The sequence below is a fragment of the Eurosta solidaginis genome, chromosome 5 (genome assembly GCF_040869045.1).
Source record: "Eurosta solidaginis isolate ZX-2024a chromosome 5, ASM4086904v1, whole genome shotgun sequence".
Lineage (NCBI taxonomy): Eukaryota > Metazoa > Arthropoda > Insecta > Diptera > Tephritidae > Eurosta > Eurosta solidaginis.
The window spans coordinates 227,324,369-227,446,264 of NC_090323.1; the positions used below are offsets into that span (position 1 = coordinate 227,324,369).

At 38.9% G+C, this 121,896-nt stretch overlaps 3 protein-coding genes across 6 annotated transcripts in view; all 3 read left to right on the top strand.

The window, feature by feature from the left end:
* The window catches only part of sls (sallimus), a 223,826-nt gene extending 177,324 nt beyond the window's left edge, over positions 1-46,502 (top strand). For 3 of the 4 annotated variants that reach the window (XM_067788667.1, XM_067788666.1, XM_067788669.1), the window contains 13 exons: positions 4,611-11,174; positions 11,503-11,544; positions 12,136-12,387; positions 14,569-15,540; positions 15,634-17,301; positions 20,236-20,377; positions 20,443-21,461; positions 26,170-26,475; positions 28,854-28,874; positions 31,599-31,703; positions 36,413-36,607; positions 36,883-37,185; positions 45,542-46,502. In XM_067788667.1, coding sequence (XP_067644768.1) covers positions 4,611-11,174; positions 11,503-11,544; positions 12,136-12,387; positions 14,569-15,540; positions 15,634-17,301; positions 20,236-20,377; positions 20,443-21,461; positions 26,170-26,475; positions 28,854-28,874; positions 31,599-31,703; positions 36,413-36,607; positions 36,883-37,185; positions 45,542-45,732 — 11,780 coding nt within the window. In that variant the 3' untranslated portion in view covers positions 45,733-46,502. The remainder of the gene's footprint in view (positions 1-4,610; positions 11,175-11,502; positions 11,545-12,135; positions 12,388-14,568; positions 15,541-15,633; positions 17,302-20,235; positions 20,378-20,442; positions 21,462-26,169; positions 26,476-28,853; positions 28,875-31,598; positions 31,704-36,412; positions 36,608-36,882; positions 37,186-45,541) is intronic. The other variant, XM_067788668.1, reaches the window with a different exon arrangement.
* A 25,670-nt stretch (positions 46,503-72,172) lies between these two features.
* BtbVII (BTB-protein-VII) lies at positions 72,173-99,889 on the top strand. Its single transcript, XM_067788681.1, has 7 exons — positions 72,173-72,281; positions 73,508-73,926; positions 82,298-82,645; positions 84,119-84,302; positions 86,082-86,326; positions 86,391-86,499; positions 96,616-99,889. Exons 2-7 carry the CDS (start codon positions 73,756-73,758, stop codon positions 97,821-97,823), a joined length of 2,265 nt encoding a protein of 754 aa, XP_067644782.1. The 5' UTR covers positions 72,173-72,281; positions 73,508-73,755; the 3' UTR covers positions 97,824-99,889.
* Positions 99,890-104,412: 4,523 nt separating this feature from the next.
* LOC137252651 (uncharacterized) lies at positions 104,413-121,645 on the top strand. Its single transcript, XM_067788685.1, has 3 exons — positions 104,413-106,360; positions 110,107-111,311; positions 117,715-121,645. Exons 1-3 carry the CDS (start codon positions 106,291-106,293, stop codon positions 118,075-118,077), a joined length of 1,638 nt encoding a protein of 545 aa, XP_067644786.1. The 5' UTR covers positions 104,413-106,290; the 3' UTR covers positions 118,078-121,645.
* The last annotated feature ends 251 nt before the right edge of the window (positions 121,646-121,896 follow it).

The window sequence follows — 121,896 nt, forward strand, 5'->3', positions numbered from 1 at the left end:
TTGATCTCAAAACACCAAATTTCCAAATCCTTATCTAAATACTTCCACCCGTGCGCCATCTAACGGATTTTTTTATCTTTTTGTTATATTTTCTCGGCGTATTATCCCATCTGTGAAGTTTTACAGTTGTAGCTCAATGAGAACTTACATAAAAATCAATCCCAAAATTCCCTCCGTTTCCCGTTTCGTATAATTTTACTAAATATCTCATCACGTGCGCCCCCTAGCGAATCTTTTTGTATAGTGTCATCGACCTCTGAATTAAGCTTGAAATTTCAAGTCTCTAGCTCATCGAGAAGTTACTTAAAAGCTGGTTTGAAACTTTTCAAATTCTTATCTAATTATTTCGATCCGTGCGCCACCTAACGGATTTGTTTTTTTGCATTGTCACGGTGTTTTAACCCTATGTGTAAGGTTTTTGTAGCTCAATGAGAAGTTACTTAAAAATCGATTGCAAGATTTGTATGAAAAGCGGATAAACATTCACCGACATAATATAAAGGAAGTAAAATGACTCGCCGTGCCGCCTTGCATTATACATAATTTACCCCTTAATATAAAAAACATATTCCAATTTATTTTCCTACTTATATAAATATGTATGTGTATAAATAATATTTTTTTGTACAGTTTTATTTTATTACCTGTTAGCTCTCCTTTATCGAATTGCGTTATTTACAAAATTATGTATAACCTTTGCATTCCAAGTTAACGTCCCGCTTTATTTTCGTTACCATCTGTTGGAACAAAATTACGCAAGCTTTTTTAAAATAAACAAAAAAAAATATGTAAGCATTTTGATTATTAAGTTTTACTACTAGGGGAGCTCAGGATTTTGTGCAAATAGTCTGGCATCATTGAATTTGCAAACTGATGTAGTACATTTACACAGTACACTAACAAAACATACGGCTATGCATATTAGGGTGGGTCGTTTTATTAACCGATATCGCGACATCGATTTTTCGATAGGATTTGGGCTCAGGAAAAAAAAGTTTCACTACGTATACCCAAAAAAATAATTTTCGAAATTTCGTTTTTTTGGCTTTTTTCGACTTTGATTTTTTAGGTTTTTTTCACGACCTATTAAAAAATTTTATCTGATTGTAAAATTTTCATGTATACCCTGTCCGACCCAAAAATGTCCGCTAAAAACGTTGTCCATAACAGTTTTTTGAAAAAAAAAAAATATTTTTCATTTCATTACATTTTTGGGTCGGACTTTTTTAGTAGCTCATGAAAAAACCTTAAAAAGCAAAGTCGAAAAAGTCAAAAAAATTAAATTTCGCAGGCTTTTTGGGTATGCATAGTGGATTTTTCGGTAGGATTTGGGCTCAGGAAAAAAAGTTCCACTACGCATACCCAAAAAAATAATTTTCGAGCCTGCGAAATTTCATTTTTTTGACTTTTTTCGACTTTGATTTTTAAAGTTTTTTTCACGACATCCCAAAAAAATTTGATTTGATTGTTAAATTTTCATGTGTACCCTGTCCGACCCAAAAATGTTCGATAAAAACGTTATCGATAACAGTTTTTTGAAAAAAAAAAATATTTTTCATTTCATTCAATTTTTGGGTCGGACAGGATATACATATGAAAATTTTTTAGTAGCTCATGAAAAAAACCTTAAAAATCAAAGTCGAAAAAAGTCAAAAAAATTAAATTTCGCAGGCTCGAAAATTATTTTTTTAGTATGAGTGGAACTTTTTTTTCCTGAGCCCAAATCCTATCGAAAAATCGATGGCGCGATATCGTTTAACTTTCGTCCATACATATTGACCCACCCTAATGCATATACTAAGTCATTGCAACTATGCAACATCAAAAACTGTTGTATATTAGGAACAAAGAAAACATTTTAAAATGAAAAAAGTAGTTCACGATCCGTAGCTTATATTTGCTACGTTTCCAATATCAAATGCACAAAACTCTGAACTGCCTTATTGTGTATGATAATATTCTTTTTTGAAAATATTCTGCACTAGGATATCCGCTATTACCTAAATTAGCTTTTCCTTGGCTGCTGCACTTAAAACTTAATTTTCTCTCGAAAGAAAGTATCCAATCAAAAAAAATTCAAATACTCCAACTTGGAAAACTTTGCCTCGAGTTAATTTTTTTTCTACAGCTACTCTCTTTTTTCTTGAAAATCTTTTTATATAACTGGTATATTGCAAACATATCTGACGGAGTAATTTTTCTGTAACTATTGCGATTGAAAAAAGTTGGTCAGTTTCGAAATTCTGGGTTCAGAGAAACCACCGCGCTACATAAAATAGCGCGAATAGTGGAGAGCTTTCGTGGAGGAAGGCGCGGTCAATCGCATTAAAATTAAAGCGATTGAATTCGTTCTTCGATATCAGCTGGCTTATGGAGAGCGAGTGATATGTAGAGAAATACCGCAAGGTAGGGAGGGTACTTTTTGGTGTTGAGAAAACGGTGATTTTTTAATGGCTCTGATATGTGCTACTGTGATTTGAATCACTGTTTTAGAATGTAGCCACGCAGCAAGTATATGGGGATAAGAATGGATTTCAGCTTAAATTGAAGAGTGAGTTTGTACGGAAATACTGAATTTCTTGATGCGCATGTAATTCGATATTTGATAATGAATGTGCAGGGCATTTCTGGCTGATACCGTTTTAAGTCCTTCGTAAGACGATTTGAAAGACTATTGAAAGGCTTTGGCTTTTCTGGCCTGACTTTCAACATGATTAATAACTGCTATGCATATTGCTCATTTGCCTCCCGCTCATAGCTCATGGAAGTTTACTTGAGTCCAGGCTTTAATAGCCGTGAAGAAAGCAGCGGAAATTCTGGAGGAAGCATGCTTAAGGTGCAGTCGCGTCAATATATGTTGATATTCAAGCGGCGGCCAAGGCAATACTCTCAAACAGTACTCCCTCAGTAGGTATCCTGGAATGCAAAAAAGCATTGGAGAGACTTCGATCAGGTCATACCATACATGTGTATGTATATACTATTCTCCCGATCAAAAAGGCAAAGAAGGTAACAAAAAGGCCAATGAGTTGGCAAATATGGGTGCAATACTCGATTAATCCACGGTAGGCGTCGCAATTCGTTTGAATGAAAACAAAAGTAGACAGGAGTTGCACACGATCTATCAAGCAGGAAAGATGTAGACAGAAGCGGGGCTACAAAGATCTTCAGGCAGCAATATAGCTAGGTTATATAAAATTGCTAGTATTTGCCAAGAGCACTGTGGTATTCTATAACATAAGTCCTGGCACCCGATTGGTTGCAAATGAATTCTGGTAATACTATAGACATATTCAATTTTCTCGGACAGCCAAGCTGCCATAATATCCCTGCAATGCAGTAACACCTCGTTACTTGTGGCGTTGATGTGCAGAGAAGCCCTCAACAAACTAGCTGATAATTGGAACATGAGAATAATATGGGTTCCTGGCCACTGTGACATCTCAGTAAACTGCGCTGCGGATGAGCTAGCTAGGGAAGGCACCAACCTGCAAACAATAACATCCGCTGGTTGGGCCAGCCCTCCCCCAAACACCTGCAAACACTGCCTACTATCCCTATTCACGGATCAAGTAAACGCCAGATGGGCCATGGAACCTACATGTAGAATATCCAAGCAAATCTGGTCTTAGCTTGATAAAAGAGAACGCAATCGGTGATACTGTCAAACCGTATCTCTATAAGCCCACTAGTGGGCCTTCTTACAGGTCACTGTCTCATGGGCACTCATGGTGCTTATATGGGGCTACAGGCAAACGACTTCTGCCGCAGATGTAGGGACGAGGAGGAGATAGAAAGCGTAGAGCACTATCTGTGACACTGTCCCGCACTGTCAAAAACCAGGTACCGATGCCTCCACAGACACTCCTTTTGGTGCCTTGTGGAGCTTGAATCTGCAAACACAAACGACACCTTGCGTTTCATCAGGCAAACGCGCTGGTTTAGTCTCGCTGGAGTCTAAACATTCTTCGGAAGTAGGGAAATAGGAAATAGGGGCCCCGCGTGGTAGCAAAACGGCCTGCGTGAATCTCCGCTTGGACAGCGGCGGCAGCCACTTCAACCTAACCTAACCTAACTAAAATTATCGTTATAGAACTGAAGAACGGCGAAGGTATCAAGCAAATTTCAAATAATGCTCCTAAGAATATCGGATTTTTTAAGAGTGATCGGTACTTTTGAAAGAAAATCTTAAGGGTAAAGAGTTTGCAGCAAAAACAAATGCAATTTGGAAAATAACGGCCAAGCTATTATATATGTATATATATGTATTACATAAAAAAATTACGTTGCTATAATAATTTCACTCTAATATTTTCCCCCTTTTTTGCATATTTTCCCCTCTTGACCATGCAGCTTCGTTTTTCCCGTTAACCATTTTTGACAAATGGAATAATAATAATAATGGTATCTAATAATAATATTATTATTAATAAATATTTCAATTAGTAATATGATGCTGTATATATATGAAAGCCTATTTTATCCATACAAGGATCCACATTTCTTTTTGTTTTTTTCATTTCTTTCCTTCTAAAACCGTTTTGATGTTTCTCTATATGTTTTATACTTTTCTTTTGCTTATTTGATTGAATTGTATGTATGTACATTAGGCAAAGAAGTAATTGTGCATAAGGATTATGAGATCAGCGTCGTGGAAGAGCAACCAGCAGAGGAAGAAGAGGAAACTGAAGAACGTCCATTAGAAGTGAAAATCATTGAGGAGATACCTGAAATCAGAGATTCACATCCGATTGAAGAGGTGGAAGAGGAGCAACCAGATGAGGAGGAAGTTGAAGTGCCGAAGGTCGGCGTAGAGGAGAAGCCCAAAAAGAAGAAGAAGCCAATAAAGAAGAAAGTGGATGAGCATGATGTTATTATCCAAAAGTTGCTTGCACAAGAAATTGAAAAAACTGAACTTGAAAAATATGAAAAGTTCGAATTCGAGAAACCACAAAAGGTTAAGCCCGAATTTATCAATGTTGAACCTCAAAGAATTGTCCGCAAAGAACAAAAGCCGACGAAATTGGTTATTGTGGATGCAGCGCAAGTGCCGCAGTCCATCAAATTGAAGCCAATCAAGCGTAAACCCAAGCCAGTCGAAGATCAAACGGTACAGCTACCCAAGTTCAAGCTAAAGAGCCGCATCGAAACGATCGCTTATCCGCCAGAGCTGCTGATACCAAAAGTAACTGAAATTGGCACAGTACGGGAGACAGGCGAACTGTCGCGTAACATTGAAGAAGCCGAAGAACAGCTGAAATTCAAACCACACAAAGTGAAGAAATTTAAAAAGATCAAGGACGATTTGGAACGGCCACAATTGGAAAAATACGAAAAATATGTCAGCAGTGAGGAGGAGGCAGAAGAAGTCAAGCCATATCAGAAACCTGAAAAGGTACAAAAAACCGAGGAAAAAGCAGAGGAAGTGAAACTCAAAATTGGAAAAGGTAAGAAGAAACCCATTGTTGAGGATCAGCCCGAGAGTGTTACTTTGAAGAAGACGCCAATTAAGCCAAAAGAAGCTGAAGTGGTTGAAGAAACCGTACCCAAAAAGAAAAAACCGGTGGAGGTTAAAGTGACTGAAGTAACTGCAGAGCAGCCCACATATAAGTTACAGCCATTTCAGGCCACCGATTTCGAACAACCCGCATACGAAAAAGAGGAATTGGAGCCGTTAGAAATGCCTGAAGAACCTAAAAAGGAAAAGAAGGAACCTAAACAAAAATACAAGCCCAAACCGAAACCAAAGCCGGAGCTAGAAGTGAATGTAGTCCAAATAACACCTGGGGTACCCAAAGAGGAAGAGGTGCTGCCAGAAGCGGAATTCAAATTCCGTATACCAGAAAGCGAAGCACCGGAAGAAGTAAAAGAAGAGGTTAAATTGAAGCCAATCAAAAAACGCAAAGATACGCCGGCACCAAAAGAAGAAGTGCAAATAGTACCACAAGAGGAAGAAACTGCAGAGGTTCCAGTGATCGAAACAGAAACACCAACTGAAAAGAAGAAAAAACCAAAAGCAAAGAAACCACAAGAAAAGGTAGTGGAAGCAGTAGAAGAGAAACCTGAACAACAATTTGAGGTTGCTTTGAGCGAAGAGCAGCCAAGTGCGCCCGAGCAACCTGCAGCAGATAAACCTGTAGAAGAGGTTAAAATGAAAAAGAAGAAACCAAAAGAGGCGCCAATGGCTGAAGTGAAAGTGGTCGAAATAACACCCGAAGAGGAAATAATAGAAGAAACACCAGTTGAGTATCAAATTACTACCACTGTCACTGAGCCTGAAGAAGTACCAGAAGAGCACAAAGTAGTTGTTGTTGATTACGATCAAAAAGAGGTGACTGTCGAGCAGGTTATTGAAGAGCGAGTGGTAACGCGCAAAAAGAAACCCAAACCACAAAAACCAGAAGAATATGAATTTACTGTTGCGGAGCCTATCGAAGCGGAGGTACCAACTAAAGTGTTGGAAGAAGAAATACCAACAGAACAAGAAGAGCCTGCGGAGATTGTGCCTGAAGAAGTGATAGTAGAAGTGAAAGAAACGGAAGTGGTACCAGAACAACCAAGCGGTAAAGTTATCACGAAAAAGAAGAAGCCAACCAAAAAGCTAGTGGAAGAAGTTGAAGTTGAAGATGTGCCGGTTGAAGAGGAAGTCAAAGAGGAAGTCCCCGAACAAGAAGTAGTCGAAGAAATTGTTACTGAAGAGGTTATCAAAAAGAAGAAACCCAAGAGCTATAAATTTAAATTAACAGAAACGGAGGCTGAAGTTATACCCGAAGAGCTTGAAGAGATTACAGTGGAACCGGTGCAACCAAAGGAACCAGTAATAGAGGAAGTTATTCCTGACTTTCCGACATATACAATTACCACACAAGATACTGAAGCTGAAGTTGCGGTACCTGTAGAAGAAATCAAGGAAGTTCAGGTCAAAGAGAAAAAACCCAAGAAAGCTAAAGTTGCAGAGGTACCCAAAGAATATGAGGTAGGAGTTTTGGAAGAAGTAGTACCGCAGGTTGTTGAAGAAGATCAGCAGCCTGAGGATGCTATTTTCTCGATCAAAAAGAAACCAAAGAAGGAGACACCTGAAGAATTTGAAGCGCTCGCAGAGTTAACTGAACCCAAACCCGTAGAGGAAGCCGAAGTAGAGGTGGAGATCAAGAAAAAGCCTAAGAAACCAAAAGTGAAAGAAGAAGCAGCTGCTGTGTTGGAGGTTAAGATTGTTGAAGAAATTCCAAAGGAGATTGGTGTGGAACAAGTACAAGAAGATGTGGTAGTTACTACAACAGAAGCGCCTACTATTGAAGAATCTCCTGACGAGTACACATTTGGAGTTATTGAATCACCAGTCGAAAAAGAAGAAGACATACCTGAAGCCGAGTTTACAGTTAAAGAAGTTGAAATTGTCGAAAAACCAATTCAGCAACCCGAAGCCGAGTTTACTATTAAAGAAGGTAAACCTGCAGAGGAGGTTATTGACGAAGCGAAGATCAAAATTAAGAAGACCAAAAAGAAGGCAAGTGAAACGCAGGCAGTTGAAATGAAGGTAAAAGTTACGGAGGAACTTCCTGTGCAAGCCCCAGAAGTGGTGGAAGAAATACAGGAAGCTGTTACCCTTCCAGAGAAGGTTATACCCGAACAGAAATACAAGGAGTATGTAATCGAAGTTAGAGAATCCAAAGCAGAAAGAGCGTTAGAATTGCCTATCGAAGAGACTGAAGTACCTAAAGAAGGTGAAGAAGTACCCGCAGAAGCACCTCAGCACGAAGTTAAGGTTACAGCCACAATTCCAAAGGAAGAAATTATTGAAGAAGTATCTGTGGTTAAGAAGAGAGTAAAGAAACCAAAGGAAGCAAAAGAAGAACAAAAGGTGCATATCGTTGAAGAAACTCCAAAGATTGAAGAAGAGACTCCGCAACCCGTTGTTTTAGAGACTCCCCATGAGATAGTGGAAGAATTCAAGGAAAAGCCGAAAGAATATGAGATTGAAATAAAGGAATCCAAGGATGAAGTTCCACAAGAAGAAGTGGTTGAAGAGCAAGTAACTGTACCAAAGAAGAAGAAACCCGCACCACAGGTAACAGAAGAACCAGAAGCGGAAGTAAAACTGACAACAACAAAACCTGTTGAAGAAGTACAAGAAGAAGTGAAAATTAAGAAGAAGCCCAAAAAGAAACCTGAAGAAAGTGAAGCCGCAGCTGAGCTTAAGGTTACCGTTACCGAAGAAGTTCCAGTTGTACAGGAAACAGAAGAAGTAGTGGAGTTATTAGAGGAAGCAAAACCAGTGATTGGAAAAGTTGAAGAGGAAAAACCGCAAGAATACGAGTTCAAGGTTAGAGAAAGTGAAGCTGAAAAGCCGAAAGAGGAAATTGTACCTGAAGAAGAGGTTGTTCTACCAAAGAAGAAGAAACCCGCACCACAGGTAACAGAAGAACCAGAAGCGGAAGTAAAACTGACAACAACAAAATCTGTTGAAGAAGTGCAAGAAGAAGTCAAAATTAAGAAGAAGCCCAAAAAGAAACCTGCAGAAAGTGAAGCCGCAGCCGAGGTTAAGGTTACCGTTACCGAAGAAGTTCCAGTTGTACAGGAAATAGAAGAAGTAGGGGAGTCAGTAGAGGAAGTAAAACCAGTTATTGGAAAAGTTGAAGAGGAAAAACCGCAAGAATACGAGTTCAAGGTTAGAGAAAGTGAAGCTGAAAAGCCCAAAGAGGAAATTGTACTTGAAGAAGAGGTTGTTCTACCAAAGAAGAAACCCGCACCACAGGTAACAGAAGAACCAGAAGCGGAAGTAAAACTGACAACAACAAAAACTGTTGAAGAAGTGCAAGAAGAAGTCAAAATTAAGAAGAAGCTCAAAAAGAAACCTGCAGAAAGTGAAGCCGCAGCTGAGCGTAAGGTTACCGTTACCGAAGAAGTTCCAGTTGCACAGGAAACAGAAGAAGTAGTGGAGTCAGTAGAGGAAGTAAAACCAGTTATTGGAAAAGTTGAAGAGGAAAAACCGCAAGAATACGAGTTCAAGGTTAGAGAAAGTGAAGCTGAAAAGCCCAAAGAGGAAATTGTACCTGAAGAAGAGGTTGTTCTACCAAAGAAAAAGAAACCTGTGCCTGAAGTAACTGAAGAGCCAGTGGCTGAATTCAAATTGACAACAACGGAACCCGTCCAAGAAGTCGACGAAGAAGTTAAAATCAAGAAGAAGCCGATGAAAAAGCCGGTAGAAGATGTTGCGGCAGCAGAACTAAAGGTTACTATTATTGAAGAAATTCCAGTTGAAAGCGAAATTATCGAAGAAGTAGTTAAAGAGGAAGAAGAAATAAAACCTACACCCGAAGTAATACAAGAATTAAAAGCGAAGGATTATGAAATCACGATCAGTGAAAGCGAAAAACCGAAAGAAGAAATTGTAGAAGAAGAGGTCAAGCTGCCAGCAAAGAAAAAGCCAGTTCCTCAAGTAACGGAAGAGCCAGAAGAAGAAGTTAAGTTGAAGCCACATAAACCAACCGAAGAGGTCAAGGAAGAAATTAAAATAAAAAAGAAACCGAAAAAGGAACCTAAGGTTGACGAGGCAGTAGCCGAGCTTAAGATAACTGTGGTAGAAGAAATGCCAGTTGCTCCTGAAGTTGTTGAAGAAATTGAGGAAATAGAAGAAGTACAGGAAGTTCAGCAAAAGGCTAAGGAAAAAGTCAAAGCAAAAGAATATGAATTCAAAGTAACTGAAAGTGTAGCTGAAAAGCAAATAGAAGAAATGGTTGAAGAAGTGCCGCAAGAACAAGTCACACTTCCGAAGAAAAAGAAGCCAACACCACAAGTTACGGAGGAGCCGGAAGCAGAGTTTAAAATGACAACGAAAAAGCCAACTGAAGAAGTACAGGAAGAAATCAAAATTAAGAAGAAAACCAAAAAGGAGCGTAAACCTGAGGAAGCTGCTGCAGAGGTCACGGTACAAGTAGAAGAAGAAGTAGCTCCCGAACCAGTAGTTGAAGAAGTTGAAGAAATCGAAGAATTATTTGTACCCAAAAAGCCAAAGGAAATTGAAGAGGTTGAGGAGGCAGAAGTAAAACTTAAAAAGCCTTCACCCAAAGAGGCCCCAGCAGATGTTGAAGTTGACGTTGTGCTCAAACCGAAAAAGCCTAAGCAAGTTGAAACAGAAGATTTCACAATCGACGTCAAGCTGCCCAAACAAAAAGAAATCACACAAGAAACTGCAGATGAAACTGTTGCGCTCAAGAAGAAAAAGAAGCCCAAACCAGTTGTCGAAGAAGCGGCCGATGAACTAAAGCTAATACAGGAAGTGGTGGAAGAGCGACCAATTGAAATTGTGGAAGAAGAAATCGTGGACGAAGCTATTGTTATGCGTAAAAAACCGAAAAAACCATTCAAACCTAGCGTAGAAGAACATGAGGAAGAAGAATTCAGTTTATCTATTAAAAAACCTAAACAAATTGTTGAAGGTGTAAGCGAAGATGCAACAGTCTTGAAAAAGCGACCATCCAGACCAACGGTTTATGATGAGGCAGATGCTGAGCTTTCAATAAAACGTGAAGAATCATACGAAGAAGGCGAAGACGTTGAAGAATACATTGTTGAGCAAGGACCAAAACCAAGGAAATTACAAATTACAGATGAGAAAGATCAAGAGTACACAGTTAAGAAATTGAAACGTCGTAAGAAGGGTGTTGAAATACCTGAATACTCTGAAATTGAAAATGTAACATTCCGTCCGAAAATTACAAAAACAAAAGAAGATATCGATCAAGAGTTCAATATTTCATTAGATCAATATGCTGAAGAGGAAATTTCAATGTCTAGCAAAGTTAAACTGAAGAAACCAATTAGTAAAACGTATTCTGAAGCGGCTGATGAGGCTAAAATTAAGATATACGAAGATTACGATGATGATGAGGGACCAGTCATTGAAGAGATACGTGATGTTAGTAGCGTTGAAGATACAATGTACGATGTGGAGGAGCCAGATGAATATCAAGTTGAAGAACTGCCATTAGATGATTTTGAGTTCACGATAAAACCTAAAGAGGCGCCAAAACCACGCTACTCCATACAAAACGAAGAAGAAGAACAACAATTCTTGATTGGTTTACGTAGACCAAAAAGTGATTCGGTAACGTACGATGAAGACTCATTCACATTCAAGAAGAAGAAGAAGGTGGTGCAGATGTTCAATGAAGGTCAGTTTGATTTCATAATAACTTCATATATTAGGGATGCATAGACTTAAATTCAATCTCAAACACATTAATTGCTTTGCTATACCAGAATTTTATATTATGTAATATAGCACAAAAAAATAAAAAATTATTTTAAATTAGCGGATATACATATATGATAACAGCGTAACGTAAAGGCGAGAGGTAACTGCTTTCATGCATAATTTCATGTTTTCCCATTCATCAATGTACACTCATCAAAATGTTTTGTCATCTAACATACACTTGTTATAACTTTAGATTTCCTATTTTTTCATATATTTGTTTTTTTTTTTTTTCATAACAACAGAGGGCGCTTCTTTGAATATAACACGTGAAATGCATATTGAGGGTAAGTTTGCTCATGGGGCACTTTCAGCGAACACAACTGTTGATGAAAATGGATGTTCAAGATGGCTACTTTTTCGCGTTTATAGGATGTTCAGTATGGCGGCGCATACAGCCCGCTATCTTCAGCGGACGATAGAAAGAAATGCAGAATGAGACGACGATAGTTACTTTAAAAATCACGTTATCGGTTATATTTATAATGTTGATGTCTATGGCGAAGATATCACAATTGTCTTATCCACGATGTTTGGAACTTTAGGTCAACATTTACTCAACGTGTTTATTCGGCTATCTTACAGTTCTTTGATATTTAAAATAAAATACAAATTTCCTCTTAAAAATTAAATACAATTTCCTCTTAAAATTTAAATACAATTTTCCTCTTAATATTATAGTGAATTATGAAAAATATTTTAAAAAGTACTTTTCTTTAGAATTTAAGGTGTATTATTTTATTTGGCAGTTGGCTCAACTCGCCGTTCATAGACAAAATTTTCTATCACTCAACTGACGGAAGTTGTGTTCGCTGAAAGCGCCCATTATATAAAATATCTTTTACCTTTATCACATCATAAACGGTTTTTGTTTTTAGAATCTGATGATGAGAATGTTATGTATTCCATTTGTAATTATGTTGCCGATAATGATGAGGCCATTAATTTGGTTGAAGGCGAAAAGGTTTACGTCATTGGTCGACACAGCTCTGAATGGTGGTATATTAAGAAGAACGTAACCGAAGAAGAAGGTTGGGTACCGGCGCAATATCTTATGGAACCAGTTGAATACAGCTTTTATGTGCAGAAGAAATTAAACGAGAGAATTGACAAACTTCCTGTATTTGAACGTAAGTTTTTTTAACGTTAAATTTTTGTCTAAAAGTTTTCGGAAAGCGAAACGTTTTATGTAACATCTTACGAGCGCCTATTTATATATATCTCACGGTGAACCATGTAAAAATTAAAAATATTCAAATATTTTCTTCTTCCTTTTCTTAATGGACGCATGACACATGCACGAGTTTTAACATTCTTTCGATATTATTGAATATTCTATAGCTTTCCTCATTTCAAATATATATATACGAGCCGTACCCGTGCGCATATTTCGCAACCAATCTAAAAGTCTCTTATCAAATATCAACGAAAATCAGTTGTTCTATCAATCAATTAAAACTTGCAGCTTGCGCTGGCATCTGGCGTATGAGAGCAACTGCCGGTAATGCAGTACAAATGTTCACAATAATGCCATAGCACAAATAGATTTCTTTGTGTGCTCACAATGGTTTATTTTTAACAAATTATTTTAATAAAATATAGCTAAACAAAAGCACTATGACCAAAATTGCCCAAAGCTCGCTAATAGCCCGAAGCTCCATCTTTACAACCAAAACTTTATTTATAGATTTGGATTCCACATAAGATATATATTTTACCTAGCGTACCCAACAGGCTTTGTCCTGCCCGAAAACTGATTTTCATACATTCAAAAAGTAATCATCGCATCCCCTCTTCCCTCTCAGTACCATTCTCTACTTCTTTACCCGATATTTTTTCCCAGTCTTCTTCTTCTCCTATTTCATTTATCTCCCTCCCACTCTAACTCTCACTCCAACTCTAACCCCCACTTCCACTCTAACTCCCTCCCCACTACCACTCCTGCTCTCACTCCCACTCCTAATCCAACTCCAGCTCGTACTCTAGCTCTAACTCTCACTTTGACCCCCACTACCACTGCACTCCAACTCATATATGGAATCTATAGTAATTAAGAGTATTAATAATTGCGAAAATAAAACGAATTAAAATTTTTCATAACAAGTGGTATGGAACCGCCTTTCTTCAAAAACTTTGTTTCTAAACCATGTTTAAACCAGAACAACAGTCGCAAAAAAATATTGTTGAAATAGGTGAAGCCGTTTTGAATTTAGCGAAACTAAAGCACAGTAATTTATTTATATATATGTACTAGCAGACCCGCCGAAGTAGTTCTGCCCTAACTTAAGTCTATTTGCATAACTTTTAAGAAATTGCTACCTCTTATTCTCCCTCCCCTCCCTCACCATCTTTTCCATCTCTTCTTAACTCTCTCGCTACCTCTCCTCCCTCCCCCGCTCCATCTATCCCTATCTCAACATCTTCGTCTAACTCTATCTCGTTCTCAGTCTCTTTTTCCCTTCCTCGTTTTTTTTTTCCCTCCATTTTTTTTTTATTCTTCCCATTCCTTATTCCCAGTCCAAATTGAAACTAAAAATCACTTTCTTAAATCCCACTTGAAAAAGGGCCGTGATAATGGATCTTATTTAGATCATTTATATCGTCGTCAAGTATTTTTAATTCTAAGAAAACAGTTATTTTTAAAAAACTCACCGAAGTTTTTGGGAATGTTACCGACGAGGGCGGTCCTTTGCCGAATAGGAATACGCTCCGCCTCCATCACCTTATGATGCTAACCCTTTTATACTTCGAAAGTTTCTCTGAGTTCACAGTCCTACCTTGTGCGAGGAAAACAGGAGAATATTAGCGAGAAAAGAGAGACGTCATATCCACTGAGAAAATGGTTATAGTTAAAAAATGTAGTATATTTCTTACACTCCTTTGCGGATATGATAGCGAGTTCATTCTATGCTGCTCAAAACTGCATGATACTTCTCCAAATCAATGGTGATATGCTGGTCTTTTACTCCGAGTACTACATTTGTAGAACATATCCGAGATTTTTTTTAAATTTTCATACATATATAAAGAGTTGCCAAGCTTAGAGAACATACGTTAAGAGAATCCGCAAGGCATTGCATTCAAATCATGCCAGGTTCACAATATAAATAAACGCTCTCGTAAGGAAAGGCGTAATGAATATTACCAAATATGTAGTTCTTGTCAACTGTTACCAACCCCAATAACAGTCCAACGTTTTCCTAATACAGATATTTAGGAATAAACCACATGTTTCCTCAAAACTCTCTGTATAACTCATTGTGTTCTGTTCTGTTTTCTTGTTTCATTTGTAACACATCAAATGTCTGAAGGTCCCGGTCCCGAAGAGAAACCAATAGCTCCACGCTTCATTGAAAAACTGAAACCAATACAAACGCCAGATGGTTACACTGTACAATTTGAATGCAAAGTTGAGGGCACTCCACGCCCACAAATTGCTTGGTTCCGTGAGACAGCTATCATAAAGCCTTCACAAGATTTCCAAATGTACTATGATGAAGATAATGTAGCGACGCTTATTATACGTGAAGTATTCCCAGAGGATGCTGGTAAATTTACTTGTGTCGCTAAAAATGCTGCTGGCTTCACTTCATCCACAACGGAATTAATCGTTGAGACACCACTATCCGATCACGGTTCCGATGCAACAGCTTTATCGCGCAAGAGTTTGTCACGTGAATCCTCACTGGCAGACATTCTCGAGGGTATACCACCAACATTTTCACGCAAACCTAAAGCACAATATGTGGACGAAGATACAAATGTAATATTGGAATGTCGTTTGGTTGGTGTACCAGAGCCCGATATTGTTTGGACTTTTGAAGGAAAAGAAATCGATATTAAAGAAACGAAAAATATACGTATTGTTACGGAATCTGATATGCATATGTACTGTAGTGTTGTACATATAACCAAGGTGAAGAAATCGCAAGAGGGTACCTACGAAGTAATTGCCACGAATCGGGAAGGCGAGTCACGTTTACCGATTATGTTGAAGGTACGCACGGATGACAAGGAGGCACCACAGATACTGGAACCATTACGTAATACCGTTGTTCGTGAAGGTGAGAGTGTGGTATTAAGCACACAAATAGTTGGTAATCCACGACCGAAAGTGACGTGGTACAAGGATGGCAAACCGATTACAAAGAATACTAAGTCAGACAAGGATACACACACTTTAACATTGATCTCACCAGAGATACCTGAGAGTGGAAAATATACAGTGAAAGCAGAGAATCCATTGGGAAGCGTGGAGACGACAGCTAATTTAACAGTTGAAGGTAGCGCCAAAATTTTTCATTGTTTATTGTTATATGTAAAATTTGTATTTAACATTTCTGTTGTTAATAAATTAAATCCTCTTTTTTGAACAGAGCCACCGAGCGGTAATGCAGAACCACCGCTGTTCGTCGAGCGTTTCGAAGAGCAATCTGTGCCGCAAAAGGGCACGATACATTTACCTGCCAAAGTTACTGGTAATCCTGTGCCCGAGGTACAATGGCTATTCAACAACAATCCACTCTATCCCTCCGAACGTGTACAACAAGTCTACGATGGCGAAAATATTGAACTTATCATTAAAAATGCCAATCCCGATGTGGATTCCGGTGATTATAAATGCATCGCCAGTAATCCGTTTGGCAAAACATCACATGGTGCACGTGTCATTGTCGAGGTGGATGAAGTTACATTTACGAAGAAACTTAAGAAAACGATAACTATCGAAGAAATACAATCACTTACACTGGAGTGTGAAACATCACATGTTGTTACGACAAAATGGTTCTTCAACGGCAAAGAACTCAGCGGTATGGACCATCGCGTAGTAGTCGAAGATGGCAAGACACATAAACTTGTTATACGTAATACCACTTTACGTGATAGTGGCACTTATGTCTGTAAAGTTAAGAATAAAGAGACTGATTCCACAGTGGAAGTTTTGCCACGTAAACCTGAATTTATTAAGATATTAGAAGATGTTGAGGTAACCGAAAAGGAAACCGCCATATTAGATGTTGAAGTCTCAACAGATACAGCTGAAGTGGTTTGGCATAAGGATGGCGAAAAGATTACCGTCGAGCAAAAGAATGTCGAATTTGTTAGTGAGAGTAAAGTGCGTAAGCTCATCATACGTAAGACTACCATACACGATGAAGGTGCATATATGTGTAAGTTGGAAGAGCAGGAATGCACTTGTGAGCTAACGGTAATTGAATTGCCACCAGAAATTGTTAAGCCATTAGATAATGTCACTGTGACGAAAGGTGAAAATGCTGTATTCGAAATTGAATTGAGCAAGGGTGATGCATTAGTTAAATGGTTCAAGAATGGTAAAGAGCTTACACTTAATGAGCATGTTCAACTCACAATTGATGGTAAAAAGCAAACACTTAAAATTATTGATGCACAACCATCAGATATTGCCGAGTATTCAATACAAGTTGGTCCACAAACATCTAAAGCGCAATTGACCGTTGAAGAACCCTTAGTTAACTTTGTGATACCTCTACCTGACGTAACCATAGCTACAAAGGGTACAGATGCTGAATTTACTATTAATTTATCACAACCTGACGTCGAAGTAACATGGTATAAGAAGGCGAAACCTATTAAACCAAACAAAAAGCATGAAGTATTTGTCGAAGGTACTGTTAGGCGTTTGATTATACACGATACCGATGATGAGGATACTGGTGATATTAGCTGTACGGCAGCTAATGCAACGACGACAAGTAAATTGTGTGTTGAAGAAATTAAGTCATTACCAATGATCATTGGCGATAAGGAGCAAACGATTAAGGTGAAAGAAAATGAGGACGTCACTATGACAGTGAGGTTCACGGGTACACCTAAACCAGAAGCCGAATGGAGTACAACAAAGAAAGTTATTGTTAAGAATAAGCATTTTTTACCCACATTAGATGAACAATCGGCATCGCTTACCATTAAGAAGGTGGTGGACGATGATGAAGGTTTATACACAGTAAGACTGAGGAATCCAGTTGGAGAAGTAGATGCTACACTTAACTTGATAATAATGAGTAAGTATTAAGTAAACTGAAATACCTGCAAAGGGGGTTGAAACTAAGAAAAAACAATTTTGCAAAAGCTCATTTCTAAATGTGTCATGTTGCTTTAGCGAGGCAAAATCCCATTACAGTAATGCTAATTTCGGCGACTGTGTCTGTTCATATACAAAATAAAGTAACAAAAGAGCGCCTTGGCAGGTTAGGTTGAACTGGTCGGTCAATGAATGCATCACATATACTGAATGTGTCAATAATGTTACCAGAATTAGTTTTACAACCACACGGAAAACCCCCAATTAGGCACCAGCTCCGTTTTGTTGTCAAATACTATAAGTTTTGTAGGACCTAGCTTAAAATCGAGATCTAGCAACCCTGTCGCTCCTATTAGCTGTTCAACAGTTTCTTCCTGCAGCGCGCACTTCCTACATCTGCTGTTACTGACGAGGCCTAACTTATAAGCATACGACTGATAAGCAGTTTCCAGTTAGTAGGATTTGCACAGCCAATCTTAAGTAGGATTTGATTAAGTCATTTAAGCATTTTTCAGCTTCACGCTTCTGTCCACGCCTTTCCTGCTTGTTAGATCAAATGCAACTCCTCTCTCTCTTTGATTTCACCCAAACAGATTGAGACCGGGAACCCAATATAGATGTATAGGTTCGGCCCGAGCGAAATCTCTCCAATGCTTCTTTGCATCCCAAGATACTTCTTGATAAATTACTGTTTGAGGTAATTTCCTTGATCGCCGCCTCACTATCAATATATATATTACGCGATTGCAGCCTAAGGACTTCTGCGGCTTTCAACTCAGCCACAATTTCCGCCTTAAAAGTACTGCAATGATATGAAAGTCTGTAGGATCTACTTAATTCTGGATCGATGCAGCAAACATCAGACCCGAACCCTTTCGTTAATTTGGAACCATCTCTATACACGTATATAGTAGGTTCTGTCATTTAAATACCCTTGCGCCAACCCTCCGGCTCAATTGTGGTCACCAGACCTCTTTCGAAGCTCAAGCGCGGGAACATGTAGTCCGGTCGATCAATACTTTATGGCGCTATAATGCATCAGGGAGCTGATTGTTGGTAGATATCTGCCGCTTATGATGGCTGAAACATCATCGGCATACGCCGTGCGTTTGACTGGTCCTCTTTCGTGATCACTCTGCAGCTTAATATGGAGCCGCTCCAATTTGTTAAGGTCGGATGTACTTCAATCGAATTGAGATTGTTGATGATTGCTCGTTTGAAGACAGTTTTGAAAGTCCCGGCATTGCCCAAAAGACACCTAAATCAAATTACGGGTATTCCAGCGCTTGCTCTATATTCGTGATCACCCTACTTATGCCATTTAGTATCAACTGACACGCCTGTGTTGTAAGCACGCGGTGCTGAAGAGAATAATTCTTCATTCATATATGTTAATAAATATATATATCTATTATTCAGTCTAGGGTTTTGAGCAGAACAGATGTTAATCTAATAGGCATGTAGTTTTCCGGGTGCAAATGACTGGTTGTTCCTGCATTCGGTATGACGACTATTCGAACCGTTCTTTAAGTTTGCAAGACGTGGTTCAGTTTCATCCAATACACAAAGTTTTTTCCAAGCAGTCCTTTAATGGTTCCACCAATCATATCTACAAACAATGTATACCACCGATTAGGGTCTCTGCAAAAAAGCTTTCAGGTATCGTTCCAAGCAGTTCTTTAATGGTTCCACCAATCATATCTACAAACAATGTGGACCACCGATTCGGGTCTCTGCAAAAAAGCTTTCAGGTATCGTTTAAGCTTGTTCCATCTCCAACTCAACAACAATAATACTATTATTCCAAGAGGAATTAGAAGCCGGCTTGCATTACGACATATTTACAAATTTATAGCACCGGCTGCAAGTGCAGCAGCTGGTGCTTTCTCGTATTCTCAACAGATTACGTTTCCCACGGCAGCCGGTTCTATGTAACGGAGCGGGTCGAAATTTTTTCCGATCAAGGGCTGCCATTTCGGTGTAATTATTTTTAATTTATTGCGCTTTCCCACAAATTGCAATCCTCAGCGTATATCCTTACAGCGGGACTGCCTCATACCTCCTGGCTCCTGGGCCTACCCCAAAAAAATGGTTTCGCTCTGTGCGCCGGTCATGTCAGTGTGTAACGTGCATCGCACGCTGTGTTCTGAGCTACATCCCAGCATACGTTGACCCAGGAACTTCTTTTGTGCCACCCTGCTGTTCCCCCCTCAGGGCGTCCCGTAATTTGTGTCTCCGGCTCACACGGCATCTCCAATCCATCACTACAGTCTCCATAACATGGACCGAAGCAATGCCGAGCGTCAGCCCCTGTCCTTCCCAGTTTCAAAACTATCAACAGTCATGTGGGTGGCAAGAAGCAATTGCATCAACATTTACTTTGTTTAAAGCAAAGACTTTATATTATCCACATCAAAGATTCTGGGTTCAAGCCTCGGAAAATCAACATCGAAAATGTAGAGAAAAAGTTTTTTCAATTAGAAAAAAAAATGTCTAAGCTGGCTGGGTCGCCTCCCGGCAGTGATTTGGTAAACTCTCCGAGTGAATTTCTACCATGAAAAGCTTCTCAGTGAAAATTCATCTGCCTTGCAAATGCTGTTCGGAGTAGGTCCCGTCCCGCCGATTTGTAGGAAAATTTAAAAGGAGCACGACGTAAATCGGAAGATAAGCTTGGTCTAATATCTCTTCGGAGGTTATAGCGCCTTATATTTATTTATAAATTTTTTTGTTTATATTATCCTCGTACACTGCCAAAAATGGCTGATTTTTTTCTCAAGAGCAAACGAATGTACTTCAAGTGTTTGTCAAACCGATCTAGCCTTTGCCTGGACTTTTTAACACAGTCCCGGCTACTCTCTTCCCTTTTAGCCAAACATTTTTTCTATTTGCGCTCAATATTTTAAAATTTTTAAAGGAAAACCAAAGGCACCTGGTGCACCGGAGCCATTAGAAGTCACGCATGATTCAATCACACTGTTCTGGAAAGCTCCTGAAAATGATGGCCAATGTGAAATAACTGAATATATTCTGGAATATCATGATGTGAAGGAAGAGAGGTAAGAAAATTTTAATATGTCATATAAAAATATACTATACCGATAAAATTACACTATTCCCACAGATGGATCGAGATACGTAAAATCAAAGACACAACGTATACGATTAGCAAACTGAAAATCGAAACAGAATATGTGTTCCGTGCTGTAGCTATAAATGATGTGGGTCCATCACCACCTTCGCCACTTTCACCACCCATACGACTGGTTTCCGAAATAAAGAAGGAAAAACCAACAGTACAAGAACCACTCCAGGACATCGTGACCGAATTGAATAAAGAAATCACTTTGTCTTGTGTCTTCGGCGGTATACCTGAACCGAAGGTGACATGGAAGAAAAATGGAAAGGTAATCACATCAAAGACTACACGATATGAAAATCGTGTATCCAAATATACTATTGAGAAGACAACAATTGAGACTGAAGCGACGTATACTTGCTTAGCTGAAAATGAAATGGGTAGCATAGAGACCTCATGTAGAGTTACACTGCAAGAAAAGCCAACAATTGAGATTGATGAGAAGTATCTTGCACAAAAATTACGTGCAGGCAAAACTTTGAACATTCCGGCCACAGTTCGTGGTTATCCGCAACCGAACGTTACATGGTATAAGGAGACCACAGAACAGACATCCCGAACGGAACGTGTTATAATCGAAACAACAGAAACCACATCAACATACTCATTGGAGAACGTGATACGTACAGATTCTGGACTTTACAAAATTACGGCAACAAATAGTTCGGGCGCAACAACAACTGAATGTACAATACAAGTTGTTGATAAGCCAGGAAGACCGCGATCATTGGAGGTTAAGGAAATGAAGAAAGATGCAATCACACTGGAGTGGACGCCACCAATCGATGATGGCGGTTTAGAATTGAATAAATATATATTAGAAAAGTGTGATCTGCAAAATAGTCTATGGATGAAAGTGGCTGATTTGGAAAAAGACATTTATTCATTTTCTGTGCAAAAACTTGCAATGAATGCTCAATATATGTTCAGAATAGTGGCTGCTAATCCTGTTGGTGTGTCCGATCCAGTCGAGAGTGAACCTGTGACGATTACAAGGAAATTCGGTGAGCGTATTATGCAAAATTCTGTCTAGTTTTTTTTTTTTAGGAGCAACAATAATTCTGGTTATAGAACAAACGGTGTTGTTACTAAATTTAAGGACCTGTGACAATTATAACGTCTTTTACTGGCTCAAGTTCGATTCTGGGTTATTTATATGTGGGTATGTCTAGACTTTTGTGTTTGAGGCTCAATAATGCCAGGACGGCCATACGGGTTGGAATTCAATATGACGCAACGATGGCCAATAGTCCTGAAGAATCTACTTACCAAATGGTTTTGATGAAGAGAGGTCCAGTCCCTTGTAATAGTTACGTTTTCATGTTTTATTGTTATTACTCTAAGAATATTGACCTTGACCAATGATATTTGTTAAATCAAGATCTTAAGGACAATAAAACTCTCTATGACTAATGTCAATGTTAATTGGTAAATGAGGCAATTAGATTAAGATCTAACACTTTTGGAAAAGTGATCAGTGCTATGTACCCTTTCTCCCAGAAACGTTTTATAAAACGTTATTTTCGCAATTATTTGAGAGATCGGAACTATAACGAGAATATTTTGGGACCATGTGTGGATCGTTTCGGAACTATCTTTGAATAATGTGCGGATTTTTGCGTTATCATATAACGACTGTACAGCGGATTGGTCAGGATTGTTTTAAGAGTCATTCAATAAAATTGTATATTTTATGTTCTTCATGCTGACGAAGCCGCTGGTGAAAGATAGTTCAAAACAGTACTAAGGAGATGTCAGCGAAAGGCAGGTATGTGGAGTAAGGGTACCAAGCTCACTTGGTATCGTACTTTCGTATCATTGTATGAGAGATTCCACAGACTGCTGATAGAAAAATAGAGTCGACAACCCAGGACTTGAGTTCTACAAGAACCCAAAAACATGCTTAAGAGGGTAGAAATTTGTTTCGAATTTACTTGAAACCCGGTTTGAATGTAAATCACTTCGAAAGAGTCGATAGTAGACCAAATGCAATAGAGATTCAGTTAGAGAAGATTCAATTCCACTCAATTTAATTGTAAGGAAAGGTTTTCTGACAAAATTTCCAAAACTACTCTTAATCATTGTCATCATTAATTGGGGCTTAAACTCATGACGGTTTTGACTGTCATGTAGCATAATACGTCAGCTATACCTTTAGAAAAGAAAGGAGGCGCTTATCACAATGGCCAAGGGCCCCAAACTTCGTCAGCTGTCCAATCTACGAATAAGAATAATTTCTTTGTCAGATTGTTTTTAGCACAGGGACAAAAGGTCAAACATAGATCTTCTCTAGAATATGGCGCATAGTGAATAGTTGATGCATGCTTTTTATACTCAGTTGAGCAGAGCTCACAGAGTATATTAAGTTTGATTGGATAACGGTTGGTTGTACAGGTATAAAGGAATCGAGATAGATATAGACTTCCATATATCAAAATCATCAGGATCAAAAAAAAATTGATTGAGCCATGTCCGTCCGTCCGTTAACACGATAACTCGAGTAAATTTTGTGGTATCTTGATGAAATTTGGTATGTAGGTTCCTGAGGACTCATCTCAGATCGCTATTTAAAATGAACGATATCGGACTATAACCACGCCCACTTTTTCGATATCGAAAATTTCGGAAAACCGAAATAGTGCGATAATTCATTACCAAAGACAGTAATTAGTAAAATTTTGGACAACGGGCGTGGCACCGCCCACTTTTAAAAGAAGGTAATTTAAAAGCTTTGCAAGCTGTAATTTGGCAGTCGTTGAAGATATCATGATGAAATTTGGCAGGAACGTTACTCCTATTACTATATGTATATATAAAAATTAACAAAATCGGAGATGGTTCACGCCCACTTTTAAAAAAAAATTTTTTCTAAAGTAAAATTTTAACAAAAAATTTAATATCTTTACAGTATATAAGTAAATTATGTCAACATTCAACTCCAGTAATGATATGATGCAACAAAATACGAAAATAAAATAAAATTTCAAAATGGGCGTGTCTCCGCCCTTTTTCATTTAATTTGTCTAGGATACTTTTAATGCCATAAGTCGAACAAAAATTTACCAATCCTTTTGAAATTTGGTACGGGCATAGATTTTATAACGTTAACTGTTTTCTGTGAAAATGGGCGAAATCGGTTGAAGCCACGCCCAGTTTTTATACACAGTCGTCCGTCTGTCCTTCCGCATGACCCTTAACACGATAACTTGAGCAAAAATTGACATATCTTTACTGAACTTAGTTCACGTACTTATCTGAACTCACTTTATCTTGGTATCAAAAATGAACGAAATCCGACTATGACCACGCCCACTTTTTCGATATCGAAAATTACGAAAAATTAAAAAAATGCCATAATTCTATACCAAATACGAAAAAAGGGATGAAACATGGTAATTGGATTGGTTTATTGACGCGAAATATAACTTTAGAAAAAACTTTGTAAAATGGTTGTGACACCTACCATATTAAGTAGAAGAAAATGAAAAAGTTCTGCAGTGCGAAATAAAAAACCCTTGAAATCTTGGCAGGAATACTGTTCGTGGTATTATATATATAAATAAATTAGCGGTATCCAACAGATGATGTTCTGGGTCACCCTGGTCCACATTTTGGTCGATATCTGGAAAACGCCTTCACATATACAACTACCACCACTCCCTTTTAAAACTCTCATTAACACCTTTCATTTGATACCCATATCGTACAAACACATTCTAGAATCACCCCTAGTCCACCTATAGAACTAAGGCCCACTCCCTTTTAAAATACTCATTAACACCTTTCATTTGATACCCATATCGTACAAACAAAGTCTAAGTTGCGATACCTCGAAAAGGCGCCCACCTATAGAACTTAGGCCCACCCCCTTTTAAAATACTCATTAACACCTTTCTTTTGATACCCATATTGTACAAACGCATTCTAGAGTCACCCCTGGTCCACCTTTATGGCGATATCTCGAAAAGGCGACCACCTATACAACTACCACCACTCCCTTTTAAAACCCTCATTAATACCTTTAATTTTATACCCATATCGTACAAACACATTCTAGAGTCACCCCTGGTCCACCTTAATGGCGATATTTCGAAATGGTTTCCACCTATAGAACTAAGGCCCACTCCCTTTTAAAATACTCATTAACACCTTTCTTTTGATACCCATATTGTACAAACGCATTCTAGAGTCACCCCTGGTCCACCTTTATGGCGATATCTCTAAAAAGGCGACCACCTATACAACTACCACCACTCCCTTTTAAAGCCCTCATTAATACCTTTAATTTGATACCCATATCGTACAAACAAATTCTAGGGTCACCCCTGGTCCACCTAAATGGCGATATCTCGAAACGGCGTCCACCTATGGAACTAAGGATCACTACCTTTTAAAATACTCATTAACACCTTTCATTTGATACCCATACCGTGCAAAAAAATTCTAGAGTCAACCCGGATCCACCTTTATGACGATATCCCTAAATGGCGTCCACCTATAGAACTATGGCCCACTCCCTCATAAAATACTCTTTAGTGCCTTTCATTTGATAGACATGTCATACAAACACATTCCAGGGTTTCCGTCGGTTCATTTTCCTACATGGTTATTTTCCCTTATGTTGTCACCATAGCTCTCAACTGAGTATGTAATGTTCTGTTACACCCGAAGTTAAACTTCCTTACTTGTTACCAACTGGCTTCGTCATATTCGATACGAAGTATTGAGATGTCGAGTTTGTAGTCGTCCTCAATTTAAAAAGGAGAAGCCTCTCCAAATATCACCGTTTCTCGCCTTCAAGTTTAAAAAAGTCCTATCTCCGGATTTAGTTGAAGAACACGCTATGTCAGAGAACTTTTCATAAATGAACTTACTCAGCCCACAACATATTGAACCGCATTCTGTAATAGGGCTTTGTTCGTCGATGAGTTCTTGTGAAAAAGCAAATCTGAGGAAAGGCATTGCTAAACGCAAGTCAATATAATGATATTCCACCCAGCAGTCGCTTTGCAGCATCCTGCAAAAAACCTGGGAGTCAGTTCAGCAAAGCGATACTTTCGCACTACAGGTTTAATAACTATATCCGAACTGGTGCTAATCGGATGCACAGCGAGGCAGTTGCCAGCCACATGTGTACCGGCAGCTCTGAATTCTGAGCTCAAAGGCTGCAACTTTTTCAGAGGCACCAAGACTGAACCAGTTAGGAACACGTTCAAAAGGTCTGTAAATACCAACCTCTAAAAGTATCAGTTGAAAGCACTACGTGGAAACTGAATTAACACTAGTACTGTCCCCTAAAGCAATAGTTCTACGCTAGCACGGTGCTTATGCGATTCGCTGAAGAGAGGGTTCACCTTGGGTAGGTGTAAAGCTGAAAAGCTACGAATTAAATTAAAAACGTCCGTAACAAAAAATACATGCAAAACTATTAAAAAACATTATCAAATTTAGTCGCCATATATTGAGCTTTAATTCTCTAATCCAGACTGGTTGTAACACCAAGGTGTCACCAAGAAGGCAGCCGATTAGATAGCTGCTTACTATGTCGCTGTCTATCACAGCGAGCACTGTATATTTTCAGGCTTATTGGCCTAAATCTCCTCGGAGTTATATCGCACCTTGTACTTGTGTTTTTTTTTTTTTTATGGTCTTATCTTTTAGCTATTGTAATTTACTCTCAATATATAATTTTTTTTGATTTACTCCCCATAGACAAACCATCACCACCACGTGCTCCAACGGAAGTCTTCGGTATGACAGATACGGAATTCACACTCGCATGGGAACCATCAGAAAGCGATGGTGGCTCAAAGATTATCGAATATATTGTCGAATTTAAAGAATTCCATGAAACTGAATATCGCCTACTTGGTAGTACGAACGGTAACGTTACAAATATTCTGGTTAATAATGTGCTAAAGAATCGGGCATATCAATTTAAAATTTACGCAAAGAATGATGCTGGAATTAGTGAAGCTCTTGAGACTGAAGACAAAATAGTTGTAAGCCGAAAGATAAGTAAGTGGAAACATTTAGTTATTATATAAATTAACGGAACAATTTCATATGCTATGGCTTTATCTTCATTCAATACTTTGCTTTGTGGGCTTAAAAATACTGAACAATATGTGAATACATACATATCTATATGACTTGAGCTTAGAAAAGCTCACAAAATAGGCGAGGAGGTATTCTTGCGAAACTTGCTGCTCATATTTAAAGAAGGAATGGTGAGCACGACAAAAGGAAGCAAACTATGCAGAGAGACACAAGTCATTTACCTTAGCGAGTTAAGGGGCTTAGAATATACGCGCGGCCGGTATGCCTGTCGTAAAAGGCGACTAAAATGCCAAATTTATTCAAGGGGTTGTGTAGCGAAACCCTTCCAAGGGATTGCCAACGCAATATATAGCTTCTCCAATACAATTGCGAACCTCACCCACCCGTGGCGAATCCTGTTCTTTTACAGCTGACGCTCTGGCGACCCCAAGCTCCTTATGGATCTAGGGAATGGGAAGGCGGGATGGCTTAGAAGGTTTCATGTGGTCATACCAAATTGTTCCCGAGATGGTTAGTACCTTAATTGTGCTTGTTACCTAAACGTACCGCATCTGCATCCGGCAAAAGACCATCATCATCGATAACACTCCCCAAAGCCTTCGGGGGTATCCTTATCGCTACAAAAACAACAACAACAAGAGTCACTCTAGCCCCACTTCGTTCTGGATACTGTAACAGACAACACCAAATAATATCCTTTCAATAGTATTGGTAATATGAAACCAACGCATCTAACATAAGCATCCTTATGGTTCAACACTGTTGAAACCACAAGTTTCTTTCCGTGAGAGAAATTTGATGACAATTTGCGTATGGTAGCGCCTACTGATTGGGGCGATGCACAGTAAACACGTCCGCACGAGAAAGAGCTGCCTGTAAATTTCTATGTTCCAGTTCGGGTTCATTGTAAAACTTATACCTTCCGACACGATTTGGAAAATCTTACGCGAGCAAAACTATCTCGCGGTCTATGGCGTCGTTGTCGTTACGCGAAGAGAGAAATGAGACGTCTAGTTAAAAGAAAGACATGTAAGCCTGAAAGGCGTTCAACCAGAAAGTCCACCGGATGGCGAACGGTTTCAAGGCGGGGTAAATTTTCAGCAAGAATAAAAATGACCACCCTCTAGCCTATGCAATGGACGTAATTAAACTATGGTGAAGGCGCTTTTCCTCATTGCTAAATATAGGTAGAGGGAACATGGGACCCCCATACCGATGGAAGATACGTTCCACTATCCGGCAACGAAGAAGTTACAAAAGCACTATCCCGGCTAAAAAAAAATAAATCGCCTGTAAACCAAAATATGGTCCAAGCAAAATGCGCCACATTTGTAGCTCCAAGTTTGAACTCAGTTGGGCTCCACTAAGGAATATTTGACCTCCCTTGGTGCTTCCATTGGCTTCAGTTATCGCTTAAGCGGTTAAGCGTCAATTAATGTTAATAATGATCATGATGTGTTGGTCAAAAAGAAATCAGAGCATATTGTTTCCTAACTTTTACAAATAATAGACTGCTACAACAACATTAGTCGATTTAAAATAATACATTTGCATATGTACATATGTTAGAGAACGACCAGACAAATGTTTTTAAAATCGGACTGAACCGAGCAGAGCTTTGTCCAATCTCGGCCGAATTGGAAGCTCTCAACTTATAAGTAATCTGTAATTTGCATAAGTCTTATGGCCGTTTTCACCATCTGCTATTAAGTTAGATTTTACCTGGACTTACTTTACCTACCTGACTTTTTCGTTTTCACCAAACAAGAGTGACCAACCCCGGCTAAATCGATAATTGTAAATATTGTAACGAATTTAGTGAAATTCCGCTTATTTGAAACCTTCTGCTAACGTTCGAATCACTAAACTGTTGAATAAATAACTTCAATATTCAATAATGCAAAATGGTGTTTATTAGACTATTTTGAAAGTATCTCCCAATAACACTTATACTTCACAACCAATAGCGTTGTTGTTGTGCCTTTATTTACTTAGTATCAGATTAGTGAAGTGAGTATCACTTAGTGATGCTAATATTCGTCACAATACTAACTGAAGATGGTGAAAACGGCCCTTAATGGGTGGATTCGCTTTGTCTTGCAATGTGCACAGATTGCACGGAGTTAGTTATCCCATGCAATAGTACGACCCCATTGCGGACTTATAGCATGCATTAGTAATAAGCGTCAAAACTGCTCGTAGCAGCACGAAAAATCGAGGTCCGGTAGTTCTCTACTTTTCATAGTTATTTTGCTAACTAACATTTGCTTAACCCCTTATGCGCCAACGCTGCTACATCTAAATTTATGCAAATCGAATAAAAATACTAAAATCAGTACGAGCTTGGGAAAATTTAGGTATGTACATTGTTTGAAATGCAAAAATACATTTATATACAGCAGCGAACACGAAAATATGTACCAGTAGCAATTTTTATCAAATTTCGTTAGTTAAATATTTTTTTCTGATTATTTAAGAAAAAACTTCCATGAGTTAAGCAACAACATTTTCGAAAAAAATTCGTGAAAATTTTACGAAACTTCAACCGTTTTATTTTGAGTTACCTGAAGTTTTTTGAGTATGCAGTTTTGTAGCCAAATTAGTCTGCGTCTGACAAAGTATAAGTTAAAAAGTCTGTTTCAGAGGGCTTTGTTTTTTATTTTGAAGTCAAATGAAAATAACTCTTGGCAACAAGTTTACTCTGGACTGAGTAGGGAATTGAAAAGTAAAGTCCTATCTCGACGAACCAATTTAACGTTTTACAAGCCTCTCATCATACCTGGCCTGGCTCATCATACCTGGCCTGATGTATGGCTCGTAACCACGGACGGTGTTGGGAGAGGTGTCTCTTGGAGTGTTCGAGAGAAAAGTCGTCCGAAAGACTTATGGTTCTGTTTGTGATGCCGACGGCAAGTATCGAAGGAGATATAATGACGTGCTGTATGAGCTTTATATAGATATGAAGATACTGCAGCGAATGCAAGCCCAATGGTTTCGGTCGCTATTTCATGATATGCGAATGGACGAAGATGCTTAGTGCAAGAAAGTATTTCAGTCGACACCGCAGTTTGGAAGCAGGAGAATGGAGAGACTTCCACTGACTTGGGAAAGGCAGGTGGAGGAAGACTTGGTGTCAGTTATCGCAAAACAGGGATAACCGGCCTGACTTGTTACGACACAAAAATCGCTCAATCGGTTAATTTTGAGAGATCTGTAAATTGTAATAGAGCTTACGATATCTCTGGTTCCTTAGAAAAGAAGCTTCCCACAAATATCAGCCTCTCCCCAACATATGTAATCACGTAATACTTTTAAGACTCACATGCTTCTCGACATTCAATTTAATCCCGCAATTCTCGCAGAAATGCGACTAATGCCCGGCTTTTTAGTGCGAGTTTAATCTCCAGCTAAGGTTACTTCGATTGTTCGATTAAATAAAATTTTGCTGATAATCTCAGCGGCCGAAGCCAGGGTGAACTGAAAACCCGAGCATAATTTGAATGTCAAGAAGCTCCTGAGCTTTACGAGTATTTCGAGATGTCAGAATCTAGCGAAAAGCCGAGTTCTCGAAAGTCTTGCATGTGTTCAAGAAGCAATCGTAAGCTACAATTTAAAGCAACATTCTCGTACCTCCAGATAGAAAAATTAAAATACTATGGACAAAATTATACAAATATGATATGAAAAGGCAATATAATGAACAGAAACCCACTGGAAGAAACTGCAAACCTGTCAAAACATCATTTTCAGAAATGTCACGGATGTCTTCTTCTGTTTCCAAAACATTATGTATCATCATGATAAATAAAATGCTGAACAAACAGTTTTTGCTGAATACCCAGAAACCTGGGCATCCCAAAAGACAACTGATTGAAGAGGCCCCGCCACCCAGGAACTTAAGAAGTCATCTCCGTAAATATTATGAAGAAATTCAGCACTTAAGAATTCAACCGTAGGAAGGAAAAGAGCGGGAAAAGGCTCTCAGAAACATTCATAAAAAGGTGTCAGACTACCACACCATTAATTGCCCGGTGAACCCCGTTCTTAGGCAAATACCCTAAATGCGCAGTTGAGGAAAGTAATCTCCCCAGGGAGACTTGCGCCACTCAAGCTCAACTTTAATCGGGATATTGTAATAAGTTGAACTTTTTCTTATTCAGAATCAAACACGACATACCCAATTGTTTAAGTGACTTAAAATAAGAACATTTTTCTTTCGTTTGTCTCATTAACCATTGAGTGCGCTTGTAATTCTCAACTGGTTAGTGAAATATTCCCAAGACATAGTTTACAATTTTTATTCCAAATTGGAGTTCTTCATAGCAAAAAAGATGGCTCAAAATGCAGCCAATGCATTAGAGCTCAAGTGCTCGCCCCAATTAAATACATACAAAGGTGTATAGCGACCTCTGTTCTTCTACACAAACAAACAAATAAAATAAGCATATAAAATAACATACATAATGTGCAGAAAAATAATAAATAATATAATTATAAAAAGAACTATTCGCTCTCCGCATCACCAAAGCTTAGATATCAATTTATGTCCTGCTTATAAAGTGTCCCCACATGACACCAACCATCTTTTCAATTACAATGTGGAACAAACCCTGTTGAAACTGCAAGTTTCTTCGGAATCAGATTAGGGGATATTAATGACTGCGACTAAATTGAATATGAAGGAGCTCTAGACCGAGGATATTGTGACAAGCCGACTTCTTGAGTCTCGAAAATCTCGCTTGTTTTCAGGAAAAACTCGTAAGCTCTAACTTGGACCTCGTAAGACTTAAATAGATTGGGCTACTCAAAGAAATTCAGAATACTAAATAAAATGTTCGAAATTTTCTCCAACTTTCGAATTTTTCCGAACACGTTTTGAAAATTTATTTGCATAGTTTCGGTTACAAAATTCGTAGAAGTTTTTTTTTAAATATCAAAAACAAAAAAAAAGAATCTAGTTGACGAAATTGGATAAAAATGCAACTGCTATTTTCATATTCGCTGCAAACATACTTAAAATATGAACATACTTATGTATATATAAAATTCAATTTATTTATTTTTACTTAAAAAAATAACAGCCCCACCATCGCCGCCACAAAATTTGCGCATTCCTGATGTGACGAATCGTAGTGTTACGCTTGATTGGGACGTTCCAGCGAACGATGGTGGTTCACCAATAACTGGTATGTCAAATTATAAAATGTTTTTCTTTTTTTGTATTAATGTTCCCTATAGGGTAAGGTTAGAATTATTTTGGAACGATTTTCTGGCATCGCTTTCAATTTTTGTTAGGAGACAAACCGGTTTCGTTGTTGTGCAAGATAAATTATGATAAGAGACGTCACTCGTTACTCGCAGCCATTTGCTCGATGTTTTCTAATAGGTAGTTGCTGTTTTTTTTTTGTTTTGCGAGATGTGCATAAAATGTCTTCTATACATTTTCTTGCGTCATTTGTATTTATTTTTCTGACTGTATTTAATTAATTTATTAATTCTCTTTCCAAAAATCACATTTGCATAAGCTGCCTACACCGCATGGATAAATGGGAGACAATTCAAAAAGGTCCCTCATAGAAAACATTATTATTATTTTCTTTCCAGCGAGTTACTCGCCACTCGTAGTCTGTTACAAACACAAATACACCCACAAAAATGTATAGAAGACATTCGATCTACCACTTTATCTGCCGATGTCCAGCGCTTCAAAGAAGAAGGCTCAGATTTCTGGGCTTACGCTTCTTTGACAGCCTGACAGATGTTGGGAAGGTGGACGTCTCGCTTCTTCTTGGGTTAATCAGGGGAAGCAAGTGGTTCATTGAGGACCACTAGGAGGTAATGGGGCTAAACGAATTTGCCGCCACCCTGTACATACTGAGGGCACTCACAATGGACAAAAACGTCTCCGAGTGGAAGTGTGGGTAACACTCACGCACGCCCTCTTAACCTAACCTATCCTAACCTAACGAGTGACGTTTCTTATTATATTTGTCCTCTTTGTTTATACATTTCCATGTTTTCCAATGTGTTTAATAATGGCATGCGAAATTTCTTTACGATATCTTCAGTTACAACCAATGTGCCACGGACTTTGTGCCATCCGTGTTTCATAGAAATGCTTATTAAAATTCTCAGGCGCTATTGCAAACTTACGCCTTTCCCCCTCTGCTTTTCCTTTAAAAAAAAAAACGATGTTTTGCTTTCCCCCTTTGCTCACGATAGTACTCGCACCAAAGATGATAAATAAATAAGAGCCACCAGTCTGCTACGAGTGGCGAGTAACTCGCTGGAAATTTAAAAAATTAATGCCTAATGTTTTCCATGAGGGACATTTTTTAATTGTCCATGCGGTGAAGGCACCTTATGCAAATGTGATTTTTGGAAAGAGAGTTAATTAGTTAATTAAATACAGTCGGAAAAATAAAGACAAATAGCCTGCGAAAATGTATAGAACACATTTACTGCACATCGCGCCCAAAAAAAAGCGATACCTCATAGAAAACAACGAGGAAATGGCAAAAAGTAACGAGTGACGGCTCTTATTATATTTATCCTCTCGATAGACTGCCTGTTACGATTCCAGCTAAATTACCTTTAGCTTATGATACGCCCTTATAGCCGACCAGACATGGATTTGAATTTTGTTGGCAAGGATTGAGTAATTCGGGTAATAGTGAGATCACGAGTTGCGTGCGCCCATCTTAAACCCAACATGATAGATCTGATCGCAGACATTTAAGAAACATGCTCAAATCATTGCCCAATAAGCGTTTACCTTGCTGGGGTTTTCACGGGAGCGCGGTAGCCCTCTAAAAGATAGTGGTTACCCAGGGACGGAAGTAATGAGCTGCCTCAGATGCATGCAAAGGGATCACCCTGACCACTTTCTGGTTTATGGCTCTAAGTAGTTTTTCCCACTTGCATGGATTTTTACACATAGCCCGAACTTCCAAGTTCTAACTCTTTATATCTAAATAGATCAGCTCACTCGTGGGATACGGAGCGAAAAGATTTACAGAGATTCAGGCCAACATTAGATAAGCCAATACAACTTCACTCGTCATATTGACCAATTATAAAGGGTACCGTTAAGAGAAAATCATGCTCTACAGGTATATGGTGCGGAAGTATTGGCCATGACAACATCAGAAGTATCGGCTCAGATGAAGCGTATCTGGGAGTGTTCTAGAGAAAAGTTCATCGAACGATTTATGAAGCGGATCTGGCAGTGTTCCAGAGAAAATTTCATCGAAAGATTAACGTACCTCTACGCGTTGGCGACAGCAAGTACCGAAGAAGATTTAATGATGAGCTGTACGAACTTTACGCAGACAACAACTTAGTCAAGCCAAAGAGGATAAATATTGTAACGAATTTACTGCAAATCCGCTTATTCCAAATCTTCTGCTAACGTTCGAATCACTAAACTGTTGAATAAATAACTCCAAAATTCGATAATGCAAAATGGTCTTTATTACACTACTTTCAAAATAACACTTCTATTGCTCGACAGATAGCGTGCTTAATGAAAACTGATTGTCGTGTCTCTACTGTTGCTACCTTTTATACTGTCTGGTTTCCTCGTTGCATATTTCTAGGCTTTTCTATTCTAGAATTTACTAGTTAGTTATCAGATTGACAGCTACGTTTATAGCTTCTCATATGCGCGTGGATATTTGAGTAATACTTGCACAAATTATTGCCTTCTTTTGTGAGCATCTCAGATAAGATAGATGCATGTGTTTGTGCGTCTCTTCTCCGCTGCTCGTATGGACATATGGGTAGACATAATGATTGATTTAATGATGTTCATACATGTCACTGCTTAGCATCGGCTTAGAGATGATAGTATCCCTTAGTGTTGTTAATATTCGTCACAATATAATAAAAGACGTCACTCGTTACTTTGCATAATGGATTTGGTTAGGGTAATCGCAGGATTTGTTTGGGCGAGATGTGCATATATGTGTTTATACCTTTTCGTGGGGTATTTGTTTTTATTTTTCCGACTGTATTTAATTAATTAAATAATTCTCTTTCCAAAAATCAAATTTGTATATGTAGCCTATACGATATGGATAAATGCTCATTGAAAACATTAGGCATCAATTTTTTTAATTTCCGAGTTACTCGCCACTCGTAGCAGACTGGTGGCTCTTAATATATTTATCCTCTTTGGTCAAGCTATGGCTAAGAAAGTATTTTTATCTATGGAAGCAGAGGTAGGGGGCAACCCCACTACGATGGTAGGACCAGGTGAAAACGATTTAAATTCCATTTATGTTACCAATTGGCGCCAGTTAACCCTCAGAAGAAGTGACTGGCACGCCTTGTTGGACGGTCATAATTGTTGAAACCTTTACGCGCCAATTAAGTAAGTAATATAACGAATTTAGGGAAATTCCGCTTATTTCCTCTGCTTCTGCTAACGTTCGAATCGCTAAACTGTTGAATAAATCACTCCAATGTTCAGTATAGCAAATTAGTCTTTATTTATTTAGTTCACTTTGGGAGTACTTCACAATTATACTTCACTTCACAACTAAAAGCGTGTTTAAATCAAACTGATTACTGATTCCTCAGCTTGCGCTGCTTTTATACTCTATATTGCCTCGTCTGCATATTTCTCCAAATTTCACCTTCTAGAATCTCCTGCTTGGTACATGTATATTTGTAGTTTATGCGTATCTCATAGTCATATGCGTATGTATGCGTGAGCAAAACCTCGGCTGATGACCACGCGTGTGTGTGTGAGAGATCTCTTCGTTGCCTGTCCATAAGTATTGCTAGCTTTAATGTGTACATTAGGGCGGGTCGATTTAAAAATCGCTCATTGCTCTGTGAAAATTGTATTCTAGGGATCAAAATAAGAAACTTTGCCGAAGGAACCATACCTCTAAAACAAATTCTGATGTTCCCACCTTTGGGTCGAACTTTTGGGTAGGGGCAATTTCAATTCTACCTGCTGTGTCTTGTGGTGGCTTAAAAAAAAACAACACAAGCAATTTTACGATCTGCAATTGTGTCACAGTGATACCTTCATTTTTTAAAACGGTTGAATAAAAAACTCATACAACTATGTTTACGACATGCAAATGCATCACAGTGATGCCTTGGTTTTAAAAGGGGGTTGTAAAAACGCAAATTTCTAATAATTTTTTTTTTAATTTCTTTTCTATTACTAAGTTAAATTCATTTTTTCATTTACATATGTTCTGACTAAATAAATTTCTAAAGAGAAAAATAAACTCCAAAAAGAAAACACATAGGCATTTCAAAGTGGGATTTTTCAAAATTTGCCCCTACGACCCAAAGGGTGAGGGGGGGACATCAGAATTCGTTTTAGAGGTATGGTTCCTTCGGCAAAGATTCTTATTTTGATCCCTAGAATATGATTTTCACAGGGCAATGGGCGATTTTTTTGCCTCCCCACAAATCGACCCGGCCTAGTGTACATGTATATACGAGTGGCTGCTTCATGTTGTTATTGTTGCGTGATTATTTACTAACAGCCTAGTGAGGTCAACATTCGCCACAGTAATGAGTACCTTTTTCCCGAAAGAACCGGCTTTTTTTCAAAAATCAGTTTACCTACCAAGTCAAATTAAATCAAATCAATTCAGACCGATTTAAAGAAGTTTGACCAATATTGAGAATGATAGAGTATTGTGTCAGATACATATAAAAGTAGTTTTCGGGCTGTATCAGTCTCAACCCATTAAGATACAAATGGCTTTCAGCGATGGGAAGACCAAGCACAATTTAGACATAATGTTTAATTTCAGAAAAATTTGGGCAAAGAAGTTTGTGCATTAAGTTTGAAATCGATATTTAAGGAGAATTTTTATTTATTTATTAATTGATTTAATTTTGTATTATTTCAACTATAAAACAGGCTACTGCATTGAAAAACGTGCTGCAACAACGACAAAATGGACGAAGGTAATCACGTTAGATGCACACTGCCGCCAATACACGGTGGATAATTTGAAGGAAAAATGCGATATTTGGTTTAGAGTGTCAGCTGAAAATGAGGTTGGAATAGGTGCACCAGCCGTAACAGACAGCATAACGCTCAAAACGCATGCAAGTAAGTGAAGATTAAAATAAGGTTATCGTTTTATTTAAAATATTGACGGCTGAATACATTGACCTCTTTCGTCTATTGGTTTGAGAAATAACTACCTCAGCAAATTTTTTAAAACGCGGTATCTCGGAAATTCTTTGCAGAACGGACGTGCAACCAAGAAGTACTGAGGTAGAATTTTTCCGAACCGGCAGCCAAAATAGAACGATCGCCGTAGTTGAACAGTTAGACATCTATATTAGGTATTTTAATGTTTACACATTATCTTCTTTTAACAGCTGTTCCCTCGCCGCCCACTGCGCCATTGGAGGCCCGTGTACTTGCCGCCAATGCTCACGTATTTGAATGGGGTATACCCGAGTCAGATGGAGGTGCGCCATTGCTCGGTTATCATATTGCAATACGTGACATGAAGAAAACAATGTGGATCGAAGTGGGTCGTGTACCAGCCGGTGTGCAAAGATTCCAAATACGTGACTTACAAGAAAATCATCGATATATGATTCGCATATTTGCAAAGAATGAAATTGGCCTTAGTGAACCACTCGAATCGGATGAACCGTATGTGGCTATGACAGCAGGTGAGTTACAACATAAATCCATATTTATATTAATACCAAGGAAAATCGGCGTAGCCGATAAAGACATTCCCCCAAAGCTTTGGGGAGTGTTATCGATGTTGATGGTTTTTTGCAGGATATAGATCCGGTACGTTTCGGTAACAAAGCACCATTAAGGTGCTGGCCCGATCATCTCGGGAACGATTTATATGACCACATTAAACTTTCTAGACAATCCCGCCGTCCCCACCCCCTAGTTCCATGAGGAACTTGTGGTCGCCAGAGCCTCGGCTGTTAACAAAAGAGGATTCCCCACGCTGAGGCTGAAAATTGGGTTGGAAAAGCTATATATTGCTTGAATCAATTTGGTATTTTAGTCGCCTCTTACGACAGGTATACCTACCGCGGGTATATTCTAAACCCTCTAACCCGCTTGGGTTATTAAATTACAGAATTGTCAGTGGACACACGACACCTCTCATTAGGAGTTCTTTAATTTTTCTAATTTGCACCCTGATTCCATATAAAATCCAAGCCAAACACACACACAACCAAATGAAATAAAATTTATGCAATAAAGGAAATTTCTAAGAAAAGAACAGCAATGTTATTGGATACATTAAAGTATTTGAAGAAGTTGGAAACTGCTCAGAAATAGTTTATGCGGCCAAAATTACGAATGCTCAATGTGGTTGGAGAAAATCACGACCGGTGCAGTGAACTATTTCTAGCCTCAATAAGGAGGCGTGTGGACATCATATTACGTGAAGTTGGTAATGTTGTTAAACCTTATTGACGCAGTAAGCAGCAGATCCGACCCCTTCCGTTATTTGGAACCATCAGTATATATACGTGCTATGACCATTTTACCATATTTACTAGGTATCTTTGTGCTGTACATATCAGAGATCTGATTGTTGGTAGACATCTGCCGCTTATGCTTATAATGACTGAAGTGTTATCTGCATATACCGTGAGTTTGACCGGCTCTCTGTCGAACCACCTAATCAATTCCTTAATGACCAGCATCTACATCCTAACCCTGTGACATTCCTCTCTTTACGGGTGACCTCGCATAGGCACTATTGCGACATGATCATTCTGCAGCTGAACATGGAGCCGATCCCATTTGTTAAAGCCGGATGTACTTGAATCGATTTGAAACTGTTGATGATTGTTCGTTTGGAGACATTGTTGAAGTCCCCAGCCTTATCCATATTCCTGGTGTTCCAGTGAGCTCTATACTTATGACCTGCTAGGCAGTAAGAACTGGCCTGTCTTTGGTGTAAACATGTTGTGCTGAAGAGAATAATACCTCATTCATATTTGATTTTGTACATATATAAATCTATTAATCTCTCTCGGGTATTGAGCAGAAAAGATGTCAAACTTATAGGTCTGTAGTCTCTCGGGTGCAGTTGACTGACTCTTTCCGCTTTCGGCATATAGACTATTCGACCCGTTCTCCAAGATTGTGAGACTTGGTTCAGTTTTATGCAACCCATTTTGTTGTTGTTGTTGTAGCAGTGCTTCGGCCCATCCCATTGTTGCGACCATTCACAAATGCAGTTTCAACAGGAGTGGAACAGAAAGAAAGTGGTGTTAGAGGCGGCGGTTCCACATTGTAATTGGATTGGATGATGATTGGTATCTGTGGGAAAACGTTGCAAGCAGGATTTACATTCTGTATGTCGAGGTTGATTGTGAATAGGTAAGAGTTTAAACTGTTAAAGAGTTTAAACTGTTAGAGTGACTCACGTCTCTGTGGGGAGGCTACTTTCCTCTACTAGGAGTTTCGGATATTTTTCTTTAAGAATGGGGTTCGCCTTGCAATTCGCGGCATAGGGGTCCGAAGTGTTTTGTGGATGTCTCTGAGGACATTTTTGTACCTTTTTCTTTAAACGGCTTTTTTTTCTTCAGGTGCCGTATTTCCCTCTAACGCTTGCGGAGATGACTTCTTAGGTAGAGAGGCGGGGCTTCATCAATCAGATGCCCGCTGGGATGGCCAAGTTTCTGTAACTATTTGTTCGGCATTTAATTTCTCTCCCTTATGGGGAGTACCCTCGTCTCACTATGTAAATGGTGTTCTGAGGACAAGACAACCCAAAGCCGTTCTGAAAGCGTTGTTTTGATCAGCCTGTAATTTCTTCCAGTGAGTTTCCCTTAGGCTCGGCGACCATATTGACGGCGCGTAGCATGCAATCAGCCAGTCAATTGTTTTGTAAGTGGTAATGAGCGTTTCTTTATCTTTTCCCCAAGTACTACCAGCAAGAGATTTGAGGATTTTATTACGGCTCAGGATTTTAGGTACATTTGCGGTTGCACGCTCTCCAAAATAGAGATCCTGATCGACCCTAGGTATGACGTTGTTTGGATGTAAGACAGTCGGTAGCGTAATGCCGTCAGGTCGCCGGTGATATGGTCGGTGACAATGTAAGGTATCGCGAGGCGAAGAAACTAGAGAGATTAGGGAGATAGTCGTTTATTTTAGTACATAGCTCATCAGTGGGTAAGCGGGGACCTGTAGCCATTATTGTGCAGTCATCTGCGTGGGATACAATTGTAACTCGTTCTGTTGGCGAAGGGAGCTTCGATATCTAGCAGTTAAAAAAAGAGCGGATGGGACACCACGCTACGGCAACCCTTGTTTAATTCTTCTGGGCTTAGATGTTACGTTGCTGGATTGCACCGATTCCTGTCGACTAGACAGGTAATTTGCAGGACACCTTTTGATAATAGGAGGAAGTAAGACCCTTTCAAGTATTGCAGTAGCTTGCCGTGGTTGACTGTATCACAAGTTTTGGCTAAATCTTGCGCTACGAGTACTGTTCTGTGGTGAAGCCTTTGATTCAATCCCCAGTTTATCCGAGTGTTTATGGCGCTTAGCGTGATTGTGGTGCTATGTAGTTTTCGAAAGCCATGCTAATGATTGGCAATATGCAGGTTTGCGGTCGAAAAGAGTAGCAGAATGGCTTCGAGTGTCTTGGCTACTGGCGATAGGAAACATATCGGACATTATGATTATCCTACGTTAGCTGGTTTCCCAGGCTAAGGTAGCGGTATCACGCTCACCATTTTCCATTTTTCGGAGATGACGAAGATGAACAAAGACAAGTTGAGGACATCCGCTGGATATTTTTGTACTTCATCGACAAGGTTTTTAAGCATCCGCATAGCTAGACCGTCTGAGCCTACTGGGAATATCCTATCTGGACTCGGCGATTTGAACTTGGCAAACGTGTTTAATGCCAATTAGATTTTTGTATTTGTCACTAATGCTGGTACTCACTCACTCACTCGGTATTTGGAGTGTAGATGTTGTTATTTTCTGATGTGAAATGTGTTGTAAGTAGCGTCGCAAGGGACTTTTCAGCACCTCATTCAAGCCGACTTCCTTGATGAAGCATGGCTTGAGGGATTGAATGTGGAAATGCTATGGCCATGGTGAGCCCAAAAACTTAGCCCTACGTCTTGAGATTGCATCGCTTTCCAAAAGTATAGGTTCAGCCGTCTCCGCTGATCAATCAAAAATCGACATGTGTTATTCGATTGTAAGTCCTTTTTCTGCATATGGCTCTTAAGTCTAGAGCGTCCTTTAAGAATAGCCAGACAGAGAATTCTTAGGTTAGTTTTCGAGAGGCCTATTATTGCCCTATAGCGAGTTGTGCTATAACCTCCTAAAAGTAACTGAGATTGTCTCTCTCCTCCAATATAAGTAAGTTAAGTGAAAATTATCTGTACGAAGCTTTCTTTCTGGAAAATATCGCTTTGCAAGAAGAAATTCTAATTTTATTGTACGAGCCAGACCCGTGCGCATCTTGCGCAACCAATATAAAAGTCTCTTATCAAATATCAACAGAAATCACCTATTCTATCAATCAATTAAAACCTACAGCTTGCGCTTCCATCTGGCGTATGGTAGCAACTGCTGGCAATGCAGTGCAAATATTCACAATAGTGACTTAGTACAAATCTATTCCTTTGTATGCTCACAATCATTTATTTTTAACAATTATTTTAATAAAATATAGCTAAAGAAAAGCACTACGACCAAAATTGCCCAAATCTCGCTAATAATAGCCCGAATCTCCATCTTTACAACCAAAACTCTATTTATAGATTCGGATTCCAAATAAGAGCGAAAACGAAACCCGTACATAAAAAAAGCAATTAGAAATAATATATACGAGCCTGACCCGTGCGCATCTTGCGTAACCAATATAAAAGTATCTTATAAAATATCAACAGAAATCGGCTGTTCTATTACCTTACAGCGTGCGCTGCCATATAGCGTATAATAGCAACTGCTGGCAATCAATTAAAACGTACAGATTGCGCTGCCATCTAGCGTACAACTGAAAATGCCGGTAATGCAGTGTAAATATTCACAATGGTGCCATAGTACAAATAGATTTCTTTGTGTGCTCACAATCATTTATTTTTAACAAATTATTTTAATAAAATATAGCTAAACAAAAGCACTACGACCAAAATTGCCCAAAGCTCGCTAGTAGCCCTAATCTCCATCTTTACACCCAAAACTTTATTTATAGATTTCGATTCCAAATAAGAGCGAAAACGGGACACGTACATAAAAACAGCAATTATAAATGATATATACGAGCCTGACCCGTGCGCATCTTGCGCAAATATCAACAGAAATCGTCTGTTCTATTAACTTACAGCATGCCCTGCCATCTAGGGTATAAGAGCAACTGCCTTCAATTAATTAAAACTTACAACTTGCGCTGCCATCTAGCGTACAATAGCAACTGCCGGTAATGCAGTGCAAATATTCACAATAGTGACTTAGTACAAATCTATTACTTTGTATGCTCACAATCATTTATTTTTACCAGTTATTTTAATAAAATATAGCTAAAGAAAAGCACTACGACCAAAATTGCCCAAATCTCGCTAATAATAGCCCGAATCTCCATCTTTACAACCAAAACTCTATTTATAGATTCGGATTCCAAATAAGAGCGAAAACGAAACCCGTACATAAAAAAAGCAATTAGAAATAATATATACGAGCCTGACCCGTGCGCATCTTGCGTAACCAATATAAAAGTATCTTATAAAATATCAACAGAAATCGGCTGTTCTATTAACTTACAGCGTGCGCTGCCATATAGCGTATAATAGCAACTGGTGGCAATCAATTAAAACGTACAGATTGCGCTGCCATCTAGCGTACAACTGAAAATGCCGGTAATGCAGTGTAAATATTCTCAATGGTGCCATAGTACAAATAGATTTCTTTGTGTGCTCACAATCATTTATTTTTAACAAATTATTTTAATAAAATATAGCTAAACAAAAGCACTACGACCAAAATTGCCCAAAGCTCGCTAGTAGCCCTAATCTCCATCTTTACACCCAAAACTTTATTTATAGATTTCGATTCCAAATAAGAGCGAAAACGGGACACGTACATAAAAACAGCAATTATAAATGATATATACGAGCCTGACCCGTGCGCATCTTGCGCAAATATCAACAGAAATCGGCTGTTCTATTAACTTACAGCATGCCCTGCCATCTAGGGTATAATAGCAAATGCCTTCAATTAATTAAAACTTACAACTTGCGCTGCCATCTAGCGTACAATAGCAACTGCCGGTAATGCTGTGCAAATATTCACAATAGTGACTTAGTACAAATCTATTACTTTGTATGCTCACAATCATTTATTTTTACCAATTATTTTAATAAAATATAGCTAAAGAAAAGCACTACGACCAAAATTGCCCAAATCTCGCTAATAATAGCCCGAATCTCCATCTTTACAACCAAAACTCTATTTATAGATTCGGATTCCAAATAAGAGCGAAAACGAAATCCGTACAAAAAAAAGCAATTAGAAATAATATATACGAGCCTGACCCGTGCGCATCTTGCGTAACCAATATAAAAGTATCTTATAAAATATCAACAGAAATCGGCTGTTCTATTAACTTACAGCGTGCGCTGCCATATAGCGTATAATAGCAACTGCTGGCAATCAATTAAAACGTACAGATTGCGCTTCCATCTAGCGTACAACTGAAAATGCCGGTAATACAGTGTAAATATTCACAATGGTGCCATAGTACAAATAGATTTCTTTGTGTGCTCACAATCATTTATTTTTAACAAATTATTTTAATAAAATATAGCTAAACAAAAGCACTACGACCAAAATTGCCCAAAGCTCGCTAGTAGCCCTAATCTCCATCTTTACACCCAAAACTTTATTTATAGATTTCGATTCCAAATAAGAGCGAAAACGGGACATAAAAACAGCAATTATAAATGATATATACGAGCCTGACCCGTGCGCATCTTGCGCAAATATCAACAGAAATCGGCTGTTCTATTAACTTACAGCATGCCCTGCCATCTAGGGTATAATAGCAACTGCCTTCAATTAATTAAACTTACAACTTGCGCTGCCATCTAGCGTACAATTGCAACTGCCGGTAATGCTGTGTGAATATTCACAATAGTGCCTTAGTACAAATAGATTTCTTTGTGTGCTCACAATCATTTATTTTTACCAATTATTTTAATAAAATATAGCTAAAGAAAAGCACTACGACCAAAATTGCCCAAATCTCGCTAATAATAGCCCGAATCTCCATCTTTACAACCAAAACTCTATTTATAGATTCGGATTCCAAATAAGAGCGAAAACGAAACCCGTACATAAAAAAAGCAATTAGAAATAATATATACGAGCCTGACCCGTGCGCATCTTGCGTAACCAATATAAAAGTATCTTATAAAATATCAACAGAAATCGGCTGTTCTATTAACTTACAGCGTGCGCTGCCATATAGCGTATAATAGCAACTGCTGGCAATCAATTAAAACATACAGATTGCGCTGCCATCTAGCGTACAACTGAAAATGCCGGTAATGCAGTGTAAATATTCACAATGGTGTCATAGTACAAATAGATTTCTTTGTGTGCTCACAATCATTTATTTTTAACAAATTATTTTAATAAAATATAGCTAAACAAAAGCACTACGACCAAAATTGCCCAAAGCTCGCTAGTAGCCCTAATCTCTATCTTTACAACCAAAACTTTATTTATAGATTTCGATTCCAAATAAGAGCGAAAACGGGACACGTACATAAAAACAGCAATTATAAATGATATATACGAGCCTGACCCGTGCGCATCTTGCGCAAATATCAACAGAAATCGGCTGTTCTATTAACTTACAGCATGCCCTGCCATCTAGGGTATAATAGCAACTGCCTTCAATTAATTAAAACTTACAACTTGCGCTGCCATCTAGCGTACAATAGCAACTGCCGGTAATGCCGTGCGAATATTCACAATAGTGCCTTAGTACAAATAGATTTCTTTGTGTGCTCACACTCGTTTATTTTTCACAAATTATTTTAATAAAATATAGCTAAACAAAAGCACTACGACCAAAATTGCCCAAAGCTCGCTAATATTCCGAGTCTCCATCTTTACAACCAAACTATATTTATACATTTGGATTCCAAATAAGAGCGAAAAAGGGACACGTACATAAAAACCGCAATTAGAAATAATAATAATAATAATTAGAAATGATATATATGATGATTGTGATATTAAGGCTGTGTGCGAGTTGACAAATTTCTACATAAATAGAGAAAAGACCTAAGTCACTGGAAATTGCCGATAAGGCAGTGCAAAATAAAAAGAATTTTTATGAGCATACTTTTCAACCTAAATTCAGATGTCAAATTTCAAAAACAAAAATATTGATTTTTCAATATTGTATGGGCAAATAAATGTCTATTGTCCATTCAATTTAAGTAAATCGTAGATTATAGAGCGATGATCCCTGCTGCGATTAAGGTTCGATCGAGCCTTGTGGCAGCCAAGTGCACTAATTGGCCTAAAGAAGTTATTGGAGGCGTACCAACATTATTGAATTCGAGATTGCGGAAAAGGTCATTGAGCACGTGCTCCACTATGTCCGAAAAAAGGCCTTATAAAACGGAGCCACTGCATTTTCTTGAACTGCTATCTTGGGATAGATACTTACCGCGGACCCTAATCGACCTCTGTTCTTTTTAAGCGTGAAAACGCATCAAAAATACCAAATTTCCCGTTTTTTAATATTTTCTTAGGAGAAATAAACAATTTACGTTTTCAAATCAACTCGCGCAGTTTTGACAGCTTTTTCCTAAATTATTGCAGTGCTGGAAAGTAACAGTGGAATATTAGTTTAGGTACGTAAAATTTAGGCGAACTCGCACCCAGCCTAATAATAGTTTTGTGAATGTGGACAATTTTTTTTTTTATTTCTACATCGATTTTTTTATATAAATCCCGTAACTTATTCCACTTGTGATAATTTTTGGTTTTTGTTTTATTTTTCAGGACACTTGAGCCTACCAGAAGAACCTCGCACAGAGATAAGTTCATGTAATACATCGTCCTGGCTGCGTGATCACCACATGGACGCGGATATTCATTCATATGCTCGTGGTAAATTGCGTCGGAAGGATGAATACTTCTTCCGTATTTGGGCGCAATTACCACAGAGTAAAAAGAAAAAATCTTCAAAATAAGAAGCAAGTATGAAATGTACAATATAATGTTAGGCCGCAAATATGTAATGAGAAAAAAACTACAAAGCTGATAAGTTTCGAAACTACTAACATTACTTATGTAATCACTTAAATTATAATTTCCTTGTTTGTTTAAATTTATAGACCTTAAATTTAATTTCCATTGATTTGATGCCAAGAATTGAAATTTTTCACAAAGATTTAAAAGTGCGAGCGAAGAGTAATTTTATAACCAACGTCTTGTGAAGAATTTTAGTTATGGTTTCGAATATGGAAAAAAATATTAATTTTGGAAGACATTAAATAATCCTATTGAATTTAAAAATTAAATTTCGAATTTTAATGTATAAAATTTAGTTTTGTTCGTAATTTTTTAAAACTGTGATAAATGTCTAAGAAAAAAAAATTCGCTTAAACTTTGAGAGTTATTTAAAACATAAAAAAAAAGAAGAAAAGAAATAATAAAAAAAAGAAAATACAATACTGTACATGCAATAAATAATACTTGGTGCGATTTAGTTATTATTTATTGTATAGTCCTCTTGACAGTTAAGGCGAAGTTAGTGGTTTTCTTTATGGGAGACATTCGAATGCAAATATAGGTGCGAGCATTTTAAAGGAATTCACTTAATTTCGCCTTAGCTTCAAGTTAGTAAAAATCTGATTTTCTTTTTTATACGAACAAATGTTGTCATAATGTGCGATATGTACAAAATTATTCTGAATACATGAATAAACTAAAATAAAAATATAAATTTTATTAAAATATATTTATAACGCGTTTACCATTTTTCTTATACATATAACCCTACGTTAGGTTAGGTTGAACTGGCCGGTCCATGAGGACCTCACATAGACTGAATGAGTCCGTGCTGTTACCAGAAGTTGGTTTTAACGAGCAAACTGAAAGCCCCTATCAAAAACCAGGACCTATGTTATAAAATAACTCCGTCCTCTTGGCAGATACTAGAAGCTTCCTAGGACTTAAACCACTTGCTGCTTCTAGATCTGACAGCTATATCACACCTAATAGCTGGATTCTTAGCCTGGCAAGCGCTGGGCACAAGCACAGAACGTGCTCGATCGTTACCTCCTTCAACCCGCATTTCCTACATCTGCTATCACTGACCAAGCCTAATTTAAAGGCATGTGACGCCTTATCCGCTTTTTCATTTCCATCTATTCCCATATTCCCTGGGACCCAATATAGATGTATGCTTCTCCCTGTCCCGATTCTCTCCAGAGACTGCTTACACTCTAACACGCATTTAGATGCTGTGCTATGCGAGATTATTGCCTTAATTGTTGCTTGACTGTCAATGTAAAAGTTAACACGGTTGCAGCTTAAGCTATTCTCATCTCACGCTACAGTCTGTAGGATCTGTTTATTTCCGGATCAGCACAGTATACCGCAGACCTTACTCCTTCCACTACTTTGGAACCATCTGTGTACACATGTATCGCCTCGTCACCACGCACCCTTGCGCCAACCGTCCACCTCTATTGTGGCCTTAAGATCTCTCTCGATGCGCAGATAGGGAATCAGGTAGTCTGTTCGTCTTGTGATTGATGACGCTATACTACTATGGCCGTATGGTCGGCACTCAAGCTACCCCGAGGCACCGAGCCTGGTTGCAGTTGTTAACGCTATGTTCTTTGCTACCACATCTACAGGCGGAATGTGCAGAATGGCATGCAGTCCAGCCGTCGGGGTTGTTTTCATGGCTCCCGATTGCTAAGCATTGATAGTTCTGCCGGGAAATGCGATATGATTTCAATTATTCTACCGGCCGGAATAAAGCTTACAGAAGCTGAAGCAATGGCCTTGCGAATGGGGTTGTGTAGAAGGTTGTGTAGTCTTCCCAGTTAGCTTTTTTTAATATGGATAAAAGTCCACTTTGCAGAAGTGATGAAACTGGCAGGTCGCTGCATTGAAAAGAGTATAGGCAGGTGGTCAGATGCTAAAGTAATCATCGACTGCCATTCAACGCAGTTTATGAGCCCTGCTCTGACGATTGAGATGTCGGGTGAGCTGTGACAATTACCTGCAATTCTGGTGAGGCATCGCCGTTTATCGCGCAGAAAGTCGTATTGTCTATTTGCTTTGCTAGCTACCTGCATCTGTTGTCGACTGGTAAACTGCAATGCCAGAGGTCATGGTGAACGTTAAAATCGCCAACTATAAGGGGGTTTTCACGACAGAGTAGCGTACTGATATCAGGGCGATAGCGTCGTGGGCAGCATATGGCAGGAGGAATATAGATGTTAAATGTTTCTAGGTCAAGATCCTCACCGAATGGTTATGCCTTGACTTTCTAAGGTATTATCCCTGCGTCTGATGTTGATGGGTAATAAAGGCAAGGCCACCACCATTACCCCTTGTGTGATCTTGCCAATGAATGTTGTAGCCATCGCAAGTTCGGAGGTCCGATCTGGCAGTTGGTTTTGTTTCTTGAATTGCGGCTATATGGATTTTATTTTTATCCATGTAGTCACTATCTCTGCGATCAAAAGGTTTTGTAGAAATTTCAAGGGCGGCGAAGGTTGGGTTCCAATCCAGAACAGCCCGAACGGTGCAACCATCTTTTACACGTAACACACTGACAAGAATATGACCGTCTGAGAAAAATCCTTTTCCGACATATGCAGCAGAACCACAGCCTGGGACCGGGGTTAGGTTCAATACATTCCCGGGGCAGGAGGGTATGGAGCGGTCCAGCTGCAAAGAGCTGCTCAGAGTATGACAATTTGTGGGAGATACGCAACAAATTAAATGGATTTACACTGAAATGACAGCCCTTGGAAGGGAGAAAAACTCCCGAGTCGCACGGGTACATAGAACCGGCTGCCGTGGGAAGCGGTATCGAAACTTTTAAGCATTAAAGAGAAAGGTTCTTTTGAAAGTTTATTGTCATTTGCGAGATTCCCAACTTTTGGGTTGTTTACCCAACAAAATTGGGTTGTTTTGATCGAATTAAAACTCGTTTTAGATTAAGTACTATATTTCTGTCGAAAATCTGACAATTAATATCTCGCAAGACAACTCCATGTTAAAAATACCAGTTTTTATATAGAAAACGATAGTTGACTTGGGACTAATATTACTTCCGAGGGCAGTTTGATCTCACGGAAGCTATCCCTGTTTCGCGATAACTGCTGCTTATTGACAGCACCGCCTTCCAAGGGTTGTTGGCTTGGGGTAAGGTAGTTAGCAACTATAGTTGGTTTGAATGCAGGGTATAAACCAAGGCAAATTCATACAAGGTGATGGCAAAGCGAACTCAAGTCAAAAGAAAATTTTCATTGATTACGATCTACTAACATATTGTTGTACAAGGCTTTATATGGAAAATCAAGGCGAACTCGGTAGAGGTGGTGCTATCCCAACAGCTGATTGCCTCTTCTTGAAAATTTTCCATACATATTGTACAGCAATATGTTTGACTTGACATTCTTCTGCACGGCGAATTGGTTGAATTCACTTTGCCACCACCTGGTACAAATTCACCTTGATGGAAAATTATCAAGAAGAAGCAATCTGCTGTTGGGATAGCAACACCGAATTCGCCTTGGTACAAACCAAGAAATGATCAAATTCGTCACATTATTACATAATCACCTACCCAGCAAAACTAGCTGATCCGCCCATGCATCGAAGGAAAATTTTCAAAATCAAGCACACTCACCAAGCAATTGCACTACCGTAAATATCACACCCCTAAAACAGCTCCTGTATATTGATATCATGGAATTGGTGGCAAAGCGAATTCAATCAATTCGCCGTGCAGATGTATGTCAATTCGATAGAAAATTTTCATAGATTTCGATTAACTGACATTTTGTTGTACAAGGCTTTGTATGGAAAATTATCAAGAAGAAGCAATCAGCTGATGGGATAACACCACCTGTAATGAATTCGCCTTGAATTGACGGATGTGGTATCTAATATAGCCGAAAGCGTTCGTGCAGGGGTAGATTTTTGGGTTTTGTCTCCCTCGTACACAGTAAAATCGCTTAATAACTTAGCATAGAGCCATGCTCACTCACTAAAGTTCTTGGATCCGTGCTGACACTTAAATTATCACAGCTGATCAATGTCATAATCTGTCAAAAAGAAAGAATTTAATAATATTTTTTATCTCAAACAAATTACATATCATATATTATATTTTATTTTTAAACTGAACAAGTAAAGGTTTCTAAGTTCGGGTGCAACCCAGCGTTATATACTCAGCGTGAGCTTCAATTGTACATTTCATTTCAGATAAATTACTTTTCTACATTATGTAGAAAAACACCGGCACCACCCGTGTAAAAAAAATGTCTCCCCATTTCCTCTTACAATAAAACTTGATAAGTGAAATATCATTGATTCAAAACTATTTTTTGCTAAGTTGTAGCTTATTATTCTAGTCTACGACCCTTTTAAACATGTTTTATATCTAAGTTGCCGTGGTCTTTAACCAATCCCGTCCATTTTTACTAGAAATATTTTCTGCTATAATGAAAATATGTGTACAAAATTTCATTACGATAAGTTAATTTTTCTTCGAGTTATGGCTCCCGAAATATAGAAAATTGCTTAGTTATAAAAGGGGCGGTTCTGTAAAATTTGAAGTTTTTCCTAATGTGGCAGATATTAGCAACACTAAGGGATACTATCATCTCTAAGCCGATACTAAGCAGTGACTTGTATGCACATCAAAAAATCAATTATTATGTCTAACCCCATATGTCCATACAAGCAGCGGAGAGAGGCGCACAAACACATGCATATATCTGAGATGCTCCCAAAAGTAGGCAATCATCTGTGCAAGTACCACTCACATATACACGCGCATATAAGAGGCTATAGGCGTGCATCTGTAGTTATAGCTGGTAATTTTATAGCTAGTAAACAAATAGTAAATTCTAGAAACGCCTACAAATATGCAAGCGAGGAAATCGAATAGTATAAAAGCAGCGCCAGCTGAAGCATGGCAATCAGTTTGATTTAAGCACGCTATCTGTCGAGCAGTAGAAGTGTTATTGTGAAGTACTTTAATAAAGACCAATTCGCATTATTGAATAGTGGAGTTATCTATTCAACAGTTTAGAGATTCGAACGTTAGTAGAAGGTTGCAAATAAGAGGAATTGCACTAAATTCGTTACAATTGGTGTCAGAAGAGGAATTGTTGTATAAATTCCGAAGACTTCGAATACAACTTGGACATGGCAAAGTGGAGTGAATTGAAGATCCAGCAACTGAAGAAGGAGTTGGAGAGCCGTGGATTGAATACAACCGGCAATAAACTCGAACTTCAGGTACGACTACGAGAGGCAATGGAATTAGAAGGAATTAACGTAGAAGAGTATATCTTTCATCTTGATTGCGAAGAGACAACAAAAATTGAAGAGAAAAACGAAACATCGCAGACAGTTACGAGCACAGACTTGAACACGATTTTAGCTGCAATATCTGCACAAACATCCAAGATGGAAACACAGCTGAAAGAACAGGAGGCACGCATAACATCCAATATTGAAGCCCAGGAAAGACTGATGTCATCCCAACTGGAGAACAGAAGACATATATGACATCACAACTGGAAGAACAGAAAACATATATGACATCTCAGTTGGCTGAGCAGTTGAAAGCACAAGAGAATCGCATATCCTCGCAGCTGGAGGCACATGAAACAAAATTCTCATCGCCTGTAGGTGAAAGCCAAGATAAAATGGAGGCCGAGATGGATGCTTTGAAAGATCGGATTCAGAAGTTACAATAGAACCGTCCAATCACTTCAACGTTTACTCTGAAGGTAAAATCCCCAACGTTTGATGGTTCTGTTCTTTTCCAGGTATTTAAGCTCCAATTTAAGAAGACGGCAGCAGCGAACAGCTGGAATGCCGAAGATAAAGTTGCTGCATTGTTCGTGGCTTTAAAGGACCAGCTGCTGAGATCTTACAGACCATCCCAGAGTGAGAACGTAACAGTTATGAAGCATTGATGGCTGCCGTAGAACGACGGTATGGAAGCGAACATAGAAAACAGATATATCAATTGAGTTGCAAAATCGCTACCAAAAAGTGAATTAGACTTTGCTGGAGCTTGCGTCGGATGTCGAAAGGCTGGCCCATCTAGCGAATGCGGACCCACCCGTGGAATACACTGAGAGGGTAAAAATCCAGAGTTTTATAAATGGCATACGGGACGTCGAAACAAAGCGAGCTACATACGCAAACCCAAAGCCAACATTCGCAGAAACGGTATCACATACTCTGATTCTGGGAACAGCATCGCTTCTGTGTAAGCCAGCGTTCAAAGCACGCCGTTTGGAGGTAGAAAGGCCAGACTGGGTGAACACAATATTGGAGGCGCTGAAAGGATCGCAAAAGCGGAGTGAAAGAGTTATCAAATGCAGGAGGCCCGGTCACATTGCACGTCATTGCGTTCTGGTCTTAATAACAAAGCTGGAGGGGATGAGCAAGAGCGAGTAAAATGTAGAGATCGAGAGCTAGCTCCAGCTATTGAATGTCCTGTGATATCTGTGTCGCAAATTGGAAGGAAATCAAGCAGTCTTACCGTCAGAGGGAATGTGCATGGCAAAGAACGTGTACTGACTGTAGATACGGGCGCATCTCATTCCTTGATTCGATCTGATTTGGTCAACAGGAGAGTAAAGCCATTACCAGAAGCAAGGTTGCATACGGTCACTGGCGAGTATAACCAAGTCCGGGGAGAAGTGATCTGTGAAGTCTTAATTGGGAAAGTCATTGTTCTACACAAATTCGTTGAGGCGGAGATCGTTGATGAAGTCATATTGGGAGTGGACTTCTTAGTTGACCATGACATCAGGATCGATATGCGGAGAAGGATTATGCGCTATGAGAACCAGAACGTGCCACTTAACTTCAGTTTGGAAAAGGGGTTCAGCAGTAATCGAGTACTGGTAGAGAAGAGTCGACAAAGACCACGAAAGTCAAAGGTAAAGGTTGATGGAACGAATTGGCCAAACAAAGTAAAATCAAAGATACCTGCGAGAGAAACACTGGCATTGACAAACCCAAATGGACGCACTAAAACGAAGAAGAATTTCGTAGAAAGAATGCAAGGGTGCTTTCAAGCCAGGGAACACTACTGTTGTGAAGCGTCGGAACGATACTGATTATGCGAAGCCAATCCGTCAAGCGCAAGCTCTGCGAAGTAATTCATTGGCCAAAGAACAGAGTGTGAGGGAGCGGCCCAGGGTAATGGGTGGTAGGATGAAAGATACGTACGACAAGAACAATAATTCGGAAGGTTTCTTGGAGGGAGATTTGGTACTGCTATACAACCCTCACCGGCGAAAAGGTGTTCCATCCGAATTTTGGTGCAGTTGGGAAGGCCCGTGCAGAGTTGTGAAGAGGATCAGTGATGTCATCTACCGCATACAAACAATTGGAAACCCACGAAATAAAAGGGTGGTTCATTTGGAGAGGCTAGCAGCTGTTAGATCGAGAGATTTGTCTGATCGGGACGATCGGACTTAGGTGGAGGGCAGTGTGACGGATATTAGCAACACTAAGGGATACTATCATCTCTAAGCCGATACTAAGCAGTGACTTGTATGCACATCAACAAATCAATCATTATGTCAACCCATATGTCCATACAAGCAGCAGAGAGAGACGGACAAGCACATGCATATGTCTGAGATGCTCCCAAAAGTAGGCAATCATCTGTGCAAGTACCAATCACATATACACGCGCATATGAGAGGCTATAGGCGTGCATCTGTAGTTATAACTGGCAATTTTATAGCTGGTAAACAAATAGTAAATTCTAGAAACGCCTAGAAATATGCAAACGAGGAAACCGAATAGTATAAAAGCAGCACTGGCGGCCACCGTGGTGTGATGGTAGCGTGCTCCGCCTACCACACCGTATGCCCTGGGTTCACACCCCGGGCAAAGCAACATCAAAATTTTAGAAATAAGGTTTTTCAATTAGAAGAAAATTTTTCTAAGCGGGGTCGCCCCTCGGCAGTGTTTGGCAAGCGCTCCGGGTGTATTTCTGCCATGAAAAGCTCTCAGTGAAAACTCATCTGCCTGGCAGATGCCGCTCGGAGTCGGCATAAAACATGTAGGTCCCGTCCGGCCGATTTGTAGGGAAAATCAATAGGAGCACGACGCAAATTGGAAGAGAAGCTCGGCCTTAGATCTCTTTGGAGGTTATCGCGCCTTACATTTATTTTTTTTTATTTTTAGCTGAGGCACTGCAATCAGTTTGATTTAAGCACGCTATCTGTCGAGCAGTAGAAGTGTTATTGTGAAGTACTTTAATAAAGGCCATTTTGCATTATTGAATAGTGGAGTTATTTATTCAACAGTTTAGTGATTCGAACGTTAGTAGAAGGTTGCAAATAAGAGGAATTGCAATAAATTCGTTACAATATTTATTGTTATAAATCCACTTGGGAAATGAAATACCACTGATATAAAGCTCTTTTTTGCAAAGATATCTCGTTAATTTTTCTTCAAAGCATTCCTTATAGCAAAGGCAACCTCTCTGCAGAATTTTGGAACGGTAGGTTTAACGATTTTTGATTTATGATTAATAATATTTGTAAAATTGATTCATCCACAAGTGGGCGGTGCCACGCCCATTTTAAAAAAAAATTTTCTAATTTTTATCAAGAGTCTAAATATCGGTCCACATGTCAAATTTCAACATTCTAAGTGTATTATTTACTAAATAATCAGGGTTTTTTGTTTCCCAAAATGTTATGTATATAAAAAGTGGGCGCGAACGACGCGCGATGATTAAAAATTTTCAAGGAGTTTTAATGGCGTGCAATTACTGATAATCATATGACAGTCACTACAGATAATAGGGCCGTTCCATTGGTTTATCGAGCTCTGGCTCTGGCTCAAATCTCATTGGAACGATCTGGATCAACTTTATGAGAACTGGCAGCACTAATATAAAACATCTGTTTTGTTGAAAATAAGAAGAAACGTACACAAAATTTTAAGATACTGATAGAATTATTAACATTTAAATAGTTTCGCACGTAAGCAAACTATTTATTTTCCTTACATCATCTTCAAGTTGTTTACTCTTTCAGTGTTTTTGCTTTTAAATATGGCGAATTCTTTTATGTATACACAAATGTACATATATTTAGTTCAGTGCTACAATGGCTCATCTCACCAGCTGACTTTATTTTTTTCATATCACTGTAGTAGGGATTGTCAGAAGGAGATGGCAAACTTAAAATGAAACCAACGAATTTACAACATTTTCTTACTACATACAAATGCTGCTAAGTTTTATGTTTTCATTCCATTCCATTCGTCTAACAGCAACACTCTGATTTTGGCAATGTGAACAAATGTATGTTGTTGCTGTAGAGATGAACCAACCATATAGTTGAGCCATGAGTGCTACCAACTCAAAAGTGGTTAGCTGTCAAAAAATGTACTACAGGAAACGAAACGAACAGACCTGCTATACGGATCAGAAATTGAACCAGATAAATATCAGGATCACAACGTTGTTGTTGCATTTGCATGTTAAATTTCTATCCGTATCTCGCTCAAGTCTCAATGGAACCTAACTAATATAATCTAATCAGCTACACTGTTCTTCCCCACAAATCACACACATTGCACATTCATGAGTTCAACATTGCTTCGTTCTGCGCATATACGTCACACTTAACTGCTTGATCGAATTAAAGAAAGAGAGAAAAAACAAGAGCTAAAGGAAAATGACGTAAAAATTGCCCAAACAAAACAGCTGATCTTTTGTTTACATACGCAATGCGCAATCTTGTGAGTGTGATTTGTGGGCATCTACTGTATGTTCTTTTGTTCTGCAGCTGGGGCCCTATCATGGTTCAACTATATACATAATTGAACCATGGGCCCTATTCAGTAACTGTGAGTTTTAAAATGCACACTTTTTCTTCATATAATTTGTATGAAAGGAAAATGTACATTTCAAAACTCATAGTTACTGAATAGGGCCCCAGGTGTCCGAAACTAAACTGTCAATTTAAAGTGTGAGTGTTTAGACAAATTATCATCGTTTCTTGTAGGGTACCTATCACTCAATTCTTGTAGGGTATCATGGGGTAGATTCAGTCCCAGTCAGCATTTTTTGAAAATTTTGATTAAAAAATATTTAAATATCAAACCCCAAGATGATTAACAACGTTCAAATTTAAAAGGATTTTCTGTTCGAAAATTAACGTATCGTCGGGAGAAAAATGTACCATAAACGTGATTATTCTTGAATAATCATTTATTATTCCTCTTTCGAAACGCTTTTTATTCATATTTGATATCATTGTAAAATTGAGCTTTTCACAGTCATTTTCTGATTATATTCGTGAATATATTCGTTTTGGTTGAGATTTATGAATCATTATAATGCATTTATTCTTCATATCTCATTCAAAATAGGATACTACATAATAATCTTATTTCAGCGGTGGAAGAAAGCATGCGAAAGTGAGCTATTCGAACCACAGCTAATTCGCTAAAAAAACTTGACCGATATACGCCTGCGAATACAACATCCAACATCAGCATTATCGTCTGCATCTTAAAATACGGATACGATACGGGATGTTGAAGCCGTATCCAAGTATGTCAAGATAGTTTCACTTAGCTGGGGTTCAAATAGCTCACAACATATGTACTGACCAATCATTATGTATTTTCTGGGAAGCTGAAGGGGAGAAATGGTTGGGGAAATCTTCGTTCACGAGCAGCATTACATTATTTTTGTCTTGAAGAATATGTTTTGCATAAATAATAAAATTTGTATATATTTTTTCTGAGCTTCATGATTGAACAAATATGTGTATGTGAAAAAAATAAAATTTTTAATGAAAAGTAAAATTTCAACAAGTATAAAATTCATTATTCAGTCAACAAATATATTCATAAAAGATTCAGAAAACTGAATGAAAAATGGTTATAAATTTTTGATCACCTAAAGTAAACACATTTGATTCAAATATGATTCCAATATGTGATTGAAAAACTATATTCAGTTTTTGATCATCAAAGGTAAGCATATTTGATTATTCTTGTTGTTTGTTTTTATGAAATATTAAAATTTAGTCATTAAAGGACTTCAAAAATGTTTCCAAAAAAGGATCGAAAAATTCTTTTGAGTTTTTCATCATCAAAAGTATTCATATTTGATTATTTCTTTTGTTCAATTGTATAATAACTCATTATTTAGTCAGAAAGAGTAATCAAATTGTATTGATATGTAGGGAAATTCAAAATTGAATCACCTAAATGCTGAGTGGGAGTTACTTTGAGTTTTAAAATGTACACTTTCTTCATGTAATTTGTATGAAAGAAAAATGTACATCTCAGAACTCACATTTAGTTCCGGTTTTTCAGTACAAGTTCAACTCACTTTGTCAGTTAAACTACGCTTAAACTTATTCTGCAGTTTTTCAGTCTACTTTAACTGAAGTTTAAGCTAAGCTTAAGCGGCCGATCAGCCAGGATTAAACTCTAGTTAACCTATCAGTTATTTGCGTTCGTACGAAATGGCGTAGAATATACCCAACAAGCATTTGGGCTTGAGTACCATTAGGCTAAGGGGCTAAGATACTTGGCTTGGATATCATAAGTGGTTTCAGGCTCTGGATCAGGGACTGATATCAGTCTTAGACCGGCCATAGTGACGAATGTCACGCGTGATTAGTTATCACGTCCTGCACGAGGTGCCCCTGCTTCTACTGATAATGGCGGATCTAGAGAGGACAACTCGATAAAACCCGCACCCCTTGAGTCATTGTGCCGAGCTCAGGGGAGGGAGAGTCAAGATCGGTACACAACGGTGACGAACTGGACTGTTTTAGGACTTTGATCTCACATTACATTTTGACTTGATGACATTGGGCTGGTAGGTGCGGTATTCTGCCACTTTAGTAGGTCGGGGTGAAACCCTACCAAAATGGCTGGTAGGCTAATGCTGCACCTGCCCACGTCCCGTTAAAACCGTGGCGGGCCTCAAGGTACGTTCCGGCTCCGTCGCCGTTAAGTTGGTGGTGTAGGTGCGGTTGAAGATTTTCCCGCTTCGCGTCCGGTCTGGCTCTGAACGCATTACTCATAAGGTAATGCGTCAACCCTCGCGTGGCCTCCCTGCGTAGCATAGATAACCACGAGATCGTTAAAGGGCGACTACACAATCGGCTCCGGATAGCGGCCTTGAGGGGGGACTTTTTTAGAATGGACAATACTAATACGAATCCGCCAAGGATGGGGTGCGGAAGAAGAGCGCTTTTGATGGAAATCCGTCAAATCAATCTTCAGCACTCTAAGGCGGCTTCCGCAAATTTGTTGCTCTGCCTTGAAAAAGGCGGAGTGGATATAGTCCTTGTCCAGGAGCCGTGGCTGAGTAGTAACGGCAGTAAGATTTCTGGATTAAGGACTGGAAAATTCAACACCTTGGTGCATGGGGAGGCAAGTAGGCCTAGATCCTGTGTGCTTGTTAAAAAAGAGATTAAAGCTTTTATTCTCTCTAATTTCAGCAATGCTGACGTAACCACGGTCTGCCTCGAGCGAGGAAGTAATGAAATGTGGGTGGTCTCAGCGTACATGCCCCACGGGGACGTAGTGGGACCACCACCTGCGATACTGGGTGAAATCACCGCTGAAGCAAGGCGGAGAGGTGTTGGCGTGATCATCGGTGCCGATGCAAATGCCCATCATAGCATTTGGGGAAGCTCGGATACCAACACTAGAGGTGAGTCTTTATTTACTTTTATTGTAGATGAGGGACTTTGTATATGTAATAGGGGGAATGACCCGACTTTTATTACTGCGTTAAGGGAGGAGGTCCTGGACCTCACCCTGGTTAGTAGAGAACTGGAAGGTCGGATATCTGGATGGAGGGTTCTCAACGAGCACTCCTTCTCTGATCACCGATATATTCAGTTCTCAGTGAACGAAGAACGTCCCTGTAAAATATCTTTTAGGAACCCTAAAAGTACTAACTGGGACTTGTATTGTAGGAAGCTGGGAGAGCTACTGCCTGCGGTGCCTATCATTAGTTCGGGCCTGTCCGAATCTGAGATAGACGTTCTGGTGGAAAACTTCACCTCGGCAAGCAATAGCGCCTTTCAGCTGTCCTGCCCATTGAAAACTTACAGGGGAAGGGCAAGCCGCCCTGGTGGTCGGATTCTCTTGACGACCTAAGAGCGTCCAGTCGGCGGCTCTTCAACAGAGCCAGGAGGAGTAAATTACCCTCGGACTGGGAGCTCTATAAGGTGAGTCTGGGGATTTATAAATATGAAATAAGGATAGCCAAGCGAGATGCATGGCGAAGCTTCTGCGAAAACGTAGAAGGCTGCAATGAATCCGCGAGATTTAGAAAAATACTCTCTAGGAACCCCGCTCCTCTGGGGTATCTGAGAGATGATGGTGGGGACTGGTCGATGAGTAGCGAGGAGTCCCTAAGGCTTTTACTGGACAATCATTTTCCCGATGTCCCAGTTGCGCAGGGATCTTCGCCTGCATGGTCGGCGGTCGTTGGCCATGCAGAAGTGCCTGCCATTCCAATACGGGAAAGTCAGATAACCTGGGCTATAGGGTCGTTCAAGCCCTATAAGTCTCCGGGCCCGGATGGAATCATTCCTGCGCAGCTTCAAAGGTCTTTGGGGATTTCCTGCCGCTGGTTGGCCATCATATATACTAACTGCCTCAGGTTTAACTATATCCCGAAGTCTTGGCACACGGTTAGGGTTATTTTCATTCCTAAGGCCGGCAGAAGCTCTCATGTATCACCTAAGGATTTCAGGCCAATCAGTCTCTCGTCGTTTCTTCTTAAGACGTTTGAGCGGTTGATTGACCTGTACCTACGGGAAAGGATACCTCGGGGGTTACTGTCGGCTTCACAACATGCGTACTGCAAGGGCAGATCGACGGAAACGGCTCTCCATTCGATTGTAAAGCAAATAGAGGGGTCCCTAGAACACAAAGAGTATGCTCTGGGTGCCTTTCTAGACATCGAGGGAGCTTTTAACAATGTCTTACCGGGGTCAATCGAAAGAGCTCTGGTGGGTTTAGAAGTCGAGGCGGCTCTGGTTGAATTTATTAGCAAACTTCTATGCGGCAGAATTGTCGCAGCGGAGTGGGGAGGGGCCACAATTAAGAGGAAGGTGTGCAGGGGCACGCCACAGGGGGGTGTCCTATCTCCTCTCCTCTGGGTTGTGGTAGTCAACGAGCTTCTTGTGGAGCTGGAAGCCAATGGTTGTCGGGTGGTTGCCTATGCAGATGACCTCGCTATCCTAGTCAGAGGCAAATTTCTGGGCGCCCTGCGCGATGTTCTTCAGGGCTACCTGGATACTGTGGCTAGGTGGGCTGATTCATGTGGATTGGCGGTCAACCCGGGAAAAACGGAATTGGTCCTTTTCACAAGAAGATATAAGGTGCCCGATTTCAGAACTCCCTCGATTGGAGGGGTACCGTTGGTACTTTCTGATAGGGTTAAATATTTGGGGATTGTTTTGGACAAGAAACTGTCCTGGAGACTCAATGTGGAAGATCGGGCCAGGAAGGCCGCCATTGCCTTGTACTGCTGCAGAGGAGCTATCGGAAAGAGATGGGGACTCTCGCCAAGAATAGTACACTGGCTTTATGAGATGGTGGTCAAACCGATTCTGCTATATGGGGTGCTGGTCTGGTGGAAAGCACTGGACACGGCGAGCACCTCCAAAATGTTAGTGTCAGTGCAACGGACGGCGCTGATCTGTATCAGTGGCGCTCTCAGAACAACGCCTACCTTGGCACTGAACGTCATGCTGAACATATACCCAGTAGATATTGCGGGAAAGGCGGCCGCGGCAAGGTCGTTGGTCATGCTTCGTGATATGGGATATAGACTTTCTGACCGCGGACACTCTAGCCTTCTTACCAGTTTTGACTTCATCCCGGACAGAACGGACTACTGTATGCCGATAACAGCTCCCTATACAACCTTCACCCCAGTTATTCCAGAGAGAGAGGATTGGGGAAGAGGAATTATCTGGAGCATGGGACCGGTTAACTTGTTCACGGATGGGTCAAAGCTGGATGGAAAGGTTGGTGGGGGGGTCTTTTGTCAAGAGCTAAATTTAAGCCGCAAGTTTAAGTTGGCTGATCACTGCAGTGTATTCCAAGCGGAAATTGCTGCGATTAAGGATGCGGTGGATGGAATGCTATCCAGTGCTACCACGGTTAGGGAATTTAACATCTACTCTGATAGCCAATCGGCTATCAAGGCCTTGAGCTCAACTACAGTGCGATCGAGGGTGGTCTGGGAGTGCCTGACCTCGCTTGCGATTGCATCGAATTATTTTACAATTAAGATTATCTGGGTCCCGGGCCATAGTGATATCCCGGGTAACTGTCAAGCGGATCTCTTAGCCCGCATCGGTACAACTGAACCGGATGAAGATGGCTGTAGGGACTTCGGGATCCCGCTGGCCACCTGTGGATTGCTCCTCCATAGCTGGGCCTCGAATCAGCTCAGCAAACGTTGGGCGGATACCACGTCTTGCAGGGTAGCAAGATCTTTCTGGCCGAAAGTGGATGGCAGGAGATCTGCTGAAATAATTGGGTTCACTAAGGCTCACCTATCAATGGTCATTGGGGTTTTGACAGGGCACTGTCCCATGGGTATCCATGCGGTACGTCTCAATATACTGGAAACTCCATCCTGCTGCAGCTGTATGGAGGATGATGAGGTGGAATCACCAAATCACTTTATGCTTGATTATCCAGCTTTTGCCAGAATTAGGCGAAAGTACTTCGGTCGCGACTCACTTGGATCTCCCGAGGATATATCCAAAGTTGAGATCGGTATCATTCGGAGCTTTATCGTTGCTACCCAACGATTCTCTAAGTAGCTGGATCTAGGTCACCGTTATTCTTGGTGTATGTGGTATCACAACGGACCTTCGTGTTGTCCAAGTGAGCTATCCTTATCAGGGCAGCTACCACCTAACCTATCCTATCCTACCATTAGAGCTCATGTTGATAGCTAGGCATACTTCTAAAATCTCAAAAGTTTTTTCGAAACAGTGGCTTACCTCGAGAATCATAGCGTACTCAGCAAAAGAGGGAACTTTTTATAATGCATAATATGCTATTAAGTTGAAAAAATGTAATTAATAACTTGCGGTACTCTAACTGGACTCAAATGTATGATTCAATGATGTTGATTTAGGATCTTCGGTGTGGCAGGCCGAGCACGCTACCATCACACCACGGCGGCCGCCTATATAATTTATTCCTGATTAATTACGCTTCACTACTGCTATCAACCTTGTGTTTATTTCTCACAATAATCAACTGGAAAAATGGGTTGAATATTCATTTGGGAACTGTACATTTCTGAAAATCTTTCGAAGTTAGGATAATAATTGGAAAATATTAATGACGTTGGAGATCAACTGGAAAACTTTTAATTTTACACAATTTTTCAAAGGTTGGATAGTGACTGGAGAATAAAGTTGAATATGAACTCCATAGTGTACCTATACCAAGTGTGTTCACTAAGCGATAAACGTCAAAACTACAAACAGCCTCGCTCACCTGATGGAAATCTCAGGTCTAGAGTCGCATTTTTGGTCTCAACGACAACATTTTTGACTACCAATCGTATGGACTTTTTCAATTTTTCAATCATTCGGAGCATTCGGTAATGGTATCCATTTTGAATTCGCTGTCATTCCGAATCCAGCGAGTGCCTGTCAGAATGCTTGACAGATAAGTCAACACACTTGTACTTGTACACTATGATGAACTCGAGAACTATGTGGTTTAAGAATAATTAAATAAAGATGTTGGATATCACTTCCAGAACTAGATATATATTTCGCCTGAGAATTTTTTTCCATGTTTGTTTGGTAAATAAAATTCAGCTGTTTCCGTACCTACAAATTATCTATAAATAATAAAAAACCAATGTTGCCGCACAAAACAGCATACCCCAAAGGCGGCCTTAAGGGCGAATTAAAGCGCGAATTAATGGTGACTTATAACCATAAAGTCATAACCAGATAAAACAGCTGATCGAACCTACCTTATGGAAATCAATGTAATCGATTAATGGTGCCGTACCATAACGCTAACTCGATTACATTGATTTCCTTAAGGTAGGTGCGATCAGCTGTTTTATTAAGGGCGAATTAATGGTGACTTATAACCATAAAGCCATAACCAGATAAAACAGCTGATCGAACCTACCTTATGGAAATCAATGTAATCGATTAATGGTACCGTACCATAACGCTAACTCGATTACATTTATTTCCTTAAGGTAGGTGCGATCAGCTGTTTTATCTGGTTAAGGGCGAATTAGTGGTGTCTTATAACCATAAAGCCATAACCAGATAAAAATCAATGTAATCTATTAATGGTGCCATACCATAATGCTAACTCGATTACATTGATTTCCATAAGGTAGGTGTGATCAGCTGTTTTATCTGGTTATGGATTTATGGTTATAAGTCACCATTAATTCGCCCTTTAAACTGTGACTGAAAAACTGATCAGTGGTTTAACTGGAGTTTAAATTTGACTAGAGTTAAAGCAAGCTTAGTTTAAGCTTAGCTTAAACAACCCTTGATAAACCGGGCCTTACTCAATCTAACTCCAGGACGAAACCTTTGAAAGCACCGTACACAAGAGTTGATCAATCGTTGAATGATAATTTTCTGTTCACATCGTTGAGTATTTCTGATCCACTCAACTGTTGGAATAGTATATATGTAGTAGTATATATTTATTTTTTCCAAAAAATAAGATACAGAGTATGTCTTATGCTTTTGCGTACATCGAAACATTAAATAAATAAATTAAAGTAGATACTAGCAACAATAACAGAGTATGTTTTGTGTCGCACCACGTGTTAAATAAAATGTTATCGAGTTACAAAAATTCATTTAATAATAAGTCTCTAATTTTAAAGCTTTCCGCGAGAAATTGGCCAGAGCCTCGAAGTTAAATCCATTTAAACTGGAAACCACCTTGGCCACATCTAAAGTTCTTTCACCAAAGTAAAGGGAACGAATGTTGTTATATATCGGCCATGTGCCAATAGTGAAAAACGTCTTTCGGCTCCTGCAAACTTCATACTGTGCAAAGTGGAGGCGATATCTATAATATAAAAATAAGTCTGGTTTTCCTTCCTGACGCTATAACTCCAGAACGCTCGAACCGATTTCCACGGTTTTGCATTCGTTGGAAAGGTCTCGGGCTCCGTGAGGTCTCGAAATATGAGTCAAAACGTGGACCGAGGTTCCCCTAGAATGTGTTTATAGAATATGGATAACAAATGAAATCTGTTGATGAGTGCTTTAGTAGAGGGTAATTTCCATACCCCTGGGTGACTAGGGTCTCGAGATATAGGCCAAAACGTGGACCCTGGTACCCCTGGAATGTGTTTATAGAATATGGATAACAAATGAAAGCTGTTGATGAGTGCTTAATAGAGGGTACTTGCCATACACCTGGGTGACTAGGGTCTCGAGATATAGGCCAAAACGTGGACCCGGGTACCACTAGAATGTGTTTATAGGATATGTATATCAAATTAAAGCTCTTGATGAGTGCTTTAGTAGAGGATAATTTTCATACCCCTGGGTGACTAGGGTATCGAGATATAGGCCACAACGTGGACCCGGGTACCCCTAGAATGTGTTTATAGAATATGGATAACAAATGAAAGCTGTTGATGAGTGATTTAGTAGAGGGTAATTTTCATACCCCTGGTTGACTAGGGTCTCGAGATATAGGCCAGAACGTGGGCCCGTGCACGCCTAGGTAGTGTTTTTACATTATGGGTATCAAATTTAAGCTGTTGATGAGTGCTTTAGTACAGGGTAGTTTTCATACCTATTGGTGACTAGGGTCTCAAGATATACGCCAAAACGTGGACCCGGATACACCTAGAATGTGTTTTTACATTATGGGTATCAAATTGAAGCTGTTGCTGTATGTAGTACAGATTAAGTTTTACACCGCTGGGTGACTAGGGTGTCGAGATATAGGCCACAACGTGGACCCTGATACACCTAGAATGTGTTTTTATATTATGGATATCAAATTGAAGCTGTTGATGTGTGCTTTAGTACAGAGTAAGTTTTACACCGCTGGGTGACTAGGGTCTCGATATATAGGCCATAACGTGGATCCGGATACCCATAGAATGTGTGTGTATTATGGATATCAAATGAAAGCTGTTGCTGAGAGCTTTAAAGTAATTTTCATTGTGATATTCGATTTAGTCGCATCAACCTGTCAAAACTGATAAATATGCATGCGAAGCCGAAATAAAGATATGAATTAATAATACCCACATATCTATTTACATACGTCCGATTCGATTTGCCTGAAATTTGGTATATAAATTTGCAATATTAGTATTTACGATGCTTTTTTCCGGGAAGTAGACCAGAGACGGATTAGGACTAGGACTGAGGTGTAAACGAACTTGCCGACGTTCAACGCCCGTACGTACGTAGCCCGGAACGTAGAAATCATGGCGAACGATACAAGGTGACAGCACGGGACAGCTGATTATAAACTTTTTTTAGGACTGAGGTGTAAACGAAAACTCGCCGACGTTCAACGCCCGTACGTACGTAGCCCGGAACGTAGAAATCATGGCGAACGATACAAGGTGGCAGCACGGGACAGCTGATTATAAACTTTTTTTAATGATTTGATACATCAACTTCCGGCGCAGTAAGATTTTGACATTTGTCCATCGAATTTACAAACACAAAGTATATGGAATTTTTATTTATGTTTGTAGGTATGTCACCATGCTGCCACCTTGTATCATTCCGCCATGGCAGAAATCAAAACAATTTTGATTTTTTCCGTAAGAACATGTCAGCTGATAGCTCTTTCACTATACAGAGTTGCCTAGTCAACTTTTGCGTCCTAATTTTTAACCGTTTGCAGTTTTTATGCAAAAACACCTAATTAAAGTTTGAAAAATTGTGGAAATAATACGAAATAATTATGTAAAAGTTCAGATTATAAATATGTTATCTATTTATACTTATTTAATATTAATTCCAGCCTTTTACAACATCAAAAATTAAAATAGAAAAAGGTGATGTTTCCATAAGCATACGTATACGTACGTTACACACTTCGGTGGGTAACTGCTGCTTTAACTTGAGATGCTGGAAACGTCTCTTAAGCGCCCATTACTCATACTTAGCATAGACTTGACTTGACTTGAGAACTGTCACTTACAGTTCTGTTAAATGAACATTGTATGTTACTGATTACTCATTGCTGCCAAGAAGAGCAGCAACAACAACCCCATCCCCCCTTCTTCTTCTGCCACCAAACTACCTTCTGACCCGAAGATGCCGGCCCTTAAGAGACAAAGGTCTATGGGAAATGCCTCGAGCGATCCCGATCGACCTCTACTCCCCCTGCCCTGACCAAAACCTTCAGCGAGGCGGCTAAGGCCAACTTTACGCTGGCGGTTTTGAATCGCGGTCACCCGGATGGGAACATAACCCCGGATAACTGGAAGGATGTCCTTAACGGCCTTCTCAAGATCTTTAAGGACATCATGACCAAGTATCCGGGGCCGGCTCACACTATCCGTGATGCCGGCTGGTACCAGGGTAGGGTCAAGCTTGCTTCCTGCGCCGACGAACGCTCGTGCAAGCTCTACAAACTCGCCATAGCTTCGCTAGGACAGCTGTGGCCTGGATGCGGTTGGTGTGGAAGAAATTCCGAACAGACCGAGAGCTTGGGCCTGGGTCCCAGACGGCATAGCGGATCCTGGCGAGATCCTGGATACCATCGCGGAGTCGAATAAGGGGCTACCTTCGAGCGATTGGAGGATAGTCCGGTCGGCGAGACAAGGGCGAAGCAGCGTTATGTTGGTTTCATTATAAACGAGGCTCGTCTCCCTTGGCTTGACGAATGTGGTGGAGTGTTAAGCTACGGCTTCTACTCCATCACGTTGAAAATTCGAAGGGATGGTACGAAGGAGGAAACACTGGACGAGGGTGAGCCTGTACCTCGGGGCGAGGGGTCAGACAGAAACACCCCGAGTGGATCTGCTGCCCATGGCACTGGGAAAAAGACCGCCACCGCGCCGGAGGATCTGGTGATTGGGGATACCGCCTCGAGGGAACCCGCAACCGACACAACGAATCTCATGGACCCATGCAACACCTCGAGTGGACATGGGGCCGATATCGAACTGGCACGCAGCACTCCGGATGCCAAGAGCGATACACTCTCGGTATCTGAGTTTGCGGGCCAGTTCTTTACGGGCATGGACGAGCAGCTTCTGCTGGAATCCGACCCGTCGGATGCCGAATTCGACGATACTATCGTAGAGGAGGCATCCGACGATGCGGATCAGCAGAGGATGGACGTCGATGCTGCAAACGAACCGTAACGGGCGCGCAGGTACTGCAGATAAACCTGCACCACTCTAAGGCAGCCTCGGCTGCCCTAATCTTACGCCTCAGCACAACGTATGAGGACGTCGTTCTAGCCCAGGAGCCTTGGGTCGTTGGCAGCAAGGTCTGTGGACTCTTTTCTAAGGACTACCGGCCTGGTGACACCGCCCGTGACAGGTAGAATCAGATCTTGTATTCTAATAAAGAAAAATCTAGTATTTATTTTACTATCTCCTTTTAGTGACGAGGACTTTACCTGTATTAGCCTCGAGCTACAGGGTCAAACAATCTGGCTGATGTCCGAATATCTTTCGGACGATCGCCCAACTTCTGTGCAGGACCGGCTCTGCAAAGCGGTACGGGAGGCCAACACAGTAAAGGGTTCCTGATAATAATTGGGACCGATGCCAATGCACATCACACTGCTTGGTGCTCTACCGATATTAACAATAGGGGTGAGTCTCTTTTTGATTCTATTATAAGTAACAATCTAAGTATATGCAACTCTGGAGACAAACCGACTTTCAAAAAGTTGGAGAGTTTCCAACGAAAACTCCTACTCTGATCATATGTATATCATTTTCACTCTGCTTTTGCGTACACCGCCTAGGGTGGCTTACAGGAACAGGAGACGTACGGACTGGAACCTTTATAAAAAAGTCCTATCCCCTACTCTCCTAAAGAACGCTTCTCACGGTAGGCCGAGCCTACCGCTAACAACTGTTGAAGCGCCTCCTTTAGACACAACATTTGCTTCTCTCGGTGAGCTAGACTCATCGTCAAAAATAGAAGAAGCAGTAGATTTTATCACCAAATCTTGTAACGCTGCTTTCACAGTAGCCTGCCCGGAGATTAAGGCAAGAGGTAAAAAGAAACCCTATTGGTGGAACCAAGAAATCTCCGAGCAGAGGAAGAACAGCAGAAAACTCTTTAACGAAGCTAAGCGCACTGGAATCTGGTCCCATTATAGGGACGCCTTAAAATCTTTTAAGAAGTTAATCCGGAAGGCCAAAAGGGATTCCTTGACATCGAAGAAGTCTCAGAGGCCAATCGCCTACGAAAGGTCCTCTCCAAAAACCCCATACCTCCAAGCTGCATTCGCACAACGAGCGGAGAATGGGCCACTTCTAGTACGGAAATTCTGGAAACCCTGATCAGCACTCACTTTCCAGGCTGCAGATCTCAACCATACATCTTAAACACGCAATCTAACCCAGGGCCATTTCAACCCCTGGACCACATTGTAAGCGAAAAAGGAGTTATCTGGGCAATCAAGTCATTTAAACCCTTCAAATCTCCGGGAACGGATGGAATATTTTCCGCTTAATTGCAAGCTACAAGCGATCTTATAAGCCCGCTGCTAGCTAAAATCTACAAGGCTTGCCTTAACCTGGTCTATATCCCCACGGAATTGACCAAGGCAAAGGTAGTATTCATACCCAAATGAGGCAGGATATCGGGCAACAGTCCAAAGGATTTCAGACCAATAAGTCTGACCTCCTTCCTCCTAAAAGTTCTAGAACGATTGCTGGACGCCTATATTAGACGATCGGCAAATAAGGCACTAATCTCCAACAACCAACACGCCTACTCTAAGGGCAAGTCCGTACAGACAGCTGTACATGCTATCACTACTAAGATAGAGAAGGGTCTTACCTTTAAAGAATTTACGCTGGGTATCTTTCTCGACATAGAAGGAGCCTTCAACAACGTTCTCCCAGCAGCGGCCACAAAATCTCTACGTTCACTAGGGGTGGAAGGGCCTCTTGTGAAATTCGTCGAGCCCTTCTAAACAAGAGAATCATTATCTCTGAGCTGGGCAGCTCATCGTTAATAAGGTATACCAACAGAGGACCCCCCCCCCCCCCCCCCCCCCCCCCAGGGGACGTTCTTTCTTCTCTACTATGGAACCTGACGGTGAACGCTCTGTTATCTATACTACAGCCCACAGGATGCCAAGTCATTGCATATGCCGACGACATAGCCTTGACCGTTACCGGCAAACACCTTCCGGTGCTTGGCAAACTCTTGCAAAATGCTTTTAATCTAACAAACACTTGGTTTATGGAATGCGGACTCAGCATCAGCAGTGAAAAAACTGAGATGGTGCTTTTTACCCGCAAACGCATTATACCGGAATTTATCCTCCCGTTCCTAAACGGGAGGGAAATCAGACTCTCTACCGAGGTTAAATATCTCGCAGTTATTCTAGACAGGAAGCTTGACTGGAAGCGAAAGGTGGAGGAACGATCCAGGAAAGCCACAATGGCTCTCTACGCTTGTAAGTCGGCAATCGGAAAAAGGTAGGGTTTCCAGCCATGCATAGTCCATTGGATCTATACGGCAGTGGTGAGACCCATACTCTTCTACGCCGTCACCGTGGACGGCACTCGATATCGAATCTAACAAGAGCAAAGTAACGAGAGTGCAGAGGATGGCGGCAATGCTCACCAGCGGTGCCCTTCCCTCCACTCCCACCAAAGCTCTTGAAACCATATTATTCCTTCCCCCAACTGATCTATATGGTAGATACTGTGCCTCCTGCAATGCGGCAAGGCTCATCGCTATCGAACCATGGAGGGACCCCAGGTTTGGTCACACCCGGATCCTGAAGCAAGTCCCCGAAACCTTCTTGAAATTGGACCATACAACATCGTCCCCTTGCTGGGACAAGAAATTTTCCACAAGAATCCCAGAGAGGAACGAGTGGGCAAACGGCGTGGAGTCGGGATCACACGAAATCTCCGTTTTTTACAGATGGCTCTAGACTAAACAACAGAGTCGGCAGCGGAATATTCTCGGAGAAGCTCAATCTAAGCGAGAGCTTTCGCTTACCCGGTCACTGCAGTGTTTTTCAGGCTGAACTCATAGCTATCTGGGAAGCAGCCCTCTATCTTGCTAACCTGCAGGTGACCAATTCTATTTCAATTTTCTCTGACAGCCAAGCTGCCATAAAATCCCTGCAATGCAGTAACACCTCGTCACTAGTGGCATTGAAGTGCAGAGAAACCCTCAACAAACTAGCTGAAAATTGCAACCTAAGCATAATATGGGTTCCTGGCCACTGTGATATCTCAGGAAACTGCGCCGCGGATGAGCTAGCTAGGGAAGGCACCAAACTGCAAACAATAACCTCCGCTGTTTGGGCCAGCCCCCCTCTAAACACTTGCAAACACTACCTGCGGTCTCTTTTCACGGATCAGGCAAACGCCAGATGGGCGAAGGAACCTACATGTAGTATATCCAAGCAAATATGGCCTAAGCTGGATGAAAAGAGATCGCGATCGGTGATATTGTTAAACCGTATCTCTATAAGCCCACTAGTAGTGGGCCTGCTTACAGGTCACTGTCTCATGGGCACTCACGGTGCTTATATGGGCCTGCAGACAAATGACTTCTGTCGCAGCTGTAGGGACGAGGAGGAGATAGAAAGCGTTGAGCACTATCTGTGCCACTGTCCCGCACTGTCAAAAACCAGGTACCAATGCCTCCACAGACACTCTTTTGGGTGCCTTGCGGAGCTTGAATCTATAAACCCAAACGACATCTTGCGTTTCATTAGGCAAACGCGCTGGTTTAGCCTCACTGGGGTCTAAACTTTCTTCTTCTTCGAAAGTAGGGTAACAGGAAATAGGGGTCCCCCGCGTGGTAGCACAATGGGCCACAACGGCCTACGTGAGTCTCCGCTCGGACAGCGGAGGCAGCCACTCTAACCTAACCTAACCTAACCTACTGATTACTCAAAACTTGACAACACTTAACTTGACTTAGAAATCTGTTGAACTTTGATTTTCTATGTAATTTCTAAGTGACGTTTACATTTTTAGATGCCATTTGTTTGTTTCCATTTCATTTTGACATTTTGTCACACAAATTGACACCAATTAAAAAATAAATTTCATAGCTGATTATGATGCCAGATTGTATGCGCTAAGTGGAGTATAATCGTGGCTAAGTTGACAAGTTTACGCCAAATCAAGTCTATGCTAAGTATCAGTAATGGGCCCTCTAATCGCCTGAAGTGGCAGGGTTAAACAGTAGTCTACTCTAACTGAAGTTTAAACTCGGAGTGAGAAACCCGGTCATAATTGAAGTGGTAATTCTATACGACAGCATGACACTGCTAATACGCGTCCAAAAATATCGAGAAAGGTACCAAACGCCGCGTCTTGACATTAGTATTAATAATCCGAAGCCGGAAAATTTTTAACTCGTTCAAAAGATATTAACGAAACACCGAAAAAACCCGCGGTTACCTCCAAAACCGGGAGTGGTATCCATCGTATTTTTGCGCAGAACACCTTTCTGTGTTGACGGCCTTCGGACGCGCTTATAAAAAATTACCCTGGGTGGGTCCAACATCGGTTTGGAGACCAAAACTATATCCGCACAAAACACATATGTTCACATTTTTTTTTGTGGGTACACAACATTCCAACAACCACATGAAAGTCGCCAACATCAACTGCAAATATCTCCGGACAGAGATACAATTTTTCGCCTTCGGATTATTGTTCTCGAGATTAATACGCGTCTTTTGACACCTCTCTCGATATTTTTGGACGCCTATTAGCAGTTGTTGTTGTTGTTGTTGTTGTAACGATAAGGTTGCTCCCCGAAGGCTTTGGGGAGTGTTATCGATGTGATGGTCCTTTGCCGGATACAGATCCGGTACGCTCCGGTACCACAGCACCATTAAGGTGCTAGCCCGACCATCTCGGGAACGATTTATGTGGCCACATTAAACCTTCAGGCCATCCCCTCCCTCCCCACTATTAGCAGTGTCATGCTGTCGTATAAAATTACCATTGAAGTTTTGATGTGTCGCCAAAGTTGTATGTTTGATCGTGCAAATATATTTTACTGTTGCTCACCTATATTCTCCAATGCATTTATAATCTTTCTTTTGATGGTCCATCGGGTAGACATGTCTTGCTGGGTAATTGTAGCCCTTCCACTTATTTGAACATCAGGCAACGCTTTTCACCGCTAATTACATAAAAAACAGTTTTCAATTTTGGTTTTCTTTTGCTGTGCTATCCTAAGAAGGAATTGTAAGATATGCTTTTCGCAATAAATTAAAAATAATAATTGCATATATACTTAATGAAATTGCGGTAAAGGTTTGTAGAGCTAGTGAGCATATGTGAAATTATTTAAATTCAAACTAATTAATTATTGTAAGCCGTAAATGGTTAGTTTGATAAAGGTGTGCTGTGCGTTGTAGTGAAAATTCTGTGCGACCGCGCCATTTTGTATTTTGTTTCTTTGGTCAATTGTCAAACGTGTGGCGGGGTCTTTTCAAACAGTTTATTTAGTTAAAATCACAAGAACTTTGAGTGAAACTAGAGAAAATCTTAAGTACAATTTTGGACGTAAAATAATGAATTATGCAAAATCGAAAATTGAGATATCAAAAAGGTAATTCGTGCAAATCTAAGCAACGACGAACATGGCAGCTTTTGCACTTCGTGAGTTCTTGGTCGTTTCAGTGCACGGTTGCATTTACTAAGAACTAGAAGAAGAATGGGAAATGAAAAAATAAAACTCGATAACTAAATTTAAACATGTAATTTATATAAAAATATTTAGCAGTCTTAATAAACCTATATATTGAGAAATATGTGCAATGGAATATCAAAATATTATATTTGCATTTATATATTTAATAGCAAGAATTGTGTATGTATCTATGCACATCAATTTGTATATCGCCGAAAGTGTTTCCCCAGTTACTCTTGAATTTTCATTCATCAAAGTTCAAGGACTAAAGCAGTGTTGGAGAAAACTTTTCTAGTCATGTTTTTTTTTGCAAATATTTAAGTATATTAAACATATTCGAAACTCGTGATTATACCCTATATGTGATAGATAATGAATGTGCTGATGGAAATAAAATAAAAATTGAAAGGCAAGAGACAAAAGGTCCTGTCTCGCTAGACATCTGAGCAAGTGTGCGGATACAATTCAGTGCAGTGCATATGAAACAATTGGAAAGATTTAAAAAGTGCCGTATAGTTAAAATTTCTGATCGGGCTGTTTTCTTTATATTGAAAAATACGCGGCAATGACGTCATTCAAGGTCTTTTCACACAAACACGCGAATAAAACTATTAAATTTCGTTACGTACATAGATTTTCTTTATTATTATTTTTTTGCCTATTAAGAAACTCAATACAGTTAAAAGCGCTAGCGTGTCTTTATTGTTTTTGCATTATTGATAGAACAAATGTGTATACGCAGCAAAAACGACTAAACAAAGGAACATGCAATTTATGCCGATGGGACAAATTTGCACTACAAAATTGAGCTATATATTAAATTTAATTTAGTTTTCCCATTTTTTAGTTACACCATGTGACGGCGTGCTGCTCTATCTCAATAAATAAATTCAAAATATCTTTTTTGTCTTATCGACCATACTCAAACGTCAATTGGAAGAGGTTGCATATAGTTGCAAAACAAAACTCCTGTTTTTGAATTGAGAAAAACATTTATACATATTTGAAAAGTATAGGAAATACACAAAAATTAAAGATTATTGATACCGACAACAACGAATACTTTGCCTCCGACCTCGGTCAAACAACCTGACCATGTCCGTGCAACAATTTTGTTTGCGCTGGAATAACCACCAGCCGAATTTCATTTCGGTATGCTCTTCGTTGCTACACAATGGAACATTGGTAGATGTAACTTTGGCAGCAGAAGGTCGACAACTTCAAGCACACAAAATTGTACTTTCAGCATGCAGCTCATATTTTCAAGTAAGTGTATTGTTTATATTATGAAAATATGTATCAGATTAAAGGGTTGTACATATACATATGTACGATGGTTTCCTTTTAGGCTTGTTTTTACAGTACCAGTTAAAGGTTACTATTGCCACCCCTGCCACCTTGCCGGCTTAACTGAAAAGAGTACGAAAAGTGTATGCAAACACCCAACGTAGCAAGATTAAACTGAACTCAACTTTCGTGGCAGTTTCAACTCGCTCTGTTGAAAATTACGGGCTAAATACCTGTTACTTAAACAGTAGTTTAAGCTCGCCTTGATAAATTGGACCCTATAGACACCTTTTCGTTCATAAAATCTTTAATTGACTTTGAAATTAATGTTTTCTGTTGTTCTTTTTCTTGTTGTAGCAGTGCTTTGCCCCATCCAAGGGGGAATCCTGAACATGTGTTGGTGCTAGGGAATAATTGTTTATAACAATTTTAATTTTATTTCGTTTATTTTTATTAGCTCTGTTCCATAATTCATAACAACTGTCCCGGATGGCGTATATTAGGTACACCACAGCAGTTATATTCCAGGCGCTTAAAATCCCAGTAGTTGTAGTAGTAGTTTGTAAGCAGACTTCGGTAGGCTTTTTGGCCTGTTTTAATTATCAAAAAGCAATATATATGTTATGATTGGTACAGAAAGTTCTGAAAAACTATAACTCCCTATTCGTTTTATTGCCATGACCATTGTGCATTCATACAATTGAAAAATCTTTCTATTCCTCCATTGCCATACATAGGCGGTATGGCCTAGAAAGGTTAAAGTGGTCATATTCATCCTTCCCGAAATGGTCGGGATAGTACTTTAATGGTTACCGGGACGTACCGAATCTATATTTGGCAAAGGACCATCAACATCGATAATACTCCCCAAAACCTTCGGGGAATTTCTTTATCGTTAATACAACAACGCAGTGTATATTAACGGCAGGCCTTCGAGCGTTTCTTTGTCTTTGCCCCTAGTCCTGCCACCGAGCGACTTAAGGTTTTTGTTACATAATTAGCAGTCCTTTTTAGACTGTCATTGACTGTGGCTTTGGATAAGGCCTGCGCTTCGAGTACTATTCTATTGTGTGGTTTTGCTTCAGTCCGCAATTTATTTCTATGTTGATTACGTTTAGCGCGCTAGTGGCGCTATGTAACTTTCGATTCTGGTGATTGGCAAGTGGCAGGTTAGTTTAGGAAGTTTGATGGCTTTTTTTAACCTCTGTGGTGATGGTGATATTAGGAGACCCGCTGCCATCTGGATTTTTCGACTGAGGAATTCGATGGATACTTTATTGTTGTCCTTAGTCAGATTTGAAAGAAAGACTACGTTTGACCATAGCTTGCCTACACCGGCAGATAGGTTACAGTTCTTTAGAATTCCTCCAATGTGAATAAAACGAGCTACCGCTGTCTCAGCGACCTTGCGGAAAGCACGTTCCCTTTGACGGACATCTGTGGGGTTTGGATTGGGAGGGCAGCGAAGATGTTATCTGTTTATGCTTTATATTTGTCCTACTTTCTTTTTTAAAGCTGATAAATGTTGTTTTGTCAATTGTTATGAATTCGCCTGATCGCTCAAGTGAGAGACGTATGGGTAGTTGGTCGGATGTCAATATTACCACCGGCTGCCAATTAATGCAGTTTGCGAGCTCTGATGTTACGATGGAGATGTCTGGTGAGCTATGACAATTCTCTATCATACGTCTCGTGCCGTATATCGTGTATAATGCCGCGTCATCTATTTGATCCGACAACAGCTCACCCCTAACTAAAGCGACTAAAATACCAAATTGATTCAAGGGGTTGTGTAGCGCAACCTCTTTAGGATTGTCAGCGCAATATATAGCTTATCCAACCCAATTGTCAACCTCACCTTCCCGTGGCGAAACCTGTTTAATTAACACCCGAGGCTCTGGCGACACCGAACTCCTGATGAATCTAGGGGGTGTGAGGGCGGATGGCTTAGAAGGTTTCATGTGGTTGTTGTTGTTGTAGCAGTGCTTCGCCCCACCTAACAGCCGCGACCGATCACAAATTGTCATCAATATCCTCTAACGGGAGTCCAAGGAAACTTGCTGTTTCAACAGGGGTGGAACATAAGGAAAGGGGTGTTAGAGGCGTTGGTCCACATTACAATTAAACAGATGGTTGGTGTCATGTGGGGACACATTGCAAGCGGGGCATACATTTTGTTTCTCGGGGTTGATTGTGGATAGGTAAGAGTTTAACCTGTTACAGTATCCAGAACGAAGTTGAGCAAGAGTGACACGCGTTTCCCTGGGGAGTATGCGTTCCTCTTCCGCGAGTACTGGATTCACCGGGCAATTCCCGGCATAAAGGTCCGACGCCTATTTGTGGAGTACACCAAGGACCTGCTTGTGTTTTTTCGCTTCGTATGGCTGGGTTCTCAGGTGCCGCATTTCCTCAAAATGCTTACGGAGATGACTCCTTAAGCCCCTAGGCGGTGCTGGTTCATCAACCAGATGTCTGTTGGGATGCCCAGGTTTCTGGTGTTTGGTCAGCATCTCATTTCTCTCCCTGATGGGGAGTATTCTCGCCTCATTATGCAGATGGTGTTCTGGGGACATAAGAAGACAGCCCGTGGCAATTCTGAGAGCAGTATTTTGGCAGGCCTGTAGCTTCTTCCAGTGGGTAATTTTTAGGCTTGGCGACCATATGGGTGCCGCGTAGCACGTAATCGGCTGGCTAATTGCTTTGTATGTAGTCATGAGCGTTTCTTTATCTTTTCCCCAGGTACTGCCAGCGAGGGATTTGAGGATTTTGTTACGGCTTTGAATTCTCGGAACAATTGCGTCTGCGTGCACGCCAAAATGTAGATCCTGATCAAACGTCACACCCGAGATTTTGGGGTGTAGGACAGTCGGTAGCGTAGTACCATCGACGTGGATGTTCAAAATGGTCCACATTTGGGACGTCCGTGTTGTAAATAAGGTCGCGGAAGATTTAGTCGGTGATAATGCCAGGTTTCGCGAGGCGAAAAAACTGGAGAGATCAGGGAGGTAGCCGTTTATTTTATTGCATAGCTCATCGATTTGTGGGCCTGCGCCTGTGGCCATTATTGTGCAGTCATCGGCGTAGGAAACGATTGTGACTCCTTCCGGTGGTGAAGGTAGCTTAGATATGTAGAAATTAAACAAAAGTGGGGATAGGACCACCCTGATAAATCCTCCTTGGTTTTGATGTTTCGTTTCTAAATTGCACCGATGCCTGCCGACCACCCAGATAATTTGCGGTCCACCTTTTAAGACATGGGGGAAGGGTAGACCCTTCCAGGTCTTGCAGTAACGAGCCATGTTTGACCGTATCAAAAGCTTTTGATAGGTCTAGCGCTACGAGTACTGTTCTATGGTGGGGGTTTTGATTTAAACCGCAATTTATCTGGGTGCTAATGGCAGCTAGCGCGGTGGTAGTGCTATGGAATTTTCTGAAGCGATGCTGAGGAGAGGCTAGCTGCAAATTTGCTTGGAAATAAGGGAGCAAAATGGCTTCAAGCGTCTTTGCTACTGGCGATAGGAGAAATATCGGACGATACGAATCTCCTATGTTAGCTGGTTTACCAGGCTTTAGTAGCGGAACCACCTTGGCCATTTTCCATTTCTCTGGTATGACAAAGGTGGAAAGAGACAGGTTGAAGACCTGTGCTAAATATTTGAAACCCTCTTTACCTAGGCTTTTAGGCATCGGCATGGCTATGGCGTCCTCAACCTCTTTAGCGGTGATGGTGATTGGTAACGCGCTGGATTTGTGTTTATGTGCGTGTCTGCTGGCCCTCCGTCTATCTTTGTCGACCGTAGAATGCATTATATATTGTCGGCAGAAAGCGCTCGCGCATTTCTTCGCATCCGACAGCACTTTGTCGCCAAAGAAGACGAAACTTTGTCTTTGTGCTTAGTCGGATTCGATAGGGAATTTACGGTGGACCAAAGTTTACCCACACCGGTAGAGAGGTTACAACCTCTTAGGTGCTCCTCCCATTTCGCCCGCTTGTGTTCATCCACAAGCAATCTGATGCGTTGGTTTATATCCCTTATTTGGGGGTCGCCTGGATTAAGCTGTCTTATAAGGTCACGTTATCTCGCTAAGTTTGCGGCCTCCGCCGGGAAGTGGGCCGGAATTCGGGAATTCTCCCGGCGGGAATGAAACGTGCCGAGGCGGATTCAATGACCTTGCGGAAGGCACGCTCCCCTTGGCGGGCATCAGTCGGGATAGGGAGGGCAGCAAAGAGGTTGTCTGTAAAATATTTATATTCTTCCCACTTTCCTTTTTTAAAGTTTATGAAAGTGCGTTTTTCGGTGACGATGAAGTCGGCGGCACGCTCGAGCGAAATAAGTATAGGCAGGTGGTCGGATGCCAATGTTACCATCGGCTGCCAGTTGACGCAGTTTACGAATTCTGCGCTCACGATTGAGATATCTGGCGAACTGTAACAGCTTCCTACCATACGTGTGGGGTCGTCTCCGTTTATTGTGCAGAACGTCGTTTCTTCTATTTGATCCGCTAACATCTCACCCCTACTGTCCGCCCGCAAATTTGAATGCCATAGATCGTGATGGGCATTCAAATCGCCTAAGATTATGCGATTGTTGCCAGTGAGTAAGGCTCTGATATTAGGCCGGTATCCACTGTGGTAGCAGGTGGCAGGAGGGATGTAGATGTTGATTATGCCTAGGTTTGCATCGCCTGACCGGACAGATAGGCCTTGACGTTCTAAGACATTGTCCCTAGGGTCGATGCCAGGATCAAATATATAATATTGCACAGAGTGGTGTACGATAAACGCGAGGCCGCCTCCATTTCCGCTCTCGCGATCTTTTCTATGGACATTATAAAGACAGCATAAATAATAAAACTGGGTAATCATACGTTTTGGAGTAGGGCAGGATTGAGAACACGTCCTTCCAACCTACCAATAATATGACTCCAAGACTCGCCCGTTGGGACCACCAGTTCCCGTGCTGATCGGAATCTCATGCATTCCGACACCCCAAACGCTAGAATCCTATTATTATTAAAATGTATTTAAAAATTTGTAATAATCTAAGTTTTAGGCTTAAAACGCCGTAATAATTTATTTATTTATTTATTTATTTACAGTCTTGTAGACCTAAATTAGGTACATGTATGTATGAGATCATTATCTAAATGGTAGTGCTTTGCAATAGTTATATAATAATTTGTTAAATTTATTGATATTTGGACATTGTTTTATTTCAAATGGTAGATCATTGTACTCTCTCAATCCCTCGTAGTATATATTGTTCTTGTCGAATTCTGATCGAACAGCTGGCAGACGGAAGTTATTCCTGTTTCTTGTGTGGTAGTCATGAACCTCGTTGTTGTATGTTACTCGGTCATTTAAATATTTCGGCAGGTTGCCTAGTTTCATGTTGTGTATGAATTTTAGAGTGTAGTATACAATGAGTTGCTTTACACTCAGCCAATTTAAACTTTCTAACATTTCATGTATTGGGGTATCATATCGTTTTCTAAGAATAAACCGCATTGCTTTATTTTGTTTCACCTGTAGTTTTGCGATGTTCGAGTCGGCTAACATGAATAATATCGTAGGGCAGTATATGAAATGAGGTTCTATAATGGACCTATGACGTGCTTGCATGTCCGGAACATAAATCCAATTTTTTTTGATATCTTTGCCTCTGTATACTTAAGATGCTCATTGAACTTAAGTTTCTCATCAATTATAATTCCTAGGTATTTAATTTCTTTAACTTTTTGTATGGTACTATTTGCTATTTTCAAGGCTAAATTATTTTCTTCTGCATTCTTTCTTCTCATGGTCATCCATTTCGTTTTTTCAATATTTATTTTAAGCTTATTTTGACACAACCAGTTATAAACAGCATTCAAGTCCGCTTGCATTTTAGTTATAGCTTCTATCTCCGACGAACAACTTATTGTCAATAATGCATCATCTGCGAAGAGTCGTATCTTGCAGTGGCTAAGACAGCTCTTTATATCGTTTATATATACAATGAATAATATTGCAGCAAGAATAGATCCTTGTGGAAGACCTATGTCAACATCAACTTCCGGCGACGATGTGCTTCTAATTATGGTTTTCTGTTTTCTGCCAGTAAGGTAGCTTTTAAACCACCGCAGTGCTGTATTACTTACCCCAATATTATGCAGTTTCCTTAGTAGGATGACCCTGTCGATGGTTTCAAATGCCATTTTAGGTCCAGAAAGACCGACACTGTTACTAACTTGTTTGATAGGCTTTGTTTCCATTCCGCTATAACCAGGTTTAGAGCGCTTTCACAAGAGTGTTTAGTTCTGAACCCTGATTGTTCACATATAATAATTTGATTTTTATTCAGGTAATCGAGAAGCTGGTCTTTTACGATTTTCTCTAAAATCTTTTCATCACTAGGCAACGTATTAATAGGCCGTATTTCCTCTGGTTTTTCAGTCCCTTTAACTTTTTCAACTGGTATCCCTGTCGATGTTTTCCAGCATGCTGGGACTACACCTTCTCTAAAGCTCTCATTAACAATACATGTATAAGCGCATCCCAAATATTCCATACTGTCTTTATATACACCTTCTGTTCCAGTTTTTTTCCTCCATACTTATTTTTTAAATTAGTTGCTGTTCTCAACAGCTGTTCCACATTTATTTGCTTCAGTTCAAAAACACCCCCTAATATCCTCTGTGGCCTCATCTGATGTAGCTGGTTCAATGGTATTACATATTGTTGTGATGCTCTCGACAAAGAACTGATTCAAATGGGTCGCGATATCGGGGTCTCCTTCAATAACTGTACTATTTATTACTATACGTTTTACTTGGGCTGTGTCATGACTCATGTGTATGGCATCTTTAAAACATTTCCACATTAGTTTCTGATTGTTGCAATTAAGCGCTATTTTATTTTCCATGTATTGCTTCTTTTTTATTTTTACAAGTTTTTTATATATAAATAAATAATAATAATAATAATAATGCCCAGAGCAGGTCTGCAGTGCAGATCTTGCTGTGAGTTTAGTCTCTTGAATCGCAGCATAGTGCCGCTTCATGAAATCGACTATCTCCGTAATCTTTCCAGTTAGTCCATTACAGTTTAACTGCAGAATTCTGAAGTGCATAGGGGGAGACGTCGCCAATCTGGGGGTAAGTGACGGGTGACTACGCCTGGGTTGAGGAAGGCCAGGACGCAATTGCTGTTGTGGCCCTGGGACTGGGCGTCCTTGGGCAAACCTTGGGGTACCCGGATGATTTGGGTTTGCGACCTGGCAACATGGCGCGATGAAACCCGTCGGGGGGTTGCCGTCGCGGAGACCAGAACATCTAGGAAAGTGGTACCACCCAAGGCAGGAGCTGCATTGGGCGGTTATCGCAAACATATATATTCTGTGCTGGCAAACGGTGCAAACGGAGGTAGGGACTAAGAGTCTGTTTCCCTGACCTACACGATTGCAGGTTTCATGTGGTCATACCAAATCGTTCCCGAGACTAAAATGTTCAACTTTAAACAGAATAGTTCGCATATGAACTAAATACATACATTTTTCAAATTTCCCTTTGACGGACATCTGTGGGGATTGGGATTGGGAGGGCAGCGAAGTTGTTATCTGTTTATGCTTTATATTTGTCCTACTTTTCTTTTTAAGACTGATGAATGTTCTTTTCTCAATTGTGATGAATTCGCCTGATTGCTCAAGCGAGAGAAGTATGGGTAGTTGGTCGGATGTCAATATTACCACCGGCTGCCAATTGACGCAGTTTGCGAGCCCAGTGGTTACGATGGAGACGTCTAGCGAGCTATGACAATTCTCTATCATACGTGTCGTGCCGTATATCGTGTATAATGCCGCGTCCTCTATTTGATCCGCCAACAGCTCACCCCTAACTAAAGCGACTAAAATACCAAATTGATTCAAGTGGTTGTGTAGCGCAACCCTCTTAAGGTTTGTCAGCGCAATATATAGCTTCTCAAACCCAATTGTCAACCTCACCTACCCGTGGCGAAACCTGTTTCGTTAACACCCAAGGCTCTAGCGACCCCGAACTGATGAATCTAGGGGGTGTGAGTTTGCATGGCCTAGAAGGTTTCATGTGGTCATACCAAATCCTTCCCGAGATAAAAATGTTCAACTTCAAACAGAATAATTTGCATATGATCTAAATACCTGCATTTTTCAAATTTCATTACTTTTTTTTAATTGATCCAGGTCCCGATAAAAACTTAACTTGCTAATGCAACAACAATGTGATCTATGTGGATCAATACCCATGGGAACGCGGGGATTCATATCACTAATAACATAACTTTTTATACTTTTAATTCTCGCCAATATTATCACATTTTCATGTTATATTTCAGACTCTCTTTACATCGAATCCCTGTCAACATCCTATTGTAATACTAAAAGATGTACAATATGATGATCTTAAAACTATGGTTGATTTCATGTACTATGGTGAAGTGAACGTATCACAGGAACAGTTACCACATATTCTAAAAACGGCCGAGATGCTTAAAATTAAAGGACTAGCTGAAATGCCCACCGATCCTGCCAATTTAACAAAATCTGAAAGCAAATCATCGAGTGAACCCGCCGATCTAATGGGTAGCGGTAGTTCTGGTAGCAATGGACAAAGTAGTAGTGGTGTTGCTAGCGGTGGCTTGGGCAGTAGTGCTGGAGGTAGCATGAATGATGCGCTATGGGAGGTAACCGCTTACAACTCTCTTTTAAATTATTCAATAAGGAAGTTCAGAATTTTATGCATTTGAAGTTGAAAACGTCGCTATAGCAAATACAAGCCACTGATCGTGAAGAGCTTTTTCATTTTAAATTTTGTATTTGCTTTTTGTTTTGGTTACAGTTGCTTATTTGCTATTTAATACTAAAAAGGCTACGGTTTTTGATATTGCAGTTTTGCAATGACGTAGCAAATGCATAGCTATGTATTTGGTTAGTGTACTGTGAAAGATATGCTACGAAAGTTTGCTATGCAATGATGCTAGACGAATTGCACAAAATCCTGAACTCCCCTATGAGGGGAGTTGTATATGTATATATTATAATTTACCAAAATACTGAGATTTTTAAACTGGAATTACAAAGCTTGAAATATTTTAAGACTTGTGGCAAAGTATTTCGGAACTATTAGTGTATTCTCTATATATTTCTCCAATTAATACACAATATTGGCTGAAAATAAAAATGTTCTCAAAGGAAGCAGCATCAAAGCTGTTTATTGTTTAGAAATAAACCAGTTGTTGGTTTCATGAATGAAGCATTACAGTGTATATCCAATAACAGAATGACATTTGAGTATAAGTTGAGAACTATCTTTTCCTCAACTTGAGAAACAGCAATAACTCCCATACAAAAAAACAAAGCCTTTTTGTTAAGAACGCTATGATTATAAAGTTAAGCCGCTGTAGAAAAACAGCGCTTGAGTTTTGAAAAGCATGCTAGTTATCAACTAGAGTTTTAATGTGACTCAAGCGTAAATGTTTGTTGGGTACTGGCACGATGTTGCCTTCCCTGTTGTTCTATTCCATTTGGCTAAATTTTACATACATAATTAATTATTACTTTATTTTTCGAGTTTAGGCAACAACACATCGAACTGATTTTCAACCAAGACGGGGTTTTTGTGAACATAATTGCTTTTTAAGTTTACATTTTAACTTAAATTTCTTTATATTCTGGAAGATATAATTGCTTTTTAAGTTTACATTTTAACTTAAATTTCTTTATATTCTGGAAGATTACGCCTTTTTACGTATAATCTCATGCTATTTATTCTTACTCCAGAAATATGTTATAAAATTGTATTGAAATTGATAGCATTTTCTTTTCTGGAAAAATGTTATGCCCATGTTGCTTTCATAAATTGTCACTTTTAATGGATTTCTTTTTCTTATTCAATGAGAAATATTTAGTAACGTAAACTTATGAGTGAACTTCGAAAAACCAACAGGGGGGACTTTTTTTCAGAAAATAACCCGCCATGATAGTATTATTATTATTATTATTTTATTTATTACGGCCAAAAAAGCCTAATTCATTGTATAGTACAATTTACAAAATTCATAATTGTTTCTTAAAACTATTTCATTAAAAAGAAATGAGTATATGTATTTTAAGCCTAACTCTGGTATTTTTATTGCCATTTCTCCTTTATGAAATAGCAACAGCATCACCATCAGCACAGTGAGACACAATTTCAATCCCATCACCACCAACAACAACAAAACAACCAAACGCAAACATCACAGCAACAGCATCATCAATTACGGCGAACTCCATCTCCTTTAGGCTCAGGAGCATCTCCGGCTACTAGACGAAAACGTCTTCGAAAATCTTCAAATAATGGTATGTCAATTTTAAAATTATTATATATTATTTTCTCATGTAATAACAGCAGCTTGCCAAAATGCAGAGCATTCGCCCAACTCCCAGTTACCACATTGTGTTTTTAAATAATATATTCGAACAATTTTCCTTTTACTTCTCATCACTCTCATCCAATTTTTCTTCCCCACTATGTTACATGTCTTCTTCCTCTGCTTGGCTTGTTTGATCTTAAACCCCTTTACTGTCTCAAGCCAACCTTCACATACAGATATTCTATAACCTATTGTGGCAAATATTAGCTTTTCTTACATCACTATGCTGTTAGTAAATAAAAACAATGACAGTAAGCCATTTTTACACACATACATAGAAGGCAACGAAGAATGTTTCACACATAACGAGCAGCTTGAAGCGAAGAGATTATTTCACATGCACATATCTAGTCAGCGAAGAAGAAAGAGAAACATTCACACATCACTTTATCATCACCTAAGAGCAGAAGCTGTTACTCACACATACACATGTATATAGCTAGAAGAAAATCATAAACTACAGATATAGCTAAATAACCAAGTATGAGATACAACTGTTCTAGAAGCCATCCATGTTCGTGAAAAGTCTAGACCTTAGGAGAAATAGGTGAACGAGGCTAACTGAGAGTATAAAAGCAGCACGGTGCAAGTGATAAGTTTTATTTTAACACGCTTTAGCGAAGTACGCGAGTATTGCGAAGTACTACTCCCAAAGTAGTCTAATTAAGAAAGTTTTGTTATACTGAATAAATAAGTAGATCCTACAGACTGCCAGATTACTGCAGCGTTTTTCAGGCGGAAATTATAGCATTATAGAAAGCAGCATAAATTCTGGAGGAAGCGCGCTTAAGCTACAGTCGCATCAATATATATATATATATATTGATAGTAAGGCTGCGTTTAGGCCGGGAAAAACATCTTTACTGGGTTCCCGGACATAAACAGATAGAAGGTAACGAAAAGGCCGATTAGTTGACAAAAGGAGGGGCAACACTCGCTGAGTCGACGATAGACGTCCCAAACATGCTTATAAGTTAGGGCTCGTCAGAAACAGCAAGGGAAGAAACGGTTGACCACGTTTTGTGCTCGTGTCCTGCGCTCGCCAGGTCAAGGTTCTAGCTATTAGGGGCGGCAGAGTTGCCAGATCTCGAGGCAGCAATGAAGCTGGGTCCTAGAAAGCTGCTAGTATTTGCCAAAGGGACAGAGTTATTCTATAAAATATGTTCTGGCACCTGATTGGGGTTCTTCCGTTTGGTCGTCAAAAAAATTCCGGTAACACTATAGACACATTCAGTCTTGTGACGTCTTTATTGACCGGCCAGTTCAACCTAACCTAACCTATACTGAACATTTGAGTTATTTATTCGACAGTTCAGAGATTCGAACGTTAACAGAAGCTGCAAAATAACCAGGAACCCCCAAAATTCTTTACACTACTACTGGCTTCGATTATACTTTCTAACACAACTTTATGTTTTCCTAATAACAAACGCTTGATACAGATAATTAGGGATATAACAACGAACATGCTTAACTTGAACTTAAAAACATCATTGCATTAATAAAGAAAATTGATTACAAAATAGGTTATTTTTAGTTGAAAACAAATAAGGGCGGGACTGCCATCGGCTGTGCGTTTCACAGGAGCTTGAACTGGAATTTGATTTTGGCCGTAAAAATTAATAAATAACTTTAAATCTAGGTGTATGACATTTTTTTATTTGCATGCTTGTAATTAGAAAAAATATATATTCTCTACTTTTAGGATCTGGAGATCGTACCAACTCAGAAGAACAGCACAATAGTTCACTGGATAGCGGAAACCCTACTGGCGGTATAAGCCTTACACAGATGGGACAAATGTCGTTTGGAGCTAATGCTATAAGTGGTATGCCAACTAACTCGCTACACACAACAAAATTGTTAAAAGAATCAACCAGCACCAATGTAGATCCACATCAACATGATGATAGTTTAGATGATGGTCATGCACATGTTCATATGCATATTGTAATGAAAATATGAATTTTTTAGTTAAAAAATATCATTAATTTATGTTTTTTTATTTAAACAGAAACCGGAAGTTGATATGAGCTCCGTACAGCAATCAATACCATTGGATATTTCTGGTGCTACAACCCCATCTGAACATGATGCACCAAATTCTCAATCCTCTCACTCTGGTAAGTAGATATTTTAGCTTTTAGGTATTTTTCTGCACCCTATATGTACTTATCAAATTTCACTAACATACACAAACGTTATTAATATGTCGCATCATGAACCAAAAAATTTATAACTCAATATAAGCTCAAAAATATACACATTTTTACAAAAACAATCTGATGATAGTTGGAAATGAATCGATTTTGCCAAAATTCATTAATATATCGCACCATAAACCAAAAAAAAGTCAACTCAAAATCAGACTGACGACTTTAGCTCAAAAATATATACAATCATGACGATAGTACTTGATAATCAATCGATTTATGCTAACAGATCTATGTTATTCTTTTTGCTGCGAATCTTTTTGGTATGATATGTAATTCCTTACAACCCAATTTTGAATACCACTTCATTTCAGGCCTGTAGTCGATGTTTAAATCCCTTTTTTTTTAGTTTAGGAATATTAAGATATAATCAATTTTCTGTGAAAATATTCGGTTAAATATGAATGCCTGTGTAATAATTTCATTGGTGAAGATTGATTTCCTTGACTAAGTATACTTTTCAGGGCCCACACCATCAAAATCCACTAACACAATTTTTGTCATTGATATAATGGCGTTTCGGCACTTCAAAGGTGTACAACCGTTAGTTTTATGTATAAAGATATTGTAACGAATTTACTGCAATTCCCCTTATTTGCAATCTTCTGCTAACGTTCGTATCGCTAAACTGTTGAATAAATAACTCCAATATTGAAAAATGGAAACATGGCCTTTATTAAAGAACTTCACAATAACACTTATAGTTTGCAACTAGCTTGCTTAATAACCAAACTGACTGATAGCTTAAATGAAACTGATTTCTCGCCTCCACTGTTGTCGCCCTATTATACTGTCCGACCTCCTCGTTGCATATTTCTAGGCTTTTCTAATTCCGGAACTTACTAGTTAGTTATATATTTCTCAGCTACAACTACAGATGTATAATTTATATAGCTTCTCTCATACCCCATGCGCTTGTATGTGTGAGCGACACTTCCACAATGACAATTGCATACCTTTTGGAGCATCTCAGATAAGATATCTGCATTTGTTTGTGCATCTCTTCTCCGCTGCGTGTACGAACATAGGTGTAGACAAAATGATTAAATTATTGATGTGCATTCACGTCACTGCTTAGCATCGGCATAGAGATGGCAGTACCCCTTAGTGTTGCTAACATTCGTAACAATATCTTAGTACGATATATACAGAAAATTTAAATTTTGGGTTAATATTCTTCAGATCACGAGCAATATACAGTAGACAAATAGGACATCTAATTTGCATTATCGGTGTTGAGGCAAATAATTTTTTGAATACACGGTAATTCTTTAATTTAGCTTACAACTGCTAAAACTCGTCCAAAAATTATCGGGAGAGATGTAAAAAAGCGCGCTTTGGACCCAGGACCACAAATCCGAAAGCGGAATTTGAAAATTATATATCTCTCCATAGTTAGGTTAGGCTATGTTTCATGAGGATCTCATATGGCCGGTTCATGAGGATGTCACATAGACTGAATGTGTCCATTGTCTTACAAGAAGTATCTCGCTCCAAAGGTATTTGCAAAAGAAATAAAAAATTGTCATGTGGTTGTTGTAATTTGATGATTTTGTAGTACCCACAAAAAAAAACTGAGGTAAAGCGATCTGCTCGGATTTAGTTTTGATCTCTTTTATATATGAGTGTTTATTTAATTAATGATATACGTTACTTGTTACATTTTAAAGTTAATGCGTAAAAGTATATCAATTGAAAGATAAAAAGTAATAAAGAAGAAGATAAAGAATGTTCTAGCAACACAGTTACCAGATGTATATATAAATAATTTATTGTCGTGGCGCTGCCATATCGTTTCATACATAACATTTTTCCCTCCTCTGCAAGGGCTAAGGTGAGTATACGACAGGTGCCCTTGTCTGTCTGGTTGATCTCCGTGGAATTTGAGGTATCCTACTTGTTTCGGGTGTTGTATGCGGTGTCGATGTGGGATTTTGCCCTATTGTACTATTGGCCGAAGCAAAGCCTTCAAAATCTTCCGATCCCCACGATTCGTTTTGCGCCGTTTCAGTAACCACCGGTTGAGTTATTGCTTCAGTGCTATCTACTTCAGCTGATGCCTCGGTTTCATTAGTGTTGTCTTCGGTTGATAACCTCTCCTTGTAATAATCAACTTCCCGAGCTGTTTTATCAGGTCCAACCGGGGCTTTGCGTATTTGGTCCACATGCCGTTTTACACTTTTCCCATTGAAGAGTATTTCATAGTGCAGATCACCTAGACGTGCGTTTATGGTTCCCCTGAGCCACTTACAAATTCGTGGATTTCCAGACAAAAAGTAAACATTTTGATTTGGTTCAAACTCTAATAGTTTTCTTGGACTTTACGTATTGCTTCTCTTCTACCTTCTTTGAAATTTCCTCTGGTCGAATCAGATTCAACCTTGTGCGCAACTGTCGCCCCATAAATAGTAGTGCTGGTGATGACCCTGTGGTTGCATGCGGTGCGTTTTTGTATTGCCTCAAAAATTCATTCAAATTTGTCTTTAATGAACTACTCGTAGTACCCATCGCTTTCAATGCTTTCTTGACTGTTTGTACGCTACGCTCTGCTTGTCCGTTAGTTGCTGGGTGATACGGCGCTGAATATTTGTGATATTTAACACCAACTGCTGTCAGAAATTTGTTAAATTCTGCAGAAGTGAAATTTGTTCCATTATCAGAAACGACAGGTAGCGGCACGCCTTAAGCCGCAAACACTTCGTCCAACAACGCAAATGTCGCCGTTGCTGTTATAGATTTAGTAACTCTCACTTCTAACCACTTACTGCATACGTCCGAGATTACCAGCAACATCGCTCCCTCGAAAGGCCCCGCATAGTCGATATGAATACGTTCCCATGGTCCCTTGGGGTATTCCCAATGATGATCCTCACTTTTTGTCGGTTTGTTTCGTTATTTTGGTGGAATAACAACACGATGTTCGAACGTCAAACATCCGGAGGACAACTTATAATTGACTTCTGGGGATTTGTACCCTGCCCTTTTCAAGCACTGGCCACTTTCCAGTAGTTTAATTATTTTACCCATTCGTTCATCTTTTCTGGACTCTCTTGCTATGTGTTCTGAACTTAGTGGTAATTGGTTGATTTGACGAATCATGAATGCTCGAACTCATCATATTCGTCTAGATTCGTCATGGCTGTCTGTTGCAACTGCTTAATTTGTAATGATTTCGGTGGCTGAAAGTGGGCGCGTGAAAGATAGTCGGCATTCGCGTTCGCCTTTGAGCTCTTGTACACTACCTCGAAATCAAATCTGCTTAAAAAGTCTGCGTAGTTCGCCATTCTACTTATGCATAATACTGGAAGCGATTTGTCAGGTTCTAATATTTGTGACAATGGCTTATGATCGATGATTACACACAATTGCCAATGCCTCTTTGTCAATCTGCGGATAGCGTTGTTCTGTAGCATTCAATGTTCGACTTGCGTATGCAATTGGTCGTTCGGTCCCGTTCTCTAAACGGTGTGAAAGCACGGCTCCTAGTCCTGTTGGACTCGCGTCTGTTGCCAGTAGTACAGGTAGTGTTGGGTCGTATGGCATCAACACTTGGGGTGAAACCAATGTCTCTTTCAATAGGGCAAACGCTGCGTTTGCCTCCTTAATCCAGTAAAATTTCTCTCTTTTCAGCATATCCCGCAATGGCCGTGCACTTTTGGCCAAATCTGGAATAAATGCGCTATAATACGTGGTTTTTCCTAAAAACAGCTGTAACTCTTCGAAAGTCGTTGGCTTGGGAGCGTTTAGTACCGCTTCAATGTGTTTTCGGATTTATGTATGCCCTGTTCGTCGATGCGGTGGCCAAGGAACTCCACCGATGGTGTCGCAAAGACACACTTTGACTTGTTCAAATGCAAACCATGTGATTTAATATGATTTAGTGTCGTTTCCAAAACTATCAGTAGCTGCTCGAAGTTTTCAGCAAACACCAAGATATCATCAAAAAAATTTAAAACATTTGGGACTCCCTGTAACACAGTCTCCATTTTTCTTTGCCAGATAGCTGGAATATTTGCTGCTCCATATACCGCACGAGTAGGTCGTATTAACCCATGCGTCACTGTATTTAATGTCAATACATGCGCAAACTCATCTTCAATTGTTAAATACGTATATGCATCTGTTATATCTAAGTGACAAAATATTGTAGCGTGTTTCATTTTATTAAACAAATCTTCTGCTTTTGGAATCGGGTGTTCGTCGATGATCATTTTTGGATTGACAGTGGACTTATAATTACCGGTAATGCGAATACCCCCATTCTTTTTTGCTACTACGTGTGTTGTTGAGGTCCATTCTGAATGCTCCACTCTCTTGTAAAAACCTGACTGAATTTTACGATCTATTTCCTGGGCATACTCCACAGAATTCCACATACTAACAGTGTACAGCCGCATCTCTTAACCGATGTGCGAACTTGCAAATCTGCTCTCCCTTTTCTTGTTTGTTTTGTCGGAACTTGATACTTTCTGCATACTTATTCCTACAGCCATCAAAATGGCGAATCAATATATTTTTTATTTCGCTGTAGTTGAGCGAGTCTGGTGTTTTTCGGCTAACAAGAATTTTTAGCGCTGTACTAAGCTCTGTCCCCATGTGTACACGTACGAACTTGTGCTGTTCCGCTTCTGGAACCTTGCTCAACTGTAATGCCCAATCTACACGTGTGAAATAATCCTGTACTGAGGATTTATCTTCCGATTTGTATTCCGTAATACTAAACGGTGGCGGTTTGGGTGACAACGAACGATTTACATTTGTATTTGCCGCAGCATTCTGTGCAGCCTCCTCCACAGCTCCTCGGATTGCTCCTGCTAGCGCATCCAACACTGTTTTTAAATCCTCCGGTGTAAGGCTCATTTTTAAATACACTTCTGAAACCACTTTTATATATGAGTGTTTATTTAATTAATGTAATAAGTTAATTGTTACATTTTAAAGTTAATGCGTAAAAGTATAGAAATTGAAAGATAAAAAAGTAATAAAGAAGAAGATAAAGAATTTTCTGGCAACACAGTTCCCAGATGTATATATAAATAATTTATTGTCGTGGCGCTGCCATCTCGTTTCATAGATAATAATCTCCAAACCGGTGTTGGTTCCCACCCAGGGTAATTTTTTATAAGCTCAGCCGAAGGCCGCCAATGCAGAAAGGTGTTCTACTTAAAAATACTATGAATACCACCCCCGGTTTCGGCTCCGTGGCTATTTTTCCGTTTTTTTTTAAATATTGTCACGGATATTAGCATCACTAAATTATCGCATCACTAAGGCGATGCTAAAGCCCCCATTACTGATAATTAGCATAGACTTGACTTGACTTGGCGTAAACTTGGCAACTTAGCCACGATTATACTCCACTTGGCGCATACAATCTGGCATTATAATCAGCGTTGAAATTTATTTTTAAATAAATGTCAATTTGCATCTCAAAATGTAAATGTCACTTAGAACTTACATAGAAAATCAAAATTCAACAGACTTCTAAGTGAAGTTAAGTGTTGCCAAATTTTGAGTAATCAGTAACATCCAATGTTCATTTAACAGAACTGTAAGTGACAGTTCTCAAGTCAAGTCAAGTCTATGCTAAGTATCAGTAATGGAGCCTTAAGGCCATGCCAAGCAGTATTTACGTTAATAATTAAATCAAGTATACACATACATATATAAGGCAGCCCAGAGGGATGTCACACACAGATGCATTTACTTATATGCCTATGTGCGCGCGAGAGACTAAACTACAAACATTCACATCAATAATTCAATCTTTAAGTATCTACATAAACGAATAAATAATTGCGTCTACACATATGTACGTATACGAGCAGCGGAGCGGCAATGCACAAACCCATGCATATATCTTATCTGAGTTGTCACAAGAGAGAGCAATAATTTGTGCACGTAGTTGTGGCTGGCGATTTTGTAGCCGAAACAACTAGTAAGTTCTGGAAATCGAAGAGCCTAGAAGTATGCAGCGTAAACTATAAAAGCGGGGCAAGCGAGTAAGAAGTAATTCAGTTTGATTTGAGATTTGGATTAAGCGCTATCTAGCGAGCTATAGCAGTATTATTTTGAATAGTAGAGTTTCAGTTGAGCTGTCAATCAGTTTGGTTATTAAGTAAGCTATTCGTTGCAAAGTACAAGTGTTATTGTGAAGTACTTGAATAAAGGCCATTTTGCATTATTACATATTGGAGTTATTTATTCAACAGTTTAGTGATACGAACTTAGCAGAGGGTTGCAAATAAGAGGATTTGCTGCAAATTCGTTACAATATCTTTTGACAGAAATACATTGTTTAATTTCCGCTTTCGGATTCGTTGTCCTGGGTGTACGCGCATTTTTTTGACACCTCCCAATATTTCTGAACGAGTTTTAGCAGTTCTGAGCTTATGTAAAGAATTGCCAATTTCGTGTATTTCCTTTCAGTTTATGTGTATAAATCATGCCGCAGATGATGTAATGGGCATCAGGTTGGATTCAAAGTCAATGAAAAAACGGTCTTTAACTATAAGGAACCTGAGGACACAGCCGTATGAAGCCAAAAAAGACAAGCAGGTCCTCAGTAAACTCCACAAACAGGCGTCGGATCTCTATGTCAGGAGTTGCCCGGTGAATCCAGTACTCAAAGAACAATACCCTAAACTTGCAGAAGAGGAACGCACACTCCCTAGGGAAACGCGAGTCACTCTAGCTCAACTTCGATCTGGATACTGTAACAGGTTAAACTCTTACCTATCCAGAATCAACCCCGACATACAAAACATATGTACTGCTTGTAATGTGTCCCTACATGGCACCAACCATCTCTTCAATTGTAATGTGGAAACAACTCCTCTAACACCCCTCTCATGATGGTCCGCCCCTGTTGAAACAGCAAGTTTCCTTGGACTTCCGTTAGAGGATATTGATGACAATTTGTGATCGGTCGCACCTATTGGATGGGACGAAGAAACTGCTACAACAACATAAGGCCGTTTAATACTCTCCCACACCGTCGCTTCAACATCCACGCTTATACAACTACCGCAAATATATTACAAACAGAAAGTTGATGCAATCCGTTCGTGGTGTAGAGATGAAGAAAACTTATAAAGACAACTCACAAGATCTCTTACCCGCCGTATGTAATCTTAAATCAATACGACACTAGTGAATTTCCAAATTATTCAAGTCTGCCATGACATCTTGACACTACCATGACCTTCATGGCCTAAAACAACACGGCATCAATAGCAAGAAGCAATACTGCAGTATATATTTTATGTTTCCCCGCTGAAACAAACGTGTATGTTGTTGTTGTTGTTGTTGTTGTTGTTGTTGTTGTTGTTGTAGCGATTAGGTTACTCCCCGAAGGCTTTGGGGAGTGTTATCGATGTGATGGTCCTTTGTCGGATACAGATCCGTGCTAATGTAATAAGGTGCTAGCCCGACCATCTCGGGAACGATTTATATGGCCACATTGAACCTTCAGGCCATCCCTCCCTCCCCACCCCCAAGTTCCATGAGGAGCTTGGGGTCGCCAGAGCCTCGTCTGTTAGTGAAATGTGTATGCCTTGCCTCCTATCCGTTTGCGGCCAAACAAACCCTATTCCTAAATAAAAATTTTGAAATTTGAAGTAAACAAAATTACAAAATATTTTCAAAACTTTTAAAATCAGCTGTCTAAATGCACATTAATGCCATCTGTTAGGGTGAAATTTTAATTTGCATATGTGTGTCTATAGATTAGCCTCCTGTGTTCAAACATTAAATAGAGAATTTTTTTCTATCGGTCATATTAAAAAATTTCGAAAATAGCTATTAAATACGTTTCCTGCCTTTGAAGTTGGGTTTCATTTAAGTTTCTTGTAAGAGGGTGACAATTTGTATTTTTTTAGAAGAAGAAAACTTATAAAGACAACTCACAAGATCTCTTACCCGCCGTATGTAATCTTAAATCAATACGACACTAGTGAATTTCCAAATTATTCAAGTCTGCCATGACATCTTGACACTAGCATGACCTTCATGGCCTAAAACAACACGGCATCAATAGCAAGAAGCAATACTGCAGTATATATTTTATGTTTCCCCGCTGAAACAAACGTGTATGTTGTTGTTGTTGTTGTTGTTGTTGTTGTAGCGATTAGGTTACTCCCCGAAGGCTTTGGGGAGTGTTATCGATGTGATGGTCCTTTGTCGGATACAGATCCGTGCTAATGTAATAAGGTGCTAGCCCGACCATCTCGGGAACGATTTATATGGCCACATTGAACCTTCAGGCCATCCCTCCCTCCCCACCCCCAAGTTCCATGAGGAGCTTGGGGTCGCCAGAGCCTCGTCTGTTAGTGAAACGTGTATGCCTTGCCTCCTATCCGTTTGCGGCCAAACAAACCCTATTCCTAAATAAAAATTTTGAAATTTAAAGTAAACAAAATTATAAAATATTTTCAAAACTTTTAAAATCAGCTGTCTAAATGCACATTAATGCCATCTGTTAGGGTGAAATTTTAATTTGCATACGTGTGTCTATAGATTAGCCTCCTGTGTTCAAACATTAAATAGAGAATTTTTTTCTATCGGTCATATTAAAAAATTTCGAAAATAGCTATTTAATACGTTTCCTGCCTTTGAAGTTGGGTTTCATTTAAGTTTCTTGTAAGAGGGTGACAATTTGTATTTTTTTTAGGAGCAACATTCTTCTTGTAGCAATAAATGCCGTCTTCCATTGAGTTTTACAGCTCCAGGTCACGCTCAATTCTCACGGGAATGCTCTGGATCATTGAGAGACTTGAGAAGCAGATGTCGTGAAATTTTCGCACACGTGAAATGTGATAGGCAGATGCCGCCGCTGTTTTTCATTTAACTCATACGGCGAAAGGCTAAGCAGCGACATCTATTTTTGAAAAAGTAGGTTTTTTAAAGGCAGCGTTGCCAAACTAAAAAGAAGTAATTAACAAATTATCTGGCTCACAAGTTGAACCAGACTTCTATCTGAATTTATCTGGCTCAAATCGTTGTTGTTGCATTTACATGCAAAATTATTTATCTGGCCCAGGATTTTGCCACCGGATGATGGCAAAAGATACTTACACAAGGTTTTGGGGAGTATTTTCTGAAGTTCGATACCCGGATATTGATCCGGTACGTTCCGGATATTAGCACTTTTTAGGTAAAAAAGCCACGAGAACCTGCAGGTCGCCTCCTGCGATGGGCAGATCTACCGCGGGAAAATTCTAAGCCCCTTAACCCGCTGGTGTTGAGCAACATTCGCATCAATTTCGCTTTCGCAAAACAGTTGCTTATGATAAAGTTGGCCTTGCTAATCAAAAATAAATTTTAATATTGTGTTATGGATTTTTAAACCATTATTCACCTTTTCATTAAAAATATCCATTCACCAGATTACATTCATGTACATAAGTTTAAAATAAGATTGTCTATAATATATAAATTATATCCAAATCTATAACCGAAGAAAATAATAAGCTACAATCTAGTTCATTGTGCAAAATTTTGTACTAAGTCAAATGATTGTTCATCTTTTGCCCAAGAAATTATTTAATTTCTGGTTGCTTAAGTTTACGCGATTAAAAAAAAAATACAAATAAAAAATACGCAACTTTACTGTAAAGTTGATCAATATAAGGACCTATCTTGCTGTACTTGGGGATCAGGAGAGAGCTATGCACAGAGTCTGATCAAAATTCTTAATTTTGTAATTTGTTACTTTTAATTAAGAAAGTAAAGTGAGATTATTGCTAATTGAAGTGTTGAAAAAATTAAATCAAAATACACTGAGCTTAAGTAAGCATTCCTGTGTATATTTTTTAACTATTATTGATTTTTTTTACCTTCAAACTCTCTGTTCCTCTCTCAATCCAATGAACGAACCACTTTTTGATATTTTATTTCATTTTTGTCATAAAGTAATCGTAGTAAATATTATGGAAATTACAAACTAGTAGTGGTTGTTATTAGTAAAAAATTTAAATTACGAAATCTCTCACACACTCTTACTCTCTCTCTCTCTCCCCTTCCCAGGTCTGCAATGGACGGTCGTTGATTCGAACTATTCGCGCTTTTCACTATCAACTTGCCAACCAAATTTGATTGGTAACAGCGGTGGCGGTAACAGTGGTGGTAATCAACAATCATCAAACAATAGCAATGCGCAACACCAGCAAAGACAACACACGCAGGATGCAGCAGCCCAGCAATCGGCTGCTGGACAACAACAGCAACATTTTCAACAATTACACTATCAACAACAGCAACAACAACAGCAGCAGCAGCAAGCGCAACAACAGCAACAAAATGCAGCAACCGCATATTCACCACAAATTATAACTGTTAACAGCCTAGTCAGTAATTATGGTGCAGCTGGTTCAGCAGCTCAAAATTTATCACCGACTTCACCCAACGAATCAATGGTACAATCGGTATATAGTCAAGGTCCCACACCCATACAATCGCCTGTACATACTAATGATGTTACAGGCAATGCTTCAGGAAGTGGTGCTAGTAATATTTCCGCAAATAATACAGGTACAAGTGCTGTTGGGGGTGGTAATAATGTCGGTGGGGTCGGCGTGGTCAACAGTTCAAGTGTTGGTAACACAAACAGCGGAAGTGGTGGCAATCAAGTAGCAAAACGTAAACGTTCTGTCAACCCTCAAGGTGATGAAAATTTCATACGCGCCTTAGAGGCAGTACGTTCTGGTGGTATTGGTTTTTGTAAGGCTGCACGCCTATATGGCGTTAATAATCGCACTTTGTGGTTAGAGTATAAAAAGCGTGGCTATCCAGTTTCACGTCCCAGCATTAAAGCGCGTGTCGTTAAGCAAGAGCCAAATATGTCACCATCACCAACACCACCAAATGCTGCTAACGATGATACAACTAATGAAAACTATGAACATTTAACAGCGGCTGTTGCAGCGGCAGCAGCACAATCAGCTGCATTAAATATGCAAATACCACCTTCTGCGGATACACCCACATCATCTGTCATGTGCACACCACATCATGTTGGTACAGCTACTGGCACAGGTAGCGCACATCCAGCTATGGGTGTTATGAACTTTTTGGATCCTCGACATATGGATTTTTCCGCAGCTGGTCTACATACCGTCTCTAGACAGCGGTACATAGATGCGACTAGTGTTGGGGCAGCGTCTGGTGCTGGAACGATTAATGTTAATACAGCAGCTGCAATGAATTTACAAAGTATTAACTTTAATTCAATATAGAATTCAGTTTCGAGTGCAAACACTGCGACGACAATTTCGATGCATATTGCACAACAACATCACCAACAACCACAGCAACAAAATACGGCAGCAATAGCAGCTACCACACATACGCATCCAATAACTACAGCCATAATACAAACAACAACACAACCGACACATCATACCATTGCCAGTGTAACTGGTGGTGCAGCTGGTGTGATTGGTAGTAGTACTGGTGGTGGTAATCATACAGTGTTAGCCCATTCACATCCACTAGCACTCGCTCATGGCGGGGCGCCGGCTGGTACAGCGCTATTTATAACATGAACTTAAATTATATAGAAAAAACACTAATTGGTCAAGAGACCTACTTCGCAGTAACATAAACAATGAAATAGCAATATAGAAAATTAAATTCAACTCAATAACACTCAACGAAAACACACATAAATATGTAAATACATATTAGAGATATTTTTTGAATATGCACCAGTTGCGTATGCGGAGTAGGTATGCGCTGAAAAACCCAAAGCACTAAGTATACAACCAAGCTTTTTTCCAGCAGCATCAACTCGCTCCCACACTAAAATAGATACTACATTGATGAGTATGTATTAGTACTTAATTTAAAATCTATCACAAGCACATTGGGAAAGAATACTACTAATATTGATAAATAACAAAGTGAAATAAATATTTGTGTACTGCTCGCAGTGGGTATTTTCAGATAACTTGTCTTGAACTCAAATCAGCGGCAACGGATAGAGCCAAAGTTGTAAATCTAAGCAACAAGCGGGCAGCATAACAGTAATCTGCAGGAAGTTAGAAATTAGGCAGAAATTGGCATTTACAAAGTAATCAACAATACAAAGCTTTATAGCTTCAAAGCTTCCGCACCCCAATTGTCAACCTCACCTACGCGAGGGTAATCCTGTTACAAATATGAGTGTATCGTATACATATTTAGCAGGCGAGGCTCTGGCGAGCCCAAGCTCCTCATGGAACTAGGGGGGTCCCGAAATGGTCGGGCTAGTACCTTAATGGTGCTTTACGGCAACATCGATAACACTTCCCAAAACCTTCGGGGATTGTCTTTGCCGTTAATACAACAGCAACAACTCTTCATATATTTAGTTTAATTCCATCTATTATTTAACAAATTAACTGGGGTCCCTGCCAAATTGATGACAATTTGTGAGTAGTCGCACCTATTGGATAGAGCGAAGCACGGCTGCAACAACAAAAACAAGAAAACCATTTGTATACACTTATTTTCAAGAACTTTTACTGGTATATCGCTTGTTTTATACCGGCAAATCAATACATACATGTGTATGAGCTTTAAAATTGTTTAGGGTTTAACGCTCTAGCTGTATCCTTGCCAAGATTTTGATATTGCCCCTAGTTTCTATAATATTTCATTGGCGGCCGCATGTTCGAAATTGTTAAAAGGAAGAAGTTTAACTTTAAGATCGTATGTAGCTTATTTAAGTAAATATTTTTTTAATGTTTCTTGGCAAAATGCCTAACATACAAATGCATGGGTATATTACGATGTTAAAAATTGTGTGTACAGTTTTCCAGAAGCAAAAATATATTTTTTATTATTTGTACATTGATGCATGAACATTAGCTTGAAAAAAAAAAGAACTTAATTCAAGTAATGATCTTATTGTATGTAGTTGTTAGTTAAACATACATTAATAATATACATATTTATGTATTTGCAATAAAATTTTATAGTTGCAAAATAATTTAGAGATATTAAGTACTCTCTTAACCTACATGTTCTCTTAACAATCAAAAATAATATTGCGGCTTCGCAGGTGTTTATAACAATGAATACGATTTTTAGATATTCATACATACCAATTTTTTTGTATTTTATAACTTTTTCTTTTATTTGTAGAAAAAAACTTTTTGTACAGTGAATAAGACCATTAAAGTCGACAGAAAAATATTTTAAGTTATTAATAATAATAAAACACAAAGCACACAGAGCAGTGGGCCATCTTCTGATAGACTTAATTGCGTAACTATTTATTATGAAACTTATTGTTTTTAAATAAAAAATAAGAATTAGATTTCAAACCAGCGAAATTAATTATAAAAGTATATATACAAATACTATCCTTAAATTTAATAAATGTGCGATATACGTGTAAAGAAACTAAATATAAATAGTTTATAAAAAAGTTGTTTATAAAAATGTGTTTTCAATTAGAGAAATTTTGTATATTAAATATTCCTTTAAATTCAGAGCACGACCAATGGAGTGTTTTAGCAAAGCCGAAGCTCGTCCGAACTTTCAGGTTTAATCAGCCATCGACCTATTACCTTAGCCCTGTACTAGACCTTTTCCAGTTTAACCCATATAATCCCAACTTTTTGAAACTAAAATTTTGAAGTGAATTATACAACATAAGTGTGCTAAGAGACCCCAATATCCGAGTGCTTTAAGAATTTCATGTATATCTCTCACCGGTTTTTAGAAAAAGGCCGCCCCAAAATTGGGGCGCTGGTCATGCCAGGGAGCAGTAAAAATGTACTAAGTAACTGAGATTAAAAGAAATGATGACTTTTATTTTATTAAGGAAAATTATAAATTCAGGACAGATTTCACTTAGTAAAAAATGGAGTAAGTTCAATATGATGCCCAGATTCCTTCAACGCCGTTGGCAAAGATGTAAAAAAGTTATCGATATAAACCTGAACTTTGAATCCGTCTGGTAGTTGGGAACTATGTCATTCAACTGGTATTTAGCTTGGCCTACAATGGCCGAATCTTTGTAAACTTATCACTATGAACTTATGAAGTATTGTCGCTTACGTGCATATATCTTAGAATTTGCTCCGGTATCCCAAAACATTCGATATCTTGAATAAGAACAATACGCACTCAACCAGAATATAACAAGTACACTTTCCGTTTCCTTCGTAAGCAGCAAACTTTTTTGAGTTTTACCATTCCCTCTCTAGAGGTGGTTTTTTCTATAACTTTATGACTTGGTCTTGATAGTATAGCTTCAATTGTGGTAGAGGACGTTGTCATCACTATCATCCAAACCTGATTCATCTTGCCGCCCAAAAGATTCTGTTTTCAATTCACTGCCACTTTTTCTTATTACATGTAACTGTCCTTCAGCTCTCAAATTATTTGCTGACAGATGATTCAATTCTCATTCAACAGCGTCATCTTCGTCACTATCCGCATCACTTAACAACTAATTTTCGGGAGGGCAAATGACAGCAGCATTCAAAATATCGTCTTTATTGTCTTATATGTATGTCGATTATATCAGCAAGAGTTAAGTCTATATTATGGATTACGGAGTCCCCATAAAATTTTGAAAAAATCGAACGAAAGAAAGCGCAAATGAATGGATATATCCACTAAATTTGAACAAATTTTCTTAAAAATTTGCGCAAAATCATGTGAGAAGTTGTGCTCAGCGCCCCAAAAATGGGGCGCTGCAAAACATCGTTCACAAAACTTCACATAAACGATAAACACATTTGTTTATTTTAGTTTAGCATTTTACAGAGATAAGAATGTTAGCATAAACCAAAAATATCACATTTATAAAAAAAGAACCACGCAAACTTACTTATTATTTCGCAACATCGTAAATCGTACAAAACACCAATCACTCTTCACTAGTTTTATAAATAAACTAAGGTTATGCTGAAAACGAAGCACGTGCTGGTCTGGCCGTTAATTACAAAATACAAAACTGAAACATTTACTGATATTCACCCTTATCACGAAGTTCACGCGGAAAAGTGTTCGCCTTCACTTCTTTTGTTCGGGTGAACTTTTTCCGCCTATCGGCAATTTCGGGCGAACAAAAGTTCACTTCAAAACAGCTGATGCTCTATTTCGAATTGGCAGTGAACAAATAATTTACTTACAATTGTGTAAATTTTGTAACCATATAATGCATATATTTCCTTAAAATACAACAAAAATAGAAAAAAAAAATGTAGAAAATAATGTTTAGTATTGCACTTAGGTTGGTATTGATTGAGCGTGAGGAGAATATACATAAATGTGAAAGCGGTTCAGAGGCAATTAAGGGAAAGTCCTAACCCTTTGGAGCTAAATGATTCACTGTAAGCTAAAAATTACTATTTTCAGCACTTTTGAATGACAAGTTAATTTTTTTCAATTAGTTTTCGCCAATATTACAGGCTAAACAAGTCGGCATTCTAATATTTGCTAGTTATTCTTACCACTCCTTGCCACCATTGAAGCAAAAATTTGGAGTTCCACTAATTGTAAAATTGTGTACATGTCTTCTTTTTTCGCATAGGGAAAAAGCGTCGGAAAGGACCATGAAGTGGGTCTTAGCCAATCTTGTTTCAGAGAGGTGCTCAACATTTTGGAACCGTTGCTTTGTCCACAATGGATAACTTGGCCAACTGATACGTTGTCATAAAAAATAGAATTTACAGCAATACAGGAATTTCACTTCTTCCACTCAGCTTCCGATTGTGCATTATTTATTGATCTATTTCTAATAATAAAAGAACATATAATTATAAGAGTATCAAATTTCAAAACAAAAAATTACTTAAATTTTGTTTTCCTCTCGTTCGCCTGTAAAATATAAGTGAACAAATTTGGGTGTTCATTTCGCCCGAACAAAGAGTTGCCGATAAGGTGAAATCTTTTTCGAACACGATACATTTTTTCGCCACCCTCTGCGATAGGGTGAACAAAAACTGTGAATATTTTCGGGTGAAAATAAAACTCGCGATAAGGGTGATTGATTTGCTAGCTTTTTAAATAACTTATAAATACAAGGCGTTTTAAAAATGGGGCGCTGGGCATATATGGGTTAAGTTCAGAAAATTGCAATTCAAGTTCAGAAAATTACAATTCAAGTTCAGCATTTCTAATTTAAATTAAGAAATTTACAATTCAAGTTCAGAAATTTACAATTCAAGTTCAGATTTTCCAATTCAAGTTCAGAAATTCCAATTTAAATTCAGAAAATTACAATTGAAGTTCAGAATTTTCATTTCAAGCTCGGACAATTACAATTCAAGTTCAGAAAATTACATTTCAAGTTCAGAAAATTACAGTTCGAATTCAGAAATTTATAAATTTATTAATTTCCAAAAGTTATTTTAATTAATTAATTTTATACTTATGTTACTTGCGGAAGTGTTGATGCTTCGTTGACTATGTTGCCAAAATGGTGGCACCGTATACTCCAGAGCAAAATGGGAGAATTGAACGTGATAATCGAACAATTCAAGAATGTGCAAGAACTATGCTTATTGCTAGTGGTTTACTAAAATATCTATGGGCTGAAGCTGTTCGTACAGCAACGTATTTATTGAACCGCACAACAAATAACAAGTGTCCAGGGAGTACACCTTATGAAAAATGATTTGGTCAAAAACCATGTTTGGATCACATCAAAATATTTGGAACAGAATGTTTTGTTCAAGTTCCAAAACAAGCGGGTCGACCAAAGTGGGATCCAAAAGTGAAGAAAGTATTTTTGATTGGATTTGAGCCCACAACCAAAAACTTTCGACTATTTGATCCGAACAACAGAAACATATTTCTCAGCTGTAATGTCCGTTTTAATGAGCAAGTATCAAAAAATGTCCGTTTTAATGAGCAAGTATCAAATAACTTTGTACTTCGGGATGACATTGATACTGATGATGAAGAAGTGTCTGAAAATGCTTCAGGTGAAATCGTCGTTGAATCAGCTGATAATAACTGCGGAAACTCATGAACGGGTTCGACCCAAGAGAAGTAATCAACGCTACGATCTGCGAGAAAGTGTAAAGAGTCCAGATCGGTTATTGAAAGTGGATTTTCAGCAACAGTTGTTGAACCAAAAACGTTTGAAGAGGCAATGAACTCACCCGATGCACAACAATGGAAGAGTGCATTGGATGAGGAGTTTAATTCATTGATCAAGAATCACACATGGGATTTGGTAGAGCCACTAGATCAGAAAATTATTGATAATCGTTGGGTGTTTAAAATCAAAGAAAACACTGATGGCTAAATTGAGAGATATAAAGCGCATCTTGTGATTCGTGGTTTCACTCAGCAATACGGTGTCGATTACGATGAGACTTTTAGTCCTGTCGTCAAATATACACCGATTCGTGCAATTCTGTATCTAGCGGCAATGAATAAAATGCGGCTAAAGCAGTTCGCATTAAAACTGCATTTTTGTACGGTGAGCTGAAAGAAAACGTTTTTATGAAGCAGCCAGTCGGCTATAATGACAACAGTGGACGCGTATGCAAGCTGATCAAAAGTTTATATGGTCTGAAACATGCATCACGATGTTGGAATGAAACATTTACGTCAGTTCTTTGCAAATTTGATTTCACACAAAGTGATTCAGACTCATGCGTTTTCATTCGGCGAAAGGATAAGACAATACCGATCATCGCGATTTATGTAGATGATGGGTTGATGGTAACAAATAACATTACTGATATTAATTCGATAATTTCACACTTGCAAGACAGTTTTGAAGTAAAAGTTATTGAGGCAAAGCGATTTTTCGGTCTCGAAATTTATCAACGTCAGGGTGGTTCAATACGCATACATCAGCAGGCTTATGCTAAAAGGTTATTGAATTGGTTTGGTATGATTGAAAGCAAAACCGTATCAACTCCAATGGATAACAATCAGAACCTTGGTGATTTCCATATCGTGAAGCGGTCGGTAGCTTAATTTACCTTGCTATTGGGACACGACCAGACTTAAGCTACGCAATTGGTGTGGTAAGTCGATATTTGGAACATCCTAGCTCAGCACACGTAACTGCGGTGAAACGCATATTCAAGTATATTAATTAAGGGCGCGATCGATATGGGTATTGTTTATAAAAATGATTGTGTTCTTGATTTGGTCGGCTACAGTGATGCCGATTATGCTGGCGATAGCTAAACAAGACGATCGACGAGTGGGTAAGTTTTTCATACTGGGTTCGGTGTCGTAAGCTGGGCATCAGTAAGGAAAAAATGTCAACATGGCCAATTCAACTTAAAATATATAAATACTGATGAGCAGATCGCGGATATATTTTCGAAAGCATTGAATAGGAATCGTCATAAATACTTGTGCAATTTGATGGAGATGACATCATAAGAGAAGTCGCCGATTTTGTTTACAACAATGAGTGGGAGTATTGGAATTATCCATTGTCGAAACAAATATGGCAACCCTTTTTTCTGTATTCTATTTTACTATTTTTACCTTCCTTAATTACAGTTGAAATGTGGCGTTTAAAGAAGCACTTCAATAAAATTTTCTTTCCAGCGAATTGTCATACTCGCGTTTTCAATCTCGTCGTGAACGGTTCGCTGAAATTCCTTGCAGCTCAACCATATGAAAAATTGGACCTTATAACATGTGGTTGAGTACAAATCCAGACCGCAAGGAATTTCACAGCGTTACGCGTAAGTAAAACGTGTTTCGCGTTAAATAACAAAAAAGTGAAACTTTTTCAATGAATAACATTACTAAATAATTTTCGTCGTAAAAATATGCAATTTGTGCAAAAAGATTCAATTGCTATCGGGCAAAATCGGGTTTGGCATCAAAATGTTTATGAGTGCGTTCAACATATAAACTGAAAACGGGCAAAAATACGGAGCAATGAAAATCAAATAACATTATTAAAATTAAAAAAACATTGTCAACATTAAATTAAAAATTATGTGAAATACAAAAATATAAGTAAAACTTTCGTTTTACGTAAATTCATATATATATGTTTAACGGAACATATAACGGGGTAGAGATTACCCTAGATATAGGCGTGGTGCCATTGAAAAAGCCAAACACACAAAGAATAGAACAGTTTAAAAGACGTAATTGGAAAACAATATAAAGGACTTTGTTATTGGCGTGGTGCCATTTAAATACCAAATACACTAAAAATACAATCTACAATTCAAACCACAAATCATGAAGGGGACTGCTACACATGGTGCTGGCCTCTAAGGCACTACCATCGTGTGCTAGTGGTCCCAAGGACACGCTAAATTGACACTGGATGTTCAATCCAGAAATTTATGAACTCACACTAAGAGAAATACCTGGCTTGTGGAGATCCATTCTCTGGTCAACAAGCTTTAAACCAAAAAAAAAAAAAAAGCGAATTGTTCAACTGTTAATTAAACGTGTTTTCTTTTGTACGCTTATCTTTTTTATTCACTTAATTGGTTCGGTCAAAAGGACTTCTAAAACATTTAAAAGGTATAGTGTACCCCAAGTTTTCTTCAAGGTGTGTACATCCCGAACCTTGAAATCAAATGGAGGATAATTCTTTCCAACAAGTGCATGATGACGCTACGGCCAAGAAAGTACTTCAGTCGAAACAGCAGTTTGGAAGCAGTGGAAGAGAGAGACCTCCAGAGAGTTGCGAAAGTGGAGGAAGATCAATTCATGATGAATGATGATGATGATGGCGGATAAGTTGAGATATTTTGACATATGGCCCCAAGATCTATGCAGACAGTACCTATACGTTACTTCCGGGAGTGTGGACGCTCCGTTGACTGTTGTAAGTGGTCATATCTTCGTCATCACTGCTGTCATACTCAGTGCAGATCAATGGTTGTGACGCTAAGAATATAGCTGGATGGCATTGCAATTGCTACTTATGAGCGAGAGTTTTTTCTTCGCTATCTCGCAAAATTGATTTAAACGAGTTAAGATGTCCAATGCTTGCTTAACACATAGATACCATCTTACATACATTTATTTCCATCAAAAAAAATACCCGACAAATTTTCTGAACTTGAATTGAAAATTCTGAATCGTAATTTCCTAAGCTTGAATTGCAATTTTCTGAATTTAAATTGTAATTTTCTGAACTTGAATTGGAAATTTCAGAACTTGAAATGGAAATTTCTGAATTTAAATTGGAATTTCTGAACTTGAATTCTAATTTTCTGAGCTTGAATTGTAAATTTCTGAATTTAAATTGGAATTTCTGAACTTTAATTGAAAATTCTGAACTTGAATTATAAATTTCTGAACTTGAATTGTAAATTTCTGTATTTAAATTGGAAATTCTGATCTGGAATTGTAATTTTCTGAACTTGAATTGTAATTTTCTGAACTTAACTGGAAAACGTGTAGACCTTTATTTGAAATAACCCGATTTAAAGCTTTCCATATCTTTTTCTAACTTAAATCCAATCGCCATGAAGTAAAATTAAATAAAATAAAAAGGTATTAATAAAATAAAATAAAATTAAATTTAATTAAAATAAGCTAAATAAAATTAAATTTTTAGTCGACGAGTTATTGGCTTTTTATCGAAAGGATATAAATATGATTTCAGAAACTTATAGATTTGTTATCGGCGTGCTATCGATTTTGTTATCGAAGTTATCGATTGCTTATCGGAGTGCTACCGATTTGTTAGTGTCGACTAATCGGTTTGTTAGTCCGAGCTTACTAAGGAATATTTTTGTTGCTCATTATAAGCAATTTCTCTTTCTCTCGTCATGCAACTTTTTTGCATTTCCTTTAAAATTTTTTCTAAATAATTTTTTTTTTTTTTATTTGGCGGCCGCCGTGGTGTGATGGTAGCGTGCTCCGCCATCCACACCGAAGATCCTGGATTCACGCCCCGAGAAAAGCAAGATCAAAATTTTAGAAACAAGTTTTTTCAATTAGAAGAAAAGCGGGGTCGCCCCTCGGCAGTGTTTGGCAAGCACTCCGAGTGTATTTCTGCCATGAAAAGCTCTCAGTGAAAACTCATCTGCCTGGCAGATGCCGTTCGGAGTCGGCATAAAACAAGTAGGTCCTGTACCGCCAATTTGTGGGCAAAATTAAAAGGAGCACAACGCAAATTGGAAGAGAAGCTCGGCCTAAAATCTTTTCGGAGGTTATCGCGCCTTGCATTTATTTTTTTTTTTGTTATTATTTTTTATTCATTCAAAAAATCAAAATGCACAAAATATTCATTATTTCGAATAAAAATGAAAAAACAATTATTAAAATGCAAAAAAGTTGCAGTTTCGAAATAAATATTAAAGAGAAAAGATTTTGTGAAAAGAAACACAACGCAAAGCGAGTTGCCGAGCACAAGAGACACGGTGGTGCCCGTCCGCTTTCCTCGTAACCTCCTCCTGTTCAAGTAACGAGTTCCAGCAACAAAAGTATTTGTTAGTAAATAACGATGAAACACATACATACGTTCAAAACTTCAATATAAAACCGATGACACATAGCAAGCTGATATAAAATCGAAATCTCGAAATAATAATTCGATATCTATAATAAACCGATAATAAAACAAAAGCTTGTCGGAAACTAATTCTTTCTGGTTAAGTTACCTCTGTTGTTCTTTTTCTTCAACCCCTGGGTGAGCTCTATTGTAATTTCAAAGCATTAGTTTCGCAGACGTACCCCTGTATGTTTACATATCGAACTTCACGAGTCTTGGTACTTACGCCTTTTTTCGACCTCTGCATTGTTTTTGGGTAACGTTTGACAAGACCACCTAATTTTTATCAAAAATCATCAAAGGTGGTATCAAAAGGCGCGTCTCGACCTACGTTTTAAGAAACTGAAAGCGGAAATCGAAAATTTTATTTTCGTGGTGCACCACCTAATTTTTATCAAAAATTATCAAAGGTGGTATCAAAAGACGCGTCTCGACCTCCGCTTTTAGAATCCGGAAGCGAAAATTTAAATTTTTATTTCTGTCAAAAGATATAAGCAAAAATTTTCATGTGGTTGTTGTTTTTTGCCAGATTTGCTGTACACACACACACTAATGCAGAAAGATGTTCTGCACGCATTTAGTTTTGATCCCCAAACCGGTGTCGGACCCTCCCAGGGTAATTTTATATAAACCACAAATCGAAACCAAATTTAACAAAGGATGACGGAAAATCGTTCCAATACACATCACGTAAAGATTTTTGTTCTTTTCACAAGAAAACCAAAAAATAACCTCCAGCTGATCTAAAATCTGGGCCCGATCGATAATTTCCTGCACAAAATCCCTCTATGTATAGGTGGTCTTCGGCCTCGCTTTAAACAATAACCCTGGTTGGGTCCAGCACCGGTTACGCTATCCACAGTATTTCTGCAGGAAAACCTTGCAGCATAATTGTGTGTGTTTACAACCAATTAATAAAAAATACAGGAACACTTGAAAATGTGCAACTTTTCTTTACAAGTAAAAAAATATACCAGGCATGCACATTTTTTTAATGTTTTCAAAATTTTTCTCATATTTTTGCAGCTGCTGGATTAGTGAAGTTATTTTGTTGACATCACCTTTATTATTGCATTATGGGCTTTTTAAATTTGTTAAATATTTTTTCGACAAAATATGATTCGATGTATTGAAAAATTTTAAATTTCGCTATTCCTGTTTCGGCATTTTATTTTCGACTTTTCGTACGGATCCCTTTAGTATTTGGGGCAAGTTCTGGACAATAGCAGTTTTGTATCGAATGATAAGATTTATATTTTTAGAAGTGGACGTGGCAATGACTGTCGACGTGATACATGGTTACTATAAAGAACCGATATTCTGAACGAGATATGAAATGTCTATCCTTAGGACTATATTATACTTGGACGCCAATCAGGCCTAAAAATAAAATTATTTAGAAGCATGGCAACCATATATTCCCATTGGTTATGCAAGCACGGAGAAAAAAGTTATAAGCAGAGTGTTAGAGGGAAGGAGAAAGAGATATGGTAAAAGTCTAGATTAGGGATCGACTGCTTATACGCGCCCAAAAATTTCGGTAGGGGAGTCAAACGACGCGTCTTGACATTAGTATTAATCATCCGAAGGCGGAAAATAAAAATATCAACTCGTTCAAAAGATATTAACGAAAAACCGAAAAATGACCCCGGGTCCCTCCGAAACCGGCGGCGGGATCCATAGTATTTTTGCGAAGAACACCTTTTTGCGTTGGGGGCTTTATAAAAAATTACCCTTGCCAGTCCACCAATAGGATAGGATCAAAACTGGATCCCTTTGTACACAAAATTGTTTCCTGTGTACAACACCATTTCAACAACCACATGCAAATTGCCAACTTTAACCGCAAATACCTCCGGACAGAGATATCATTTCTTTTCCGCCTTCAGATTATTGTTGTCGAGGTCAAGACGCCTCGTTTGATACCTGCCCCGATATTTTTGGACGCATATTAATAGTCGACCCCTGTTCTATACTTAGGCAAACCATGTTCTTTGTTTGTATATAATCCTGCCAAATCCTTGCCTATGAACATGCCTATAAACATATGAAAATCATTTATTTTTCAGGTATAACTCAGCCCACAAATACAGGCATGACAGCAAATGCTCCTCAACTGGAAAGTTCGCCTCGTGCTGTGAATATGGCAATGTCCCCATCCACAACCAGCTTATTCCCCCAACAACATTCTACAGCGCAGTTATTACACCAACAAGTTCATCAACTACAAATGGGTACGAAACGAAATCGAATACTTACACGACAACCGCGTGTCAAACGGGACAGTGATAGTCTATCAAATGCTCAAGTTTCACCGGAACTTAAAACATCCACGAATATAGATTTTGATCCATTTAATAATTCTCCCGCCAGTAGTTCCCATTCGAATTACATACCAGCGCATGCTCATCAACTGCAGACGCATGCACATCCCACCAGCCATCATCACCATCATCATTTGTTAAGCGTACCGCCACGCATTGAACGTCACTCCTCAGAACCGGCTCCGAGTTTGACACCATCTTCACCACATTTACTATCTGTCCCGCAAAGTTCACCATTTTTGATGAAACAACATTCAGATCCATTACCGCCCACTCAGCACTTGCTGAGCAACACTGGCGCATCAATACTCAGCGGTAGCGGTGGTACAAATTCTTTTGCACCACTTCATCGCCAGTTTTCTCATCCACTCTCAAGTACGACCCCTGTCGATAGTAGTAACAATACTAGCACTAGTCATACTAGCAACATCTCATCACATCATTCACAGCACATATCATTACCGGAATCAATGTACACGTCAGGTGGCTCACCGCCGCCTGTTGGCTCTTCACAATATGTGGTACCGCAACAAATTGCAGGAAGTAGTGGAACATCAAATGAGATGATCGGCACTGCGAGGACTTCATCGACATCGACTGGTCCTACAAAAGTGATTAACTTGCCTCAGTTTACAACAACTTACATTGATGATAGCGTTACAAATAGACGTACTAATTCCCCATCTGCTACCACGTCCATTACCAGCATTCAAGCAGGCACTGGAAGTGTGAGTTCGGCCCCATTGGAGCGAGTGCGCTCAACAGAATCAAATACACCACCACCGGCAAATAAATTTCGTACTTCAAAATCAACTTCAAGTGTTTTGTTATCGGAACGTATGAGCAGTTTACATCCTGGAACTGCAGCCACTAGTAGCGGTTCGTTTGAACACTTACCTTCGTTACGAATCAAATGTGAGGAACTACAACGATCGGTGTCCTCTCCACAAGTAAGTAAATCAAATAATTTTTCCGTATGTAAATGTCTTCGAAGCTGGAGGTGGTGAGCTTTAATGTCGTAATATTTTTGTTTTATTTTATTACTTACTAGTGTAGCCGGCAGGATTTGTCCTGCCCGAAAGCAATGATGACATGATACGAAACATTCATTCTCTCTCAATTCGTTTCCAGGAATGGGTCTTGAAGTTCATTCAATTGTAAACATTGGTTCATTCGATTGTAAACAAACTTCATTCGTTTCCAAGAATGGGTCTTGAAGATCAGTTGCGTAAACCGCGCAAAAAAAAAATCCAAGAAAATCGGTGCGTTTTCATTATTTTTCATTTCAAGTGTATTCAACTACATAAGCGGATCAAAAATTTGTAAAAAAGGTACAAGAAATAACAAAATTAAATGAAAGAGATAAGTACATTTTATCTTAAAAAAATAAAATAAATGTAAGGCGCGATAACCTCCGAAGAGATCTAAGGCCGAGCTTCTCTTCCAATTTGCGTCGTGCTCCTCTTGATTTTCCCTACAAATTGGCCGGACGGGACCTACATGTTTTATGCCGACTCCGAACGGCATCTGCAAGGCAGATGAGTTTTCACTGAGAGCTTTTCATGGCAGAAATACAATCGGAGCGCTTGCCAGACACTGCCGAGGGGCGACCCCGCTTAGAAAAATTTTCTTCTAATTGAAAAATCTTATTTCTAAAATTTTGATGTTGCTTTGCCCGGGAGTTGAACCCAGGGCCTACGGTGTGATAGGCGGAGCACGCTACCATCACACCACGGTGGCCTTAGCTATCAAAAAATTAAATTTCACGTGTTGTCACGGAAAAATTTTTAACGGGTAAAATAAGCTTTTTTTTGTATTTGTGATCCTGAAAAAATTCGAGTTTTTTGATATCCCATTTGACAATCTTGAGTAAGTTTTCGGTGAAAATCATAAATTAAACCTTTACCATGTAAAATACCCCAAAGTTATTCCGAAATGCCCAAATTTGATTTTGAGGATGATGGCATCTATGGTCAATGTTATAAAAAATGCACATTTTCACGCGCTCTCAGAGAGCGAGAAGTTTCATATCATGTCATCATTGCCCGAAAGTTCGTTGGCTACAATAAAAAAGTGAGCACCGTTTCCGCTCTTCTCTCTATACCATTCGAGTCTACTTTAACCTTCATTTTTATTGGTAATTTTGTCCATCCTTTATTTCATTTATCTCCCACTCCAACCCTCACTCCCTCTCCCACTCGTACTCTCATCCTCACGGGCACTCCTACTGCAACTCCAACTCCCGCCCGCGCTCTCTTTCCCACTTCCACTCCCATTGCACCCCTCTCATAAATGGAATCTTTATAATAAATATTGAATACCTTCTTTTAAACATTTGCGGTGATAAAGCGAATTAAAATGTTTGCTAATAGGGAGCCTGGGACCGCTTTTTGAAAAAAAAAAATTCTAAACCATCCTTGACGAACGAAACAAAAAAATAGAAATCGGTCAAGCCGTTCATTAATTTCTATATATATATATAGTACCGCCGAATTATTAATTTCAAAAATTTTTTTAGTTATACACTATGAAAGTCTCACAATTTTATTACATTCCAAAATTAAGTGGAATCATGTTCTCCTTTAAAGCTTTAATAGAATATGAGTAAGTAGAGTACTATTTCGTCTAACTACCCCAACCCTAAATGGCAACCCTACTCAAAAATGTCCCTATTGTAATGCGGAGTGAAATACCTTTCGTTTGATACCCATATCGGCACGTCGCATGCATTTTTTTAAATTTCGAATAGGTGGCAACCCTAAATGGCAACCCTATTCAAAAATGTCCCTATTGTAATGCGGAGTGAAATACCTTTCGTTTGATACCCATATCGGCATGTCGCATGCATTATTTTTAATTTCGAATAGGTGGCAACCCTAAATGGCAACCCTACTCAAAAATTCCCTATTGTAATGCGGAGTGAAATATCTTTCGTTTGATACCCATATCGGCATATCTCATGCAATTTTTTTTTAATTTCGAATAGGTGGCATCCTTGGGAAACATTCTGAGTGGCAACACCAAATTTCATTTAAATCGGTTGAACCGTTCCCGAGAGCGTTCGGCTATACAAATATAACAGAATTGCTCGTTTAAAGTTATAAGATGTAGATAGATCGGTTTGATCCAAAATGATAACGCAAATAATCCCGAAATGAAGCGGTGACATTCCTCAAATCATATATACATAAAAATCACATATACATATGTATATATTTATGTACTTTTACTCCGCTTACCACACCGGAGGTTGTGGGTTTAAGTTCCGGGCAAAGCATGCCATGAAAAGCTTCTAAGTGAAAATTTATCTGCCTTGCAGCTGCCGTTTGAAGTCGGCATAAAATATGTAGGTCACGTAAATCGCGCGAAGTTTTTTATTTTATAGAAGATTAACTCGAAAAGAATGGTAAAAACCTTTTTAAATTGTTAAGACACGGAATTTCAGTGCGAGTTTGACGTAAATGTCTTAAGAAGATCATTGCGATGTGAATGCATTTTTATCAAAAGAACAAAGGATATCTTCGGTAGCTCGACAATTTTGAGCAGTTAACCAACAAACGAGTTTCAAACGAGTATCGAGCTACTCGAAATGCTCGTTACCCGGCTAACAATTTTTTGGTGCTTGTAAAGATTTCTATAACTTTCATGAAAATGAAATGGTATATTAATTTTGTCACGAATCTCAAAATTGTAAGTCCTTAAAGGAAAAGAGATAGACCCACCAATAAGTATACCGAGATGATTAGGGCGAAGAGGTGAGTTGATTTAGCCATGTCCGTCTGTCCGTCTGTCTGTTTGTCCCTCAATTTTTGAGATATCTTGAGCGGGTGTATTTAGGTGTCAGATCAGACATTTCCCGGAACCAGGGTTTGTCGGTACACTATAGCATATATCCTCCATACAAACGATTTTTCAGAAAAAGAGGATTTTTGTCATATCTTCCTCAATTTATCAGATTGAAGCTTCAAACTTCACCAAATACTTTCGTATATTGCACATATTGTTGTCTCAAAAAATCATAGATATCGGTGGTATATATAGTATATATCTCACACAACCGATTGTTCACATAAGAAAATGCGCAATTTCTGCCCCATTTTAACAGCTAGAAGCTTAAAATTTCACCAAATGGTTACGTATATAGCATATATTGTTGTCTGAAAAAATCATAGAGATCGGTTGTATATATAGTATATATCCCCCACAACCGGTTGTTCAGATAGGAACTGATTTCTGCCCCATTTTAACAGATAGAAGCTTCAAATTTAACAAAATGCTTACGTATATACCAAGTATTGTTGTCTAAAAAAATCATAGGGATCGGTGGTATATATAGTATATATCTCATACAACCGATTGTTCAGGTAAGAAACTTTTCGCAATTTCTGCCCCATTTTAACAGCTAGAAGCTTCAAATTTCACCAAATGCTTACGTATATACCATGTATTGTTGTCTGAAAAAATCATAGAGATCGGTGGTATGTATAGTATATATCTCATACAACCGATTGTTCAGATAAGAAACTTTTCGTAATTTCTGCCCTATTTTAACAGTTAGAAGCTTCAAATTTCACCAAATGCTTACGCATATGCCATGTATTGTTGTCTGAAAAAATCATAGAGATCGGTTTTATGTATAGTATATATCTCATGCAATCGATTGTTCATATAAGAAAATTTTCGTAATTTCTGCCCTATTTTAACAGCTAGAAGCTTCAAATTTCACCAAATGCTTACGTACATACCATGTATTGTTGTCTGAAAAAATCATAGAGATCGGTGGTATGTATAGTATATATCTCATACAACCGATTGTTCAGATAAGAAACTTTTCGTAATTTCTGCCCTATTTTAACAGCTAGAAGCTTCAAATTTCACCAAATGCTTACGCATATGCCATGTATTGTTGTCTGAAAAAGTCATAGAGATCGGTTTTATGTATAGTATATATCTCATACAATCGATTGTTCATATAAGAAAATTTTCATAATTTCTGCCCCATTTTAACAGATACAAGCTTCAAATTTCACCAAATGCTTATGTATATACCATGTATTGTATATATCTCATATATCTCATACAACCGATAGTTCAGATAAGAAACTTTTCCTAATTACTGCCCCATTTTAAGAGCTAGAGGCTTCAAATTTCACCAAATGCTTACGTATATAGCATATATTGTTGTCTGAAAAAATCATAGAGATCGGTGGTATAGTATATACCCCATATAAATTGTCATTCTGCCCCTTTTTTACGGCTAGAAGTATCAAATTTCATCAATAGCTTACGCTTACGTCATATATTGTTGAAATAAGTGATTCATGGTCATAGTTTTTACATCACAAAAACTACCTACCTATTTTCTATTTTATATTTATCTTAAAAATCGCTTAGGTATATTCATCTGTTCACTATATGTGACCCAGCCTATGAAAAGGTGGCTTATGACTCAAGAAAGAAATGCGAGAAACAGCTGTTAAAGATAAACAATGCATTTCTTCGGTTTCTTAGTAGTAGTAATTTTTTGTAGTCATAAGCCACCTTTTCATAGGCGGGGTCACATATTTCTTCTCTTATACAGCCGATTATTTGGATATTACGAATGGTATAAGATTATTGCTCAGCCCCATTCATGAAAGGTATGAAGTCTTTGGCACAGCCAGTCAGCACAGAAGACAGTTCCGTCCTTACTTGTTTTACATAGGTTCGTTTCTTATGCACCAGTTCGGAGCTTGTCATAACACCTGTTGTGCAAAACTGTAGCTTTGCGTGACCTTTTCCTTATTTTCGGTAGAAACTGCGTGGAATTTCGCCCTATCTCGGCTGGTATTTCGAAAACGCGCTATCTCAGAAAACGTTTGAAAACGCGCTATTCATGATTTGTTTGAAGAACACCCTGCTCATAATTTGATTCAAAAACGCCGTTTGAGCATAAATTCAATACATTTTGATATCAGATAATGCGTTTATGAATGCGGATTCAAAGCTAACGGTTTCTTCAACCGAATTCTGAAATTAGGCGGTTCTGTGTGTTATTGAATCTAAGATAGCGGCGCATAGTCATTGTCAAAATAAAATGGGTTTTATGTTTAGCTCTTAATAAATTATGTTAAAAAGTTGCAACCTATTTTATTTTGACTTCGACCTTGCGCCAGTGTTTATGAAAAGTTTTCTAAGATAGGACATTTCGATCTGACAGCCTAGATAAAGTAATTTTCCACTCAGCAGCCGATATTATTAATTTTCGTTCAAATTATCAGCAATGAAAATACTACAAGATCCCCTCTGTGCAGTTCTTAGATCGCACAGTGGTCGGTCTTATATGGAGTTGGTGGCCAAAAATACTTTCAGTAGAGATATCAACGTGAAACTTTGGTCACGGCTTTACAAATATGTGAGAATTATTTTTTCATCAAATTGGTGCGGTCATACTTTCATTCCGACACATAACCACCCACTTTCACCGCATGCATACAAAAAGTAAGTAGATGTAGAGGGAAAAGTGGTAAGATGTGTCTATCGCAAACACAATGTTTAGGCTTAAATAAAGAAATTAAAGTTATTAAAAGATCTTGCATACATAACAATAACAAAAAAACAACGACACAAAAGTTCACATTTGCATATCGTCGATTGGATAAAATAATGTCGTATGTACCATGTGAGCACATATAACATACGACAGTACTTTATCAGGGTGACGCTATCAGAAAACTGTCGCAAAACACAGTCAGTGGCAGAAAATGGCAGCTGATATTAACACTTTAGAATTTTAAAACTTTGACTAATAGTAAGATATAAGCCCCAACGTGAGGATCGATGAGGAACCCAACTAAAACTTTAGCTGAAATTGAAATATTTGTGCAAATAAACACTATTAAAGGCACTGGTGAAATTTTATATAACAACAAAAAAACACAACAAGCTAAAGATACTAAAATTATTTCCAAATTAAGTAAATATTTATTCCAATACAATGATATTTTATGTATTTTTAAATAGCTTAAACTTGCACTTTATTTTTAACTTGCTCACACTGCAAAAACCAACTAATACCATAATCTCACTTTTGAAGCTATTCTTAAAGAGTACAGTTCGAATGCAACAAAAACAAATATACCTTTTAAAAGGTTGTTCTAATAAGAGATACTAACGACACATTTGGTGACAAACTTTTCACTTTGATTTTTTTATTTTTGGCCTATGGAACCGACCACTGTGGATCGGTGCTCTTTAAACTAATTGGTTCTTCTTCTTTGAACTATTTGTTCTAAAAAAAATTTAACGGATCACCTATATTTGTTCGCACAGTAGTTATTTTACTTGTTATTTTTGTTTTGATTTCACTTTCAGACCTCTCGAGAGATCATCACCTTGGAGAATCCTCGTTCTAGTCATTGTCCCGTTATAAGGCCCGGGCCGGCACTGGGCTGTAACTTTTGTTGGAATACTATCGATGGGCATGGTAGAATTTTGCGGCGCAAAACCAAATACCACTGCCCCGAGTGTCAAACAAACTTATGTATTGTACCATGCTTTCAAGAATATCACGAACGGCAGAATAACGAAGCAGCAAATACTTCCAGCGGAAATGAAGGCAACAATAAATCATACTCAGGTACTACCAGTACTGGCAGCAGAAGCGGAGCTAGTGGAAGTAGCGGAGGTACTGGAGGTAACAGTAATCGCCATTATAGTAAAACTGAAACCATTTAAAAATGCTAAAAAACCGTTGATATTTTGAAATTTGTGTATTACTAAACCGGCAGCATATGCTTCTGGGAAAAAAATTTGTTGTTTGTTATGAGTGTGGGCTATGGTTACCTTTGACTTTGTTACAAAGGTGTTAACTGTGTAAGACCCACCTCAAAAAAGAAAAAAAAATACATACATACATACCTACGTTTTACCTAAACATACTTTAATAACTCCACTATTGCGAATTGAATTCGAATGGAGTGTATGAAGTAAAAAGAAAACAAGTTTGTATTTGTATAGATATTGTAACAAAAAAAAAAAAAAACTAAACAAAAAGGGTTTAGTACTTGAAGTCGCATATGCACCAGAGGACAAAAACTGTCAATGTTGCTGTGCAAAAAAGTCAGATTTAATAAAAATAAAAACATTTTCTTTTATTGGTGCATATGTTGGCTAAAATTTTTTGTAAGCGTTTTGTATACATAGTAAGCTCAGTGCGTTAGAATTTAGAGCACAAAGCAATTGGTACAAAACCTTAATAGTTAATATTTTTAACAAATGTTGTCTTTGAAAATATATAACAAACTTTGATGTAAGATGTTTTATTAACCAAAAACTAAACTACAAAAAATATTAATAAAACATACAAATGTGTATATACATATGTATGTATATATGTACATGCGTAATAGGATGGAACGAATTGAATTTTTTTTTTTTTTTGGAAGAAAGTATTTAGGTCATGAAAAATATATAAATTTTTTTATGAAACTTCGTATATCACAAATAGCAGTTTCCGTTTATAACAAATCCGGAATGTAGTTTTTATACTCAGCGTGCTTTGCACACAGAGTATATTAACTTTGATTGGATAACGGTTGGTTGTACAGGTATACAAGAATCGAGATAGATATAGACTTCCATATATCAAACTCAACTGTATCGAAAAAAAATTGATTGAGCCATGTCCGTCCGTCCGTCCGTCCGTTAACACGATAACTTGAGTAAATATTGAGATATCTTCACGAAATTTGGTACACGAGCTTATCTGGACCCAGAATAGATTGGTATTGAAAATGAGCGAAATTGGATGATAACCACGCCCACTTTTGATATATATAACATTTTGGAAAACACAAAAAACTTGATTATTTAGTAAATAATACACCTAGAATGTTGAAATTTGACATGTGGACTGATATTGAGACTCTTGATAAAAAAAATTTCAAAATGGGCGTGATACCACCCACTTGCGATAAAATCAATTTTACAATTATCTACATATACATATATGTATATATATGAAATGATGTTCGTTCCTGTCCATGTTTTGGGGCCGATACGAGGCCAATTTTTTTCGCTCTTTTTTCATATTACATTTTTTTAATTTCTAGGGTCTTGAGATATAGGTCAAAACGTGGACCCGGATAACCCTACGATGTGTTTGTACAATATGGGTATCAAATGGAAGCTTCTGATGAGTACTTAAATATAGGGTACTTTTCGTACCCCTAGGTGACAAGGGTCCCGAGATATAGGCCAAAGTGTGGACCCGGGTACCCCAAGAATGTGTTTACACAATACGGATATCAAATGAATGCTGTTGATGAGTGCTTTAGTACATGATAATTTTTCGTACCCTGGCCCTAGGGTCTCGAGATATAGGCCAAAATGTGGACCCAGATACCCCTAGAATGTGTTTATACAATATGAATATCAAATGAAAGCTGTTGATGAGTTCTTTAGCAGAGGGTAATTTTCATAAATCTGGGTGACTAGGGTCTCGAGATATTGCCCAAAAGGTGGATCAGAATTACCTTAGGATGTGTTTTTACATTATGGGTATCAAATGGAAGCTGTTAATGAGGACTTCAATATGGGTACCAAATGGAAGCTGTTAATGAGTACTTCAATATCGGTCTCAAAAGGAAGCTGTGTTGATGAGTGGTAATTTATCTCTGCGTGACGAGCGTCTCGAGATCATTTCATGTGTACAACATTTTTTGAATAAATATACGAATTTTTCGATTTGTGTCGTGCTGCTATGTTGCAATTTTTTTTCGAAGGAGAGTAAACATAAACACCGAGGTTTGTACACTCTTTATGAAAGATGCTTCAGCACACATACACAAACGTATGTCACATTTCGTTGCTGGCTGAACATTTCTACTGCTTTGTATTTGTTATACAAACGACGCTTATGTTCCGTTATTTTGTATGCAGTTCAACTGTGAGCAGTGTTCAGACTTCTACCACTAAAGTGGTAGATCTATCATCTTTTTTGCTGAAATATAAGTTCTATCACTTCTACCACGCAAACTTAAAAATAGGTGGTAGATTTTTATGGAAGTTTTCTGAAGAAACCTTATTTTTTCCACAATTATTCAGAGAAGTGTAAGTCAGTTCTTACGAGGGTGCTTAAATAACTTTACGTGAACTTAACGATGCACTTAGAAAAGCGATAAAATGTTTTTCTTACATCTTACGTCATACATCTTACATCATATATCCGCCATATCCATACCATCCTCCATATATATACCCATACCCACCCATACCTTACATCTTACCTCTTACACTTACATCTTACATTCAAAATTCCCCCACACTGTGAGCAAAGATGTCTACACATCAAAAATATTCACATATGATAATAATAATCTCAAATGTGATTTTTTTTTTAATTCAGGCGCAGAAACGAATAAAAAAGTTAGCGCTATGAATTATTATTCATATCGATTAATGATTCGCGAAAATGAAGAATCTCACATTCTGAAATGCAGAAGATTGTTCCACCAATTTGTCATGGATATGTATGCTAAAATTGAGACCGAGCGCTTAAACTATATCAAATTCAACCAGACTAAGTTACGGTCCGAGGAATACATTCACTTACGGGATGCAGTGAATAACGATGGAAATGTTAATGACATCGGTAGAATGATCATATTACCAGCAACATATACTGGTAGCCCGCGACACATGCATGAATATGCACAGGATGCCAAGGCGTATGTTCGCGCTTATGGACGGCCGGATCTGTTTATTACTTTTACATGCAATCCGCAATTGAGTGAAATCAAAGACCGTTTGTTTCCTGGCCAATCCCTAATTGATCGACACGATATAACTGCACGTATTTTCAAACTAAAACTAAAATCACTTATGGACTTTATTGTCAAACATAGAGTGTTTGGAGAGGTGCGTTGTTATATGTATTCCATTGAATGGCAAAAGCGGGGATTACCGCACGCACACATTTTGATTTGGTTGGTTGATAAAATTACACGGGATCAAATTGATAGTGTGATATCAGCTGAAATACCGGATCAAACGATTGATCCAGATTTGTTCGAAGTCGTCACAAAAAATATGATACGTGGACCTTGCGGTGCATTGAATGTGAACTCTCCGTGCATGATTGATAGAAAATGGCCGAAGCGATACCCACGAGCATTAATTTCGGATACGGTTACAGGTGACGATGGATATCCGGCATATCATCGTCGATCCACTGATGACAATGGTAAATCAATGATAATTAAGATGGGAAATCAAAATGTTGAAGTTGACAATCGTTGGATTGTTCCATATTGTCCATTGCTGTCCAAAACATTCAAAGCGCATATTAACGTGAAATGCTGTAATTCCATTAAATCAATTAAATACATTTGCAAATATGTAAATAGAGGAAGCGATATGGCCGTATTCGGTGCAGTCCAAAATGACAACGACGAGATTAAAAAATATCAAATGGGGCGTTATATAAGCAGTAACGAAGCGATATGGCGAATTTTTTCATTCCCAATACACGGAAGACATCCAACAGTCGTTCAT

What these genes read in the sequence shown, in the direction of transcription:
- BtbVII (XM_067788681.1), top strand. Translation starts at nt 73,756, where the DNA reads ATGTCCGTGCAACAATTTTGTTTGCGCTGGAATAACCACCAGCCGAAT. An exon ending in CACATGTTCATATGCATATT is followed by an intron (nt 86,327 to 86,390) that starts GTAATGAAAATA and finishes TTATTTAAACAG; the next exon opens with AAACCGGAAGTTGATATGAG. An exon ending in TTCTCAATCCTCTCACTCTG is followed by an intron (nt 86,500 to 96,615) that starts GTAAGTAGATAT and finishes TCCCCTTCCCAG; the next exon opens with GTCTGCAATGGACGGTCGTT.
- LOC137252651 (XM_067788685.1), top strand. Translation starts at nt 106,291, where the DNA reads ATGGCCCCAAGATCTATGCAGACAGTACCTATACGTTACTTCCGGGAG. An exon ending in TGGACGCTCCGTTGACTGTT is followed by an intron (nt 106,361 to 110,106) that starts GTAAGTGGTCAT and finishes TTTATTTTTCAG; the next exon opens with GTATAACTCAGCCCACAAAT. An exon ending in GATCGGTGTCCTCTCCACAA is followed by an intron (nt 111,312 to 117,714) that starts GTAAGTAAATCA and finishes TTTCACTTTCAG; the next exon opens with ACCTCTCGAGAGATCATCAC.